This window comes from Meriones unguiculatus, chromosome 3 (genome assembly GCF_030254825.1).
Source record: "Meriones unguiculatus strain TT.TT164.6M chromosome 3, Bangor_MerUng_6.1, whole genome shotgun sequence".
In the NCBI taxonomy this organism is placed as follows: Eukaryota; Metazoa; Chordata; class Mammalia; order Rodentia; family Muridae; genus Meriones; species Meriones unguiculatus.
The window spans coordinates 24,031,774-24,137,487 of NC_083351.1; the positions used below are offsets into that span (position 1 = coordinate 24,031,774).

The 105,714-nt window shown below is 49.3% G+C and overlaps 2 protein-coding genes and 1 long non-coding RNA gene across 3 annotated transcripts; 1 reads left to right on the forward strand and 2 right to left on the reverse strand.

Annotated features, from left to right (window-relative positions):
- Window positions 1-1,066: 1,066 nt before the first annotated feature.
- Window positions 1,067-5,046, reverse strand: Smim12 (small integral membrane protein 12). The gene is made up of 2 exons (XM_021644800.2): window positions 4,894-5,046; window positions 1,067-1,936 (listed from the first exon to the last, which is right to left on the reverse strand). Exon 2 carries the CDS (start codon window positions 1,929-1,931, stop codon window positions 1,653-1,655), a length of 279 nt encoding a protein of 92 aa, XP_021500475.1. The 5' UTR covers window positions 1,932-1,936; window positions 4,894-5,046; the 3' UTR covers window positions 1,067-1,652.
- Window positions 5,047-10,730: 5,684 nt separating this feature from the next.
- Window positions 10,731-71,695, reverse strand: Dlgap3 (DLG associated protein 3). Its single transcript, XM_021644802.2, has 12 exons — window positions 71,500-71,695; window positions 51,762-51,844; window positions 49,193-50,344; window positions 45,087-45,292; window positions 44,686-44,758; window positions 31,717-31,930; window positions 31,274-31,587; window positions 30,914-30,999; window positions 13,783-14,267; window positions 12,696-12,787; window positions 12,203-12,346; window positions 10,731-11,598 (listed from the first exon to the last, which is right to left on the reverse strand). The coding sequence occupies exons 3-12, from the start codon at window positions 50,291-50,293 to the stop codon at window positions 11,380-11,382; spliced, it is 2,934 nt and encodes a 977-aa protein (XP_021500477.1). The 5' UTR covers window positions 50,294-50,344; window positions 51,762-51,844; window positions 71,500-71,695; the 3' UTR covers window positions 10,731-11,379.
- Window positions 47,145-48,748, forward strand: LOC132653000 (uncharacterized). The gene is made up of 3 exons (XR_009590599.1): window positions 47,145-47,345; window positions 48,014-48,198; window positions 48,289-48,748. It is a non-coding gene; the product is annotated as an uncharacterized LOC132653000 (long non-coding RNA).
- Window positions 71,696-105,714: the final 34,019 nt, after the last annotated feature.

Sequence of the window (105,714 nt, forward strand, 5' to 3'; positions counted from 1 at the left end):
AAAAAAAAAAAACACTGAACATAAAATAAAAATAATAATGCTTTTTTTTCTAAAGTATTAGAAACATTGGCTGGACAGATGGCTCTGTGGTTAAGAGCACTGGTTGCTCTCCCAGAACACCTGAGTTTGATTCCCGGCACCCACACAACAGCTCACAACCATTTATAACTCCAGTTCTAAGGGATCTGATACCCTCTTCTGGCCTCTATGGACATCAGGCGTGCACGTGGTATAGACTTACACATATCCAAAACACCCCCCCCACACACACACACAAACACACGTATAAAATGCTTTTAAAGCAAGCAAATAGTGATGGACTCCATCTTGGGAGCACAAGCCTATGATCTCAGCTTCTCATGGGGCTGAGGCAGAGGACCAAGAAGTCGCGAACATCCTGGAAGCCTAGCAGGCCTGTCTCATAATAGAAAACTGAAGAGGAGGAGGACTGGGAATGTAGCCCGGTGGCTGTCTAATGTGTGAGGCACTGGGTTCCACCTCAGCAACCTCCGCTACCCAAAACAATGCCAACCACCATACGGTAAGATGGAAAAGTATAGCTATGGAACTCTTTTAAACCTATAGAGAAAGCTATGTGGGGTGGCACATGTCTTCCAGCTCAATTACTGAGAGGCGGATTTCTGTGAATTTGAGGCCAGCCTGGTCTACATGAAGTTCTAGACTAGCCATAGTGCCCCTGTTTCAAAACAAAGCAAAATTCAAAAACCCACAGAGACGTTAGTGAAAACAACAAAATGTTGCCGACAGCTGCACTGGAGCATAGGGAGTGAGGGTGACCTTTCCTTGTTCCTGCTTTTCTCATTCAGTTTCTTTAATGTGCAGATATCCCTCAGTGTGTACACTGGCAGTGTAGGCTCCTGGGATGCTTCAGCCTTGTGCAATCACGGTAAAGGGACTCCTGGGAACTTGCGCCTCCGGGAGTCTCAGCTAGCACTCAGTAAAACACAGCGTCCAGCTGTGCTCACAGTCTTGGCATGTCATACCCAAATGCCTGCGCCGATTCCTAAGAGAGCCCAGAACTATCCAGAAAACAGAACCCCATCAATATGTCTCAGGTGCCACTTTAATGAGGCTCTCACTGCACAGCGAGGGAGAGTGGAAGACAGTGATTATTTCCAGGCATATACCCCTGCACCCCACGGTAAACAGCCTGAGCGCCCCACAACAGAAACATGCTTTTTTCCCCCCTGAGAATCTCATTCCTGAGCCAATAATGTACAAAGAAAACAAGAAAAACTCATCAAGGGAGGAGGGAGATTTCCGAATTCTTTCCAGTGCAAAAACTAGAACTAGACATGGAGGTGGCCCTCCTAATGGCAACAACAAATCCCAGCTATTTCCAGTTGAGGCCAAGCCCCTCCCCAGCGAGCCTGAGACCAGTGTTCACTCCCCAGGGCTCCTCCCTGCGGCACTCCCAGGAAAGAGCGGAGGCCCACACAGTCATGGAGAGCGACTGGTCAACAGTCTTCCTCTTTGCTGGCCCCTACTGCTGCAGCTGTACAGCCATCGAGGACCAGCCGGTATGTGTGAGGCTGTGGGGGCAGGAGGGGCCGGGGTGAGCAGCAAAGCTGGGTCAACATGGTGGCAGGGCATGTCACGGCCCTGTGCACCACAGGGACCTGGGCCCTCCATTAATTCTTCTCCGGACGGTTTCTGTTCAGGACTGCTTTAGGGGCAAATTCCAGCTTGTCCTTCAGGCTCACCACCTGAGTGTGGTCCTTCCCTAGCAGCTCGTCCAGCTTTCGGTCCTCTCGGCGCTCCAAGATGCTCTTTTCCTCCTCCACAGGCTGAGGATCCTTTCCTCTGATGAACCATTCCAAGTGGTAGCCCACAGCCCCGACCACAAAGGCCACAGGAAAGGTGACATAGGGGGCATAGGTACGCACCACGGTCCAAAACACAGGCCACATGACATCTGCAGAATACAGAGGGTGTTAGGGAGAAGCGAGCATCCCCTCCCCCAGCAAACGTGGCCAGCCTGTGGGATGCTCTACTCGGCAGGCAGCCTGGCACTAATAACTGAGTGGCCACCCCACAGAGCAGCAAGTGGACACTGCGCTTTGTGCAACAGTTGCGTTCCTGAAATAACCTAGGAAGCTGTGAAGGAATGGACTGTTAGGAAGGGGGTAACAGCTCCATGAACGATGTGCCCCTGTGAGCAGACACTTCTCACAAGGAGCCTCCAAGCCTCCCCTAAGGGAGCCTCAAACCTGGTGTGACCTCAAGTCCCCCCTCCGGTCTGTCAAAACATTTCAGGAAGGGAAAAGAAGCCTTTTCTCTGCTCTATGCAAGTTCACACGCACACAGCAGCACTCTGGTCCTGGCTCTTTGATGATAAGCAGTTCCTTTTCCTTGGGTAAAGGGGCTTATCTAAACAGCCAGAAGCTATGATCCCTTAGCTTCTGGACTACAGATCAGTAAGAGCTTTGAGATATGTGCACTTGGCTCTCCTAACAATGGCACCAACCTAGCATTAACGAGTCCTGGTTAAACTACCTTCAAAATATACCACCTGCAACCACGCTCCACGTCCTCACGCTTGCACAGCAAAACCCTGAAAAACACCACAAATGAATACAGCACGCCACATGCCCTAGAACCCTGACACTTGAAAAGTCCCAGCGGAAAACGCTGTAAAATAAAAATAACAAAAACTGTGGAGCTGCCCCTAGGGCCTCCTGCAATGAAATGCCAAAGTAATATACAAACCCACACTCAAATAGCCACTTAGGCACAAATGATTACCACTATTAAATTACTATTTATACCATTATTTAATTACTGATACAATCATAAAAGGCCATTGACAATGAACATAATAATGCTAGCTACCATCTACTGAGTGCTTAGTCCAAGCTGGGCCTTGGGGTAAACACTTTCTCTTTCTCACTCACACACTCTCTCTCTCTCTCTCTCTCACACACACTCACACACACACACACGATCTCTAATCCTCATATTCACTCCTTGGTCATCAGCATAAAGTCACTTGCCTGTGTTTATGCTCTCATAATTATTTCTCTAACCCTGCTCTCTCTCTGCTCTAGGTGAGCCAGCCAAACCTCATGGAGGGTGAGAAAGCTCTCCCTTTCTCCCTTTCGTTCTAATTCTCTTGGGAGGAACTGCAGTGTCTTATGGGCCTGAGACTGGAGAACAGCAGCAGATTCAAGTTTCTCTTCCTGGTCCTTTGACCTGACACCAGACCCTATGCCCTACAGTATCTCCCTAGTAGTTACCTGACCCTCATAATACCTCAATGATGTAGGAATTACTTGCCCAGAATCTTGTCTAAGGACACAGTGGCTCAAAGACACGACGTCAGCTTGCTACAATCACTGCAAGTGGCAGGCCCACTGGTTTTGAGGTCAGGCCTGGGCTTTTTCTAGCAGAAGGAACACTGGCGGATGTGCGCATGGTATCTGTTCAAACCTTGGGTGTAGGGAGTGCCTCCTGCTGCTCATTAGCTTAGCTTTTCATTATATTGGAAGACTTCCTTTCTTGTGTGCTCTAAAGTTATACCAAGAGATCTATGAGGTCTAAGATATACACATTAGCAAAGAGGGACACCCTTAAGGACCCCAAATTCAATACTTCTCCATTCTATTTTCTGTCTTGAGTTTTTGGCTTTTTTGTTGGTTGGTTTTGGTCTTTTGAGACAGGGTTTCTCTGTGTAGTCTTGGATGTCCTGGAACTAACTGTGTAGACCAGGCTGGCCTCAAACTCATAGACACCCTGCCCCTGCCTCCCTAGTGCTGGGATTAAAAGCATGCACCAGCAGCACTGCCGCTGGGCTTGTTTTTGTTTATTTTTAAGACAGGTTCTCATGTCCCTTAATGTAGTTGAGGGTGACTTTGAACTGCTGGCCCTCCTTTTTTCTCTCTCTTTCTACGTGCTCGTGATTAAAGGTGCACACTGGGTGCAAGTTCTTTATACTATTCCTGAAAGTGACTCTCAACTCAACTTTCCCATTTGTCTTAAAGAGTATCAAGCGCCAATCTACAACTATCATTCTCATATATAAAGCGCAAGTACTATGCGGTCCCGTCCATATTCCAGTCGTCCATGTATCCAGCGCAACCATCTTCTCTGTGGCAGGCACTGGGTGGGCTTACCCTACTTGTCTACAGCTCTCAAAACACCTTGAAGCTCCAAAAGGCTAAGAACCCGGAATGTCCGGATCGTCCTAAGCGCTATGCCTCTTCCCACCCCCGCTAGCCTCCCTGGCAAAAAGCTACAATGTTTGTTGATCGAATAAACGACAGGCAGGATAGACAAATCGATAATGTAAGCCTACAGCCGTCTTCCACCCACACTCAGAGGGGCAGAAATGCGATCACATGTAGCTAGACTTCAGGAAATCATCCCTAGGGTATCAAGGCGTCAGTAGCAGAAGTTTATCGCAAATCCTGCGCCGCCTATTTCCAGCCAGGCATGCAGGGAAGCCTGCCAAAGGGTCCACGTACAGAGAGATCAACGGGGCAGCCCGGAAACCTGTCCTTGTGCCCGGGCCCACCGGAAGCTACACTCCAAATTCGAGCTGTCATAAGAGGTCCGAGAAGGTGAAACAATCAGCCTCGACAGCTACTTCAGTGAAGTTTGGGGGTGGGAGCGCCAGTGGGGTCAGGGTCATCAGCGGCCGGTCACCTGTCCCGCCACGCCACACGTGTGGCCTCGTCACCCTTCCAGCCTGCGGATGCTGAGACGGACAAGTTCTGACCGCAGCCCACACTCGGCCACCGAGAGACGGCCGGGGCCGGGACGGTCAGGGAGACCACCGCTCCCTCAACTAGGACGGCACGGCCAGAAGCCGTCTCCATGGAACCAGGGCCAGCGATCCTGGAAAGCGAAGCGCCCTCGGCCCTAGGAACTCACCTGCGGCCCAGCCCGCACACCCCGGGACCAGCCCCGTGCTGCGCCCGCTACCCGGGAGCAACACGGACGTCGCAGCTCCCAGTGGCCCGCGGGGCGTCGCCCGAGGCCCCGCCCACTGCCGTCCGAAGAGCAGTGATTGGCTGAGCTCCGACCAAACGACAAGAGGAAGGACGCCAAGCTCCCGCCTCTCTGTTGGAATGAACGGATATGAGTATAGCGCCCCCTGGAGTCTCGGAGGCTCCCCTGTGTCTTTGCCACGTGTTTGTGGATAAAGTCATGCATTCATTGATCCAATTGAAGTTCGTTAGGCATCTTCTGAGACCTAGGTCCGGTGTTGCCGAAACGGAAAACCCAACCACTGACCTCCAAAAGCTCCCTTAGCAGGGGACAAACCTCTTCCAGCCGGGCTGTGGTGGCACACGCCTTTAATCTCAGCACTCGGGAGGCAGAGACAAGTGGAGCTCTGAGTGATCCAAAAACCAAACCAAAGCAAAAAAGACCTCTTTGGCTCTGTGCTTTCAGGCCGTGTGTCCTTGGGAACATTATTCTGTCATTATCCTCATTTCTTCTGCATAGCGTCAACACCACTCGTTTTCTCAGAGATGTTGTGAGGGTTTGGTAATAACACGTAAGTTAAGTATTGTGTCTGGCACACTGCAAGCAGGCGAATAGACGGTAGCTAAGAAGAGTCTACAAACAGCTGAAAGGTAGCGAAGACAAGACCCCGTGATACAAGAACTCACTCTCCTGCATGTTTCCACTGTCCCTGAACAGGCATATATTTACCACATTCAGGAAAAAGCCTCATGCCCAAGCTCTCTAAGGCTCCAACATGGTCCTGCCTTCCCAGTCTCCCCACACTGACCCTGATCAGTCTCATTTCCATTAGTAACAAATACTAAAAATCAACTTTCTAAGCCTGAGCCTTTCCACGTTCTTGACAAATGAGCTGTGAATTATTTTTCAAGGTCATCATTTTTCAAGGTCATGAGTCTTTTTTTTTTTGGTCATGAGTCTTTTTATGGGAAGCGTCTAGACTGCATTATCAAGTAAGAGAGACTTCCTATTTTATACCAAAGAGTCCAAACTAAGCCTGAGAGTGAAGGTGAGGAGAAAGAAGCTCCTAGAAACTAGCAATCACAATTAGCAGAACTTGATTGTTTGTGTATTGAATACGTAGAGAAGAGAGTCAGAATATCTAGAACAAAGGCTGGCATGTAGTCAGCCATTCTACATGCTATAAATTGGAGATACAGCTGGAGACTGCCCTCAGGGGATTTCTGGCTGAAGAGAAAGTAGGTAGGCTCACAAAATGTTAGCAGTCTAAGAAATGTCCTAACGGAGGACACCATCAGCACATGTAAGAAGAGTCAGTGGAGGTTCCCTGGAAGGACAGATCCTCAAACTGTATCTAAGTGATGACTAGAGGCAGCCGCCAGCTGAACTGAGCAGGCACAGCAGCCCAACTTACAATGAAATGACAGCAGCTGAGAGCTCTTAAGACCAACCTTGGCTATACACCAAGATTCTATATCAACTAAGCGAGGGGGAAGCTGGGCACAGCGGCACACGCCTTTAACCTCAGCACTCCAGAGAAAGAGGCAGGTGGAACTCTGTGAGTTTGAAGCCATCTTTGTCTACCACTCACACACTTACCAATTGCTGATCAGGCAGAACTACGTGTTGAGACCCTGTCTTTTTTTTTTTTTTTAACATACCAAACTTTGAAATTATTTGTGGTTTCACAACTTGACTCTATGGCTAATCTGATAAAATATATTTCTAACCTTTTATAAAAAAATATTTTAATTATGAGTAGGTGTTTGTGGAGAGTGCACATGAGCACCAGCACCTGTGAGGATCAGAAGAGGGTGTCAGATCCCCTGGAGCTGAAGTTACAGGAAGTTCTGAGCTGTCAGACATGGGAACTGGGAACCAAACTTGGATCATCTGCAAGAGTGGTGTGTTCTCTTAACCACTGAGCCATCTCTACAGCCTTATTTGCATTAACAATAATAATAATAATAATAATAATAATAATAATAAAAGATACCCTTAGGGCCAGCCAAATGGCTCAGCAGTTAAAGGTATTTTCCACCAAGCTGATGGCTTGAGTTCCATTCTCAGGATCCTCACGGTAGAAGAAGAAAATCAAGTTGTCTCTGACCTCCTCACCAGGGTTGTGGAATATAAGCACCCATCCACTCCCGCACACAAATAAATAATAAAATGTTAAGACATCCTCTAGGGTTGCTGTTTTAAGCCATCTTAATGTGCAGAAAGAGCTTGCCAGAGTTCTTGGCATCCGCTCAGTGAGTGTTTGATAATAATGCTTCTTGACACATTAAGTAATTTCCCAGATTCCTGCTTCTTTCTGCAATTTTCATTCCGGGCATCACTTATTCATTAACAGAAAAAAAAAAATCTGAATAAAATCTTCAAGTTTGCTCATCTCATCACTCCCCAGATCCAGCCTACGGCACCTGATTCCTAACTGCCCCTCAAAATAAGCACCATTCCCTTTCACCAACTATCATTAGCAGCTCCCCACCCAAGCACAGCCCCTCCACTCGACGTCCATTCCTCTGGCCAAAGGACCCTTCAGAAGTTTAAGTAATATAATGGACTCTCCAGTTTAGCCTGCCGATCCCTTCCGGCCAGGCCACCCAACCCTGTGCTGATCTCTCATCTTGCTCTAACTTGGTTTTCCAGCCATTCTCAACACAGTCATCCTTCCAAGCCTCAGCCGAGACTGCTCCCTTGGCTGGAAGTGAGTGTCCTCCCTCCCTCCCATTTCTCCTATGCAAGCGAGACAGTTCACATGGCTTTCCCAAACTCCCCGTGTTGCAGATGGGTGTCCCGTCCCTGGTGGAAAATAGACTGGAATCTACTTACCATTGTAACCATGCAAAGAGGTTGGAGCCTATTTAAAAAGTGATTAGGCCACGAGGACTCCAAATCTATGGGTGAGTTTGCAAAGGGGTGTTTGCCTCCCTCACTTCCTTTCCTTCCTCTTGCTTTCCAACACGGGGTGGTGAAGAAGGCCCTCACCACCAGATGCCGGGTAGTGTGTTGTTTGTTCTGAGAACAGGTGGGTCTCACACAATCTACACTGGCTTTGAACTTCTGATCCTCCAGCTTCCAGATGGGATAACAGGTGTGTGCTGGTATCTTTTTGTGTTTATTGGTTCTTTTGAGACAGCCAAGTTTTGTTGTTGTTTAACTCTATTTAAAAGTATGAGTGTTGTCCTGCGTTGGTGGTATAGTGGTGAGTGTAGCTGCCTTCCAAGCTAGTTGACCCGGGTTCGATTCCTGGCCAAGGCTAGACATGCATAATTTGGACACAAAGTGAGTAATTAATTAAAATAATTAATTAATTAATATTAACTAATATAATTAATTAATATTAATAAAAACAAAATAAATTTTGAAAAGTATTGAGTGTTTTGCATACATGTATGTCCATGCACTGCACACATGCCTGGTGACCGGGGAGGCCAGCAGAGGGCTTCAGACCTCCTGGAACCAGATTTACAGACAGCTGTGAGCTGCCATGTGAGTGCTGGGAATCGAATCCCTGTCCTCTGCAAGAGCAACAAGTGCCCTTGACCACTGCACCATCTCTCTAGCCCTACCAGTTACCTACTGTTGAGATGGGATCTTGACCACCAGGCTGGTCCTGACCGAGGCTCAAACGGGCCACCTGTCCAGATTCCCAAGCAGGCGGACTGATGGGTACACGCCATTCTGCCCTGCTTTAGGCATTTGTTTTCGTGGTTTCCATCTTGCCTTTATTGTTTCACTTTGTTTAAGACAGTCTCGCTGAGCAAGGTGGCATGTGTGCGTGTCACCCCGCCACTTGGGAGGCAGGGATGGGTGGAGTCACTGTATGTTCAAGGTCACCCTGGTCTGCATAGTAAGGCCCTGTCTTTAAAAAAAGAATTTCATGTTTCAGCATAGCTTCGGATTCACTGTGTAACTACAAATGATCTCAATCTTCTGCTCCTCCTGCCTCTGCTTCCCAAGTGCTGAGATTATAGGCATGTGACATCACACCTAGCTTTTTGACCTCCCAGCCTCCAGAACCACGTTCTTTGTAAGGTACCTAGAAGCAGCATTCTGCTACAGCCGTGTCACTCACTTACCCAGCTCCTCCGCAAGCAGGTCCCTCTTCAGACTATATAGCTCTTTGCTCCTGCCCCTGACTGCTATCAGGCGGACAGCCGCTCATACGCAAGGACCATGTCTCCTCTTCTGCATAATTCTGGGGCACAGAATAACTACCTAGACCACGGGACCAACACCAAGAGACCACCCCACATTCTCAACCTCTGAAAATATCTTACTTATTTTGGTAGTTTTGAGACAGGGTTTCTCTGCAGCCCTATCTGTCCTGCAGCTTGCTAAGGAGACCAAGCTGGCCTCAAACTCATAGAGATCTGTCTGCCTCTTCCTCCCAAATGCTGAGACTAAAGATTTGTGTTGCTATGCCGGGCTCCTGGTGAAATTTGAAGCAGATGCTCACAGCAAGATGACCAAACCTACTGGTATTGACATGTTTCCTTGTGTCTCCTCCCATCTACACGTGATTTCAGGAAACACAGCCCTGTTTTTTGAGAAAGAACACAGATCCTTCTGAACACTGTAACTTAGTATAACGCAGGCTCCGAGTCTTCTTAGCTTCAGGATTGGGGGAGAGGGGGGATTTACGCTCTTCAGGTCTCCAAGTTGGAGATCACAATACCTGCTACACAGTATTATTCTGATCACTGAAAACACACTCACATCCAAACCTCAGGGGGGGAAATTCTCATCTGGAAAGCCAATAGAAAATAGATGTGTGCACGTGCAGGCGTGCGCACACAGGCGCGCGCGCACGCACGCACGCACGCATGTAAAAGAACAGGGCTCAGGGCTCCTCCCATGGTGCCTAACAGTGACAAACATCTGCTGAACAAATGAGTAAGAATTGGCTGGTCCAGCGTAGCACAAAACAACCGCCGACACCATGGCAGCTTTTCCTCTCTACTCAGGGTGAGCGTCAACCCCAAGGGGATGATAACGGAGGCTTCTGGGGGTGAGGGGAGCTGCTGTCAACTTCCTTCTGAATTGGGAACACCGCAGACCTAAAAGTGTCATGCACTGACATCATACCCAGTGGGGCCCGCTACTTCTAGCTCTGTGACTCTGGAGAGCCCACTCACCCTGGGCTTCAGCCCCCTGTGAGGCCCCAATCCCTCGGCAGACCCTCAGGAGGCATTCAGAAAAACTAGCCATGCCTCCGAACTTGAGTTTCTCAGGAAAGTTCTGTCCATTAGAAGTCCTGCAAACTGTCCACCCCACAGGAGGCGTCGGCGAAAACGGCAGCACAAAATCTGGAGTTCGCTGCTGCTGCTGACTGGATTACACTTGAGCAAGGAAGAGCACTTGCCTGTGCTCCGTGGAAAGCATACTGCATTCAGTGATTTCTAACAATAACCACCCTCACCCACCCACCTACCCCACCTATGCTCATTTAGACATGTCCTGTGTGCCAAGCTCTGAATGTAGGACTTCCCTTTCTGGAAGGGCTGAGAGGCAAAGGGACCTGGATTGAATGAGGGGCGAACGGGTTCGTTTCCTCCCCTTTACACTCCAGCAGGACCCCTCCCAGAAGGCGCAAGTCCTTCCTGTGACCGCCAAAATCCCCTTTCTCCCAGCAAGGTCTTCCCCTAAAGGGCTCAGGCAACCCCTGTGGTCCCCAAGCCAAGAGTTCTTAAGCCCCTGGCCCCTTCTCTTTCTCTCCCACCTTATCCGACCCTCCCACCCCCGGGTGGCTTCTTCTGGAGAGAGCTGGCTCCGGTGCAGTTCTGCGGTTTTATTTTTTCCTGGGATACTCAAAGGGATGTAGGAACAGCCACAGGTGTGGTGAGGGAAAGCCCCTGTCTCCCCTCCCCAGATGTGGGAAAGGGAAGAGGCCCAGGCGCCCTGGTCCTGGGTTGGTCCAGCCACTGTGGTCCCTGGGCCCTGAGGGCGGAGGCTGAGAGTGGAGCCCTGGGAAGGTCGGGCGGGCTCCTAGGCGGGGTTCGGGATTCTTCATAAAAAGCCACGAAGCTTGATCCCCACGAAGCCCAGCCCCGCGGGGTTTGGGGGGGACGCAGAGCCCAGATGGGGGACCCGGCCCGGCCTGGCCCGTGGTGGGTAAAATAATGGCAGAGATGGTGCCCGTGGGGAGAAAAGGTGGGGTCAAAGCGTCGGACCAGGAAGATGGGAGTTCCGAGTGAGGGGCGCAGGGCGGAGAGGCACGGCCCCTAGCCTAGCCCGGGCGCCTTTGCGTGGGATCAGGAAGGTAAAAAACCCACGAAAGCGCGGCGGGCAAGAGCCGGGGCGTGCGGTGCCGGCAGGGCGGGCGCACGGAGCAGCCCGCGTTCACAGTGACCTCGACGCTGGGTGTACAGTACGGGTAGAAAACCGCGGGCCCGGGCCGGGCTGGACGGCCCGGGCGGGTCACAGCCTGGTCTGGGCCTCGGGGATGTAGATCTCGATGCTGTCCGCGCTCTCGGTAGCCGAACTGTGGCGGAACGAGGCGGCCCGCTTGGCCGCCAGGAGCCGCTTGCGCGCTTCCTGCCGCTGCCGGTCCACGGAGTCCAGGGAGCGCTCCTTCACCGGCACGCCTCGCCCCCGCGAGGGCTTCTTTGGTATCGGCGGAGGGACCTTCTTCTCCTCCTGTCGGGAGAGCGCTGGGCTGAGCCGGGTGGCGGGGACCGGCCACCGCAGCGTCCCTACTCGCGCCCCGCCCCACCCCCGTGAGAGCTCCCCGAGGGATGGAATTCGTGCGTCCCTCGGCGGGACAGCGCCCGGGATTGGCCACGGGTGCCGGGGACCCCAGGCTGCGGGTGCGCGACTTTCCACAAGGTCAAAGCCCTTGCACAGGTCTCCAAAGAAGGGCGAGCTCGCGCGCCCCCTGGTGGCGATGTTCTCAGCGGCTAGACCTGCGTGCAGGCTGAGGGGTTACGGGGAGCGTTGTCGGGGGTTCCAGGGGCCTGCCCAGTCTCACCTCCGACACCCATCCCAGACCTAAGTCTAACAAGGAGAAGGCTGAAAACGACCTTACAAATAAAGCTAGCTCTACTCCCCACACTGCCAGCGGTGGCTAAGGCAGCGATCCTGTGAACAGCTACAGCCAAGCACAGGACAACGGAGGCGAGCGTGGCTGTTACGTCGAAAACTCTTCTTGCCGCCCGTGGGTCCGTTCCCCTGTGACTTCTCCACACCAAACACACCCCTTTCTGAGAAGGGGAATTCCACAGCGTGGCGCCCACAGACACACCTTAGGCTCCAGGAGTTTCCAGCTGTTGGCCTTGAGTTGTTGTAGCTCCAGGAACTTGAGGGTCACGTCCTCAATGGAGAGCTGCAGGAGGTCCCAGAAACCCGCCAGATCCTGGAAGGTGGGCACAGGGAACGCAGTGGGGTCCTGCCATGGTGGGACACACAGGGGAGGCAGCCGGTCAGGGAAGGCTCGGGGAAAGCCACGCCCAGTCTCACTGATAGGAAGCTCAGTCTAGAGGAATGGGTTGAGGAATGGGGGAACAGGAACTATCCCAGGTCTCTTGTACCCGGGGCACAAACGCCACACTCAACCTCAAGGCCCAATACTCCAGACAAATCGTGTCCGACACTTTGGTTGCTCTGGGCCGCACGAGATGGACTGTCTCGGGCTACACACGGTCCACCCCTCCGAGCCCACAGACCTGGCCCCACCTCTCAGTCACGCTGGGTCTCCTGTCAGATCCTCACCTCCCTCTCCCCTCACAGACACTTACCAAGCTCTGCTGACACAGCCTGAAGAACTGCTGAACCTTCTGAGACAGGAGAAGCTGTGTACTGCCCACGGCACTGCGAATCTTCTCCAGGACTGAAGAACAGAAGGAGGCCCAAGGGGGTGGGGGATGAGACCCCTCTTTCCCAAGCCCCTCCCCCCCAAGGTTGAAAGGCTCCCTCCCGGTTACTGTACTATCTATCTCCTCCAGCCCCTCTCCCATCCTGTCTTCGAACTTGCTGACAACAGCTCCTATCCAACCACCCCAACAAGACTTCATCCTCCTCAAATACTTCCTTCTCCTTCTTTCGTACAGCCTGCGTTTACCTGTCCTCCTGTATCCTTCCTCCCATCTGTGTCCCTTGTCTAGCCCTCCAGCCTTGGCCAGAGCACCAGCCCAAAGATCGTTCACTGGCCAAATTCTCTTACCAATCAGTACGTGCCTCCTTGGTTGGTTAGGAACGGTTAATTCATCCCAGGGACTTGAAGCTGACCTTCCTTCCTGCTCACTATCCCGTCAACGTGGGGATTCTGGGGGAAGCCTGTGGCCCTCCTCAGACTGGAAGGAGCATAGCCTCTGTGACACAGCTATCTGCCATGCTGGCCCTCCATTTCTTCCTCAGACTCCTTCTCGCTTGAACTGCCTCCTCTGACAAGGTTAAAACCCTCCTCCTCTCACCGAGGAATTCCAGCATCCCCTGGGAGAGCCCTTCTGAACAGCTCAAAACAGAACGTCATGTGCTCCCGGCCTCACCACCAGGCTCACACTGGATCCGTACATTTGTCCAGATCTGTACAGGTGTTAGTGATTCAGACTGGTAGCCACCTACTAGAAAACCCAGGCTTTTGCCTGGTCATGATCCTCCAGAGTCCTAGCCCTGGCCTCTACAGATGTCCCCTTCCGGGAGCTCCTAGCATGCCCTGTTGGCAGTAGGAACCTCAAGGTCCAGCACCGAAGGAACACCGGAGAGATAAGGGAAGGACCCGCCGGTATATTGCAGCCAGGGACCACCACTATGATACCCTCTCCCGTGCGTCCGTGCGTCCGTGCGTGCGTGCGTGCGTGCGTGCGTGCGTGGCAATGCACTCACTCTCCTCCGGCAGCTCATAGTCCTCCGCCTCACGCTCCATCTGCTGGCACCAGTGTTCCAGTTTCTCCACCTCTGCCCGCAGCATCTTGATGAACCACTCGCCGTCTCGTGGGCAGGGGGACGTGCGGCCTGAGTCGGGGAGGCTCCGTGACCCACGCTCCATCCAAGAATCACGGCGGCCAGACCCAGGGCCAGGGGCGGGAACAGGGGTAGGGCCAGGCGACCCATCGGTGGCCGGCGGCTCATACGGCAGTGGGTAGCCCTCACGGTAGGCCCACTGGCCCTGTGTGTGGACCGTACGGAAGACTGAGTAGGTGGGGGCCCGGGGCCCAGGCTGAGGCTCAGAGGCGTGTCTCTGGAAGGAGCGTCCGAACTGCAGGGCCTTGTCTTCTGTGGCCACCGTGGCCAGGCCAGCCAGGCCCTCCAGCTCCAGGTCCGCCTGCACACCGGCTGTCACGCTGTTGGAGCGCTTGAACCTCGCCCGCCTGTGGAGGGAGATGCCTGTCCTCTCTGCTCCTGCTTGGGTCACCCCAGGTCACCACCCTCACCCCAACCCCAAGCCAAAAGAAAAGGTGATAAGGAACCCACAAAACACCGTTCCTCAAGCTCGAAATCAATTCATCCTTGCAGCCGTAGGTACTGAATATACCTACCTGTTACACTGACACTAAACAGCAGTGACAGTCAAAATACTTAACTACCCGAGGAGATGCTGGATCACACCAAGCAAAGCAGAGAATGACTTATTGAAGGCAGCTGTGGAGCCCCGAGCTGTGCCGAGCTGTGCTAGCTCTTGACCAAAGCATCCAGAAACATTTTATTATTTCTTTTGTTTGTTTATGGCTTGTTGTTTTGAGACAAAGTCTCCCTCGGTACCCAGATTGACCTGGAACTCACAATGGATCCCCAGGCTTCTCTCACAAAGTAATCCTCCTGCTTCGGCGTCCCGAGTATTATGGGAATTGAGAATTAGCGGTATTACAGGTGTTGAGTGCCCACGCCCAGCTTGCATTTGAGTATTCTAGAAAAGGCCCGCCTCTGCTGGTTTACACTGGCTGTACAGTGTGTCCCAGGCCTACAGAGAAATGAGTTAATGGGCTCCAAAGGGGTCCCAGGTCATCCAGCTTCGGAGTGACAGAGCCAAGATTTGGACCCAGGGCTGTACTCGCTGCAGCACCAGCCAAAGGAAGAAATGCCCGGGAGTAGCTTGAGATGGAGGGGGCGTACAGCAGGGAAGGCTTCACCCCTGGGGACCCGATGGCTCAGCCCAAAGCCTTGCCAGACAGTCTGCCAGAGCCAGTGGAGCTGAATTAAGTTGTTGGCAGGAATGACACAGGGCCTGGAAATTTCTTGTCTTTGAGTTAATTATATGCAAATCCTATGCAAAACAGAAAGTCAATTGGCCTTGTTCATTTTTCCCCTCTCTGAGTTCAGAGTAGGGGCTCTTTTCTGTAAAGAAGTCAATCAGCCCTATGAAGCGAGAGGTTGAGGCCAGACAATACTTTTAAGAAGTAAGAGTCAGGGGCGGGGAGGGGGTGATGCAGCAAAGATGAACGGAAGTTGAAGTAGTCTGGGAATTCAATAACCTCAAAGCAAAGGCCCACGGGTCCTGATCTACCTCCACCTCCTCGGGGTCAAAAGAGAAGATGGTCTTATGCGACATCTCTAGGGGCCTGTCCAGCTTCCCAGGAGACTCTCCCTACTGTGGACCCCCACCCCCCCCACCCCGGCAACTTCAACCTTCCTCCTGTGGCCCAGGCCTTCTCTCCAAGCCTGCCTGCCTGCTTCCTTCCAGCTGGCAGGCTGCCTGCTGGGAGCCTGTTGCCATAGAAACGAGGCCCAGAAGGATGCTGCAGGACTCAGGGAAGAGAGATGCGCTCATGTGCAGTCTCCAACGAGCCCCATGTCCCCACCCCCACCCAGAGAAAGGAGAAAGAACATATTTCGTTTCCTCCCACATGCCCTTCACCTTGGTATCTGCCCCGGGAGCCATTCACCTTGACTACTGGACCATCCTCCTCTCAGATATGTCTGCACTCACTCAATATAGTGAAAGTGAAGGGAAAGCCCTGGGCTGGGAAGCACACCTGAGTTCTAATGCCACCTTTGTCACTGTGTGCCTTAGGGAGGCTCCCCATTCAGGCTATCTAATAACGTGTGAGGTTTCGTGTAACAGCGGTGTAGCCCCGTGCGTTGGCTCACACTCGTGATCCCAGCACTCAGGAGGCAGAAGCAAGCAGGTCTCTGTGAGTCCCAGGCCAGCCAGGGCTACACAGTGAGACCCTATCTCAAACATCAACAAATAGTCTGATTAAATATGTATTGTATATAAATGCACATGAATAAGAAATACACATACATATGCACACACATTAAAAACCATAGTTAATTGAGCAATGTCCCAATTGGATTGGAGCAATAATTGGCGAGGTAGTCCTTGTCTAAAATCATATCTTGTGGATGTTAAGATCTGGAGCCCAGCAATTCCTGCTCCATCTACCCCAAGACCGGCATAATATTCCTAAGAGTGAGCTCTTCTAAGCCATTGCCCTGCTCAAACCCCTTCTCACGTGAGCCCTGACCTGAATGCCCTATCCGATGGCTGCTCGCACATCTTCAGCTTCCTCTCTACATTCTCCTAGACCCCTAGATGGAGTGCATCCTGGCCTCCAACCCCTGAGACAGCATCTCTCATCCTCACACCCTGACAACTCTCTGCTCAAGCCCCTCTTCATCAATGAGTCCCCTGACTGTCCCCCAATTGTCCCCGTCAACAGTCTTCCTACGTTTAAAGTGACCCCACTATTTTGATTAATTAGTCTCTCTCTCTGGTGACAGCCACATGTGTCTAACTGCACTCTCAGAACACGCTTGGGTTCCCTGTGCATGTGTGTGCCTCTGAACTCCATTGGCCCGCGGTCCCTTCCAAGCTCCAGCGACTACAAACACCCGGAGGTCACCAGTGCTTTCCCCAAGGCCTACATTTCTGAATCGGTACCATCCCAACTTGTTTCCCTGCTGTAAGAGTTTTAGGTCCCACACGACCCCCACAGGCTCATGTGTTTGACCAACTGGCCCCCTAGCTGTTGACAATGCTTGGGGGGGTTGTGGAAGCCCTGAGACCTGGAACCCAAGTAGCAGGTCTCACTGCAGGGCGGGCCTCGAGGGCTGTCTATTCTGTTATTCTATTTTTCTGACACAGGCCTGGGCTCTCTGCTCCCCAATCTGCCAAAAAGCAAACAGCCTGCCCCCCACCCCGTGACAGCCTGCACTCCTTGGAACTCGGACCCAAAGTAAAGTTTTCTTCCATTGCCTCTGTCAAGTCACTCCCCATTAAACACACTCTGCCCTTGGGCTCCATTGGTCTGATGCCTCCATCCGACCTCTGGGGAGTCCCGGGAGGATGCCACTCATCGGATTCCACACCCTCTTGGGCAGAAACACAAAGTGTACCAGGCTTCACGGTTCTACGTCCCCTCCTCAGGGAGCTGTCTCAATGCGTGTATCCCAAGGAAGGCTTGGCGGAGCTGAGGAGCCACTAGGCTCAGGGAAGTTTGGTCCTCACTCTCCCTGCCAGGCAAGAGTCGTAAGAGCACAGGATGGGCAGGAGTCGGCCACTGGTGTGGGACAAGATCACAATTAAAAAAAAAAAAAAAAGCGCTAGGCCAAGTACCTAAACCCCCAAGGAACTGCGGATATTTCACAGGTGGGTGGAGACAGTACAATACATGGCATGAATGAAACCAGAGAGGATGGAGCAGTGGGGAAGCCAGGAGAAAAGGGAATTGAGATGGCTCAATAGCTGAAAGCACTTTCTGCCAAGCCTTATAACCTGAGCTCAAGCCACAGGACCCACAATCAACTACTTCTAGTTGTCCTCTGACATGCACACATATGCCATGGTGCACACAGGTGCACATACATGCACACGAATGTATACATGTGCATAACTATACACAGATAAATGTAATTTTGAAATATAAAAAAATTAAGCCAGGATGAGTATGTAAAGGCAGAAAGAGGAGGGGAAAGCCTCAAGGAGGCCCAAGCAGCCAACGAGAGTAAGCAGCTGCTTGAGAATGCAAGGCTGGCCAAGGCTCATCAAAGATGGTGTCTTGAGAAGCAAGCAGGAGAAAGAAAGGGGAATGCCCGTCAAAGGAGGAGAGGCTTGCTCTGTGTAGCTCTCCACAGCCATATCGTGGAGGGAGGGGGGGACCCGAGGGGGAGAGGTGAAGAAATGGTGCCCAAAGAGGTCTCTTTCTTGGTCCCGTAAATATGCTACCTTCCATGGCAAAGGGGACTTTGATCCAAGTTCAGGATCCCAAGACTCATCCAGATTTGGTGGGCCACCTTAATAGTCAACCTGGCTGGGTTTCAGACTCACCGGGAAAGCACACTCCCGGGCTGTGTCGGTGAGGACACGGCTGGAGACAGTTCACCGAGGGGGAACAGAGCCATCCTAAGCAAACGGAAAGCCTGCTCAGCGTCTTGTCATGCTGGGAGTTCATCTCTCGGCTTCCTGACTGTGGATGCGATGTGACCAGCCACCCCAGGTCCTACTATAGTGCTTTTCCCACCGTGAAGGATCGTGTCCCCTAACCACAGAGAAAAGAACTTCCTTTCTTAAGTTGCTTTCATCAGGTACTTTATAACGGCTACGAGAGAAGAGCAGCGTGGAGGTCTGGATGTTCGGCTCAGTGGATGACTGCTTCCTAGCACACACACACACACACACACACACACACGAGGCCCTGTGCTCAATCTCCAACGTCACAAAAAATGAAAAGGAAAATAAGCAGGAAAAGGTGACAAAATGGCTTCTTCTTTGAACCTCCATAAGGGACATCATCTTGCCAGCACTTTGATGTTAGCCCAAGTAAATTCAGTAACAACTTCTGAGCCCCAGAAGAAATGTACAAGTGTGTGTGCGCGCGTGTGTGTGTGTGTGCGCGCGCATGCGCGCGCATTTACATCACCTGTCGTGGCGGGGATGGGAAACAAACACAACATGTGAAGGGAATTTGATGGACGCCAGAGACACAGTCCAAGTGGAGGCTGGGACAGCAGTTACACTCTCTGAGCGCTTAGGGTGTGCTAAATTAACCACCTACCTCGACTAATACCCTAGAGTCCCTAGCTTCAGGCTGTCAGCATCATCCCTACTTGCTGATGAGAAAAGAAAAGTGATTTCCTGAGATGGGACAACAACCCAATCCATGCAGAGGCCACCTCGGGTCACTGAGCCCCACCCCGGGCCTCACTATATATAGGAAGAGAGCAGCAATCGGTTGCGCAGGCTGGGCTGATGGCTAAGGAGAGGGAAGAGGTACAAGCAAATGAGGAACTGGTATAGAAGTGGACCAAGGTCCCGGAAGATGGCCTCGGTCGTCACAATGGAGTGCATGGTGGCAGGGTGAGGGGGGCTACCTTCTGGGGATTCATGAGGGTCAAGGGAAAAGGGAGAATGAGCTGTTTTGGGGTGTCAGCAGAGTGGAGGGGTTAAATCTGGGTTTTTCTGGAGCCAGACTCCAAAGCCAGCTGGATGGCTCGTGCCTGCTTTCGTCATCTTTTAAGTAAAATGACAGCAGTGCCAGGTCCAGGGTGCTGGGAGATAATGTATGGGGAGAAGGGCCAGCACCTGGCCTGCCATTGTGCGGGCTATTGTGGAGAAGTAGGAAAGTTTGTGGCTCTCGCCGCCGCCAAGAAAAGGGGCTGGCCAAACACAATAGCCCAGTGTAGCACTGCGGGCCCCGGCTCGGGCATTGTAGTCATTAATTATTCTGATTGCTGTTGATCATTTCCATCTGTTCTCCCGCAGCACTCGGGAACAAAACCTCCTTTATCCTCCCCATCACATGGCACCGGAGTCCGTTATTTGCATATCCGTCTCTCTCGCTAAATAGAGCAGTTCCTCAAACATCGACGTTGGCTGGGTGGTTGATCGTTGCAAGGGTGGCGGGGAGTACTAATTATCCCCACATCTATTTTCCCCTTCTTCCTCAGTAACAGGATCCTGTGATTTTAAGCTGGACAGGTGGCCGCTTGGGATAATAATTCACTTCCCAATGTCCCTTATGACTAGGTAGAACTAGGCTTCAAAGTTCTAGCCCATGGGATGTAAGCCGAACTGTTATGCACAGCTTCCAGAGAGCACTCTTCCTTTGAAAGAAAGTGTTGGGCTGGGCCTGCAGTTTGGTGGGAGAGAACTTGCCTGGCGTGTACAAAGCCACAATAATGCAAGTGTTATTAAAAGTAGGGTATATGCCAGCCAGGTGGCTCGATGGGTAATAAAATAAAATAAATAAAATAAAATAACCCTGCACCATAGCATTTTAATCTCTGAGCCATTTAGGAGAAGGAGAGAAACGACCCCCACAAGTTGTCCTCTAACTTACACACACACAGACTAAATGTGAAAAAAAGAGAAAGATTATAACCTTTTTTTTCTCTTCCTCCTCCACAGTGACTAGAATGTAGGCTCAATGACAAGACCACAAGCCCCTAACTACTTTAGAACATTAACTACCATGTGGAGAAAGGAGAATACAGGAGAAAGCCTGGGCTCTGACCCTGTGGGACACCAACCAGCCCTTTGGATACCTAAGCAAGCAAGAAAGCAACTTCTGCCTTATTTAAGTCACTGTCACCCATGGGTTTTCTGTAACTCATACCCAAGCCTAATCCTAAAATAACACGAATTTTCTAGGTCTTGAAGTCCAGAACTTACATCCCTACTTGGTTTTAGATTTGCGAGTCATTGCTGGGTCTCCAACAGCTGTAAGCACCAGGTAAGAGCTGGCTTCCGCTGAGATGTACCTCTCACACTGAACAATGTGTCATATTTTTCTCCTGGCCCTTTAACCAGGCTGCATCACACCCACCCTCCTCCAGTTCTTCCTGGTGACAATGACTGAGTTCCTGGTAGGCCTGGAAATCATCATCATGGCTACTTCAGGGAGTTTGTCCTCTCTGTGGCTCTCTGGGCAGAAATTGGATTACCCCAAGAGACACAGTGTCCAAGGAACATTCAGTACCCACAAATTGGCAAGGGTTTTGCCAGGAGTGTTTGGCAGCAGGATGGCGGGGGTGGGAGAGGAGTGGGCAGGGGAGCAGGGAGAGACATGTCAGTGCACCAGTCCCTGCAGTGGCTCATCTCTGAGACAGCAGCCAAGACTTCAAGCCGGGGTCCATCAAGCCACACTTGGATGTCACAGGGTCAGTTAAGAACCTCTCTAGGCAGCCGTGAAGAAGGGAGGTGGACATCAGCATGTTAAGCAAAATAAGTCAGACTTGAGAAATAGCCCAGTTTTCTTAGGTGAGTGTGTGTGTGTGATAAAAGTGGAAGGGAGACTATGTCGGGGAAGGAAGAGTTTTAAAGAAAGATAAGGGAACAAGGGTAGTAGAGATAAAAGAAATATTTCAAGCTAGGTGTGATGGCACATACCTTTAATCCCAGCAAAGGCAGAGGTAGGCAGATCTGTGAGTTCAAGGAAGGAAAGAAAGGAGGGAGGGAGGAAGGAAGGAAGGAAAGAAGGAAAGAAAGAGAAAGAAAGAAAGAAAGAAAGAAAGAGAGAGAGAGAGAGAAAGAGAGAGAGGGAGGGAGGGAGGGAGGAAGGAAAGAAGGAAGGAAGGGAGGAAGGAAGGAAAAAGAAATCCCACATTCTTTCACATGTGTACAAATTGAGTTCCAGGACAGCAAAGGTTACACAGAGAAACCTTGTCTAGGGAAAGAAAGAAAAGAAAGAAAGAGAGAGAGAGAGAGAAAAAGAAAGAAAGAAAGGAAGGAAGGGAGGAAGGAAGGAAGGAAGGAAGGAAGGAAGGAAGGAAGGAAGGAAGGAAAGAAGGGAGGGAGGGAGGAAGGAAGGAAGGAAAGAAAGAGAAAGAAAGAAAGAAAGAAAGAAAGAAAGAAAGAAAGAAAGAAAGAAAGAAAGAAAGAAAGACAGAGAAGGAAGGAAGGAAGGAAGGAAGGAAGGAAGGAAGGAAGGAAGGAAGAAAGGAAGGAAAAAGAAATCCCACATTCTTTCACATGTGGAACATGATTTAAAAATACATATGTATATGTTACATACACATATGGATATATATGCCATGAAATCAAAATGGAGACAGTTTAGAGGGACCAGCTGGATAAAGGACAAGAGAATGTAACAGGCTGTGTGTGGTTAATATAGGCAAAGCACAATGATATACCAGTCTTGATTAGAAGAGATCTGCCTGCCTCTGCTGCCCCAGTGCTTGGATACAGGATATTCTGAGGTCAGTCTGGACTACATGAGATATTTATCAAGACCAACAAAAACAACAAGATCACCCTTTCTGGTCTCCTGGGTCCCAAGAATAGCTTTTCTGCATATGCTGTATTCTTTGACTGTGGTTCAAGGAGCTTGGTCTGGGAAGACAGGTGCAGCAGGACCACCTAATTCTGTTTTCTGTAAGAGTCTCGGGTGATCCTGAGGCTAAGCTTTGAGGGGCAGGGGTCTGGCTGCGATTGGAGATTGAGTAGCAGGCAGTCTTCTCACTTTCTCTGCCCAGCACTTTTAAAAACCAAAGTACAGACTATCAAGAAAAAAAGAAAAAAAAGCTAAGAATCCGGAGAAATGGATGGCATCGGGTGGAGGGAGGCCTGGAAGTTTGCCGAGCAAGGCCGCTGGACTCCATGGCTCACCTCTAGGTACCAGTTGGGGCTTAGCGTGTGGGTGAGTCAGAATTAAAGTCCCAGGGACAGAAGCGATGGCAAGAGCTGTGGAGGTGTATAACAAAGGGTGCCTTCAGCAGACAAGCAGAGAAAGCTGGCCAGAGAGATGGGCCAGATTTGCCTGTCCCCACCTGTCCCCACCTGTCACTGTGTTATCACCGGTCCCAGAGATTCACCATCTCCCTCCCCCACCTCCACCATCAAGACCTCACCATATTCCCTGTCAGTCTGCCCTGGCCTGGCTTCCCTTTCCCTTCAAACTGCTTTTCCATTTGATCCGCTTCTCCCCCTGTTGGCTGCTCTCACCCTCATGAACATGACCGATCAATACGGAAGACGGAATGTAGGAAGCACCCACCCACAACCAAACACCTAGAAGAGCTGAATAAAATAAAATCAGAAAGGTGTTTCTGCTCCCATGCCAGGCTTGGGAAATGGGAGACAGCTTCGGGTTCCAGAAACAAAAAGCAGACTTAAAACCTGAATAGCGAGCGGATAGCCGCTCTCCAAGCCAAGTAAACCACAGGAGGATGGGGCCAGACATATGCTGAAGGCTGGAAGGGAATGCTGAGGGAGGGAGAGAGGAGAGACCCCGAACGTATGCCCTGTGGGGAGCTGGAAGGAGATTGCCTGTGTAAAGCCAAGAGCCAAGGAGGTCAGCTTTGTTTATAAATGTAGACTAAAGAAAATCTCATGCCGGTGTTTCAGGAAGGCAGCCTGGAAGGAGGATGCTGGGAAATCAGAACATGAAAGCTGTTTTGTATGGGGATGTGGGGTTACAGTGCGTTCTACCAGGGAAACACAGAAACTTCAAGCTGAGATATTAACTTTCAAATTGGTCTAAAGCTCAAGTAGTACCCCAGAGAGGAGGAAATGGGGCACCCGAGGAAGGAGTGGGCAGCAACAGACTGAACCCGCAAGCCATTCAGACATGTTTGTAAATGTACACTATTAGACCACAAAGAGCGTAACGGCTGATTTAGCAGAGCCCTTTGAAGAGGTATAATCAAAACGCTACATAAGCATACACACAGGCTAGGAAGAGGGAATTAAGCTGGTGTGGTGAGCATGCCTATAAGCCCAGCAGATAGGAGGTTGAGGCAGGAGGATCACCGTGTGTTTGAGATTAACCCTGCCTCAGAACGGCCTCCTCCAAGAAAACCTCCATGAAATAAAGCATTCTAAGGCTCTTGTTTAAGTCCACAGGGAACTACCGACTAATTGTGCTACCAGAAAAAGCTGAGAGACATCTTGTTTTGGGACACTGTCTCCCTGTGTTACCCTAGATGGCCTGATCCTTGCTGTGAAGACTAGCATGGCCTCAAACTCACAGAAACCCACCTTTCTCTGCCTCCCCCTGACCCCGCCTTTTTTTTTTTAAGATTGTATTTTATTTATTATTTATACAGTATTCTGCCTGCAGGTGTGCCTGCAGACCAGAAGAGGGCACCAGATCTTATCATAGGTGGTTATGAGCCACCATGTGGTTGGAATTGAACTCAGGACCTTTAGAAGAGCGGCCAGTGCTCTTAATGTTCGAGCCATCTCTCCAACCCCACTTTCTTTTTCAACACAGGTCTCACCATGTTTTCTAGGCTGGCTTCAAATTCCTGGAGTACTTCTATGAATCTTTTTTTTTTTTTTTCTTTCATTTGAGGCAGGGTCACACTATGTAGCCCTGGGTAACCTAGATCTGGCTATGTAAACCAAGATGGCCTCTGGCTCACAGATCTGTCCGGCCTCGGTTCCAGATTGCTGCCATGCCCACAGCCTGTGTGAGATATTTTTACACACCTCTCTGTCTGAACTTGTGAATTAAACATAGCAAGAAAATGGAAGATAAGCATCTGGAAGTTACAATTCTTAAGTCTATTCACATGTAAGATACATAACATATACAAAAATACACATCTAGTCTATGTATGCATGCATGATGGAGAATGTCTCGGTAGTCTAAGAAACTGGGCTGGGGATATGGCTCAGCATTGAAGAGCACTGACTGCTCTTCCAGAAGATCCAGATTTAATTTTCTTGCACCCGCAGGGCAGTTCACATCCATCTATAACTCCCATGGGTTCAGCCCCCCCCCCTTTCTGGCCTCCACAGAGGCCACAGATACACATGGAGGCAAAACACCCATATACATAAAATAAAAGACAAAATGAAAATTTGAAATGTTTAAAAGAAAACAGCCCAAAGCGTGAAAGGCCACTACTGTGGCCACATGTAACAAATTAAGAAATTAATAATGAGAACATATGCTCCCTCTAAAAAATACATTCAGAAAGTAAAAAAGATAACAAACCTCTTCTAACTAATACACAGGTTAAAATAAAAATTATGGGCTGGGTGGTGGTGGCATGCACCTTTAATCCCAGCATTTTGGAAGGCAGAGCCAGGTGGATCTCTGTGAGCTCAAAGCCAACCTGATCTACAGAGTTTCAGGACAGCCAGGGCTACACCAAGAAACCCTGTCTCAAATAAGAAAGAAAGAAGAGAAGGAGAGAGAGAGAGAGAGAGAGAGAGAGAGAGGAGGAGGGAAGGAAAGGAAAAAAAATAAATTATGATGAAAGTTATAAGCTATTTAGAACCGAGCAATGTAAATTTAGTGTTTTCAAATACTAAATTTGAAAACTTAGACGATGGAACAATAACAGTATAATTAGATGGGGTTTTAGAGCCCTGAAAGCACACATTAAAAGCTAGGCATAGTGGCATGTGCCAGCAATCCCAGCACTTGGGAAGTGGAGTCAGAAGGGCTCAAGATTATCCTTGGCTACACAAGCAGTTCAAGGGCAGCTGGGATTACTTGAGTCTGTCTCCCTCCCTCACTACTTGTCTGCCTCTGTCCCTCTCTCTCAGCATTTATTAAAAAGTAGGAAATACTCGCTAAAATTAAAAGGCCAAGTTCAAAAAACTAGTAAAAATATGTTTAAATGTTAAAAATACAAGAAAGAGAAGTCACATATAAATACATGTTTGGTAGTTTAAATGAGAATGCCCCACATACGCTCCTATGTTTGAATACTTGGTACCCAGTCAGTGGAACTGTTTTGGGAGGATTAGGAGGTGTGGTCTTGTTGAAACAAGTGTGGCCTGTTGGAGGAGGTGTGGCACCAGGGGTGGGCTTTGAAATTCCAAAGTCCACACCAGGCAGAGTCTGGCTGTCTTTCTTCCTGCTGCCTTCGGATCAAGATGTAAGGCTCTCAGCTACCACTTCAGCACCATGCAGGCTGGCATACCTGCCTGCCACCATGGTTCCTGTCATGCTCATAGACTAACCCTCTGAAACTGTAAACAAGTCCACAACTAAATGCCTTACTTTAGAAGCTGCCATGGTCATGGTGTCTCTTCACAGCAATAGAACAGTAACTAAAGCAACAGGGTGTTAGGAATGCAAATAAATAAATAACAACATGGAGAAAGAATGAACGTTTATAGCATTATAATAGCATGAGAGAGAATATATTGAGCCAAAAATTTTGTAGATTGTTTATTTTTATACAGTGGTTTATAAAGACTGACTCAAGAAGAAAAATAAAAATAAAAACCAGACTAGGTTAATAAACTAAAGATAGTTTAAAAACTTCTCCAATCCCCCAAAATATACTAGAAAGTTTTTATGGGCAACCTTTGCTAACCATTAAGGATGAGATCACGTTGCTTTATAAAACTGTTTCTAAGAACACACAGAGAAAGCTATGAAACTCATGTTAGAAGTCTAGAATGAACTTGATATCTAAACTGAATAGCAACTGAAAAAAAATTACGGCACAAGCATGGTGGCACACACCTAGCCCTTGAGAGATAGAGGCAAAACAGACCAAAGTTCAAGAGCAACCTGTGCTACAACAGATCATGTCTAAAAAAATTATGGGCCAATATTATTTATGAACACATAAGTAAAAAATCTTCAAGCAATAACTAGTCAAAGATTTCGTTTTTTAAAAAATAATACAACAGGGCTGGTTTTTAAAACGGCTAGGGCTCCATATAGCCATTTTTGGTTTTGTCTTCACCCGAAAAAGCCCCGATTGTTAGCGGTACACTTCGTGTCTTGCACACCACTTCCTGTTTTATAGATTGTACTTCATAGCTTCTCTTGCAGCTAGGTACCCCCCATGAGATGTGGTTACAGCAAATATGATGTAAGTGAAAGTGCTGTAATTTTCAGGAAGTCTTTTATAGAAGAAGACTCTATCCTCCTCCTCCCACCCTCCTTCCAACTGCTAAGAATACAGATGCAGAAAGCATAATTTTTGAACTAGACTTTTTTAGATATAAAGTAATAAATGAAGGTGGAAGAGCAATAAACGAGAAAGAGCCTAGGGTCCTGACATTGCCCATGTCAAGGCTACCTTTTAAAAGTGAGAAACACACTTGTTTATGACACTATTGAAACCCTATATAGTCAAATTTAACCTAAGCACACAATAGGATCAAGCAGAGATTATCCCAAGTTTGAAAGACTAGACCAACATGGAAAATTTATTCATATATCACATTCCACATGGAAAAGGAAAGTCTAAGCATCTTAGTAAACTTTCAACATTCAATCAAATTCTACTTGATCTTACATTTTAAAAATGAAGATAACGATGTAGCTCAGCGGAAGAGCTCTTGCCTAGCTTAGTCAAAGCCTTAGGTTTGAATCCCAGCACCAGAAAAAAAGGGGATGGGGATAAAGGGTTTCGGTTTTGTTTTTGTTTGGGGGGTTTTAGTGTTTTGTCTGTTTGTTTTTTGAGACAGGGTTTCTTGAACTCACAGAGATCTGCTTGCCTCTGCTTCCCTGAGTGCTGGGATTACAGGCATGCACCACCTCTCCTGGTTAAGGGTTTTCAATTTTTAAAAACCCTTAATAGAGAACAAATAGAAGGGAATTCCTAAATAGGATAAAAATGGTACCCATCAAGATTTGTAACAAATGTCATCTTTAGAAGTCTGTCTTGGTTGCTGGAGAGGTGGCTCAGTGGTTAAGAGGACTCAGGTTTGATTCTCAGTGTCCACATGGCAGCTCACAATGCTTTGTAACTACAGTTCTAGGGATCCAACACCCTCTTCTGGTCTCTAGGGGCCCTGCAGGTATAGGGTGTGCAAATACACAAGCAGGCAAAAGTAAAAATTAAGTAAAGATAGACAAAGTGCACCTTGGGCCCAGTGAGATGGCTCAGCAGGAAAAGGTTCCTTCTGTTGAGTCTGACCTTTGATATCTGAGACCCACATCTCGGGAGAAGAGAACCAAATCTTGTGAGTTATCCTCTGACTGTGCGCGCACACGCACACACAAATAGATCAGGAATGGGATGAGCTCACTACCACTCACCAGGAAGCTGAAGTCCTATTTGATACATTATTACAAGAAAAAAATTGAAGGAATGTCTTAATATGTACCTCTGCCTGACCTGAAACTCACCATGTAGGTTAGGCTGGCCTTGAACTCACAAAGGATCTACTTGCCCCTGCCTCCCAAGTGCTGGAATTAAAGACATTCATCATCAAGTCCAGCAAAGAAAAATAAAACTTAAAATAGAGATTTAAAAGAAATGTCCTCAGTTGAAGAAAATAATTAACTATATAGAAAAAAAAATCCATAACAATTATCAGATACCCTGAGACTTGATAAGGGGCCAGCAAGGCTGCTGAAAAAATAAATAAATAAATATCCAAAGCTTACCAGCTCAAATATGCTATCACTGGCCAGTTATAAACACCACAGAAGAAAGGTCTAAAGGTCTGTGTAACAGCCACCGGAGTTCACCCAGCGCCCTCCTTCAGGGTCATGAAATGCAACCTGGTTAGCTTTCATTTCCTCTATTTCTTCCCTCAAACCCATTCCCCATTTAATGCCAGTCATGATGTGGTGGAGCCCCCCGCCCCGTAATTCCAGCATTTGGGAATTGGAGGCATGAGGATCAGGGGCTCAGGGTCAGCCTCAGCTACAAAAGTGAGTTCTAAGCCAGCTAGGGATACATGAGACCCTATCTTTAAAAAAAAAAAAAAGAAAGAAAGAAAGAAAATCTCCATCCAGTAGTTAATGCTTTTCTGTAAACATAAATTAAAGTGTGTCCTGTTGTTCCTTTAACCTTCTAATAGCTACTCATTACTTATAATTAGGGCCCAGTTCTTTCAGCCTGTGCCCTGGACAACCTGGCCCAGGCATTCTCCAACTCTCTCTCAGCACTGGCCACATGACCTTTTCCCCAGATCCCAACCCATGCCCATAGCTTTTCACCTCCCCACACTCTATTCTATCTCCCCAAAATGCTTGCCCCCATCATCACCCCGAGTGCTCCTCACCTAGCTACTCTAAGTTCACTTTATCCCCTCTTTTCTTGGTAGTCCCTGTTATGCATTATACCACCACATACCTGTTTTTAATCATGGATTGTTGATACACTGTCTTGACTTCCCTCTAAGTTCTGTGGGGCAAAAGTCATGTCTTTGATGGTGTCCAGGGCATTCAATACACAGCCCAGGAGCTGTCAAGTGCCAAATGCTCAATAATTACTGGTTGAATGACATCATCAGTGAATGACTTGGGTGCACCATTTGCAGGATTCTGGCTTGTTAAAAGGAACAGAGGACCACCCTCCAGTAGGGACCAGTCTGAGTGAAGAGTTACAAAGCCTTCCAGGGAACCCATGAAGATATGTAAGGTGGTTTAGGGAAGGCACTGAAGTCGGGAAGGAGAGTAAAAGCACAGAGCTATATCCATCCTTGACTCTTACTCCTCTCAAGAATTCAAACCAGCTTGGCACGATGGCACACGCCTGTAATCCCAGCACTCTGGGAGGTCAAGGCAGGTGTATCTCTGTGAGTCTGAGGCCAGCCTGGTCTACAAAGTGAGTCCAGGACAGCCAAGGGTACACAGAGAAGAAACTCTGTCTTGAAAAACCAAAAAAGAAAAACAAATAATAATAATAATAATAATTTAAACCATGGTTTGCAAATGGACTTTGCCATGCAGTTCTGTAATTTTTGTGGCATATTAAGGGTTTGGAGGACAGCAGCTGCAGGAATAGGTAAGGCAGCTGGGTAGCTTTTTTTTTTTTCCTCATCATCTCAAGAGTATACAGTGCTTCGTAGAGCTCCAGTAGTGGCTATGGTACAGGGGTGACAGAAAGAGTGACTCCCCCAGGAACCCTAAGACTTAACCAGGCACTCAAACAAAACCACTTCAGGGGTTCCCAGGAACTTTAATAACCCTGGGAGGGTTGGAAAGTCCCGCAGTGGGCCTGGCATCAACTATGAAGAAGTGCCACACAGGCTCTAGTTGCATTCACGCCGTGGACAGAGTCTTAATGACTCCTATTACCATGAGGCCCTCAGAGCCAGCACCAGCCACAATACTCAGGCTGGCTAGGCTGGTGTCATTGCAGCCCAGAGGACACATAAGGCCACAGTGGCACTGCCACCTGGTCATTAGAGAAAGCATCTCCCTACAGGCTTCCCAAAGCAGAGAGGACTCTTTCCAGGACTCCCTCCGGAGCTCACAATGTTAATTCTTCACCTGGAAATTAAGGAAGCAATGTTTCTGAGGCCACCTAATGCCAGAATAGTGGCTGCTGGCAATTCTAGTATCTCTGATTCACCACCGATTCAGGCACATAATAGGTACCCCCTACTGGTTAAATGCTTGTGCGAGCCAAGTGAGGAGGAGTGTTATAACTGCCAGGGACCCATGAGAGGCAATCTTCCTGTTTGTTTGTTTCTTTTGAGTTCATACACTTGTACACCCCAGGAAATAACAAGGGACTGGCAGAATCCTGTTATCTCCTGCTAAAGGACAATTGCCGGAGGCCTGCCCAGCACCCACCTATAACCTCCCCCGGCCCTTCCCCTCTTCCTCCCCTGACCACTGTATCTCTTCTGCAGCCTCTGATCACCCGGTTGGCAGGAGTGCAAGCTCTCCGTGTAGGGTTGATGGATGCCGTGACAACATAACCGAGTCCGGCTCCTCCCCAGTAGGAAGGTATGGGGAGATAGCTCAGCGGTAAAGCTCTTCTCATACAAGCACCAGGACCTAGGTCCCCTCCCCAGATCCCATGTGAAAAGGCCAGGTATGGTGGCATGTACTTGGAATCCCAGCACTGGGGACACAGAGGCAGGAGGATACCTGGGATCCAGTGGCCAGCCAGACTAGCCTAACCGGCGTGTACCAGGTCATCAAGAAACGTTGTCTCTAGAATACCAGGCAGGCTGGTGAGACAGCTCAGTGGGTGAGGGCTTTTGCCACAAAAGCCTCGTAAAATCATGGTGGAAGGTGAGAAGCAACCAAAAGCAACACACACACACACACAAAGGTGTGGTCTCACTTCCAGGAAGACAGCATGTGCAGGGACAGTAGGCCAGCCAAGAAATTACCCTTTACACAACCTTGGCTCCCCGTTGCCCCCAGACGCCAAGGGCACCTGAGAGGCCCACTCTGTGACCTACCTCTTGTCCTCTTCCACCTGAACGCCAATGGAGTGGAACTCTCTCCGGCTCCTGTTCTCGGTGTCCGAGTCTGAGATTGTCTCCACCTGGTGGCGGGGTGGAGGCGTCAGTGGCTGTGGCTAGCCAAAGAAATGCACGGACCAGAAGTGGCTATGCACCAAGCTAGCTGGCAAGTCCAGGGAAAGAGCCATTCAGGGGCAGCCTCATCTATCAGTGAACAAGATGGGTCCACTTACAGCCCAGGGAAAGTTTGTTTGTGTCTATGTCAAGGTCTGTGTATGCAAAAGTCCCTTTTGATCTCCCTCCATCCGGTCCCCAATAGGGCCAGAGCCTTGAATAGCAATACGCTGTCAACCGTACCTGCACCCCAATGGACGGCCGCCACTTCCGCTGCCGCGCCAGGCTCCGCAGCTCCTCCCGGCCAGGGATGGTCTTGATAATGAGTGTGGGGGGCTTGGGGCTGGCCCGGGGTGGCACCGGAGCCAACTCGAGGGTGCGTGCGCCCATGGTGGGGCCATCCAGCCCGTCCGCGGAGCTGCAGCGCCGGGCCGGGCCCTCTGCTGCCGTGAAGCTTTCATGGGCAGAGTCAGTGCTGCTCTGGGCGGTGATGGAGATGCGGGGTGGGGCCTGGCTTCCCGGCGGGATGGGGGGCGGGGCCTTTCTGAAGTTGAAGGCTGCGGACAGGGAGGCAGATGGTAGCCCATCATCCCCACACAGCCACGGCCCCCACCCCACTCCCTGTGGTACGCAGGACCCTATTCCCCTGCCCAGTTCGACCGGGGGCAGACACGGAGTATACTCACAGGAGCCGGGCCTCCCTGAGACAGAGGCAGGGGCAGCAAGGAGGGGTAGGCAGTCGTCGTCTTGAGAGCAGCCGGCCTGGATGGCCCGGAGGTAGCTGTGGCTCCGCATGCGGAAACAGCCGGGCAGGTCCAGGGCGTCCACCGCCTGGGACTCAAGCTCACCAAACACGGACCCGCACACGGCCTCCAGCTGCTGGTTGAACTCCTCGCTTAGCTGGGGAGGGGGCCAGGAGGACCTTTACTGAGATGCTGGGATAGGATAGGGTCAACTAGGAGCTTCGCTCTGGAGAGCACGGAGGTCTACAGTGGCTCTGTGTGACTCCCCTCCATTTGGGGGCAGGAGGTTCCCCAGGCCTGCCTCGGGACCACTCTGGTCCGTTCTTCCTCTAGATACACAAACTCCAACCTACACCTCCATTCAGGGATGTTGTTGTAGGCCAGATTCTAGATCCCCCAACATTTGCCCCTCCACCTAGTCCCGTCCCTGACATTTCTCTCACTTGACCCCTGCAGAGAGAACCAGGAACTAAAACCCACCTCCTGGCCATCTTCTGGGTACAGGGTAGATGGCGGGGAGTGAACACTTTTTACTATGATTTGGTTTTGGTGTTGTTTGTTGTTTTTCTAAAACCAAGCTCACTGTCACCCAGGCTGGCAGCAGAATTCAGAGCACTCCTCCTGCCTCAGTCTCCCTCGGTGGATGGGATCACAGGTGTTCATGCTTGGCTACGAACTGATTAAAAGCGATAGAGAGAGCTTTGACAAAGGACAGGTTGGGAACTGATGGGTACCAAGCTGCTCCTGCCTACACAAAACTACCAACCACGGCTCTCATTTAACCCACTGGCCACTGCCATGCCCCCACTTCCATGGACCTGTCTATAGCACAGCACAGGCACAAAGCCCAAAACCATCACTCCACATGGGAATAAACTTGGCCTTAGGTTTTTACTCAGTCAAAGCACGGAGGTTCCCGAATGAGCCACAGTGCTGACTCCACTGAACTCAAGATCTGCCGCTTCCTGGCAGTGTGGCCTAGGAATGTACAAATTCCTCAGTTTGCTCGCCTGTCCAGTGGGAGTGCTAAGACCACTAGCTTGTGGCTACTGAGAGGACTGAAATCGACACATAAGGCATTTGGAACAGATACTGGCGAGGTGTGAACCGTCTGTGGCATGTGGATGGCCCAGGGCCTACCTGGTAAACACAGGCTGACGTGCTCATCAGAAATATAACACCGCTACCCCTGAGCCCAAGAGAAGCCCCCACCCCGGCTGCCGGTTAGGCAGAGGCCACTGGAGAGAGTCATGGATGAGGGTCTCAAAAACATTCTGGGGGGACTACAGCAGCATTTTGTGATGTCTCCTTGGGAAGATCGGCGTCACCACAGTGATCTGGGCCCGCAAACCTGGAAGAGTGGTGTGGCCCCCGGCTAGAATGCCACTCAGCATTTCCCTAACTCAGCCTTCCTCGGGGGTCTGTGATCTCGCTAGACTCTGCCTCGGCTACATCAGGGATCTCTCGCACCATCGACCAAGGGGAGATGAAGGCTCAGAGAAGCAAATAAACTGTCCAAGTTTGCCCATCTGGCAGGCGATAAAACTGAATTGCAACACCTTGTTTCTTGGGTTCCCAGTAAAGGTGGTAAAGGTCATTAGAAACTCCTAGGGAGTTTGTGGAGTCTGCCCTCAAGGTGGAAGTGACACTCTGTGCTTTTACCGCTTAGAAACAAAACCGCTGAAGATGCCCAGTGGCTCTCGTGTAGACCCGAGGAATGACACGGGACTGTTTGGCCTTCCTGAGGCTTTCCCCAAAGCACCTTCATTACCTTCATTACCAGTGTGCAGAAATCCAAACACTGTGCAGAGGCTAGATCCTTAGCAGTTAAGTCCTCAGCAGCGATTCCTGTACCTGGCTCAGCCCTCCTCTCCAGGGCATCCATCCAGGACTGAGATGCAGGAACTAACCTGACGGATATTCTCGGGCTTGGGGCACTCCCCATGGAAACTATCCAGGCCAGAGAGTTCTGCCCAGAGCATAGGGGAGCTAATCTTACCCTGGTCAGGGGTATTCTGGACTTGAGTTGTTGAGGCCTCCCAGACGGAAGGAATTCTCAAATCTCAACACCCTGCAATTCCCTCCAGCACTCTTCTGTGTGCAATGCATGAGGCACATGGTAGATGCTCAATAAACATTGGCTGCTGCTCTAGGCCGCAAGAGTGTCTTGGACCATGTTGATAAGACCACGCGGAATAAGAGACTTCTCTGTTCCAGGGGTTGCCAAGCCCTTAAAATTCCACCCACAAGTATATTCAGAATGAACCCCATCCAAAGCAGAAAGAGGAACTAGATGGGGGGGGGGAATCAGTCCCCAACTTCCAATAGAACTGGCCAAGAGGCAGCTTGTCCCCAACAAAAGAACCAGGACCCAAGGAAGCCACAGGCACATGTAGACTCTGTGAGCTGATTTACACTATTCGTGATTACCAAAGGATAACATTTTACTGTGACTACTCCTATCATCCCCTCATGGACTCCCACCCTACTTCTCCCAATGCCCACTTGCAGGAGAGTTCAAGCGTCCTCTTGGGAAATGAGATCCTCAGCCTGACTTCAACCCGAGTCCGAATCACCAGCTGTTTCCAAGCACATGAGACATGGAGAGGAAAATGCTTTGTCTGGATCTAATTGGAAATCGTCCATTCTAGAGTTGGTGGGTCCAGCCGGGGGCTGGGCAATATTCTGAACACCTGAAGGGTAGTTATTTGTTTTAGCTAACCTTTGGAAATGCCTCCCATTTCAAAGCAGTTCACGACGGCGGATGAAACATAACCAGCCTTGTTTTATATGCATAGCTGAGCTCACAAGAAAGCAAGATCAGTCCCCGGGGGACAAATGCAAAGAGGAGCCTGGAAAATCAGAATACAAACGGTGTGTGCCAATGCTGCAAACAGCCTGGTGGAGGCAGAGGGTTGGAGGCAGGGGCTACTGGTCTTGGCAACCAACAGTTTAAGTTTTAACACCCACTCTGGTTGCAGGGGTGAGGCTTTGGGCCCGTGGGAAGCCCAAATGAGAAGCAGAAATGAGAACCTTCATAAACCTTTGATGATAATGTAGACCAGAAAAAAAACCAAAACTATCAGCTATCACCATAGGCCCATGGCACAGAAGCCAGTCTGTAGCTGAGATACCAGGCAGAGGAAAGGAGGCAAACCCTCTATGAACCTGGGCACACAAACCCATCCTCCTACAGTCTCAGGACTCTGTGTGCGTGGGCTTGCGTGGCCCAGATTAAAAATTAACATCGAGCAACCTCCGATCAGGCATATTCTGACAGGAACAGCCACAGAATGTATCCCAGGAGACCACGCCTCACTGAAGCTGCTCTGGCCTTACCAAGAGGAAGCCACGTGAAAGAGGAGGTAACCTTGTGTACATGCAAGCTATCGCGAACAGCACCCTTACCAGCACATACTTCCTCTGGAACTCAGACTAGACCCGGTGGTCTACTTCTAACGAATAAAACGTGGCAGAGAGGGTGGCTTCCACCTTAGATTCTGTCTCTCTGCCCACTCCCCACCCCTACCTTTGCAACGATGGAGGTAAAACTCATATTGCTGCCCAACAGCCCGAGTCTTCTCAATACCCGGGTGGGTGAGCATGCAAGCAAGCATTCCTCCGGCCAGACCCTGAGAGAACTGCAGCCTGGCCCCCGCCTTGACTGCAACCTTGTGGTACTCCACACCCAGGTACACAGAGCTAAGATGTACCCAAGAATCCTGGCCCGCAGAAACCAGGAGGCGATTTGAGGGCTCTGTGTTTGGGCGATTTATCGTGTGGCAGTGGGTAAGTAATTTAAACTGTGACACCAAAAAAAGAACTAAATTGTTACCGAGCTGCATAATCCAGACCTTAGGCCCTGTGTTACAGCAGCTAATGTTACCTTAGCTACAATAAAATCCCTCTTAAACCACACTGTGCTTTGTGGTTGTGGTTTTTTGTTGTTGATCGGCTTTGTTTTGAGTTTTGTTGTTGTTTCGGTTTTGAGCCCTTTGTTTGTTGTTGAAACAGGGTGTCAGGTAGTCCGGGCTTCCTTGTGAATTCACAAGGAGCCAACACTGGCCTTGAGTTCCTACTCTTCCTTCGTCTACCTCCAACATGTGTATGCCACAATGCCCAGCTAAATAACGTTGGTTTAAGACATGTCTCTCTATTTTGCCCAGCGTAGCCCCAAAACGCCAGGCTCACACAATCCTCCTGCCTCATTCTCCTAAGTACTGGAGGATACACCACACCCAGTATCAAACTATGTTTAAAAGTTTCTCTTTTAAAGGATAAAACTAGGTAGGCATGGTGGTGAATGCTTGTAGCCCCAGCACCTCAGAGGTGGAGGAAGGAGGATCAAGAGTTCAAAGACCTCCTCTACTACGATTGAGCTCTATACCAGCTACATGAGACCCTGTCTCAGAAAACAAACAACAACAGAAGAAAAATCCACAATATTTAAAAATGTATAGGCAAGAACAAAAAGTTGGCTCAGGTTGGATAGTAAAGATTGAAAAGTAACCCCAAGAAATTTCTAAAAATTAAAAAAAAAAAAGCCCAGTGAAATTTAAAGCACATTTTACAAGAAACAATAAAAGAAATTTTAATAAAGTGACAATACCAAGAGGCAGTGGAGGGAGGTGAAGAGGTAGGAAATGTGAATGAAAGGTTAAAGGTTAAAGGAGGGAAAGTCCCAGCTACAACTAAGGGGAGGTCTGGGTGGAGGCGCTAGCAGGACCGTGGGGAAGGCTTAAAGAAATGACGCTGGCTGGGATTTCCCCAGACTTCCTCACCATTTCAGACAAAACAGAACGAGAACAACAAATCCTGCTCCCCAGACAACTCTAAAGATGGACTCAACTGTCAGAAACAACCATTTTGTCACTCTGAAGACTGATCAAAGGCGTAGAGGAAAATTACTAAGCTTCGGGTGAGAAGTCAGGACTCTGAGCCTGCTCCCATTCCCCAAGGCCTCAGCACTCCAGGCACCGTGGCTGCAGGCTACGAAAATAGCTGCTCTGCTGCCACTGCCAGAGGCCCCTGAACTTGGAAGCATTGTCCTGTATAGTGCCAAGAGCAAGGCCAGCAGCAGCACCAGGCTGGGGGTCAAGCAACAGACTGGCACTGACTAGACCGTTGGTTTTTTTTTTTTTCTCTTGTTGTTGTTGTTTTATGTACATAATGTGTATGCACACTTGTGCCGGGGCACACGTGTGGGGATCAGAGGACAACCTTGTCAAATCCGTTTTCTTTTCCCATCTTTGCATGGGCTCCGGGGATCACACTCTGGTCGCCCGGCCTGCACAGCAAGCACCTTTCCCTCCTGAGCTACCTCAGTCGCCCTGGCCCCATACTTTACAGAGAATTCTGGGAAGGAGGCGGAGAAGGGTCTGAGAACCTGTACACTGTTACCCCACGTATCCCAGCAGGGAAAGCTGTGCACAGGTGCACAGGGAACACAAGAGACCCTGATGGTGAATGAAAGCCAGAGGGGCTTAGAAACAACCTCACACTGAGAAAGGAAACCTAACGGGCTCAAGGGTCTTGAGGACAACCACCTGATCTTTGGCCAAAACAAGCTATGGAGACGCTGAAGCAATCTCTAGGAAACAAGGCTTAAAAAGCAAAACAACAAAAAAAAAAAAGGTGAAGTTGTCAGAGGCTAGTGTTTCAGGAAGAGCAGATTTCACAGGTTTACTTCAGGAATTAACACAAATAAACAAAGCAACAGCAATCTTTAGGAGGTAAAAATAAGAGCCCAGAATTGTCACACTATATTACCTAAAATGTTCAGAACTCAACGAAATATTTTGTCACGCAAATAAAGAAGAAAGTATAAATGGTCTCAAAATATTGGGTTTATCAAACACAAACTCCAAAGTAGTTATTATAATCATATTCAAAAAAGCTGAAGGAAGCCATGTTTAAGACTAAAAGGCAAGCATGGCAACAATGATTTCATGGAACACAAGTCACAAGAAACAAAGAGAGAAGAGGAGGAGGAGGAGTTTAGACAGGGTCTCCTGGGAGCACCCTGGCTGGCCTTAAGCTCACTATGCACCAGGGTTGACACTAAACTCAGCATTCTTCTGCACTGGCTCTTCAGAACTCCATCACTATCTCCAGCCTGGTGAATTTATTTAAAAATCATGTATATATGTGCATTCAGGTGCCCTCAGAGGTCAGAAGAGAGCACTGGATCCCCCGAGCACTTCAGCTTCAGCATGATATGGTTTCTCAGAACCAAACCTGGATCCTCTGTAAGAGCAATATTCTCTTTTAAGTGCTAAAGTCGTCTCTCTGGGCCTTTATTATTATTAGCTTGTTTAAAGAAAAGAAACAAATGTGGAGCCAGTGAGACGGCTCAGCAGGCGAAGTCGCTTAACAAGCAGCCTGGCTACCTTCATTCCAACCCTGAACCCCCATAAAAGCAAACGGAGAGAACCGACTTCATAAAGTTTCCCTCTGACCTGCAAATGTACACTGTGGCATGTGTGTGCACCAAAACACACACACACACACTCCCATACACACACACTCACAATGAAATTGTAAAAATTAAGAAAAGAAACAAAAAATGCATTCGAGAACTGGAATGTACAATAACTGAAATTAAAAATTCCACTGAAAGGTTTATATAAGACATGACCAGCAAACCGGAAGACGGATCAATATAGACTGTCCAATCTAAAGAGTGGAGAGGAAAAGACTATTATAGAGAATTCGAGAAGCCTCGGAGATGCGTGGGACAAAACAGCAGCACACAAACATACGTGTGACAAACAGACCCAGGAAGACAACGGAGGGAGAAAAGGAAGAGGAAGAGAAAGGGGAGAAAAAGAAAAAAAAAATGAGGTGGGCACGGTGGCGAATGCCTGTAATCCCAGCACTCAGAAAGGCAGAGGCAGGTGGATCTCTGTGAGTTCGAGGCCAGCCTGGTCTACAAAGTGAGTCCAGGACAGCCAGGGCCACACAGAAAAACCCTGTCTCGAAAAACAAACAAACAACAAAAATTGAAAAACTCGTGGTCAAAGGCTTCTAGGTAGCTCATTTGTAGAGTTCTTGCTTTTCACCCAAGACTACCCAAGCAGGCATGGTGCCACATCCTTGAAACTCCAACGAGGAAGCTGAGGCAGAAGGACCATAAATTCAGGACCCGCCTCGGCTACAGGCTGGTCGAGGTCAGCTTGGGCAAATTCAAAACACCTTGTCTCAAAAAGAAAAGAATCTGTGTTCAGACGAGGCCTCATTCTGTAGCCCTCATTGGCCTTGAACTCACTGTGTAGATCAGGCTGCCTGCCTCCCTCCCTGGTAGGTGTCACCACACCAAACAAGAACAAAGAGAAAAAGGCCTGGAGACAGAGCTCCACGGTACAGTATTCGCATTTGCCCAATGTGTGCAAGGCTGTGAGTTCACTTGTCAGTTACCAGGTTGCGAGTGGAGGTTGGGGGACGAGGGGTGTACCAGGCAAGGGAGGGAAGGGGATTTTCCAAAATCCATGAAATGCACAAATCCTCAGATTTAGGGAGTGTGCATACAAGCATAGTAAAGTCTAAGCAACCTCTCAATGGGAATTACACAGAGATAGCCATGTTGCAGCAGACTTTTTTTTTTTTTTTCAGTTTGTTTTGTTTTTCGAGACAGGGTCCCTCTGTGTAGCCTTGGCTGTCCTGGACTTACTTTGTAAACCAGGCTGGCCTCAAACTGGCAAAGATCCACCTGCCTCTGCCTTTCTGAGTGCTGGGATTAAAGGCATGCACCACCACGCCTGGCTTGCGGCAGACTTCTTAATATCAGACAATGAGAGGGACAAACACTAGCTTGAGTGTCCTCTAATAAGGTAAATTACATCAGTCAGTTAGACCTCGCTACCTACCAGCAGCCACTGAAAAACCAAAGAACACGCTTTCGGAGAAAGGAATTCGTAATGAAGCTATAATGACCCCCAGGTCATTATAGGGCATAACTTAGGACTAACAGTGTAAAAACTAACAGGGGCTGGGAGTCCGCTCATTGGTAGAGTGTCTTCCCAGCACGCATGAAGCCCGGGCTCCATCCACAGGACTGCATAGAACCAAGCACAGTGGTACAGGCCTGTCATCCCAGGCCGAAGCAGCAGGATCAGAAGTTCAAGATCACCCTACTATGTAGTTCAAGCTACATACTGAATATAAAACCAGCCTGAGCTACATGAGACCCTATCTCAAAAAATGAAAATCAAATGTCACACACACACACACACACACATACACCCCAAAAAAAACCTCAAAATGGATCATATGCCTAAATTAAAAGGCAAGAGATGTTAATTTTGTTGTGATCTTGGATTAGGCAAAAGTTTTCATTTTATATTAAAACAAATTTTCTGGGGGAAAAAAATCTGTGAACTATAACTCTATTAAATCTAATGTGACTTATCGGGGCCTGGTAGTACAGGGTTGTCATTCCATCTACTCAAGACTTTGAGAGAGGAGGATAGTAATTTCAAGACCAGCTTGAAAAACAGAACAGGAGTTGATGACATATGCCCTTAGGCCCAGCACTCAGGAGGCAGAGGCAGGCAGATCTATGAATCTGAGGCCAGCCAAAGTGAGTTCCAGGACAGCTTGGGCCAGGAGAAATCCTGTCTCCAAAGAAAAACAAAATAATGATAGTAATAATAATAATAGTTTCTTTTTTAAAAAGTTAGAAAAGTCCTGAGAGCTGTCTGGCTCAGGAGGGGAAGAAGCCTGTCTGAAAGCTGATGACTTGAGTTGGGCCTCAGAAACCCACATGATAGAAAGAAGAGACCCCCACACACAAGTTGTATTCTGACCTCCACATGTACACTGTAAGACACACACACTAAAATAAAATATATAATTTTAAAAAGCAAAAACAAGGCCAGGCATGGTGGCCCACACCTTTAATCCCCAGCACTTGGGAGGCAGAGGCAGGCAGATCTCTGAGTCTGAGGCCAGCCTGGTCTACAGAGTGAGTTCCAGGACAGCCGGGGCTGTTACAGAGAAACCCTGTCTTGAGAAGCCCAACCAACGAACAAACAAAAAAAAGTAAAAAAGCAAAAGAATTCTGAGGTATGACGCAGAAGTACAGCACATTTGCGGCACATGTAAGGCCCGAGCACTAAAGGAGAGACAGCGCACAGTCACCCTGTGAATCGGCACAACAGGTAAAGGTGACTGCCACCACCAAGTCCAATGGCCTCAGAACTGACTCTTCCAGGTTGTCCTCTGGCCTCCCCGTGTGTGCTATAGCACACACGCAGGCAAAAACATAAATAAGTGACTAATAAATAAACAACTGAAGAGAAGAACAATAACAACAACAGTAAAATGTCTTCTTTACAAACAACGTGAAAACGCAAGTCCCTCAACAGAGGAAAGTACCACAGCTGACTTCTTAACACTACATTTCCAGCATCTAGACTTCCAGAGGAATGATGTTTTTGTGTGGGCATCGGGGGAGAGAACCCAGTGCCTCGTGCTAGGCAAGTGCTCCATCACTGAGCTAGAGCCACCCTTTCCTGCCCCCAAATAAATTTCTATTGCTTAAAAAAGAGAGGTCATCAAAATTAAAGTACCCTAAGGATTTTGCATTATTCAGAGCAAGAGTGGGAAACCTTGTCGGCTTCAGCCTAAGTCAAGGATGCTCATTAAAATTACAGGAGTAACCATAAAGAATAAAATGGAGCATGTAACTGTCAAACCAGCGTGGGATTTGGCAGAGAGAAGAATAAAGCAAACTCAATCAATCCAGAGACGGCAGCAAAAGAACAGAAAAGCACCAGCTCTGCTGGGTGTGGTGACATAAACCTGTCATCAGCCCTCAGGAGGCTGAGGCAGGAGCATGGTCACACATTTAAAGCCAGCCTGGGCTACATAGCAAGTCATAGGCCAGCCTAGCCTACACAGTGAGACACTATCGCAACAAAAAAAAAAATGGAAGACAGACAGATAGATGTAAAGGAAGGGGTAAAACTATCATCTAAAAAGCAGGATAGGGCCTGGCAAGATGGCTCAGCAGGTGAAGGCGCTTGTCACCAAGCCTGACAACCTAAATTCAATATCCAGGATCCACACAGTAAAAAAAGAGAACCAATTCTTCCTCCATGTTGTCATCTGACCTCCACATGTGCACCCCAGCACGCACTCCCTTACCCCAGCAGGAGAGATAGAAGGCACAAAGTAAGATATCAGAAATAAATCCAAGAATATCAGCAATCCCAATAAATATAAATGTACAAAACTCTCAGGCAATTATCAAATGGATGTAAGATCAAATCTAGTCACAAACTATTAAAAAACACATACCTGAAACATATGGGACAAAACACTTTGAAGCCAAAGACGGAAAGAAATGTTCAAGGCAAACACTAAAGAGAAAAATCCACTCGGGAGGAAAAGCATCATTAGAGACAACAGGGCAGCATCTCTGCTGCTTTAAACCTCTCTCTCCTCTTCTGTAAAGCAAGGACTCTAAGTCACACCTCCAGGAGAAATATGCCAAGTATATACACTGTTAGATAATGTAAAGTGGGAGGAGGAGAGGGAGGAGGAGGAAGGCGAGGAATAGGAAATGTCTGGAAGGCTTAGATTAAAATTTCAGAACATTTGGGAAAGATCTGAAAAAAAAATAAAAAAGAAAGAAAGAAAGAAAAAAAAAGTGAAGAAGTGGTCCATGGGAGAGTCTGAAACCCAGACTCTCTTTCGACATCCAGGAAGTAAAAGATACTACAGTGCTCAGGTTGGAGTCTAACTTCCGTGTCTGGGGAGCAGGCAGGTGCAGTGTGGTGGAGGAAAGGAAGGGAACACTGGCCAGCTCACAAGGGACTTTGTAAAGGCCAGGAAAGCCCTGGCGGGCTCCTGTGAGCAGAAAGGTAAACAGAGGTAGTTACATTTTTAAATACTTCTTCTGGCTACTCAGACAGAAAATGAGTTGGAGTCAGGACAAACACAGAAGACCAACAGGAAGGCAGTGTAACAGTCCTGACCAGCCCATGGGGACCCACAGTGCAGTTGGTGAAGGAGTAAATGGAGCCTGGAAATACTGTGAAGTCGATCTGCTGAGGGACCGACAGACATGGTGTGTATAGCAGAGTCAGACTTCATGGACTTGGGGTATAGCTCCTTAATGGAGTGTGTGCTCAACATGAGTTAGGCACTGGGTTTAATCAGAGCCTCAGAAGGGAGGGAGGGAGACAGGGAGACAGGGAGGGAAGGAGGGACTAAAAAAGACTGACTTTGGGCTTTTAGACCAAAAGTCCTAAAAAAATAAAACTGCTATTATCTGCAAAGGAGTTGGTGGGTGGAGCAGAGGTCTAGGGAGGAGGAAGTCTGCACCAGCCATCCAAGTGAGCTCCATACACAGTTCCATGTACATGCCTGGCATCCCAGGGAGGCTTCGAGCTGGCATTCTGCTGCATCTGGGAGTCATCAGGCTCTCAGTAATCTTCAAAGCTACGAGCCTGGATGAGATCACCTCTGGAGGGGGGTGTAGAAAGCAGAGCAGGGACAGAGCCCTGGAAGACTCCAGTGGTGACATCCTGAGACATAGACGAGCATAAGCAGTTGGGAGGCGGGGAGGGGAGGGCGGACGAGGGGGGTGTCCGAAAAGCCGGCTGGAGGAAAGTGTTCCAGGAAGAAGGGTCATCAACTATGTTAAATGTCACCGATGGTCAAGGAACACGAAGACTGAGCATTAACCAGTAGGACTAGGAGCGGAGGCTGGCTTGGGGCAGAGAGAGGGCTGCTCCAAATCGGAATCCCTCACTAGGGGAAGGGAACAAAGGGGTTCTGAGAGACTGCCAAGGCTCACAATTGGAGCCGATGGACGGTCTTCTGCATGGCTTTTTGCATTGCTCTCCCCACACCCCCCAGCAAACAGCAAAAATAGCTAACCTTTATTGAGCGCTGGCTTTGTGCCAAGAATGCTATTATGATGCCTATTTTTAAATAGGGAAGGAAGGGGCTCAAAAGTCATGTAACTTGCCCCAGGTCACTCTGCTGGTAAGTAGTCCAGCCCCTGTTCAACCCTGTCTCCTACATTCAAATAGAAGCCACCACTGCCTCCATTTAATGAAAAGGGAGGCCTACGCTTAGGTATAGAAGTCACTTTACTTTCTTTGAGGTAGGGTTTCTTGGGCCCCAGGCTGGCCTCCAACTTGATAAATTGATCTTTGCTCTGTCTGCTGAGAAAGGCATGTGCCACCACATCCAGTTTTATGCAGCTGGAGCTCGAACCCAGGACTGTGAATGTTAGGCAGGTGCTTTGATAACTGAACTACATCTCCAGCGTTGGAACTCAATTTTATACAATATCAGTTTTGGGCCACTAACGTGGATTTGGATGATGATTTCCACTGAGCGCCTACAAATCCCCTCAGAGACATCTAACACTAACATTGTCTTTTGGTCTTGTTTCTTTGGGATCAGCATCTTACTATGTAGCCAAGGTTGGCCCTGAACTCATGATCTTGCTCACTTCCCAAGTGCCAAGATTACAGAAGCATCACTTCTGGTTTCCTTTCGTCATCTCCAAGATTAGGAAACAGGGGTGTTGAAAGGGGAGGTGGTCCAAAGGAGTGGGGGCCATGCCAGCAGAACTCGGGCAGACAGCCTCTGCCTTATCGTACCTTTCAACTGGACCAGTCTGGACCAGTCTGGACCAGTCAAGCCTGGAGAGAGTTGGAACGACTTAGAAATGACGCTGTCTTTTCCACACACACACTCACTATTTTGAGCACACTTGGGTGGGTTCTTTGGGATCCCCAGCCCAAGGCAGCTCTGGAAGTCACGGCCAGGTTTCAGGGCTTCCCCAGAAGCCCATCTGCTCTCTCTCCCCAGAGGGACTGACATCACAGCCTAGAAAGAGCTGACTTCCCTTTCCTGCCCTTCCCTCCATGCGTATACAGGGCCACTTCCTACCTGTCCAGTTGTGAGGGAACGGCTGTAGCCAGGGATGGAACTCCGGGGATGGATCCGGGGTGGAACACAGCAGCTGGAAGAGGCAAATGGCAGGGTCAGCATGGGAGTGTGCTAGGGGGGAGAGAAGGCATGATAATATCACGGCCTCTGGCCAGGTTCTCTTCCTTCAGGAGACTCTGGGTAGGAGGTTCCTTCCCCTCCCCACCCACACACACATACGAAAGAAACAGTAAGACAAAGACTATGACTCCACTCTGCACGGGGCAAAGCAAGACAGTCTACAGAGTCCTTAGCAGGGCTACCCAGCCAAAACCCTCTACACACAGTTCCCGCAGGAACTCAGAACCATGTTTGCAGGAACTCGGAATCATGTTTGACACTCCCCCCCACACCGTCCTTACTTGATCCTGGCTGTGTCCACACTGGAGGAACGGCGGGAGGCAAAGCGTCGGGCGAGCGCTTTCGGAGACGTCTTGGGGCTACCGTCTGAATCTCCACTCTCCTCATCCCCCATGGCTTTGATGTAGCTGCCGCTCCGCATCCTGCGGCAGGGGATCTCCCCGTCCTTGCCACCCGTGGGGTAACCCCCCCAGTCATCTTGCGGCACCTGCAAGGGACAAGGGCCTCTATCTCTTAGACATGTCACCAGTCAGCTAAGAGGAGAGGGTATTCTTCCTCCCACTGCCAGTGGGGGGCCCTCTGCCCTGCCGGGGAGTGAGACACACTGAAGAGTAGGTACAGAGGGGATGTCCCGGGGTGTTCTCCTCCCTTGTGGGAGCCTGCTGCATGATCCTCCACACACCTTTAGCCACTCAACAGAGGGTCAGCGAAAGAGCCAAGGCGTTGAAGACCAGAGGCCTGAGTGGCCTGTCAATCATAGCCCCATATCTGCAGCGCCACTTCATTCACCTTTTACCCCTCCTCCTTCCTCCTTTTCACATGCTTCCACTTCCCATCCTCGAACTCTCTCCCAGCTCTCAAGGAACCACAGAGGGTACCGGGCAGGGAGCGTATCGGCACACTCTGAAGTCTAGACAGAGGCTAGATGGTCAGAAGATCAGGGCTGGGGCAGGAGCTCAAGTGGTGGGAGGGAAGCCAATTAGGAAGCTGAGGCTGTTATGCAGGCAAGGGATGATGAGGCCTAAATTAAGACAATGAGGATAAGGGGAGGAGGAGGAGATGGAGATGAGAGATGCTAAAGAGCATCAGAGAGAGCCTGATTAGCTGGGGAAGGAACAGGAGCCGGGGAAGGCTGATGGCTGAGGACCGAGAGTTGGGAGGGGGAGGAGTTACGGTCCTTCACCGAGCCACAGAATTCCAGATAAACATATCTGGGAAGGGGTGATAGGTTCAGAGGTCAGCGCCCCAAGTTTGGCCTAGAACAACTGAGAAGTTGGTTGTTATGCTCAGTCAGGCTCAGGGTTTGCTGGTAGAGATGGGCTGGAGGCAGACACGCGGACGTCAAGGGTGGTAACTAGATGCCTGGGAGAAAGGAGACACCCCAGAAGGGGAGCAAAAGAACTCAGGAAAGACCCACTGACATTTGCAAAAGGATTTCAAGGAAAGAAAAGGGGGCCTGTGAAGTCACCTAAGAAGGAGTGGGCAGAGGGGTGGGAGGGAGTCAAGAGAATGCCATGTCACAGAAACGAGACATTTCAAGAAGAAAAGAGTCAATTATGTCAAATGCCACAGTGCTCTCCGAGGTTAGTAACTTGTGCTCTGGAGTTAGGAGACCCAGTGCAAATTCTGGCCCCATCACTTGCTAGCTACGTGAACTTGAGCAAAGCTAATTAAGCTCTAAGAATCAGTTTTCCCTCTCTGGAAATTGGTAAAAGTAATTATACTTATACCAGAATGGCTGGTGGGAAAGATAAACAGGCAACACAGAGTGCCTGAAACACAGAAATCGCTCAATAAATGTTGGCTATTATTACAGGCATTAAAGGCGCCCTTGGGAGACTGCTGCCCAGAGGCCACTGGTGACCAGGGCCCAGGGCACTTTCAAGGGCAGGATGTGAAAATCTGACTGTGGTGAGAAGGGGGGTGGGGAGAGTGAGGGAAGGGGTCTCTGCTCTGAGAACGTTAAGTAGAAAATGACGAGAGGAACTGGGAGGGAGGGAGGGTTTAGAGAAATGCTTTAGGATAAAAGCATCTTCGGTCTTGTTTATAAGAGAGCCAGTCAACGTGATCCTTAGCTACAGGGGCAGCTGAGGGACAAAGATGTTAAGGAGCCCTGGTGGAGGAGGGATAGACTCCACGGGCTGAAGTCCATGATGGTCACCCACACTGTAAAGAATGAGATATAAGGGGGAAAGGCTGCAAGAATTTAAAGTGCATGCTGCAAGGAAGAGGTTAAACAGCAAAGATGGAGGCTCTGAAGAGGAGCAGGGCTGAGGGACAGGGACTTGCTGGGAGATCCCCTCATAAGGGAGCAGGCTCAATGAGGGGCCAGAGCTACATCGGAAGATGGAAATGGAAAGTAACTGAGGGAAGCTCTGAGGGCGAAGCAGGGACCCAGAAAAGGCTCACAGGCACACCCGTGTCAGTGAGAGAAACCAGGCTTCATTAAAGGGGCAGGAGGCTGGGTATGGTGATGTATTCCTGCCTGTAATTGCTGCACATTGGAGGTGGAAGCAGATGGAGGCAACCTGGGCTACACGGTAAGTTGGAGGTCACCCTGGGCTACGTGAGACCCTATCTCAAAAACCGAGGAGAAGAATACCCCAATAAAGATCCCAGGTCGCATAGAGCGAACCCCCAGCTTATGTGCCAAGGGAACACTAGGCTGCCTTGGAAGGTTCCGGCAGCCTTCCGTTCACCTACAAGTGGGCTCAGGCCCCCACCCAACCTCCATTGTGTCAGGAGGCTCTAGAGCCCCAGGCCCTGAGAACCATCTCCAGCCCCATCTTGTACAGAGAGGAATGGCAGGGGGCCAGCAAATGGGCCGGCCAGGGCGCGCACTGCCACTCTGCAGGGCTCCCACTCCACAGCCACTGCAGAGCTCTTTGCTCCTCTGCAGGACACTGTGAGGTGCATGTTAAAAAGGAAGCCCCCAGGGAGGTCAGGACAGCCCTGGAGAAGCAGCAGGGAGCAGCAAAGTGGTGGCTAGGTCTGGTTTCAGGGGAGGAAGGGTGGGCGTTTCCTCCCTGCACTCTTCTGTGTTCTCAGCCTTGAGCAGCTCCCCACCAAGGCAGGGAGCAATCTGAAGCCAACCTGCACTGCTCTCAAATCCCAGAAGTCTCGTCCTGTTTTTGCTATAGTCCTATTTTCTCTCTTGGGCTTTCCTGAGATTCCCCCGGGAGAGTACTAATATTTCTACACCTTACAGGCAAGGCCAATGTCACCCCAAAGACTCATGCAAGCTCACCTCTCCATATCTTCCAACACGCAGTACAATCTTCCTGAAACACCTCCAATCTGCACTCGGCTAACTCCAACTCCTCCACGGAGATTCAGCTCAGGAGACATTCCTCATAGAAGCTTTCCCGAGCCACCCCTAGCCACCACCCGCAGGTGAGTGAGAAGCCTCCTCTGCCTTCCCACAGGACCCAGGACACCCTTCTATCACTCAACCTAACATCTCCCTCTTGGTCTATTCCCTAGAAACTACGAGCTCTCAACTGCGGGGCTATTGATCGCTGTATCAAGGACACGCTCATTGCATGAATGGCTGTGGGTTAACAGCCTAGGAGGAATGTGGACTGTGGAGATAACCCTAAAGCTGCTGGATCACCTAAACCTGTACTGACTCTTCCTCCTAAAAATGATGGGAGCACTCACAAAATCAGCACGAGCTGGTTGAGGCTAGAATGAAAGCCCCAGGAAAGGGCTCGGAGCTCCTTGCGACAAAAGGACCACAAGGTTACATGGGACGGGATGGGAGAGTTTCACAGCCACCACTTTACCATCCATTCTTGAGAAGCCCTGCCTGGGATGACAACGGGACCCAGACCCCAGTGTGTTGTCACCAGCCTCAGAAAACCCCCAAGAGGCATGTTTCCAGACTCCTCCGTAATTTCCTGGACTGTCCCAACCACTCCACAACCAGTAACGATAAACCCAAATACAGGCATGTTCTAGAAACTGATCTTTATATTCCAATAACTGGGCCACCCGGATTTGAATAGAAAAGGTCTGGGGAGGGCTTGCGGCTAGAGGAAAGTTTCCAAGCTCGAAGCTCAAAGGCAGTGCTATCCATTGCCTTCCCTTAACCTCACACCACCTTCGGCCACAGAAGACAGAGGTCAGCACATCTCATTCAGACCAAAAGCTCGAGAGGTCTTCCTCATATTGACATATACGGTCAGATTAGTGGGGCCCCTTCATTGTATAAAGGAGGAAAGTGAGGCCCCAAAGGGGGGCTCAAGGTATCACAGAGGCAGGGCCTCCTGCCTTCAAGACCTCCAATACAGGACCAGCTGGGTTCCACCCAACCATGCCCACTGTTGCCCAGCTGACCAGACTGGTGAGGGCTCAGAACATGATCCCCTACCCCACAAAGCCTCACCTGCAAATAGTGATAAGTCCTGGCTTTGGCCTTGGTCTCTGGACCCAGGAGCCCCTTGCCCGGCCCGGCCCCTGGGTATCCGTCCCTGCCCTGGCTGACCATCATGGTATGCCAGGCACTTCGTTTGACTGACTGTCCATCCAGTGACATGGACATGCCAGTGCAGGCAAGGCAGCGGCCTTCGGACCCGCCCGAACGCCCCTTGAAGCTCAAGTCCCGGTAGGACCCATCTGGAGCGTCCAGGCAGAAGGGACCAGCAGGCTCTCCAGGGGCCCTCCCACCCAGAAAGCCACTGTCACTGTCCAAATTGTCATCAGAGCTCCACCAGCCTGTGGCCTTGGTCTGGTGTCGCCCATCCCCCTTGCGGTCCTTGCTCTTGCTCCGTTTGCCATGCCGGGACTGGTGGTGGTGGTGATGGTGGTGGTGATGGTGATGGTGGGAGGTGTGAGGGCCTCCAGAGCCTGGACCAGGGTAGCTGTCTCCCCCAGAGCTACCTCTTCCCTCGGCCTTGGGCCCATTATAGTCTCGCTTCCCAGGTGCCTCCAGAGAGTGGGACTTGGCAAAGAGCTTCTGCACAGAGTGAACCAGGTGCCGGATGCGGCTAGGACTCTCGCTGCGAGGCTCAGGGGCAGCGCCAGATCCAGGTCCAGGCCCAGGCCCTGCTGGACCTCGCTGGTATGGGAGTGTGTGGAAGCCATCTTGTTGAACTGGCAACTGCTTTTCAAACTGATCCAGGAGTGTGGGAGGCAAGCGGGTGGCACCCTTGCCCTGTGGGTGGCCCACACAGTCTTCACAGGTGTCGAAGGGGCCCTGGCCAGGGTACATCCTGGGGAAGGTACTGCTGCCTCCCCCAGACCCCACCCCCCCTGGGCCTCCCTCGGGACCTACTGATGATGGTCCCTCACTCAGGCTCAGGGGCCCTTCTGGAGAAAGGTGTCCCAGGCCAGCTCTCGGGGCACAGAAGCGGGGCTCGGTGGAGAAGGCCTCCCTGGAGCCCAGCAGGTATGGGGCCCTGGCAGCTGGGCCCACGTCCATATGCTGCTGGTCAGCAAAGCGGGCTGGGCGGGGATGGCTGCCTCGGTCGCCATGGTAACCCCTCATGGCCTCAGCAAAGGCTCTTCATATTGTTGGGGGCCAGGCCCCAGGAACCTCCTGAGAAAATAGGGAGAAAAGGGATTTGGACTGAACAACAGGCCACTTCACCTAAAACCATCTTTCACTAGGCATTGTGGCATCCCTGTTGGTAGTGCATACCAATTTATTGTGATTAATTATACTATCTCTCCACACATGGACTGGAAAGTCCTTAAAACAGTCATAATAGACAAAGACACAAGGGCACAAAATAATCCCATCATTCATCAAAGCTGCAAATTTGATAAATACTTATTCACAAGAGGAAATGCTTTCAGCCAAATGGGCCTTTAAATATCCTTAGATTATCAAAAACAAAAGGAGACCCAAGCAGACATACAACATAGTCAAAGAAACCAGTCATTAGGTGAACCGGCTTTTAACAAGCTAAGCCGAAGCAAATTGATCCACAGCCCTCCCTCTGCCCCAACCCTATCCCACATCCCCCTGCTGCAGGTGCCAACCCACCACCATGATGGAAGAAGAGAACACTAACTTCAAGTCTATATCCCCATGCCGCCCCATCACCCCTCCCCCCTTCCTTGCACATCTACTTTCCTCACATCTGACTACAGGCTCCTCCTCTCCCCTCCTCTGGGGAAAGCCACTGGCTAGGAAATTGGTTCCTCCTGCTTTTGCTGGCCTCCAGACACTCCCCTGCTGGAGTCATACTCCCCACCCCTTGCCTACTATCCTTTGCCACACTCCCTCGCCATGGAAGGGGATTGTGGAGGAAGGAAAGATTCCGGAGAAGGAATACTGGCTAGACCAGGCACCATGTGACCACTGGACTGAGAGTGGAACCCAGGAGTTCTTCCACCCAGGAACAGTGGGCCGATGGGGCTGGGAGCCAGTGGAGAAGCCATTGTGGAACCAGTGTCCCTGGCCCCCATCCCAGGCTTGCCAAGGTGACAGGACAAGAGAGGTCAGCTCTCAGCAAGAGTTGCCTCCAATCAGGACTCCAGGAGCTGCCAGGACAGGAGCTATGGCAGGAGGAGGTGACAGCAGGAGGGACAGGGACAGAGGCTGTGGCAGACGGAGCCCTCCCCCACCCCAGACCAGCTCCTGGGCCATCTGCTGACTAGGAGATGACAGTCTCAAAGACTCCAGACAGCAGTACCTCCTCCTAAGACTCAATCCTCCCCACACCGCCTCCCCACCCCTGCTCTCTGTTTCTGGCTTCTTCCCGATCTTGTCTGCAGCTCTTCTCCCACTATTTCGCCAGCATTAGTGATGCACTGGGTACTGTGCACACCTCAGTCTCTAAGCCAACTGAAAATCCTGTCGTGGAGACCTTATCCACACGTACCATGAGAAAATGAAGCTCAAAATGGGGAGATGGAAAAGCCAGTAAATGGGCGAGTCACTTCAAGTCAAGTATTTGAGTTTGAGAATCTGAATATAACCCCCATCTCCAAGACTTCCTAACACTCACCATCCGGGGTATCCCATCCTTGATGTCAGGATCCCCACCACCAGGTAGAATCCTAACTTCAGCAGGCGCAGGACCACTGGCTCCTGATAGAAAAGAAAGAGGTAGTCAGCAAAGGAGAAATGACATTTCTCCTGGAGTCCTCAGGACAGGTCTCTCTCTGGCCTGACAATCTTCTTTCCCAACCCCCCAAAGCAGGACTGGTTGGATCCCCCATGATGCAGAGGCTTCAGACCCTCAGGGAATTGAAGTTGGCTTCATTATGCAAATGTATGCAAATGCGCTCACAGGTCGGCCTACCTCCAACTGCAGGTGTCTGTGTGATCTGTCCACGGTGCTCAGCTACAGCATGCTCATTGCCCTTAAATATGACTGCGTTCCACAGACATTTGTTGAGCGCCTACCGCAAGGCAGACTAAATGCAAAGCATCCTGAGGTCATTTGAGTGTGGCCCCTGTCCTTAAAGGGTCTGCAATCTGATGGGAAGAACCTCTCCCAGGACAGAATTATCAGATCCCCATATTCTGGCACAAACTGTTCCTTCCTCCTTGATTCTCCTTTCATCTACCCTCAAGCTCTCCTCCTGGCTAACACTTACTCATAGGAAGCCTTACCTTCCCATGGAGACTTTCTGTGCTCTTTATTCTGGGTTATGCCTCTCGTTGGGCTTTTATGACACCCCAGATACCCCCGTGAAGCACCAAACACACCAGACTGAAACTGTTTGCTTCAGTCTCCATCTCCCCCACTACCATGGTCTCCAGTAAGGTGAAAAAAACAGGTCTCAGACATCTCTGCCCTGAACCTGTCCTAAGTGAGTGTTCATTGCGTGGATGAGGAAACAGCTGTGCTGGAGAGAGTTGACAAAATGTTAGGCTAGCTTGGATTGACAGCTGGACTCGATTCAGTAGAGAAGAATCAAGGAAGACTTCCCAGAGAAGAGGGTATTTCAAGTACAATATGGGTAGCCAAAAGATAATTCTCACTGGAGAAAACGGTGTGTATAACACAGACAAAGAATGCAAATACCAAATTCTGAGGAGTGGGCTGGGAAAGTTCCAGAAGCCGGTTAGGGTTTGTCGAATACTGGAAGAGAGAGAGTCAGGGAGGAAGACGACTCTGAAGTTTGCAGCAGCCGTGACTGGAAGACTAATGATTCCATTATTAGACACAGGGATGTCAGAGGGAAGAGCTCGCTTTGGGGGCATGATTAATAATAGTGAAAGAGACGCAGTCAGACATCAGGAAGAACTTCCTGACCTGGAGGAATGTGACACAATGAAGATTGTGGATGTTTGTAAGAATCTTCTATAGAGGAAAGGTTCAGACATGTGTAACTCCCAGCTTTAAGGCCTGGACCAAAAGAGCTAGCTAGTCGTTGTCTTGCCTAGAGTGGCACTGGGGTGACCTTCTTGATACCAAGAGCCTGGCTCTATGGCAATTCTCCTCTCTTGTCCTTTTGCTAAGATTACAGAGGGGGGTTCAGACCAAGAGCTTGAGCTCTTGAAGAAAACCATCCAGAGGCAGCTCCCACCTGGGTGAAGCTTTGACTGGCCAAGGGCTTTGTCCATGACATATTCTTTTTGCTGCCCACCCCCAAGAAGGACATAGATCCAAGACTCACAGAACAAAGGCCACTTTGGCTGACCCTCACACGATCCGTTCTCCTTGTCTATGGTCATAGCAAACTGGCACCTCACGCTGAACCTCCCGACGGTGGGTGTTTGCAGGAATTCCCTGCCATCAGCCTTCCACACCTGCTGCCACCAAGCTGCTGGGCTCCACTGAGATGTTTTGTTTTGATTCGGTTTTTCTCCTTAAGATTTATTTACTTTATTCATGGAGATAACCTAGAACCCCTGCACAGATGTAGCCCATGGCAGTTCAGTGTCCAAGTGGGTTCCATAGTAATGGGAAGAGGGACTGCCTCTGACATAATCTGATTGGCCTGCTCTTTGATCACCTCCCCCTGAGGGGGGAGCAGCCTTACCAGGCCACAGAAGAAGACAATGCAGCCACTTTTGATGAGAACTGATAGACTAAGATCAGAAAGGAGAGGAGAACCTCCCCTATCAGTGGACTTGGAGAGGGGCATGCATGCAGAAAGAGGAGGGAGGGTGGGATCAGGAGGGGAGGAGGGAGGGGCTTATGGGGGGATACAAAATGAATAAAGTGTAATTAATAAAAAATCTTTAAAAAGTTAAAAAAAAGATTCATTTACTTTATATGTACGAGTGTTTTATCATCATGTATGCATGTGTGCATCATGCATGTGCCTGGTGCCTGCTGAGGTCAAAAGAAGATGTCAAATCCCCCTGGAACTGGAGTTACAGATCACCGTGAGCCATCACGTGGGTGCTGGAAACAAACCCAGATCCTAGCACGCGTTCTTAACCACTGAGTTATCGCTCCAACAGTCTTGGTTTTGGTTTTGGAGAAAGGTTTCATGTGTCCCAGGCTGGCCCTAGCACTCCTCCTGTAGCCAAGGGTGACCTTGAACTCCTGATTTTACTGCATCCATCTCCCAAACGCTGGGATTACAGACGTGAACCCCCTCATCCAGCATGTCATCAAGCTCTTGCCAAACTTGATTCTCGTTCTCACCAATGCATGTTCCCTTAGCTCTAGCCTCAGACGGAGCTCCAGGAATCCCTCCTCTCCAGACACACCCCTAGCTCCCATGCCCCTACAGGGAAGAACTGTCTAGGAATAAAACACAGCCCCTAGATCAGGTCTAAGGTATCAGACAAATGGTGTGATCTTCTAAGCCTAGCTACACCTGTTCGCACATCACCCAAGACTTTAGTGAACATCAAATGACACAATGCATATGAAACCATTTTAAAACCCCAGGAGATTGGGGCTGGTGAGATGGCTCATTGGATGATTGCTGCCGAGCCCAACAATCTGAGCTAGATCCAAGAGCCCACAAAGTAGAAGGAGAAAAATAGAGCCCCAGCGTTGACCTTTGACCTCTACGTGTGCCTCGTGACATGTGCGCACACCCCCATGAGTGCACTAAATAATAAGATTAATATTCAAAATATAAAACCCTCAAAGATTACACAATGTAATCTCTAGCATCACCCCTTCGTTTGTTTTTTGTTTTTTTTTTCTTTTCATTTTTAAAAGATGTGGGTTGTTTTATTTAAATTATGTATATGCTGTGTGCCCATGTGGGGCATTCAAATGTGAGTATCGGTGGCCAGGCAGGCCAGAGGCCTCTGAACCTCCTGCGGCTGGAGTTACAGGTGGCTGTGAATCGCATCCCATGGTGCTAGGAAATGAACTCAGGTTCCCTGCAAGAGCACCAGCGGCTCCTAGCCACTGAGCCGGCCATCTCTCCAGCCCCATACTTTTTCCTTTTTCTTTTTTAATTGAGGCAGGATTTTACTGTGTAGCCCAAGTATGGATGCCCTCATTCCTCAGCCTCCTGAATATCGGGATTACAGGTGTTCAAGCAAACCCCACCAGAAGCCTTTACTTGGGTGCCCAGAGTCTTTAGCATACAAACAGTAAGACAGCTAAACCCAAGTTACCGAAGGAAGGGGCTATTCCATCCCTGTATTTCCTTTCAAAAAAAATTTTTTTTAAATCTCATATAACCCAAGCCAGCTCTGAATTCCTCACACAGCCAAAAATGACCTTGAATTCCTGATCCTCCTGCCTCCACCTCCAGTGTTCCGGGATTGCATTTCTGGGCCACCACACCCATTTTAAAGGAAAGATTTAATTATGAACTGGCTTCCTCCTATGTACTATTCTTCAGATCCCATGCCTCCCGCCTCGGCCCCCATCTCATTACTAAATACAATGAATGGGAAGGAAAAAGCAAGCGAGGGGAGGACTCATCGTCCAATCCATCACCACTTCCTATGGGTTTTGCTTCCTAAAAATAGCCGGGCCCACTTAGTCCCATACCCACCAATCACTGTTGGCTGACTAGCAAAGACTGATTCCCAAACCCCTCTCCCTTCCCAGCCTCCCCTGTGACGAGGCCACGCCATTCCATTGTGGCTAATGATTTATACACGAGATATGAAGTTCCTGGAGAAAAGTCTGCCTTTGTGAGAGGGGGATGGGCTTGCTGGTGCCATCCTTCTTCCTTCCCCTGCTTTTTGGCTGGATTAAGACAATGACGGCCAGATCTAGGGTATCAGCTTGAGAGAGAAGCTTAGGAAATCACAGAGATGTTAGTCCTGACACCACCGAGGCACAGAACCAACACAAGCGGTTGCCTTTCTCCAGGCCTATATATGATAAGGAGCAAACTCTATTTTAAACCACCGTTGGCCAGATTTTCTGCCTTTGCGGCGGGAAGCAGTGCTACCAGAATCCAGCCGCACCTCAGACATCACCTTCTGCTGGGACATATGCAGAAGGCTCCTCGTTAACTGGTCTCCCTGTCCCGGGAGCAGGTGTGGTCATGTCACTTCTCGGCTTTCTTCTCCCGTGTCCTTGGGTTAGCATCTTAACCTGGCCAACTGAGCCCGCACACCTGGCCCTTCCTGCTTCTCCAGCTTCCTCTCCCCACACGCTCCCCCCATACACTTGCTCAGGCTCTCTGCTTCAGCCAAGCCAGCCTTTTTTCAGTTCCATGATCCCTCACATCATGGGGCCTACTCCCTGTCCAGAGAGCTTTTCCGCACCCACCTCTGCCTCGCTGACTTCTGTTTGCCCTTCAGATCTCAGCCCAGTTGTTGCTTCTTCAGGGAAGCTTTCTCTGGCCTCCCTGACTAGGTCAGATCCCCCTGCTGTTTGCTCTCAAGGCATCCTGTACCCTGTTCTTATCTAGGTACCATTTTAAATCCCCGTGACTCTTTTCTCTCCTGATACAATGTGAATTCCATATAGGAATTCTGACCATCTTCATTTCGTCCCCCCCACACACAATTTTCCTCCCTCTCTGGGCCCCCAGCCCCTGGCCATGTAGCAGGTATTTGTTGAGTAAATGTATGCCTACAAAGAACAAGGTTCATTTTACTTAAGGCATTTTATTTGATTCCCAAAACTACCCAAAGAGGTGACATCATTCCTCCTCACACTCCCATCTAAAGGAAAAGAAACCCGGGCTTGGGCCTACCCCAGATCACACTGAGAGCTAACAGCAAAGACCACATTGCCCAACTCCACAGCCTGATGGCTTTGCTTTTAGCCTGGAGAAGTCGAGCTTATGAAGTGTCATGAGAAAGTAACAGGTTTTAAACAACCAAACAAATAAAAAGACTTCATACATACCACAAAGCTAAGAAGAGCCTCGTTTAGCTTTTTCCCCTCTATGGGGAATGTAACTTTTTACCAAGTCCAAGGTCAAAGAGGATGAAGGGAACTCCCTGAAGTTGGTGGTCACACACACACACACACACACACACACACACCACCCACCCCGAGACAAGGTCTCACGTAGCCTAAGCTGGTCTCTAACTATGTGTCAAACTTGAACCCGTGGTCATCTTGCCTCTACTTCTGAATCCTGGGATTGGAGGCAAGGCTGAACTGGGGTTTGTGTGGTTCTGGGGACCAAACCACAGGGCTTTGTTTGCATCTGCACGCTGGGCAAACACCTCTACCTACCCAGCTACACCCCAGCCCCATTTTCTCCACTTTACCACACCAAGTCACCTTTCTTCTTATCCCATGACGCAGAGAGCTGCCCAGATGGCGAACCTCTTGACCAGAGAGGCAGCCACTTCCGCAGTTACCTATGGCTGGCTAGGAAGCTGAGGGAGCCTGGGAGGGCGCTGTGTGTGACAGGTTCTTCCGTGAGAGACCTCCAATCTATCTGGGAATGGAAGAAGTGGCACAGATGCCATCACCAAGAAATTACCCAATTTAGCACCAACTACACAATCCAGCAATTAGTTTCTTAAACCGGAACTTGCTGGGGGCTGCCAGGCTGGCGAGGTTGTTGCTACAAATCTCACTGGGAAGCCAGCTGTGTAATTCGCCAGGAGGTTGTCACTGCCCCAAGCAATTACCTTCCAGAAAAAGAATGGAAAATGGGGAAGGGAAAGTGCTGCAGAAGTCAGAGTGCTTCCTCGTGGGGGCCCCCCCGGGGTCTAGGACTGACACCTCTTCCCTGAGACCCAGGTAACTCCCAGACCCCTCCCCCTTCAAAGCAGTCACTGGTGTGGCTGTGCCATCTCACTGCCTAGCTTCAAATCCCTTTCTGCTCACTTGCTGTGTATACAAGGACCGGTGATTCACCGTGCTTACACCATAATCTTATCTATAAAATGGGCACATCAGAGCCATCATCAAAGTGCTGACGACGTGTTTCATACTTATCACATCAACTCCTCAGTAACTATTCCACACAAGCGGCTATCATTATGTGCGGTTTTATTTTTCTTCCTTGCTTCACCGGCTTACTGCGCGACCTTGAGCAGGTCATTTGCTCTCTCTCTGAGACAACCATCTGAGGCCGAAGGTACTCCACTGGTGAACAGACAAGTTGTTCTAGACGGTCCACATCTGGGGACCAGGGATCCAGATGTGCCCAAGAAAAACCAGTGTCTCGGACGCTGACACAAGCGGTGCCTTGGGTGAAGATGGAGATTTCAAAAATTAAATATTAGCTGATTCACTGCTTCCTCGGGCAGCTGCTGGGGCAACTACAGGCTAGACAAGATGGTCCAGATAGCAGCAGAAAGATGCTGGCGCTCCTTGACAGGGGTCAACCTTCTCCTTCCCATGGGGCCCACGAGGTCATCTACTGGTTTCAATATAACAGACTTCCCAGCAAGCGAGGCATAGGGCTTGTCCAATTGCTGGGCACCTGCGTTCCTCCATGCCTGTGAGTAAACCCTGTGTGCTGCTGAGAGCTCTAGCTTCAAGGTGCCTAACCATCCCCCTTTCTCTGTGTTAACTGAACCCATAAAGCAAGGATTGTACCTGCTTCCCTGTTTAGCCCTCAGACCACCCCTGGACCTGACAGCAGCTGCATGCCCACTGGGAATGGGGATTGAGGCCACCCCCCTGAACTGTAACACAGAACCTCTGGCCCACAACTCAGATCCCACAGTTATTTATCTTTGCCCATGGATTCCTCCCACCCCCTTCAGCTCTTCTTGCATCCACGTTCATCTGAGCCCCACTAACCAACCTGACCTTAGTTTGGCTCTGTATCCTTGTCAACAGCTCTTTTGCTAGGTGAGTGCCCCAGTCCCTGGTCCCTGGCCACCCAGTCACACGGCCCAACCCTAACCCTCAAGATTCCAAGGAAAATGTCTCTCCTGCCGTCCGTCCCTGCCAGAGGAAATGGAGAAGGAGGAACAGAACGGAAGGAGGGAAGCTTCCAGACATGTTCCCTTACCTTCGTTATGTTATCTAATGAACTCTTTCTGAGAGCTCGGGGCAAGAAGAAGGCTGCGGAAAAAGGGCTCACTCTTCTAAAAACACTCAAGACGTTTCAGCAGGCCCGAGTCTAAATGCATCTCCTGACCCATCAGGCACTGCTCATGGCAACCAGTGGATAACCCATCCCACCTATAATCTCTTTGAAAATCCCACCTCAGGGGGCTTTGCACTTGATGTTTTTGCTGCCAGAACACTCTGCCCCAGATATCCCCACGGCTGCCTCTGTCTCATCTTTTGGGGCTCAGTTCAGACATGCCTTCCCTGACCACTCAGTCTAAAGTCCTCCCCGGGTCCATTCTCCATCACCCTGTTCTGCGGTCCCACAGCACTTAGGAATCTTTGAAATTACTTTCCTCACCCATTACATTTTTATGGGATGGCTTCCAGTGGTAAAAACATCAGCTCCAGGGGGACAGTGACTACCGCAGCAGTCTGTGATCTAGAATGCCTGGTGCCAGCAGACATGAATGAATGGCTTCCCTGCTGCCCTCGCCCACTCTCCTGTGCACGGAAGCCCACAGAAAGGACCTCCACACCTTTCCCTCCAAAGGCTCTGGAGAGCTCAGAAAGATCAGTATTCAGAATCCTGTCTCTAAACACAGCACTCCTCTTCCTGTTTGCTTGTATCACCCCAATGTGCTCTTCTGCACAGAGAAGGCAGTGGTCAAGAAGAAAGAAGGAAAAGGGTGACCCCTTGCAATGCTGCAGAGATGGACAAGCCCATGAGGAGGCTCTTGGGGGCTGAGCTGTAGGAGTAAGGCTCAGTGTCCACCACCAGGCCTGAGTAGGTCCTGTCACTCTAACGTGTTAAACGCCAGCTCCTTCTCTAGCTGGGGCCCTGCAAACAAAATGTGAGCTTTCTCCTCCTCCTCCGGGGCTTCCAGAAGCTCTCTGAGATACAAATGTGTTGACCATTCTTATTCTGCCAACCACTTCCTGTCCCAGCTATGTCTACCACCATCCCACTCCACCTCCACTCCTCAAGGGTCTCCGAGACCCCCCAGTTTGGAAGCCTTCTCTTGCTGAGAGGAGTCCCAGGACCAGAACTCCTCTGAGGATCTGGCCAGGGGTAGCTGGTGACAGAGTGTCTTTTCTAAGTTTTGAGCTGAACCATTACTAAACAGTCACTAACCACAGGCCTTAAGGAATTACTTTCCTCTCTCACAAGTCTTTCTCAGGTCTGTGATCCCACAAGGATTAGAGTAATGCAGGTAAGATACCCAGCACTGTGCCGAGGTGAGGGCTGGCTGAAGATTTAAATGCATGAGAATTAAGCATTTCTCAGACAGCCTTGGGCAGAGACTGCAGCCACGCCTGCTGGATCGGAAATGGGTAGGAACTGTGGGAACTCTTTCACTTTGTGCATCCAGGAATTTGCTTGCCTAGAATGCTTTTGAAGACCTCCCACATTTCAAGGAGCCTGCAGAACACAGCAGAGCGGCCCCGGTGTCCCAAAATGGTGGAACCTGAGGGAATTAGAGCCCTTTGGTTCACAGACCTCCAGAGTCCTCTGTAGCCATAAATGGCAGTCTCTCTTCCCACTCTGGAGGAGAGAGAGCTCAGCAGTCTCAAACTGGGAACTGAAAAGACAGCTCTCTACCTGCACGTATGCTCTCTTAGCTGAACTCTAAACAGCTTGCTTTCTCTGCTTGGGTTTCAGTGTTCTCTTCTATAAAATGGAGACAATGATATCTGCCTCCTCACCTTGGACAACAATCAATCCAAGACATGGTACATTGGTCTCCATCTCCACGTCTCTTCTCGCGCGAACACCACAGCACCTTCCTTCATTTGTGTTTGACTTGCTCTGGCCTCCAAGGCGCTGCCAGACTTGAGCCTGCCATGGCCACCAAAGAAGGAGACGTAGGAGCTACGACCCAACAGGGGTCCGGTGGACACGCGCTTCTGTGCCAGGCCAATCTTCCCTGGCCTTTCCTACTCCCAGCCTAGCCAAGTAGTCATATGTCCCTGCCATGGAGCCTACAACTTAGGGTTATCATGTCGTCCCCCAAGCCTTCCATAGAACTGACGCAGCGATGTCCGGCACAAAGGCCCATCCCCCCCTTCTGGGTCGGTGCTACAGGAGAACCAAGCGCAAGGCTGCACCCTTTGAAGGGCCTTTTGTTGGCTGACTCCAGGGTGGAACCTGCCTGAAGTCTGCTGACCCTGTCCCAGCCACAGGGATGGCTAAACCCAGTTCTCCTCTGAACCTCTGCACTTTGAGGACCTGAGAACAGAAGGGGAAGCCGAGGGGTAAGGAGCACGGCAGGCAAGTGTGCAGGGCAAGAAGCAGCCTAAACCGTAATAGCCATCCCTGGAGCAGACCTGTCCTGTCAACTGCACCTCTGATGCGTATATTTTATTGCTGTTGCTTTTGAGACAGGCTCACAAGTAGCACAGGCTAGCCTCAAACTCACTGTGTAGCTGGGGATGCGCATAAAGACCTGATCTTCCTGCCTCTACCTCCCAAGAGCTGGGATTCTAAGCATGTGTCGTCACACCCAGTTAATGCTGCCCCGAGACTCCAATTCAGGGCTCTGCTGAGGCAAGGCAAGCATTCTGTCATCTAAGCTCCATCCCAGCCCGACATGAAGTACTCACTAAGAGTGGCCTCCCCATGAAGCCCAAGACAGAGCAGCTGCTACCTCCTCTTCTGTCCCGTAGCCCTTATTCTGTACAGTGGGACAAATGGGGGTGGGGGGTGCAAGCGTTGAACTCCTTAGAGGCTAGGATCAGATATATGTTTCTACATGGCCAAGCAAAGAATATGGTAGATGCTCAATGGGTTCAGCTTCAGTGACCTACTCATCAAGAAGTAGCAACCAACAGCTAAAGCACTGGGAGAAAGGAGAAACGACCCTGCAAGCAGGCCAGACTTCCAAAGCAGACAGCTTGAGTCCTGCCCAGGGAGGCATGCAGGCAGAGCCCAGCTATGAACAGAAAACCTCATGTACCTGTCGACTCCAAAGTCTACGGCTTGTGGCCCAAGCCAACCTTGAACTTGCTACGTAACTGAGAATGACTTCAGTGGTAATAGTAGCAGGGGCTGTTTTTGTTCTGCTTTGTTTTGTTTTGTTTTGTTTTGTTTTGCTTGAGCCAGAGTCTCACTTCCTAGCTCTGGCTAGTCTGGAACTCACTTATGCAGACCAAGCTGGGCTGGTCTTGAACTCACAGAGATCCACCTGCCTCTGCTTCCTGACAGGTGGGATTACAGGTGTGCTCTACACGGCAATGGAGATGGCACCCAGAGTCATGCATGCCAGGTAAGCACTACCAACTGAGCTACAGCCTTAGTTTTTTTTTTTTTTTTTAGGCAGGTTCTCTCTAATGTATCCTTGCCTGTCCTGGAATTCCCTGTGTAGACCAGGCTAGCCTTGAGCTCACAGACATCCACCTGCCTCTGCTTCTCAAGTGCTAAGATTAAAGGTGTATACCACCACACCCAGATTCTACTGCTTTTAATTTCAAAAGACAGAAACAAAAAACAAAAAACTACGAGTCCTTTAATCCTAGCACTAGGGAGGCAGAAGCAGGCAGACCTCTGAGTTCAAGCCCAGTTTGATCTATAGAGCAAGTTCCAGGGCAGCCAGAGCTACACAGAAAATGCCTGCCTCAAAAATAACAAAATGCAAAAAAAAGTCTCACTATGCTGCCCTGGCTAGCCTGGAACTTATGCAGACCAGGCTGACCTCAAAAATCACAAGTTAGGCCAGGAGACAGTACAGTGGTAGAAAGCTTATCTAGCATCTATAAGGTCTTGGGTTCGGGCTCCAGCACCACCAACACACACACACACACATACACACACAAAATCCCAACAATCAGCCTGCCTCTGCTTCTCCAATGCTGGGGATACAGGTTGTACCAGAATCCCCAGACTCCCAAACTACTTTAAAAATTACCTATTTATTTATTCATTTATTCACTTTCACTTATGTGCAGGTGTATAAAACTGCTTGTCTGCACATGTAACACATATGTGCAATGCTCACCGGGGACAGGAGGGCATCGGAGTTACGAGCAATTGTGGGTCATCCAGTGTGGGTGCTGGGAACCCAGTCTTGGTCCACTGCAGGAGCAGCAAGCTCTCTTTACCATGGGGCCATCTCTCCATAACCCCATTATGATTTTTTGAGACATCTAGCTATACACAGCTTAAGGTGGCCTGAAACTCAGTGTACAGATGGGCCCAAACTCCTCCATTTATGATCCCTCTGCCTCAGCACCCCAAGCACTGGGATTACAGGAGTACACCACCACCCAAGCTAAGCTCTTTGAGTGATGTAACCACACAAGCACTGTGTTAAATAGAAGGGGGGAAAAAAACATCTTCTCACACAGTCATCACAGCTGCCATCATCATCTGTCCCATCATCCAGATGAGGAAACCAAGGCTTAGAGGGTAAAGAAAGCTGCTTGAGGTGACACAGACGGTAGATACAGGGCTGACATCCTCAGCCTCAATGAGACCAACACAGACTGAACAGGTATGTATCAGAAACATCTTTCTGAATAAGGGTCCTCTGATGAGGTCAGCAGATAGACCCCCTGCAGGTCTGGCCCAGCACCCACCTCAAGAAAAGCTCCACACCTACCATTTCTCCCTCACACATGGCCACACACAGGTGCTGTCTGCTCACCTTTACCTCATGCTCATCCAGATGTTATGTGCTACCGCCGTGCAGTCACCCACACCCCCCCTACCCAGCACTCACTGTCATACAGAGTCCTGGACACTCAGCACATAGAAACACCGTTTCCACAAGGGTTTGTCCACATCTGCACTATCACCCAAAAGTCACTGATGTCTGGGTGCGCAGAAGCCGCACAAGACGCAAGCATGACACATCTGTCCACAGGCTTATGTCCCTGCGAGAGCTCCGTGTGTTTACATCTCATGGGCACCCACATCCGCTCAATGTCAAATCCTCCCCCAACGAGAACTCTATCCATCCTTCCCACATCCAACAGTAGGCCCAGGTGAGCAATGATGCTCCCTTCCTCTGGGGTTGGCCAGGCAGCCCAAAGAGGGAGAGAAGGCTCGGCCTGCCTGTGATGGATGGAATTAATCTACTGAGCTAGAGAAACTAAATAATTAAATCCCTAATCACCCCCCCAAGCCAGCCCAGGCCAATATAGTTGAGGGAGGGAGGGGACGCTGAGGCCCAGACCAATATCCTAGAGGGGGAGGGGCTGAGAAACACGGCTCAAGCAGAACCCTTCTTGAGGGGTCTCTCAAAGGAATACGGAATCCGCTGCAGGCGCTAGCAGACAGAAAGAAAAGGCTTTCCATTTCACTTGGAAATGAGCAGCTTAGGAAGCCAGAGTACCAACGAACCACTAAAACAAACTGGGTGAAGGCACAGCCCTTCCAACATCCCCAGAATCCTTCCCTTCCATCCCGTGAAATGGTAGGTGCACCCTGAGACCTTCAGGGGCTAGGAGAAGAGACATCCAAAGAGCCAAGGACTGTGGCAGTCAAGGGCATCTACCCAAAGTGGCTGATTGTTCTCAAACCAGCTTTGGCCCACCCCTACCCGCAGCCAGAGCAGGATCTTCCCTAAGCCTAGTACAGATGGCAATGAAGAACCCCTCCAAACGGGTGCACCTGCTTCCCCTACGAAGTGGGTCCAGCACGTGGCGGAGAGGCTGAGGAATGGGGCAGAGGCCTGGGCAGGGGGGCTCAGGGAATCAGCCTGGGAACAGGCCCCAGTCCGATTGGCTGAAAAGTGGGTCATTTTCCTTTTGAAAAATAGTGAGAAAATGGAGAAGTAGGTCGGGCTCTCATCCCCTCAGCCCCAAGCACCACCCCCCGACTTGTATGGGGAGACATGGAGAAGCGTGCATGTGCAAACGCTCCATGTTCCCCAGAACCCCAGCCAAGGTCCACGTGTAAGAGGCCAAGGTCATCATTCTCAGGCCACTCAAGGACAAGCACCCTCGGTAGCCTGGACCGAAACACCGCCACACCCTCCCCTGTGGTCTCTGGGGAGAAAGGAGTCAGGGCTAGTCCAAGCTGAGGAGTGGAGACCCTAGCATAAGGGACCCTGGGAAGCCCCCTCCCATCTTCACATCGCGATACCTCTCCTCCTCTCTTCTCCTCCCTTTCCTCTAAGTCCACGTGGGCAGAGTCGTTGCCATGACACCGCGGGCAGGTGGGCGGTTCTGGCGGCTGTTTCGGCCCAACCCCCAAGCTCACAGCCCAGGTGGGAAGGAAGAGGCTGCAGCACCCGGCCCCTCGCCCCAAAGAGAGAGGAGAGAGAGCGGCAGAGGGGTCCCCTCCACCCCACTAACTAGAATGGGTTCTAGTACCAGCCTCTCCGTTGCAAAGCAACCCAGCCCTAGGTGAAGAGGTCTGGGAAAGGAACACTCAAAAAGATCTTTAGCCTTGAATAGCCCCTTTCCCCAGAAGTCAGGGAGGGAGTGGGGGAAGGGCGACCCACCACCCCCATGTCTTTAGTTTTCACCAGCATCGATCACACACTGTGCCTAGGTCCCTTCTTGCTAGTAGCCCATTGGTCCTGCCTGAGGTCTGCCCTTACTTCCCCATTCTGCAATACAAAGACCCTGGCTCCCTTGAGAGAGGGGGAAATGCTCTGTCAAGACACAAAGAGAATGTCCTCCCATACTGCCAAGCCCCAGTCCATCCTACAGAAATGGGACCTGACTTCACATCACAGGCCCAGAAACCAACAGCTCCCAAGCATCTTTGGCTAAAGTACCCACCCCACCAGGGGAGTGGGGTACCACATCTGATTTCAGGGTCTGAGCTGAGCCTAAGGTCTGCAGCTTGTCCTCTTTTCTCTGCCTGTGGCTCTGACTTACTAAGGTCCTTCCTGTTGTTCCGGTCCCGCTTGCAATCCAGCCTATTCCCTAAGGCAGGAGCTTTGCGTCACTGATGCAACGGAATCACGGAACCACGGAGACCCTGCCTAGCAGCCCTCTGCAGCCTGGCTGGCAGAGGTGGGCGTGTGTGGGTTGAAAGCGACAAGATCCAAAAGGAAGGGAGCAAAGCAGCCAGGGTTAGACGGAGGTTGCCCAGCTTCTCGTGGGGTATTCGTCATGACATACACACAGCACATACATACACAGAACACACACACACACACACACACACACACACCTACTTCTCTCCTTAGCCTTCCCCAAAGGGAGCAGGTATGACTGGCTAAAATACATGTGTGTGTATGTGTGCATGCATATGTGTGTACGTTATGTGTGTACACGATGCTGCCTTTCCTCATCCTGCATGGCTCACGTTCTACATCAGGCCTCATAATTTCTCACCAAAGCTGTCTCAGCAGCATCCCAACGGGTCCCCCTGCCTCACACCTTGATCCAGTCATCGTGTCGGCATAGAGCGTGTGGTGCCTTTCTAATCTGTTACAAATAAACTGAGGATGCCCTACTCGGAGCCAGATACTCTTCGTAACGCAGTCGGTAACACAACGAGCAAAGCAGACGAACTTCCCGTTCTCGGGAAGTCTGTGGTCTAGGGAGGAAAGTGAGACGGGGAGACCAACGTGAGGTGACGGCGGTGGCGAGCGAAAATTTGAAATATATATAAACTGAGGTGAGGGGGTAGAGTGACAAGAGGCTATTTAAGTTAGACTGCTGGGGAGGCCTCTGCAGAAAAGAGACTTTTGAGCCAAGATTTGCAGAAAGGGAGGGAGGGAGTGGCATGACTGTCTAAAAGAGCATCTTAGGCTGAGGGAGAAGGAAAGTGTCAAGCCTCATGTTGGGGCTTTCCAGCTTTATGGGATGGAAAGGAAGCCTCTGGGGACTAGGGTGGTGATGGGTGATGGTTTAACATATAATTCTCTGGCCCAACTACTAGGCACTCCAGATGTCACTCCCAGTGAGGTAGAAAACATGACCATGGCAGGAGACATGCTTGCCTAGCATGCACAAAGCCGTGGGTTCGATCCCCAAACTACATCAAATCTATCATGGTGGTGCAGGCCTGTAATCGAAGCCCTCAGGAGGCTGGAGCAGGAGGATCACAAGTTCAAGGTCATTCTCTGCTACTTGGTGAGTCTTAGGCCTGCTTGATTTGAGACTCTGTCTCAGAAAGGAGTGGGAAAGAGATAGGAAATAAAGGAGGGAGGGGAAAAAAAGGGATAGTTTTATGTAATTGCAGCTACTGAGCCCACGGAGCAAGGGTGGAGGGTGGGGCATTTCCTCTTTATAATTTTATACATTTACCTGTGCTTATTTAATTCTCTTGTGGTGTGCCTGCAGAAGGACGAGGACCGGAGGAAGGCATTCTTTCCTTCCACTGTGTAGGTCCTGGGGATGCCTGTCCCCACTGAGCCATCTCACCATCCAGTGGGACCCTTCTTGCCCTGTAATACCGTGTCCCTCAGGTGCTCACATGCCAAATGCCTGCTCCCCTTTTAAGCTTTAGCTCAGTCCACCACCCCCACGCCACCTTCTTTGGGTCCTGGCCAAACTCCTCCCTCCCACTCCAGAGATGACCTAACTTCCTCCTCGGGTTCCTGGTGACCACTCTGCTCCTGTGCCTCCACATTTCCTCCTTGGCCTGTAAGTCACTCGAAGCTGAGGATCAGCCGGATTGCCAAGGACGGTGTTTGGAACATTGTCAGCGTACAACAGACACTGGCTGAGCGACTGCCCACCTGGGGCGAGGTGCATGGGATGGAACAGGTTGGTAAGCTACCATCCTCCTTGGATGAGCTAGGCATGGAGGCTCGTACCTATAAGCCCAGCACTCAAGAGGCTGAGACAGGGATTACCATGGATCTGAGGCCATCATGGGCTACATACTGAGTTCTGTGCCATCCTGAGCTACAGAGCGAGACTCTGTCTCAAAACACACACACACACCCACACACACAAAAATGAATAGAAGAAATACAAAGGTTTATGGCTACAAGTTGCCATCAGCCACTGTTACCATGTATTGGGATATCTCATATATGATGTTTACATATGTGTGCGTGTTAGCATTTATGAGCGTGTCCACTTGTATACCCATGCAACTTTGTATTCATATGCGTTATTAGAAAGCACACTTAGGTTAAATGTGCATATACTACCACAGATAAGTAAGTAATACACACATTGCCACATGTCCCATATGGGTGAACACACACACACACACATACATACATACATATATATATATATATATACATATGTATACACACACACACTGGGCCTCCTTAACATCCTGTCCCCTTCCTCTATCGCGCCCAACTTGTTCGTAGTTCATGGAACCTCTGGACCAGTGCTGACGCTCCTCCTCTCACACCTCCCCACCAACACCCCTGAACATCACAGCATCTGGACAACATCAGGACCGGATCTCTTTCACAGCTGTCGTCAAGATTTCTCTCTGCAAACTGCCTTCATATGAATGGTGATGGGCACTAGCTGGCTTCCCAGGACATGAGACTTAGAGACGCCTGCTTTCTAGAGAAGAGTGGCAGACGTTGGAGCGGACCAAGTTCAAGCTAGTGGGGAAACAACGTTTGGACAGAGCCAGTGTCAAGTCAAATTCAGTATCTATCTCCTTCTCTCTATGAATCAATGTTTTGCACATATATTCATACACTCCTAAATTATTAAGTAGATACATATGTACTTATTTATGTGTAAGTATATATACAGACTCACATCCATGTTCACATACACATGGCCACACATCTGTATCTCTGGGTGAACACATCACACACCCATCTGCTGGTTTAGGTGCCTTCACAGTCACATGTATAAATGGATGTATGCAGTCATACATACGCTCATGTATGTTGTGCCCACATGTATATGCACAAATGTATGCATACATCATCACAGCCCCACTCACAGGATAGGCACCTTCCCACCATCACCACCACCACAGGCTTCTCAACCTTGTCCACAAAGACAGAAATCTATCATCTAGTCCCTAGCAAAAAACTTATATTTGCAACTTCCCAGTCTCCCACCGATCCATTTGCAAAGTTGTTCCCGTTAGCAACATGTGTGCTCCTAGACTCATCCCAGTCCCACCTCACTCAGGGAAAGACATTTTAGAGAAAGGCTCTGAAATTCCCTTGTCCCTTGTCCCGTGCCTGGCAAAAAAAATAAAAATAAAAATAAATTAAAAAAATAAAAAACAGTATCTGCTCAAATAATTTGAGTGAGAATAATAATAACTCTTTCCATCCAAGAGGCAACCTACCACCACACATACATCCCCTTAGCTGTAGGAGAAGGAAAAAGATGTTTCCTCTTAGCACTTCTGGGTATATTTCTCCACTCCCAAACTCCCAAACATATTGAGGCAGAGAAAGAACAGTAAATGCACTAATTTGTGTCCTGAAGCCTCCTGAGACACCCTTCTTCTTCCCTACAGAGTAGCTCCATGATATCCAGTTTCCCAGGGCAGCCTGAGAGCCCTGACAAGGGAGAGGGTAGGCTGGGAAGCTCACAGATGGAAAGGGGATGACCCAGGCTCAAAGTCTTAAAAGCAAGTATTTCTAAACAGGAGCCACTCAGGGACAGGAAGGCAAGCTGCGGACACCTCCTGGCAGAGAGGCAACTGCTAGAACACTGGATCATGAATAGCAGGACTCTCTAAGGGGCCAGGGAGAAGGGGGTGGACACCAAGCCTTCTATGAGGGGGTGGAGGGGTGACTGCTTCAGGCAGTAACAGCAGCTCCAGAGCCTTATCAAAGCTGTTATGTAACCAAGGGAGCCGAATGGAGCACAAACACCTCCCCTCCCCAAACAGGCACCCACACCCACACCCACCACCTCCCCAGCACCCACAGGCATACGAAAACTCAGCTCCTCTCAAGCAGCTCAAGAAGGAGGAATCATCTTGATGAGTTACATCAAAAACATAATGGGTGGAAGGGCCCCTTGTTAACCTATCCAGGGAAGAAGAGACTGGTTCAGCGTGAGACCTCTGGAAATCTCTCCCTTGACTTCAACTTCCTGCCACACCCAAAGGCTGCCCAGAGTCATTCTGGAAACCATTCCCTGCCCCTCCCCCTCAGAAGGATCCCATTTGAATATTTGATTGTGCTCTTGGGGATGGGAGGTGAGCTGCCATCAACCCTCCTGCCTGTTGCTCCCCCACACTCTCATCTGCATGTCCTGACATTTGGCTCTCATCCCCCCCCAGGATGACAAGGGAAAGGACCTGGGGAAATAACTCCTTGCTCTATTCCCTTCGTGGTTGCAAAAGCAAAGCAGAAGAACCCAGACACTGCCCATGACCCTGACCGCAAGCCAGTAGGGGAAAAGCTATCCAGAGGAGCCGAGTATCGAAACCCAGACCTCATCCTTCCATTTGAATAATTTTTTTTTTACTCCCCCAGATCTTCCTTTTTCCCTGCTGCCCCATCTCCAGTAGCCTCCTCCTTCTCTTCTCCATGGCACTGAACAACCCCACCCACTCCTTGAATCCTTTGCTGAGAAATGTTCCTCCCCAACATAAGTCTCTCCCAAAAGATGCTTTGAGCTAGGGATGGGGATGGGAAGGGCACAAACAGACTCACAGAATATTTTAGGGTTCCTCTTCGAAAATGTAAAGTTACGGTTAGCAGGCTGGCACCAAGTGGCCAATCAATTATCTTGAGCTCTATCGTGAGCTCCGTCCACTGAGATCCATCCTGTCAGACTCAAACTCTGAATGTCTTGAGTCTGTATTTCTGGGGCCCAAAAGGAGAAAGGCTCATGCAGGGTCCAGAATGTGTTTTACTAAGACGATCTCAGAAGAATAAAGCTCACAGCTCCAATCGCATTGCTCCTTCCTAGCCCCACAGAAACAGTACAATGGTTTTGGAAAGAGAAAAGTGAACTCACATAGGGAAAAGAAAGTCCTTTTACCAAATGACACTAACAACTGTGAGGCCTAAATTCATAAGAATGACCTCAGAATTTATATTTCTATCCGGGGACTCTGCCCTTGGAAAGTGGGTCACCTGGGAGAATTCTTCTAGTGAACCCTCAGCCCTGCCGAGGCACCTTTCCGTCCACGGACCTAACCCTTTTCAGCACCCGGGACAGCTCCAAAGGAGCCCGTCTCTGCCCAGTCTCATTCAGCACTGAGGACAGTTCCCACAGCCACTTTGGGGTGGGGGTGGATTTCCAGAAACCCAGAAAGCAAGAAAGAGGCTTTACCCGACAAAACCCCTCTCACCATAAAACTCCTACCCTTGCTCTCATCCACTGGCACGCCTGACGTCCCTCCCTTCCCTGAAGGTCTCAAAAGAGAAAAGAAATCCAGACACGGCGCTTCCCTGAAGAAGCCTAGAGATAGGACCCCACCCACCTCCTTTCAGTCTTGAGCCTCTCAACACCACTCACAGCTGTTTCTAAAAGACACTCTCCTTCTTAGCCACCACCCCCAAGTAAAATAAATACTCACGTGGGGGCTCTCGGCCCTGTAGGCAGATGTGCTGGGAGGAGGAAGAGAGAGGGAGTTCCCCACACCCTGTCCTGAGCCCCCTTTCCGAAGGAGCCAGCTCCCATCTGGACTGGGGGGAGGAGAGGCATGTGGAATCACTGAGTGAGGGGAAAAGAGAGGAGAAGAAACAGAAGCGGGGGACTGCGGGGTGGGGGTGTCGGGACGGGGGCGAGGGAACCCTTTTTAATTTCATTCTCTCCCCATGTCTACATCAGCCCTGCAGGCTCAGCTCTTTAATATTTACACACAGGAAGAGGAGAGGATGAGAAAGAACAGGGAGGGGGGGCAGGGGCTACCTGAGCTCAAAGGGCACAGAGGAAGAAGACATCCAGAGCTGAAGGCTTGGGTTCCCTGAACTGCCCCCAGCCCATTCCCATACTGAGCTCTGGACTGGAAGGAAGAACCCTGGAACCATTCTGTCCCTTTGTTAACAAGATACTTTGAAGCTGCATCAGAAAAAGATCAGATCCCCACCCACATACCTGGACACCCCCACAAACCCAGATTTCTTGGGTGCCTTATGTGCAGATGGGGAAAGGCAGTATTCATACACAAGTGTGTGTGTTCTGATGCTTGGAACATGCCTGTGGGCTGTTGCATATATGCACATGAACATGTAAGCTAGCATGTGCAAGTCTACCCTAGCATGGGTCTATTCACACATGAACAATCCAAGAAATCGAACCTGTGCAGCCACATTTGTAACCCAGATCCCAGGTAACCTCTTTCCCCACGACTCTCGTGCTAGGGACCCAGGCAAAAGGCTGCCCAACCTTCTCAGACTCTTCTCTTCCCACGCCCCTCCTTTCTAAGCCTCACTTTTTCTGTCTGTAACATGGGAAGAAGGGCTAATGGGAAAGAGTCTTACACCAAGCCCAGGGGCCGACAAGTCATTAGCAATGATGAGCTGGCAGCTCGTTACCATAACGATGGTGCCACCGCCTCACCCCAGCTCAAACCCAGACTCCCCAGACGGCAGGAGGCCCGCTGAGCCAGCAGCCTTCAGACTGAAGGGGGTGTGGATAAAGAGGGAATTGAGACATGATGCTTGCACACTGGAGGGTACACAGCTGTTCTCCAGCCCCCCACTGAGAAGCAAAGCTTTGACTCCCCCAAGTGGGAGTGAAATCAGAATATCTGGGAAGGCTCCTTGACCATGGGGCTGGGAAGACATTGGGAAAGTCTCCCAAAGCTTGTCTCAATAAAAGCTTCCTTCCCCCCCCACACACACACCTTCATTTCAACAACCCAAAACCCAAACCAAACAGAACTGCAGTCTCCTCTCCAGTAAAAATGAGGGCAATTATGTTTACCATTTGCTCTAAACTCCTGGAAGACTGGGTCAGAAAGGGTTCAGGTAGCTATCCACCCTTCTCAATCAGACAAGACTCAGAAGTTTCTCTACCCAGCAGAAGACCAATAAGGTAAAAAAAAAAAAAAAGTCAACCCAGCTAGAGGCAAAATGCATCAGAAACTGTGGGGCGAAGAAGAGCACCAGATTCAGCTGGAGTTGATGCTACATGCCAGGCAGCTGCTGAAAGCAGGCACTGAAGGAAGTCTGAAGTTGGGCCTACAGCAGCACCAGCCCCTAGCCAGCTGGAACTAAGCCAGGTCCACGGCCTTCCTCTGCGGTGGGTCTGCCAGGCACCCCCATCCCCAGGAATACCTGTAGCCTTCTCCGTTCAGAGAAGAGCCTCGGGTTGACGGGTTGACAGCCTTAGACACACTGACTCTTCATTTCCTCTACCCACATCCACACTCAGCTCGGAGGAGGGTGGGGAGTTAGGGGATGAAATGTGAAGGTTAGGGAATTACCTTCGGGGACACTAGCCTAGGAATCCACAGGTTCATTGTGTGACCTTGAGTAGGTCTCCTCTCTTTCGGAACCCCAGTTTGGAATTAAGAGGTTGGACCAAGCCAACGGTAAGGGTTCTTCCTCTGGCTATCATTCTATAGTTTCCTGCAAGCTCTTTTTTTTTTTTTTATTTGGATGTGAGCCCCCTGGCACAAAATGCAGTGGGCACTGCCTGCCAGATCAGTGGGGCAATGGGGGGGTGCGGGGGCTGCGTGCGAGGCTGTTCATCCTATGTTCACTTTCCTTTTAGAAACACCTGCCACCCTAGCCCTCCCAGCTCTCTTTTTAGACCCTGATTCGCTGCCAACTCACGAAGCTCTCCCTCCCCTCCCTCCTCTCTTCTCCCTCATCTCTCTCTTTTAGGCACTGACAGCTGGGTACAGAAGTAGACCCCCCACACACACACTCAGGGAATAGTGGACGGAAGTGGAGGGCAATGACCCAGCTTCCGAGAAAATACGCTAGAAAGTATCACTTACTCTCTAACTGTGGCCTAGCTGGGTTCCTTGGGTCAATGGAAGAGCTGGGCGAGAATGTTTCTCTACCACTGTCTCTGGCAATGCGTGAGCATGAGAAACGCAATTAATTCACTTCCCAAGCCTCAACATCCTCTTCTGCAAATTGGCACCATATTAGATTGAACCATGTGGAATGGCTGCTTTTGCAGGTTTAAAAAAAAAAAAAAAACAGTTGAATAATGTCAATCTCATATGGCTTAAACTGACAGCGGCCCTATCTGTTTCCAAGGCAGTTGGAGAAACAAGAAGCGAGGAGAGAGGAGCATTTTCAAAAGTCCTAGACTGGTCCAGGTGCAGCGTTCTATTACTACTTCAAGGAACTAACTACAGACCCACCTGGAACTGTGAGCTAAACCAATGACCCAGAACTTGGAGATGTGGGACTTGGAACTCTGGGAGAAAGCCACCTGCTCCAATGACTCCGAGGTAGGTAGATCTTCCTCCTGGCCTCTTAGCGTCGGGCTCTAAAGGGCCTTTGGCCAGACATCACTGAGATGACACAGTTCCCACCTCCCACCCCTCCAAAATAAGCAAGCACACACACAGGGACACAGCTTTAGGCTCACCACCAGCACGGACCCAGCATTCGGGAAAGACACCAGTGGCACCTCAGAGGGTGCCCCAGAGGGTAGGTGGAGGTGCAGAACGCCGGGCACTCTCGTCTAGGTCCAGGCTAAGAAGATGCTGGAGGGAGGGGGCCATCTGACCTCGGAAAAGTATGATCTTCCCGTGCTGTGTCCCACCAGGAATGGGGGCGGGGCAAAGCCCAGGTGTGGGTGAACCCTGCTTGGATCCACACAGCCACACAGTACACATACCCAGGCCCATTCACAGAGACCGTCGCACACGCACAGGCACCCGCACGTCCATTCATACACGCTCAGACACCTACATACACAGCCACACAGTGACAGCACACACTCATCCACACATATGTCGACGGATTCATGGACGGTAACACCCTGAACGCTCACTGCATGACACTCACTCACCCACAGACCCACACGGCGACACCCCCGTCACAGACACACGCACGCTCACACACCTGCAGAGGAAACTTCTCTCCGGGTCTCCCCAAGACCACGGCTTCCCCCCCACACACACACACACACACACACACTCACAGCCAGCAGGCTACTCCCTCCCAGAGCCAAGCTTCTATTCCAGCCGGGCAAGGGCTGGGCGGGCGCTGGCCGGCCTCCCGCAGCCCCGGCCGGGGCAGCGCGTCTGCGGAGCGCGTGGTCCCCAACCCGTCCCTGGGGTCAGCCACGCCGGCCTCCAGGCCCAGGGTGAGACCGGGGGAGGCTGCCGAGGCCCAGCCCTTCCCCCCCGCCCCCCACCCCCAGCTCTGGGCCCGAGCCCAGGCCGCCCGAGCCCCGGGCGTGGGCGGCGCCGGGGCTGCAGCCCAACCGAGCCTGGGGGGCGCTGCAGAGGGCGCGCCGAGCGCGTCCGGATCCCCACCCCTCCCGGCTGCTTACCTGGCCCGGTCGGGCTCCAGCCGGGGTTACATGGTGCCGGCGGCCCGTGCCGGGGGCGCTGCGGCTGCGGGCGCGGATGCGGGCTCCGGGACCCGGCACTGCGGAGCCCCCGGCGGAGGGGCCGCGCCGGCTGCGGAGCCCCGAGCTAGCGCTGAGCGGCCGCGGGCGCGGGAGCCGGAGGCTGCCAAGCCACGGAGGCTGGATTTCCCGGGGACCAGGACGGGGAGGCGGGGGGATCCCGCCCGCGCGCTCCGCCCCCGCCCCCGCCCCCGCGCAGGGCGGCCGAGCCAGGAGCCCGCGACAGGGAGGGGGCCCGCGCTCCCCGCCCCCGCAGCGGCCCCGCGAGGACCGAGGTCGCAGCCGGCGGGCGGCCGCCGCGGTCCCGAAGGAGCGCACGCGTCGCTGAGCGACAGCGCCGGGGAGGCCCAGCTCCCGGGTGCGAGTGAGGTCCCCCGGGTCGGCGTGCACCGAGGACCCAGGAACCAGCACATTCGGTGTCACGACCGCGCAAAGCAGACCCGGGCGCGGGGACCCAAGCCCAGAGCGCGGGCAGCCGGGAAGACGCGCAGCCTCACCGCCGAGGCTGTCACACCCTGAATGTCACACGCGGCCTCCCCCTCCCGGGCAGGTCCCTTAAGCTACTGTCCTTAGTTTCCCGGGTCTGCTCCCCGACTTCAGCTCTCGGCCAGGGCTCTAGGAGTCCCCCCAGCCCACCCACCCACCCCCCGCTCCCCGCCCCAGTCCTTCCTGCCCCACCCCTGCCAGGGCGGGGCGCTGTGCCCAGCCTCCGAGTCACTGACAGGCGTCCCTCACCCCCAGTCCGCCAGCGGAGGCAATCCCCAGTGTGCCGGGAGAACCCCGCTAGACCTGCCGTCTTAGCCGGGGCCCCCACCCGTGCCCACTGCGCCCGCCCACCTCTGGGCCCGGAGCCAGGGGCTGTGCCATGTCGGGGGTTGGGGGGGAGGAGGGAAAGGGGACTGTCCGGAGCACAGCGCGAAGCTGCAGAGCCGGGACACCGGCTGCGGAAGCGCGGAGAGCTGACTGCAGCAGTCCCTGGCTGGAATCCGTCTTGGCGCCCTGAGCGATGCTGTAATGGGGGGGAGGGGGCCGCGTGGGGAAGCCGCAGGAGGAGGGGCTGAGGAGGTGGAGGAGGGGCCGGCTCTGGATCCTGACTTTCCCGCTGGGTGGGAGGGCACGCGGCTTCAGGCGCTCTAAGTTGGGGTACAGGGCGATCTACATCCTCCACCCTGGCTGGTATTGAAAACTTAAGGTGGTGAGGTGTGGGCTTGGGAGCCTCGAGGGACAGTCCACCACCCTAGGGACAGACCTTGGGGGATGTTCTGAGTCAAGGTCCCCAACAAATGACTCCTCTCTCTCCGGTATCCTTTTGGGGGTCACTGGCTCTCCTCACTGAGTAATCAGGCAAACCGAGGCAAGGTAAGTAGAAGTCACCGGCCCTAGCGGGCCAAGCCCACGCCCATTCCCCAGGGAGATGTTTTAAGGCGCCACGATACACAGATGACATAAAGGGGCCTGGAGAGCCCTACTCCCGCGGGAAACCGAATTGTCTAGTGGGAGGTGAACAGACTGGCCAACTGTATCGCCGCCTACGAGACCACTTCATTGTCCCTTCAATCATGTACCGGGGCTGCAGACAATCCCCAGCCCGGCGTTCATTCAGCCAAGAGCAGATGTCAGAGAAAGTAAGATAAAAAGTTGGTCCAGGAACACTTGGTAGGACTGAAAGAAATGTCTCATTTTCCGTGGAGCATAAGAGCAGCCATCATGTAGGATGCTAAGAGGTAACTCCATGCTCTGTCAGTTCTCAGATGTATTTTGTAAACCGGAAGGCATCTTGCAATGAACAGGGACATTTAGTATGTAGCTTTTCTTCTTTTCCGTTGCCAGAGAGCTGTGTTTTAAAATTGAGAACCTGGGGGCTGGTGAGATGGCTCAGCAGTTAATAGGTGCCTGCTGCCAAGCCTGATGGCTGAGTTGGGTCCCCAAAACCCACACAGTAGAAGGATATAATAGCTCTCCCGAGTTCCTCTGACCTCCACACAGCATCGCGGAACCTGGGTGCGCTATCCCCCGCCCCCATGCACACTAAATAAATCATTAAAAGTTTAAATTTTTCAAAGAACAATAAAAAGAACATGATGGAGTTTTCATTCCTTCATTCAACAATTATTTACGCTAACCGCACCTGGCACCTTGCCACTGCGCTGGAACTTGCTCATTAATCAGACAGGTTTACCTCAGATAGAGAACACCTACCCAGTGATTAATAAGGACGGTGTCTTCCTGGGAATTTGACCTGTGCGGCCATTCAGAGCTCCGCATACAAAAGGACCTCATTCTTACTCTGCCATCACTGTCTTTAGATTGTATGTGTGAGGACACGTGTATGGGTGTCCCAGAGGACAGTCTCTGGCCTTCTTCAGACACTATCCACTCTTTCTGAGGGAAGGGTGTCTCTCTCTGGTATGGAGCTCAACAAGTAGGTTTGGCTGGCTGGCCGGTGAACCCCAGGGATCCACTTATTTCTGCCTCCTCAGCCCTGAGATTACAAGCACTCACTGCCTTGGTTAATTTTGCTATTAGACCTTTTCATTCTGTTTTGTTTAAATATGGGTTCTGGGTATCAGGCTCAGGACCTCGTGTTTGCAAAGCAAGCATTTTACCAACTGAACTATCTTCCCATCCCATCTCGAAATTTTAAACAATTTTTTAACGAGGGGCTCTGCACGTGTAAAGTAGGACTCCTAGATTAGAAATTCCGTGCCTAACAGAGGTAGACACAGACGTGTTTTTATAGTCTAGAGACGGAGGCTGAAGAGATAGCTCGGCAGTTAAAAAGCATTGGCAGCTCCTCCAGAGGACCGGATTTCAACTCCCAGCACCCACAGGGAGGCTCACAGCCTTCTCGAAATAGAGTACCAGAGGATCTGATGCCCTCTTCTGCCTCTGAGGGTGCTGCATACAAGTGGTGCACAGTCATACATACAGGCAGAACACCCACACATAAGATAATAAAATCTTAAAGTCTATAGGCGATAGCTAGCTTTGTCTAGGTAAAGAAAGAGAGGCAAGGGGACATAAAGAAAGCACCTTAGTAGGACCATAAAGATTAGAAACGTGTAAAGACATTCATTTAGCTGTCAATCGAGCAAGAGGTGTTGGCACAAGTCTGTTATCTAAACCTTCCAAACTAAAGAAAGAGGTTCGTTATTTCAAAATCATTCTGCTATACATACTGTCTCAAAGCACCTAAAGGGAAAAAAAAAAAAGCTGAGCAGAGGTGGTGCACGCCTTTAATCCCGGCACATGGGACACAGAAGAAGATGGATCTCTGAGTTTGAGGACAGCCTCGTCTACAGAGTGAGTTCTAGGACAGCCAGAGCTACTCAGAGAAACCCTATATGGAAAAGCCAAAATACACAAATAAAATAAATAAATCTTGGGGCTGGAGAGATTGCTATTAAGAGCATTTGCTGTTCTTGCAGAGGACCAGGAATCAGTTTCCTGTACCCACATGGTAGTGTGGCTCTCGACCACCTGTAACTCCCGTTCCAAGGGATCTGATGCCCTTTTCCGGACTCCGGAGTCTCTAGACGTGCATGTACATATATGTACATGCAGGCAACCACTCACATACATTAAATAAAAACAAATCTTTAAAGTAATAGGTAAAGGCTGGCTGTGTGTCTGCGGTGGTAGTGTTTGCTTAGCGTGCATGAGACCCTGAATTTGATCCCTAAAGGCACTATATAAAACTAGGCATGGGAGCTAAAGAGATGGATCAGAGGTTAAGAACACTGTCTGCTCTTCTAGAGGTCCTGAGTTCAATCCCCAGCAACCACATCATTGCTCATAACCATCTATAATAAGATCTGATGCCCTCTCCTGGCCTGCAGGCACACATGCAGACAAGACATTGTATATATAATAAATAAATAAATCTTAAAAAAAAAGATTTTTAAAACTAGGCATGGTAGTACCCACCTGCAATCCCCAAACCTGGGGAGGAGAGGCAAGAAGATCAGAAGTTCAAGGTCATCCTTGACTTTTTAGTCCATTCGAAGCCATCCTAGGAATACATGAGAGTATATAGAATATGTAAACTGTAAAGTTAAGATTTTTTTTAATATTCTTAAATATATCAACATGCTAGCAAGAAGACTAAGTCCCAGATATAAATGAAGGCAGAACCAAAAAAGAATAGAGCATGAAGCCAACTTTATCACACAAGTCTAGGTAGATCTGTTGCATAAAAAGGGAAGGTATCATTTGGGGCTGGCGAAACTGGGTTACAGGGAGGGAATCAAGAATTTGCCTTCCGTGGAGCAGCCAGTTCCTGGCACACAGTAGCTGGCCCACGGGTGGCGGTCTTCTCTGGCGACTCTGGCTTCAGGCCTTCCCATGTAATTGAGCATTGCATATTCTGAAATATTTGTGGGCATTGCAATTGACTGGAAGAGCAAGAAACATTTGAAAAACGAATCCTTGGAGAAAGAGATCCGACTCAGGGAGCACTGCGGTGAGATGCGAGGGACAAGGCCATCTTCCAGAGGTGTCTGAGAAACGGCGGGGATTTCTTTCACTTGATGTCTTGGTTGACAGAAAGCGTCGAGGGCTGCGGATTGTTGGACCTCTGTCCTCCAGAATCTTTTAAATGGGAAGTAGCCTCTGAAGAACAAAGAAATACGAAAATCTAGACTCTGGGTATTCGTTGAGCCAAGCACTGCGAACTCCACCAACAAGCCTCCCTTCCTCCGTTTGTCTCCTTCAGTGAAATAATTTCAGTTGGTTTAAAAAAGAGTGATGAGCTCTTCTACTGTCTGAATGGAGGTTTCTGCCATGGACTTTGCAACTCCCTGACTGAGAGACAGACTGCTTTCTCTCCACTTCAGTCTGGGTGGATCTGTGACGCTTAACTAGCTTTGACAGTCTGTAATATGGAAGTCCACTCTTGCCCTTGGTGTCCAGCCTCCGCAAGCCTGAGATAGCAGACTGGAGAATGAGTGACCAGATGACAGAGAGCCGGGCCATCCCAACCGTATTGGTTACTTTTCTGTTGCTGTGATGAAACCCTGTGATCTAAAGCAACTTGTAGAGGAAAGAGGTTACTCTGGGTCACACTTCGAGAAGGGGAGGCTACGGAAGAGCCATGGCAACAAGTGGCTGGAGCAAGAAGCCGAGAGGTTACATCTTCGGCTCTCAAAGTGAAGCAGAAATCGACCGGCAAGCGGGGCAAGACTACAAAGCCTCCCGGCCTCCTCCAGTGAAACTCTACCTCCTAAACTTCCCCCGAAAGCACCACCAACGGGGAACCAAGTGTTCAAACACATGCACCTGCTGGGTTTATTCCTCAAAGGACCACATTAGCCATTCCAGGCGAGACAATGCCAGATCAGCCTAGAGCCAACTGACCTCCGAATGTGGGAGAGTGCCCTGCTTGGAGCAGCGGAGATACGTAGTAGGCCACAGGGCACTGTGGTGGATCTGTAAGGCCTCATGAGTAGGAAGAACAACGGAGCCAAGTTGAGAACGCATAAGCAATAGTAAAGGCTTATGACTTCGTTCACGGAGCTTTGGGTCGGGGCGTTATAACACAGCAGCGAAGCAATAAATAATCAATACGGGAATATTTGCTGAAAGATGAAATTTAATCAGTTTTCATGACCTCTTAAAGCATGAGAGAACGAAGATAAAACCTAGAGGAGGGGAGTTCTTGGGGGGGGGGATTTAGCTCAATGGTAGAGCACTTGCTTAGCAAGGGCAAAATACTGGGTTCGGGCCTCAGCTCCGAAACAAACAAACAAAAAAAGACAAAATAACAAAACCCAAAGTGGCCAGCACTCTTCTGTATGCATGTAAGAGTCCAGAGGGCCATGGTCTGAATGTACAGAAACTGAAGAAAACTTCACCTGAAGAAAACTTCAAGAAAAATGTTTGTCTTAAACTTGGCAATGAGTGTGAGAGAAATAATCACTTCCTGAGAGTCAAAGCACAGCCTGTCCAGGTCACTCTTAAAAACTCAGCGCAGACACTAGCATAAATTAGTTCCAGAGTGCTGGTGCCCCAGGTGCCTGCCCGCTCACTTTGAGGAGCAGGGGCTCGGTGTCAGTCACTACATGCTTGCCTTGCCAGCATGAAGATCCGAGTGCTGATCCCAGTACCCACACACCACGCCGGGCAGGATGGCATGCATCTTGCTGCTAGTGTTGGGAAGTGAAGGCAGGAGATTGCTGGGGCTCACTGGCCAACTAGTGCTACTGAATTAGTGATGCCAGGCTCAGTGAGATGCCCTGTCTCAAAAAATAAGGTGAATCACAATTGGAAGACACCCTAGGTCAACCTCTGGCTTTCACATGCACATGCACACTCGTGTGTGCATACGTACCTACATGTAAACACACACACACGTACACACATACACACACACACTTTCTTTAGCAGAATCCCCACTTTAATTTCATACTCTGGAAGATGGGGTAGGAGGATCATCAAGAGTTCAAGGCCAGCCTGAGCTACATAGGGAATTAAAGACCAGCCTGGGATGGACATGAAGACTGAAAAGTATCCCCACTAATAAAGTTACAGAAAAAAAGGGACCTTCTCAATCAGATGTCACTGAATACACAAGGAAATATGGCATCATGCATAAGAACTCTAAGCGAAGGTTAATTTCATGTGTCAACTTGACCAAGTTATGAGATACGCAGCTAACTGATAAACAGCAACAGAACACCTAAGCATTATTGCTGAGTAGGTCTATAAGAGTATTTCCAAAAAGAGATTAGCAGTCTGGGTAAAGATCTTCTCTTACCCATGTTGACAGGCATGATCCAAATCGCTGAGAGTCCAGTAGAAGCAGAAAGATGGAAGAAATGCCATCTTTTTCTTTTTTCTTGACCTGAGCCCTCCATCTTCTATTGCCTTTATATTGGTGCTCCAATTCTCAGGCCTTCGGCTTCATGCTAACATTCGCTTCAATAGCTCTGATTTACGTTGCCAGCTTTCCTTGCTTGCCAGCCTCAGAGGGAGCATCAGGAACTCTCACAACTTCCACAGCTGTGCACACCCAGCCTCCTGAAAGGCCTACTCCTGTATATCTACACATGATTCTGGAAAGCTCTAAAGCAACCAGTAGAAATGGTAAGCCAGGCCAGGGACAGCTAGCCGGGAGCATAGGGTACAGGAAGCCTTTCGTTCAATGCCCAGGACGACATAAACTGGGCACAGTGGCTCACATCTGTCAGCTCTTAGAAGATGGAAGGAGGAGGATTAGGAGATCAAGGTCCTCCGTGAGGTTCATAGTGAATTCAAGGACGGCCTGAGATACCTGGGACTTTGTCTTCTCTAGAGTTCACGGGTTAGAGACTGACCTACCTGAGCAGATGGGAAACGAAGAAGCAGCAGACACCAGCATAGAAAAGCTAGGGTCGGGTGAGCTGTGGCCTGTAAAGGAGCTGCTCCAACAGCAGCCCGGAGACTCGGCATGTTTTTTACATACAGCATCAACCAGGAGGCAGGTCTGCTAATCTGGTAGGAGCTCTCTGTGGGGGAAGGGTCTCAGGTTGTTGTCATCTGGGAGGAGGAAGTCCTGAGTGGTGGCACACATCTTTAATTCCAGAACTTGGGAGGCAAGGAGCAGGCGGATCTCTGTGAGCTCCTGATCTGCACAGTGACTTCCAGGACAGCCAGGGGGGTTACACAGAGAAATCCTGTCTCAAAAAGAAAAAAGAAAAAGAAAAAGAGCTTGGTCTACAGAGTGAGTTCCAGGACAGTCCAGGCTACACAGAGAAGCCCTATTTCAGAAAAAAGAAAAAGAAAAGAATGTACCCTGTATTAGTAATATGTACATATGTTAAAAGGGGCTTTATCACATTGGCTTCTGAGGCGAAGTGTGGGAAGTCCAACAATGGCTGTCCTCACACAGGAGAGGCTGAGAATATGGCAGCTGTTCAGCCCGTGAAGCTTCATGCCTCAGCGTACTTAACCTGGCACTGAAGGCATGGAGGGCTCCAGGAGAGCTGCTGGTCTCCAGCATATGTTGGAAGCCCAAAGAAGTTGGTTCTGATACTGGTGCAGGGAGGCTGCAAAGCAGGATAAATTGATTTGCCAGAGAGAAGAAGGGCAAGCAACAAAACTCAAAGCTTCCTTCTTCCGTGCCCTTTTATCTGGACGGCCACCCGAGACGTGGCCCAGATTTAGCATGGGTCTTTACAGCATCCGATAATTGGATTAAGAAAATTCCTCACAGGGCTGGCCAGCATCTTTAGTTGGTTACAGTGGCAGTCAAATTGACAACGAAGATGAGCCATCGGACACCCCCAACTGGAAACAAAAAAAAAAAAAAAAAAAATGTCTGCCAGTGGGAAAAAATGGGACTAAACTATAAGATAGCGTGAAATTAGAAAAACCGCACAACAGCAGAAAGTTTTAAAAGAGAAAAACAGCTGTTAGCACACTGCCGCAGACCAGGCACGATGCCTCGTCCCTGTGCTCCCAATGCTTAGAAGGCTGCGGCAGGAGGAATTAACAGGAAGCTGAGGTCGGCTTGGACTACATGGCCAGTTGCAGGCCAGCTTGGGCTGGAAAATGAAACTCTAGTTCAAAAGAGAGAGAGAGAGAGAGAGAGAGAGAGAGAGAGAAAGCACACTATCCTATAGAACTTGATAGCCTAGCTTCACAAAGTGTAGTCCATAGGGGGGCTGGAGAGATGGCTCAGTAGTTTAAAACACTTGTTGCTCTTGCAGAGGACCCTGGTTTTGGTTCCCAGGCTCCACACACATGGTCCTTCACAGCCATTTATAACTCCAGTTCAGGACATCTGAAACCCTCTTTTGACCTCCCTGGGCCCCAGGCACGCATGAGATATACATACATACATGCAGGCAGAAAACTCACATGTATGAAATAAATAAATCTTTTTTCAAAAGTTTCTTTTTTAAAGACAGTGTGGTCCGGAGACCAGCATCACCCCATTAATATGTCCTGGGAGCTCGTTACAAACATAGATTCTGGGCTCTAGAGATCGCCAGATATAGCTCAGTTGGTAGACTGTTTGACTAGCACGCGCAGACATGAACATATCAGTAATAATGTTAAAAACAACAACAACAATGGTCCGGGCGTAGCAAAGAAAAGCTATAGCTGTAGCTACGGAAGGAGCTAGGGCAGGCGGCTCCATTGAGTCCACGAGCTGGTGGCTAGTCTAGGCAATGAGAGTAAACCTAATTTCCAATAAATAAACAAATGGTCAAAACGAAATGCATAAGATGTATTTTGCTATTTGTCCTTTTTTTTTTTTTTAACTTAAAAAATAAAATACCATATGGCAGTGGTGGCGCACACCTTTGATCCCAGAACTTGGGAAGCAAAAGTAGGCAGATCTCTGTGAGTTTAAGGCTAGCCTGGTCTACAGAGTGAGTTTCAGGACAGCCAGGAAAGAGAAAAACCTGTCTCAAAAAACTAAAATAAAATATCTTGGGTCTCTAGTGTGTGCCAAAGATGACTGATAAAGGCTACTTAGTCTCAAAATAAACGTATTTGGTTTGTTTTATTTTGTCATTGTTTTTAAAGGCTTGTTTCTATTTTTATTAATGTGTTTGTTCTGTGACTGTGTGTGCATTCCAGGAGCCAGAAGAGGGCATTGGATCTGCCGGAGCTGGAGTGTGGTGGTTTGAATGAGAACGGCCTCCCCAGCCTCGTAAACTGGAAGGCTTGGTCCCAGTTGGTAGAACCGTTTGGAAGAATTCGGAGTTGTGACCTTGTTGAGGAGGTGGGCATGCTGTCTGCCTGTCTGCTGCCATTCTCTCCATCACGACGGTCAACGGACTCTAACCCCCTGGACACTGAGGAGAAACCCTTTATCTCATACGTTTCCTTGGGCAACACACTAGGAAAGTAACCAAGACATGGAGTTCCAGGCAGTTGTGAGTCACCTGACATGAGTTCTGGAACACAATCCAGTCCTCTGCCATAACCACTGAGCCACCTCAGTGCCTCCCACCTTTAAAAAGATTTTATTTAATTTTTATTGTGTGTGTGAATGTGGCCTGAGTTCCTGTTCAGGCCAGAAGAGGGCGCTGTATCCCCTTGAGTTACAGGCAGTTGTAAACTGCCCAATGTGGACCCTAGGTTCTGCAACAACAGCAAGTGTTCTTTTGTTTTGTTTTGCTTTGGGTTTTTGTTGTTGCTGTTGTTGTTGTTTTGTTTGGGGTTTTTGGTTTTTCAAGAGAGGGTTTCTCTGTGTAGCCTTGGCTGGCCTCCAAGCAATCCGCCTGCCTCTGCCTCCATGACTGCTGGGACTAAAAGCGTGGGACACCTCACCCGGCTCAGCAGGAGCCTTAATCACTGAGTCATCTCTACAGCCCCCTCCTTGGTACATTTCAGTCCATTGAAGCTATCTTCAGACACTGGGTGGAAATCCAGCTGCTGATTCACACACTAATTAAATTCAGAGGCGGGGTATTGAGACAAGCAGTTAATTAAGGAAGTCAGCCAGAGGAGAGGATGGGAGCCCTCTTGGCCCGGTATTGGCCTCGCTGGGGAGCTGACTGAAGAGTAGTTTTGGTTTGGGTTGGGTTGAGTTCGGGTTTTTCCAGAAGGGGCTTCTTCTCTACGTAACCTTGGCTGCCTTGAAACTCACTTTGTAGATGGACTGGTCTCGAACTCAGGTATCTGCCTGCCTCTGCCTCCCGAGTGCTGGGATTAAAGACATGTGCTGCCATGCCTGTCTCTTTGTTTGTTTAAAAAGATGGCCTCTCTAAATCGGTGTCTGGTCCTCCACAAATTCCAAGTATCTGGAGCTTTCCTTGCCTTATAATATAAGAAAATATCTTAACTCATTTTGTGCTAGGTCTGAAAAGGGTGTTTGGTTTTGTTTTTTTTCCCCAGTGATCCAGGGTGCCATTAATTTGAAATGGTCTTAAAAGCTTCAAACCGGAGACTGAGAGAACTCATCGATTCCTCTAAACACTTTTGAAGAAGACCAAAGAGATAGGCTGTTCCCTATGATGAATCAGAACCTGTGGAGAACACACAGCATCACATCCTTGTGTACGGGCTGGAGAGATGATGGACCAGAAGTTCGAAGTTCGGTTCCCAGCACCAGTGACCAGGGGCTCATCACCACCTATAACTGAAGCTCCAGGAGATCTGGCGCTCTCTCCTGGTCTCTGCCGGCACTGTGTCCACAAGCACATGCCCACACAAGAGACTCGGACATAACTAAACATAAAGAATAAAGTTTCTTAAAGGCCATTTGGTCTGTGCTGGCTTGGAGAGGCAAGATGGTTACTACAGTATACAAGAGACCATGAACAGATTTATATAGAGAAACTGAGTCAACAGAAAGGGCACAGCAGATAGGATGAGAAAGGAGAAAAACGACTATTGATTTGGAAAAATAATGAATTGAATCCCAACGTCACCCACACCATGTGCAACTCAACCTCCACTTGGACTGGATTAATTTAATAAATTAAATGACAAGAACAAAGAATTAATAGAAGTTGCATTAGTCTAGGTTTTGCAGAGACACGGACCAGGAGACGGAGAGGAAGAAGATAGATCTGTTAGAAGTGGTTACGGAAGCCGAGAAGTCCAAGAAGTCTGGGCTAGGCAAGGTGGAGTCCCCGGGAGAGCTGATGACCTGGTTCCGGTCAGAGACCCAAACCAAGAGACAAAGTCCCTTCTCCAAGGCAGTTGGGCAGAGAGAAAGCATTCTTTCGTCCTGTCATGAGAAAGCCACATCAGAAACAGGCAGACAAGCTTGTCTCCTTCCACAGCGTCTGAATAACAGGAAGTGAGATTTCACTGGCTCAAATTCACTGTGTACTACTGGTTCCACTTGACGGTTGTGGCCAATGACAATCACAGCTTCTTTCATTCCAGCCTTAATTTTTAAATGTTTATAAAATTACAATTATGTATTTATTTATTTATTTGTGTGTGTGTGTGTGTGTGTGTGTACGTATGCACTTGTCACAGACAACTTGTGAGAGTCAGTTTTCTCCTCCTGCCATGTGGGTCCCAGGTCTCAGGCCATCTGGTTGTGTGACAAGGACTCCCACATACCCACTGAGCCACCCTGCTGGTCTCCAACCTTAATTCTTAATACTAACTTACAAGTTACACATTACAGCTCACACAATACGCACACACACACATCACGAAATGGTTAGAAGCCATGAGTTTTCCTTTAACTGGGGAGGCAGAGGCAGGTAGATCTCTGTGAGTTCGAGACCAGCCTGGGTCTCGAGTGAGTTCCAGGGCAGCCAGGGCTACGCAGAGAAAAACGTGTCTTGAAAACCAAAAACAAACAAAGGCAAAAGTGTTAAAGAGTTGCCAGGATTCAAAGAGGTCAAACTGAAGCAAGAGCAGATGGCTGATCTGAGTGCTGAGCGGAGGCAGGTAGGTAGCCGAGATCGTCGCGTGAGAACTCAGGCACAGAATTTTAGCACCCAGAGCTGGTTCCAAGCAGGGTTGGCTCAAGGCACAGAGTCAGATCTTGATGAAGAGCAATTCAAGTAGGCTGTGTCAATCAGGGAAGCCTGCCGAGTGGAATGGGAATAAGAAGGGAGGTTAGGGAACAGACTACAGTCTGTGTTACAAACAGTGTGAGGCGTATGCACAAGTGGGGTTAGATCTCCTTCTGTATAAACATCACTCACTGGTCTAGGGTGTTCGGTAAGTTCACAGGACTGCTTTTTCTCGTGTGGCTTTACATGCCCGTGTGTTGCTGGTTTATTCTGGCAAGTTTATAAATGGTAGTATCTTTATTTGTGCAAATAAGTTCTGTATCCGCCCGCGCCTTATATGGTTTGTGCTAGGCAGATGCTCAGTGCTTGCTTGTACACGGGGGTAGGATCTTTGCTCCTACAATGGAGCAAACCAGCACTGGAAAGCTGCTCACCGTTCTCTAAGATTCTGGATGGCTTACATGGACTGTAGCCCGACCTGCACATGTCCTCAGCCTTCCATAGATTTGTGAGGCCACCCGCACGAGAAAGGCAAGCTTTCAGTCTACAATTTAAATGTTCGCCTCACGAGAAACACTCTCACAGACACGCCCAGAAACACTGGCCAACAGAGCATTTGAGGCCCAGCTAAGCTGGTATATAACACTAGCCATCTGTCTTAGTTAGGTTTTCCACTGCTGGGATAAGAAAACACCACGACCAAAAGCAACGGGGGCGGGGGGGGGGGTGGAGACTGGGTGGTATGTTCTCAGCTTCCAGCTCCACATCACAGTTCATCACGGAGGGGAGTCAAGGCAGGAACTCAAACAGGGCAGGAATTTGGAGACAAGAGCTGATGTGGAGGCCATGGAAGGGTGCTGCTTACTGGCTTGCTCCTTGTGGCTTGTTCAGACTGTTTTCTTATAGAACTCAGGACCATCTGCCTAGAGGTGGCACCCACTAACGGCGAGCCCGTCCCTCCTGTAGGGGAGAGCTGGCCTGGAACAAAAGCGAGGTCAAGGCGTACCCAAACCCTGAAAATCCTGTCCTGAGATGGGCAGGAGCAGAACTCTTTCCTCCCTGCCCTGGGCCTGCAGGCCCCAGTGCATGTAGCCTTTGGACCCCAACCTCTGCCACCTTTGAGGTGGTCAGGTAGCCAGGCAACAAGGTCACAGGTTAAACCTCCCCTCTCCTTACAAGGTCATGGCTAGCAAGCACCTGAAATTCTCTTCATGTAAATGAGGCATTCCCGGAACCTCGGCCTCGGCCAATGATGTACACTTACCCCAAAAGCCTTTACCCCCTCCCCAAAGGTTTAAATAGCCTTTGTTCCCCTCCACACACACACACACACACACACACACACATTTAAATGAGCTGCTCAGTGAAGACTGTCTCATAAGGAGTCTATTTCTCTCGAGGTCTCCAACAGCCCCAGCTGTTCCTGCCTCACTCTCACTCTCAGACCATGGGACATGATCCTGATCTCGGGTGATCACGCCATTAAGGGAAGGAGAGCAGCTTGGAAACAACTCCTTCCCACGTCAATTGTCACTCAAGGAAATGTACCACAGGCCAAGCTGGTGGTGGTGTTTTCTCAGTTGAGGTCCCTCTTCTAAAACGACTCTGGCTTGTGGCAAGGTGATGTAAACCTAGCCAGCACGTTATAGAACTGTAAGCAATTTTTTTTTTTTTTTAAAGAATTGATGAGGCCTTGAAGGCCTGGCATGGTGGCACACATCTTTAATCCCAGCACTTGGGAGGCAGAGGCAGGTGGGTCTCTGTGAGTTCAAGACCAGCCTGGTCTACAGAGTAAGTTCCAGGACAGCCAGGGCTATGTAGAAGGGCCCTGTCTTAAAAAAGAAAGAAAGAAAGAAAGAAAGAAAGAAAGAAAGAAAGAAAGAAAGAAAGAAAGAAAGAAAGAAAGGAAGGAAGGAAGGAAGGAAGGAAGGAAGGAAGAAGGAGAGAGAGAAAGAAGGAGAGAGAAAAAAGAAAGAGAGAGAGAAAGAAAGAAAGAAGAAAAGAAAAAAGAAAGACAGAAAGCAAAAGCATGAACTTTAAATTAAGAGGTACTGTCAAACATGTAACTGACCAAGAATTGGCATTAAAGATTTTTTTAATTCCTCTACACAAACTCATTAAAGTCAATTTTAAGATGTGACCAAGTAGAAAAATACATAATGCAGAGACTTTTACAGGCAGTGTGTTAGAATACGCATACACATGAAGATGAGTTCAAACTCTCCAGTGGTCCCTGATGACACCAGCATGCATCTACGTTTACATGAAATAAAGCTTTTTTAAACCACATCCAACGGCACACGCCTTTAACCCCAGCACTTGGGAGGCAGGGGCAGGTGGGGCTCTGTGAGTCTGAGGTGAACATGGATGGTCTACAGATAAAGTTCTGGGCCAGCCAGCCAGGGCTGCACGCTGAGATCCTGCCTCAAAGAAAAGAAAAAAGTGTCCAGAGGGACGGCTGCCCAGAGCATGATGCCTTGGGTTCCATCCCCTGTGCCACAGAAACAAACAAAAACCAAACTAGAGCATAGATGGGCCTTTCAAGAACGGAGGTCGGGTATGGTGCTGCAAGCCTTTAATCACAGCAGTGGGGAGACAGAGGCAGGCAGATCTCTATGAGTTTGAGGCCAGCCTGGGTCTTATACAATGTAAGCTGAACCAGGGCTATACAGTGACACCCTGTGTCAAAAATGAAGAAGAGGAGGAAGAGGAAGAAGCTGAAAAAATTGAAAACTGGCTTAATAAAGCAGCACTGGAATCCAGGAGGAAGAGAAACTCATGCATGATGGGGGGTGGGGGAGATTGTGTGAGGGAAAGTGTGTGTGTGTGTGTGTGTGTGTGTGTGTGTGTGTGTGTGAGTGTGTACAGTTTGTTTTAATCTTACCTTGGAAAAAGCCACCAGGCTTATTATTTTGCATAATAAATGTATATTCATATTTATCCACAGAGTCTTCACTTTCTTTGTTTTTCATAACTTCTGCACTGTTTGTCTTATTTTGCTTTTTTTTTTCGTTTTAGTCAAGTTCTTGCTACGTAACCCAGGCTGTTCTCCTACTTGAGATGATCCTCCTGCCTCAGCCTCCCTCACTGGAATTACAGGTCTGTTCAAACACACTTGGCCTGTTTCTCATTACTTTCTGCACCATGGACCTTCAGTCTTTTTGGTGGTGGTGGTGGCAGTGGTTACAGTTGTTTGAGGCAAGGTCTCCTGAAGTCCAGGCTGTTCTTAAATTCATTGTGTAGCTAAGAATGGCCTTAAACTTCCAATCCTCCTGCCTCCACTTCTCCAGCGCTGGGGTCTACAGGTGTGCACTGCTATGCCCAGCCATAGACCTTCATTCTGAGAAATATTTTACAAAATCTCTCAAAGCTAATAAAAAAAAAAAAACAACTCAGATACTACCAGTTAATTAAGATAATTGTCATCCACTTGAATACAACTAAATCTCGGGAACTTAAGACACTAAATTTTACAAGGAAAAAAAAAATGTGGAGAGTTTGGGCCGCCATTACCTGAGCCAGCAATGTGCAGGCTCAGGACTCAATAGCTCAGAGAAGGGAAACTGCCTGGCCCTGGCAGCTGACATGACAGTTGCCATGTGCCATTGTTAGTGGCACTGAAACGCTGCTGCTTTGGTTTGATGCCCGAGATTAAAGTTATCTCCTGTGAAATGGAGAGAACACTTCTTCTGTGCTGTGCTCAGTTGGAGAGGTCCCGGAGTGAAATTGCTTGAGCCATTAGTTATATTGTTCTTTCGCTCATTGCCATGGACATCCAGGCAGGGACTCCATAACCTCAGGCCCTAACGATTCCGCAGAGTCATCCTCCTGCTGAAAGTCCGCTCCTGCTGGTGCTGTCATCGCTGCTACCACCAGGAACCCGAGAAACAGGAACTCGGCCGCACTACATGCTGGCGGAGCTGCCATTTAGCCCGAGCCTGGAGGCCACAGAGCTTGGACGCTTCACTGCAGAAAGTGCTTGGAAATAAGAGAGTGACTCCTGATGGATGCTCAGTGGAAGGAGCAGAGCAAGGCTGGCAGAGCCCCCAAGATGGTTTTGAGATCCATCAGTTGACTCTTCCAGTGCAAACCCATCACCCAAGTCTCTCAGGATCCCCACCTGCCAGCAGAAAAGAAACGAGAGCTAGCCTCAGGCTGTCACTGTGATGTGTACCCAGGATCAGTTGTTGGGAAACTCGCTAGAGTCGGTCCGCGGGTCCCTCTCCTTTCAGGCTGATTTCTCCTCAACGGCTTCTGGAATCCTTCCCAGCCATGACCCTGATCCATCTGCCATTTCTCTCCGTGTCTAAAGGAGAGTTCAGAGCTTTTCCTCGGAGTCCTTCAAGCCCTGGATAAATCCTAAATGTAAATGGGTCGTTAGGAAGAAGAATTCTCCTAACTTCTCTCAGAAAGACAAGAGCCCTAATTTGTGCCTAACCGCGCCTCTCGGTTATATTACCCAAAGGCAGCTCCAGCAATACATATAAAACTACGTCTTCCTTCCTAAGGATAACTTTAAGATTATCTTGCTTGCACTTCCACTGTCTGTGCATGCGTGTCTATACACACGTCTACACTGTGGCACATGCTTGCAACCCCAGTACAAGGGAGATGGAGCAAGATCACGAGTTCAGAGCCAGCCTTGGCTTCACGGTGGAGTTGGATGAGGCACGATCTCAGATGCCTGTGGGCTGCCAACCTGAGTCTAAGTTCTGGGACTCACAAGATAGAGAGAACCAACTTCTGAAAGTTAAACTCTGGACTGCACACAGGTGATACGGTATGTGTGTAAGCGAACACTCACACTCACACAAATAAGTGAGAAAGAAAGAAAGAGAGAGAGAGAGAGAGAGAGAGAGAGAGAGAAAGAAAGAAAGAAAGAAAGAAAGAAAGAAAGAAAGAAAGAAAGAAAGAAAGAAAGGAAAGACAACTACTAAGATTCCAGTCAGCCCCGGTCAGAATGACAGTCATCAAGGAAACGAATAATCTTCCCTTGTGCCTACAACGGTGACTTACAACTGTCTGTAACTCCAATTCCAGGGGACCCAGGGGATACCCTCTTCTGGCCTCTGTGGGCACTAGGCATGCATGTGGTACATGCAGGCAAGACACTCACAGACATAAAATGTTTTTAAAACTTTTTAAGATGTATGTATTTTTCTATGTGTGAATATTTTGCCTGCATGTACGTCTATGCACCATGCGTGTGCCTCCTGCCCATAGAGGCTAGAAGTGAGTGTCCCATCCGATCCCCTGACACTGGAGTTACAAACGGTTGTGAGCCGCCGAGTGAATGCTGGGAACCTAACCCAGGTCCTCTGAAAAAAACAGCCAGCGCTCTCAACCTCTGAGCCACCTCTCCGGCCTCCTTTAGGGTTTCTCTGTGTAGCCCTGGCTGTCCTGGAATTCACTCCATAGACCAGGCTGGCCTTGAACTTATAGAGATCCTACTGCCTCTGCCTCCCAAGTGCTGGGACTAAGGGTGTGCGCCACCATGCTTAGCCAGGTCCCCTTTCTTTAATTTAAAAAAATATTGATGCTTTGAGAGAGAGGGAAAGAGAAAGAGGGGGGTTCACATACTACAGTGCTCACTAGGAAGACAAAGAACAGCTTGTCCATTCTCTCCTTCCAATGTGGGTTCCACTATCAAACTCAGGTCTTCAGTCTTGGCGGCAAGTTCCTCTACCCACTGAGCAATCTGACCAGCCCCTGATATTGTCTCTTTAATCGGATTGTTCAGTTCATTTATCCTTGCTCTAAATGCTGATGTAAGGGGCTGGAGAGATGGCTCATAGGTTAAGAACATAGGCTGCTGTTTCAGAAAACACAGGTTCAATTCCCAGCACAGACACAGCAGCTCACAACTGTCCATAACTCCTGTTCCAGGGAATCTGACACCCTCGTAAAACACCAATGTACATAAAAAATGAAAATAAAGAAATTACAAAAGATGCTAGAAGAGGGTCCCAGAGTCCCAGAAACTGGAGTTAGGGATGGTTGTAAGCCACCATGTGGGTACTGGGAACTGAACTCGGTCCTGTACAAGAGCAGCAAATGCTCTTAAACACTGGACCATCTCTCTAGCCACGCCTGCTTTTGCTTTCTATTCTCTTGTTTTATAAATCTCCCCCCTTCTACATCCCCTTTTTTTGAGACAAGGCCTCACTAAGTAGCTATGGCTGGCTTGGAACTCACTATGTAGACCAGGCTATCCTTAAAGTCACATAGATCCAGCTGCTTCTGGCTCCCAAGCGCTGGGATGAAAGGCATGTACCACCATGCTCAGCTTTTATGTTTATTGCTTGGCAATATTTTAATTAGCCAGGTAGACTTAATTTTTTTGTACCTCTAGCATTTTGTTGTATAGTCTTTCATAATTATTTCTATGTTTAACTGAGATGTTACAAAATGCATTTTTATTATATTTGGATGTTTTTGAAATTGAATTTGCAGCGTAACCCAGGCTAGCTTCGAACTTTTGATCCTCCTGCATCAGCCCAATTGCTGAGGAGAAGGATTACAAGCATGTCTCACCAAGCCTGTTTTGTTTGGTTTTGGTTTTGGTTTTCAAGACAGGGTTTCTCTATTTGGCTGTCCTAGACCAGGCTGTCCTGCCTCTGCCTGCTTTTTCTTAAGATATTATGTATACAGCCTTCTGCCTGCACACCAGAAGAGGGCACCAGATCTCATTATAGATGGCTATGAGCCACCATGTGGTTGCTGGGACTTGAACTCAGGACCTCTGGAAGGGAGCCAACCCTCCAGCCCCAAGCCTGGCTTTCTTAACATGAGTTTTGAAGATCGAACTCAGGGTGTAGTGCCTGCGAGGTACTGAGATGAATGAGTCATCTTTCCAGCAGCACCACCCCCCTTTTCATGTCGGGGAATCAAACTCAGGGTCTTGCACATGCGCATCGAGTACTCTACCCCGGAACCACGTACCCAACCTCGAGCCTTCCTTTTAAAAATATTCTCTGTCCTTCATGGAAATCCGCAGACACTCCTGTTCGGGAAGAATAGAAGCTGGTGGCCTTTTTTGTTTAAACCTGTCTCATCTAGTGTGGCAATAGGCTTTTCAGAACGGCCATTCCTCTAAATAGGCTTAAGGATTTTTTTTTTTTAAGCACAGCCTTTGTTTCACATAAAATAAACAATGCACAAAATAAACTGCGGTGCAGAATCTCAAACGTCTCCACTTCTGACATCTGTGCTGATAATTAGTTCCTCCTTTTTTTTTTTTTTTTTTTACATTTCATTGTCTCTGTTTCACTTGTACATACATACTCAGTACAGCTGCAGAAGGTATTTGACCACCCAGACTGCTGTATGCTGCAGCCAACGGCACATGCCTGTGATCTTAAGCACTGGGGAGGCAGAAGCAGGTGGGTCTCTGTGAGTTCAAAGCCAGCCTGGTCTACAAAATGAGTCCAGGACAACCAAGGCTACACAGAGAAACCCTGTCTCAAAAAACAAAACAAATATACATGTATGTATGTATGTATGTATGTATGTATGTATACACACACATATATACATGAGGCTTTTTTTTTTAATGTTTTATTTGGTTCCATTAAGCATTGAATGCTAATGATTCCTTCTTCCCGGATTTCTCAGGCAAAAATGTATAATGATGCCAGGCATGGTTGTACACGCCTTTAATTACCAGAACTAGGGAAGCAGAGGCAGGTGAATCTCTGTGAGTTCGAGGCCAGCCTAGTCTACAGAGCAAGTTCCAGGACAACCACGGCCACACAGAGAAACCCTGTTTAGAAAAAAATTAGAAGTAAAAAATAAACTACATGTTTACTGATTGATATGTTTGCCTCCAGCAAGAGGTCAGTTAACTTGTTGATTATTATTATTGCTGTTGTTGTTGTTCTTGTATTTTATTTTTACGGTGTGTGTGTTCACACCCATGCATGCAAAAGCTGCAGCACATGTGTAGAGGTCAGAGGACACCTTGGAGAAGTTAGTTCTTTCCTTTCACTGTGTGAATCCCAGAGATCAAACGCAGGTCAACAGGCTTGAGAGCAAGTGCCTTTACCCACTGAGCCATCTTGTCAGCCCTATTTTGGTTTTTTGAGACAGGGTCTCATGTAGCCCAGGCTGTCCTCTGACCTGAACTACAGGTCATCCTGCTGTAACAAGTTTTTGAGAGGGAGGACCAGGGAACCAGAACTAAAGAAGGCAGGAAAGCTTGGGACCAGGAGATGATGCACACACTCCGATGGTTCATGCAAGCAAGTTTATTAAGAAATACAGGATCTGGATGGGGTCTCCACAAGGAGAGCAACAGAACAAGAAAATTTGAACACAGGGAACTTCCCAGAGACTCATACTCCAACCAAGGACTATTCATGGAGATGACCTGGAACCCCTGCGCAGATGTAGCTCATGGCAGGTCGGTGTCCAGGTGGGTTACCTAGTAATGGGAAGAGGGACTGCCTCTGACATAATCTGATTGGCCTGCTCTTTGATCACCTCCCCCTGAGGGGGGAGCAGCCTTACCAGGCCACAGAAGAGGACAATGCAGCCACTTTTGACGAGAACTGATAGACTAAGATCAGAAAGGAGAGGAGAACCTCCCCTATCAGTGGACTTGGGGAGGGGCATGCATGCAGAAATGGGAAGGAGGGTGGGATCGGGAGGGGAGGAGGGAGAGGCTTATGGGGGGATATAAAATTAATAAAGTGTAATTAATAAAAAAATTAATTAAAAAAAAAGAAATACAGGATCTTACTCAGGGAGGCAGATTTCTGTGAGTTCGAGGCCAGCCTGATCTACAAAGCCAGTCCAGGACAGCCAAGGCTACACAGAGAAACCCTGTCTCAAGAAAAGAAAGGGAAAGAAAGAAAGAAAGAAAGAAAGAAAGAAAGAAAGAAAGAAAGGAAAAGAAAAGGAAATACAGCACCTTATATACAGTTTTCAGGGGAAGTGGGACACAATCAGCAGGAAGCTATCATACAATAGGATGAGGTCAGCAGGAAGCTGATGAAGCAATGTTGCACAAAGGGAGCACAGGGCATTTCAAGTGTGTCACAGAAGCACACAGCAGCCTCAGGACTGATACCCATGGCCCTTTCCCAGGAAAGCTAGAGAAATAGGATCTAAAATTGAAGCTCCCCTCCCCCCCAAGGTCCTGGCCCCAGGCCATTACTGAGGGAGCTTGTCAATCATGTTCCTGGATTTAGACAAGGAACTGCATTCATCAGGCCTCCAGAAAAGCCCTGGATCAGCCTGGCTCCCAGCAGTCCTCAATCCAAAGAGGATGCCGAATTCCACCTCCTAAGTGCTAACTATGAGCAGGCATCCCCATCCCAGGAAAGTTAGTTTATTCGGTTTTTTCTTTTTTCTTTCCCTCCCTCCCTTCCTATCTCCCTGTCTGCCTTCCTCCCTCCCTCCCTCTCTCCCTTCCTTCTTCCACTCTTCATACTGGCTGAGATCACACGAGGCAAGTGCTCTATCCCTATGCTTGCTAACCTCAAGTACAGAGGGCTGGGATAAATTACAGTAGACTTAATTCTGTTTATTGACTATTACCCTATTATAAAAGAGTTCTGCCAAACTTACATTCTCTGCAGTTCTCAGGTCATTTGATTTCCTTTCATGAATTCTAATTCTCTGTTGAATTTTTATTCATTTATCCATATTTTATCTGCTCATTTTAACGAATTATAGTCATTTAGAGTCACTTTCTTATTACTGCAATAACATCATCGTTGTTGGATCTATATGTATGTTGTCTATTTATTCCCACGTGTTCACATACCTAGAGACTCTGATCTCTGTCATATAGTACAAGTACTCATAGAATCAATTTTTAAAATCCATAAACACCTGTATATAAAAGACCTTTGGGGACTGGATGGGTCACTCACTTATAGGGCTTGCTCTCCAAGCATGAAAACCTGAATTCAGATCCCTAGCACCTACTTTTTTAAAAGTGCCAAGTGTAATGGCCTGTTCCTTTAATCCCAGTGCTGGGGAAGAGGAGGCAGGAGGATTACTTAGGCTTTCTGGCAGCCAATGAAACCAAGCAGTGAGTTCTAGATTATGTGAGGAGCCCTGTCTCAAAACACAAGATGGAGATAGTGACTTCTGGCCTCCACTTATACAGACACACTTGCATGCGCATGCACGCGCGCGCGCGCACACACACACACACACTCTTTCCCTTTCTTTCCACCTCCCTTTGTTTGATAGACAGGATGAGGGACGGGCTTCTTCAAGCTAAGTAGGGAGGACTGAAGCAGAGCTGCATACAGTTTGGGGACATCTGGTTGACCTCCAGTGCATTTCTGTTTTTAGGCTGCTGACTCTCTGGGCTTTTTACTGAGAACCCAGTGTTTTCCTGTCTCTGCAGATCTTCAGTTCTACTCTTTAGAGGATCTTTGGAGGATCTGAGTTTAACAATTAAGCTTTCCCCCTATCTCTCAGTTGACGGAAGCTTCAATGTGTCAGATATATTTGAGGAGAATGTCAGCTCTGTCTGTGCATCAGACTTCATTCTATTCTGTGTCTCTGAACATTTAAAGGTTTCAGAAGATCTCCATATGCTTTTTGTTATTGTTATTATTTTGATTTGCTTTACTTCCTTTTGCTTTCTTCCTTCATTTGAAACAGGGTCTCACGTAGCCCAGGTTGGCCTTGAACACTGTGCTAGAAGATGACCTCAAACTTCCGATCCTTCTACCTCCACCTCAGAAGCGCAAGGACTGCAGGCATGCAACTGGGAACAAGCCCAGGCCTTTCTGCAAGCTCTCTAACAACCGAATCCTCTCTTAATTTTTGGAAGCCCAGAAGCTTGAGAGACAGCTCTCCTGGCACACAAACAACAAAGAGACCCAGTCTCAAATGGAGAGGACAGTGGGAACCAACACTTGGCTTTCTCTTCTGACCTCTACTTGTACTTACTCACAAATATGCATTCATGGGTGAACCTGTGCAAATGCGCGCACCAAATTTTTTTTCGAAAGAATAGAACGCACAATCAGATTGATATTTCAGTAAAATATAAGGCAGTTAGAACAAAGGGAAAATGAGTGACAGTGACAAAGAGTAAAACTCATAAGTAGGCCCAGGCATGTTGGTACACATCTTTAATCCTAGCACTTGGAAGGCAGAGGCAGACAGATCTCTGTGAGTTCAAGGTCAGCCAGGATTGTGTAGTGAGCACCCAGCATAGAAGCCATAGCATCAAATCCTCTACCAACTGAATGACATCCCTAACCCTCAAACTAATTTCTGTAGAGACTATAGATTGAGGCATAATATTGATTAAAGCCAGAGTTGAACAATTTAGTAGTTAACTGTCATTTGCTGATACATATAAGATAGTTCATTGTTGAAATTTTAAAAAATGATCTGGACGTTTTGTATTAATATAAATGTGGCTCGAAGGAATGCTTAAAAAAAAGTCACATTATGAATGACGGTGACTTACGTGATGAAATTAAAATGCTATATTTTCTGTGATAATAATTTATCACATCTGGCCCACATACAATGCTTAAACGTAACATGTAAAATTAAAGTCAGTCATCTTTGACGACTTGTTGGCTTTCAGCCTGAAAATCACAGCTTTACCCATATTTCTCTAGTTTGTCATTACGAAGGTGTATTTGTCAAGGCAGGAATATGTAATGCATTTTAACTAATAACGCGTCGCCTTAATTTATAGCTTTTAAGTGCTTACCCATGAGGGTGCGAATCTCCACTGTACTGTCGCCAACACTGGGGACTAACCTGAGAGCGGCACCCAGCCCCAGGTGCATTCCGGAACCGGGCATCTGTCAAGAACTCCAGACAAAGAGGCCCGGCTTCGTGACGAAAGCCTGAGGGGACTGGGCGGTTGACACATACGCTACCCGGAGAACGGGAGAGCCAGCTAGGGTGAGCGCTAGGACTGACGGTTCTGGAAAAGAGGTCCCTGGAGCTGGAATGCAGTCCAAGGAGGTGGCCTTGGCGTCCGTGAAGGACAGTTGCAGCTGCAGGCCTGCAGGTTCAGGGTGGGAAACACTCCTGCTCCTCAGGCCGGGAAAGAGGGAGACGGGTGTCAGAGGTAAAGCATCAGCTGGAGCACACGGGGGGGGGGGGGTGCTCCAGCACCCACGATGCAGAGGTAAACAGACCTCTGCGGGCTCGAGGACAGCCTGTTCTACACGGGGAAGTTCCAGGGCAGCCAAGGCTACATAACAGAGAGACCCTGTCTCAAGAAAGGAAGAATGAGATGCGAGGAGAGAGCCTGGGGGCCTGATGTCAAAAGGAGCCGACCAGGCAGGCTTCCCTACAGAGGCCAGAGGAATAGGTGGGAGCTGGAGAGGAGAGGCTCTAGCTGCAGCAGGCAGGGCCACAGAGGGTCATGTGCCAGCAGGTGGCTGCAAAGAGCAAGAGTAGTGTTGGGGACTGGCAAGATGCCAGCGGGTTTAGTGCTTGTTTCACAGACCGGACAACTCGTTAGGGAATCCATGTAAATCCCGGAAAAGAGAGAACCAACTCCACAAAGTTGGCCTCGGACCGCCACATGCGTGCTATGGCATGTGTGCACCTGCTCTCACACATCATACACACACACACATTTTTATTATTATTATTTAAAGGAGGGATAGTGTTGGGCTGGGTTCAGACACTTGGGCTATGATTGAGCTGAAGGAGAGAGCAGGTCAGTAGACGAGAGGAGCCTCATTTGTTCTCTCTGAATGAACATGAGGACATGACCACTCCTAGGTTACGGCTCAGGAGGTTTTTTAAGGGTAGAGATAAGGAACAGAACAGCCAGAGGAAAGAGAAGCTCAGGGGTTGGAGAGATTTAGGTTAGGGCGCGGCGGGGTGAGGAGCGGTTGGGAGGAACCAGAACTATATAACAGGTACCTGCAATGCTGAGGGAGCCTGATAGCCAGCCAGCATTCACTTTGATATGTTTTTTGGTTTGGGTTTTTTTTTTTTTTTTGGGGGGGGGAGTGGGTGTCTCTGTGTAGCCATGACTGCCCTGGAACTCTGTAGACCAGGCTAGCTAGGAGAAGCTCAGAGTTCCTGCTGCCTCTGTCTGGGATTAAAGTGTGCTGGGATTAAAGGCTTTGCCATCAGGCCCCGATCTGCTTCGGTGTTAACTGCCCCTCAGTTAGCCATTTGTTACTTTGGGACCTAACGACCTCTGTGCTAAGAGCAACTTACCCCCACAGTGTCCACTCCCACAGCAGACTGCAGCCTGGGTGGGCAAAGGAAGGGGATGAAGATTCCTGGCTCTTCCAGCGAGCAGATCTAACCGGCAGCTACTAAAGACACGGGCAGACGAGTTTTCCCTGAATTCTGGGGGAAGGAGCGTCCAGCCTCAAATCAAATAACAACTTTTGACTCCCTTCTCCTCCTTCACCTGAAATAGGGTCTCAGGTCAAATTTTTGAAGGTTTGAAAGAAGCCGGGAAACTAAGTCCCGAAACACTGATAGTGCACTGGGGACCACAGTCTATCGGTCCACCGTCCTCTCTCAGGTATTGTCTCGAGGTATTCATACCATTTTTTTCTTTCCTGAGCTGACCCGGAGGGAGGAGGGGACCCATGTACACTGTAATTCTAGCCAGAGGATTTCTTTCCATTGTGTCTGACCTCCCAGAGGCAATTGACTCTCGAGTTCTTTTTCCTCCCCGGGTCAGACACAGAAGACTAAGTTGGACATTTCCCAATGGAAACTGACTACTTTGCTGGAGGAAATGTTACATCAAAAGTATGATAGTACAAGACCACAGGGATGGATGAGGCCAACGGGAATCATTTTTTATTCGGACAGAATTGAATTGAGCCTCAGGAGATTCAGCTGGCCCTGGTATGGATGCCAGGTCATTTCTCAAAGACCCAGCCTTGCGTAGCCTGTGGGGCTGAGCAATTCATCGAGGCATGAGCAAATGAATTCAGGGTGTTGGGAGCATCAGCTGTCTCTTGGCCTTGAGCTGAGATGCTGGGATGAGCCAGCTTGATTCCCAAGGAAGCGTCGAGAAGTAACAATAGTAAGAGGATCCAGTGCTACGCTTTGGGACTCTCATTTAATTCTTCCAACAAGCAAGACAGGCTAAGCTTCGGCTAACGTGAGGGCACAGGTGAGATCTTTCCTCTTCCCACTCCTGCTTCACCAGGTTCCAAAGAAATTAAGACATCCTCTAGAAAAAAAAAAAAAAAAAAGAATGAATGAATGAGTGAAGCTGGGCATAGTTGTGCTTGCCTTTAATCCTTTAATCCCAGCACTTGGGAGGCAGAGGAATGTGGATCTCTGGAAGTTCAAGGCCAGCCTGATAGACATTAGTGAGTTCCAGGATAGCCAGAGCTACATAGTGAGAACCTGTCTCAAAAAAACAAAAAAACAAAAAAAAAAAAAAAAAAAAAGAAAGGCAGAGAAGGAGGAGGAGGAAGAGAAAAGAAGAAGAAGAAGAAGAAGAGGAGGAGGAGGAGGAGGAGGAGGAGAAGGAAGAAGAAGAAGAAGAAGAAGAAGAAGAAGAAGAAGAAGAAGAAGAAGAGAGAGCTTGTTAAGACCCAGGTTTGATTCCCAGCACCCATATGGCAATTCACAATCATCTGTAACCCTAGGTCCTGGGGATCCAAGGGCTTTGTGGGTACCAGGCATGCACATGTTGCACATACATACATACATACATACATACAGGCAAAACACTTATATATAGAAAGCAAAAAAAAAAAAAAATCTTAACAAATAAAAAAAGGGAAAAAGAAAGAGAGCTAGCTAGATTTTAACCTGTAAGCTGAAATAAACTCTTTGCTCCCTAAATTCCTTTTGGTCACAGCATTTGTCACAGCAGTAGAAAGTAAACTAGAACAGCCCTGTCTTGAAAGTTTGCTGCCCAGTGTGGCGATATTGGGAGGTTTGTATCTGTGATGTCTCTCAAGGGCTCATGTATTAAAGATGAGGGCTCTCTTGTAGTGCCCTTGGGAACTGACGAAAACCTTAGGAGGGGGAGACAAATAGGAGGTTTATGATATTGGGGATCCCTTCAAAGAAGATTGAACGGTTCCTCTCCATCCCCTCTCTTGAGCTGTGCATATGGGAAAGGTTCCTCCCAGCTATCCATTTCCTGCCAGAGACCTACCCATCATTACATGCTGCCTTGCATAGACCCAAAAGCATCGGGCCCACCAAGCCATGGACCAAAATCTCCAAACTATGAGCCAAAATAAACCTTTCCCTCTGCAAGCATTTTCATACAGTAAAGGGAAGCTGACTCATGCAGAAGGTGATGAAACCTTTAAGAAATGGGGTCTGAGCTGGGCAAAGTGGCACACGCCTGTAATCCCAGCACTCTTGAGAGGCAGAGGCAGGTGGATATCTATGAGTTCAAGGCCTGGTCTGGTCTACAAAGTGAGTCCAGGACAGCCAGGGCTACACAGAGAAACCCTGTCATGAAAAAAAACAACAACAACAAAGTAGGGTCTGATATATTGGAGTCATGCAGGAGGAGCAGCAAAACAGCCCTAGGGCTCATGGAATGCAGCCCACCACTTAGCACAACCACGAGTTTGTCTTGGAGCAGCCTGACCCCAATGATTACATGTCCTGAGGACTTCATGCTGTTCTAGAGCTCTGCTTGTTGCCCTTGTGGTCACCACATCCCTCATAACACATGAACTGTGTAATTCTGAGGAGACTTCCTGCCACTCACTGGCCAGTATCACTGGCACTCACACTAATAATGCCTGATCTCTTTCAGGCATGGTTGCTGGAGCAGATTAATGATTCAACCACCACCCTTGAAAGGAACCTGAAGATGTAGATTGCTAGCAAGACCACTACCCTTAGAAAGAATTTGGAAAAACAGATTGTTTAGCAAGGTTAGGTAAAGATTTTTTTTTTTTTTTTTTTTTTTTTTTTGCTAGTGGCTTTGATGCAGAAAATCTTAGAGAACAGTCGGGAGTTCAGAAAAGTACACTCTTTTTTTTTTTTTTTTTAAATGATTTTTTGAGACAGTTTCTCTGTGTACCCTGGGCTGTCTTGGAGTCACTTTACAGACCAGGCTGGCCTCAAACTCACAGAGATCCACCTTCCTCTGCCTTCCTGAGTGCTGGAATCACGGGCGTGCGCCACCGCACCCAGTCAGAAAGCACACTCTTGATAGCGAAGCTTGGGACTCTGTAAGGTTTGCAGCCCAGAGTACCTCCGGCTGAAGTGACACTCTCAGGCTGGGCCAGCGGCTGAGACCATTAATTTCCTTATACTTGTTTTTGCTCTCAGCTTCCAGACATGATTTAATAAAAATTATTGAATAGATGTACACCTTAAAATTTAAAGTAGAAATGGCTGATTGTTTTTACATAAAAGTTTAGATGTGTGATTTTTTTTTTATAAAGATTTTTATAAGATTCCTTTTTAAGATAATTGATTCTTTCCTTGGAACTGGAGCCTGCAGCCTGCCGGTAAAGAAAAGCGGCTGAGAAATCACCTTTCTTGCTCATACTTTGTTAACCTATAGCAAGTTGCTTAGTTACAAATGTCGGGTTCTTGGGAATAATTTGTTTTCGATATTTGTTTTTCACCCATAATACGTAAAACATTTGATCGTGTGAGAGCATTGGGGAATATGTTTTCCTTATGTATACTCAGTATAACTATTCACTTAAAGAAACATAGAACATAGCCACATTGTGATTTTGTACTGCTTGGAAGAACTTGCTGGAATAGATAAGCTGTGGGAGAAATAATAAATGTGGTTGGAATTCACTCTTCAGGGTTTGTGTGTATGTGTAAGATTGGTTTGGAACTCTTCAGAGTCCATTTCCATCCACCAATATGTGTATGTATGTATGTATGTATGTATGTATGTATGTATGTGTGTGTGACGTTAAGAAGAAGCTTGTAGGAACTTACCTGCTGGAGTCTGTCTTAATTCATCAAGCGTGTGTGTGTGTGTGTGTGTGTGTGGTCTTTTTCTCCCCTTCTTTCCTTTCCTTTTTAGATGCTTACCACCATCAGTGGAAGCCCATGCTAAGAGCTTGTCACCTAGCCTAAGCTCTAGTCCACGCTTGCCACCACCAGTGGAAGCCCGCCCACACCGAGCTACCGGCATCTGGCCTGCCACCGGCAATTCAGTTCTGGCCCCTCAGCTTGCCGCTATCAGGGGAAGCCACGGTCGGTCACCATCAGTTCCAGCCTGGGAAGCTGCCCTCAAAGAAAGTCTGCAGGGTGATCAGCTAGCCCACCTCAGTTTCCCCTGCTGAAGCTGGTCTTTGATACTGAATGGCAGTCTTTAAGTTATTGGTAATGTGCCCTTGAAGGGGAGAACAAGACCCTGATGTCTGTCTTCCTTTTTCCGTTCGGCCTCATGGCCATAAGGTGAGTGGTTTTCGTCTGTCATATTCCTCCGTGATATGCTGCCTGGCCACAGCCCTAAGTGCTAGGGGCCAAATCAGTCATAGGACAAAGCTTTAAAAGCATAAGTCAAAATTAATGTTTCTCCTTATGAGTTGATTAATTCGGACACTTGAGATTTTCGCTGGTTTCCTCTTGTTTTGTTTGTTGTCCTACGATGGAACCTAAGGCCTTGTGCATCCTAGGCAAGTGTGCTTTCTGACGAAGTTTCCTCTCCAGCCCCAGGCACCTGATGTAGTAACAGAAAGTTAACACAGCACTGACGAAAGTACAGACTGAAGAAAGCAGGTGACGTCACCCAGTACCGGTGCGCGTCCACACTCTCACTAAAGCAAGGACGGTCGCATACTGTTGGGTGGGGGTGTGACTGTGAGTGCATTTTTTTCGAGACGGTCTAGTGATGTTGGTAAGCAATTCAATTGCACACACATACTCTGTGGCACAGCAATTTCCCTGCCAGAAAT

Excerpts from the sequence above, each read along its gene's own strand:
- Dlgap3 (XM_021644802.2), bottom strand. The coding sequence starts at position 50,293 with ATGAGGGGTTACCATGGCGACCGAGGCAGCCATCCCCGCCCAGCCCGC. Across the intron at positions 31,000-31,273 it reads GGCCGTCCATTGGGGTGCAG|GTGGAGACAATCTCAGACTC; the intron begins GTACGGTTGACA and ends CCCCGCCACCAG. Across the intron at positions 12,788-13,782 it reads CTATGAGCTGCCGGAGGAGA|TCCTGGAGAAGATTCGCAGT; the intron begins GTGAGTGCATTG and ends TCTGTTCTTCAG.
- Smim12 (XM_021644800.2), bottom strand. The coding sequence starts at position 1,931 with ATGTGGCCTGTGTTTTGGACCGTGGTGCGTACCTATGCCCCCTATGTC.